Below are 144,179 nucleotides of genomic sequence, written 5' to 3'. Positions count from 1 at the left end.
TCAAACTCCGTTAATACTAGATGATGGGTAAAGTACCGTTAGAGGTAAAAGCAAGCTGGTGAGTATTAGGATTTTAGATAAATAAACCTAATATTAAATAAAATTAGTATAAAGGCTTTGAGGAAATAAAGTTTATACAAGGCCCGGTCTAACGGGTTTTAAAATAAACTTAGTTATAAATTCCCCCAAACCCACTAATTTAACTAGGAATGTTTAACCTAGTTAATAGATGGGAATATTGTTAGGAATAAGTAGGTTGTGGCCTACTTAATAACGAACCAAACACAAGGGGTTAAAATGGGATAACTTAACAAAGTTATTTAATAAAAGGAAATCAAAATAAAACACACAATTCAAGTGTGTGTTCTGGATCGACATCAGGGAGCTCCCCATGGAGCCAAACCCTAACCTTCAACAAATCCAGCAAATTGAAGGTCAAAATGAAGCTCAAATTCACAACCAAACATGAATAAACGATTATCAAGTCAAGGGGATCGTAAGGTATGTCGAATTTCTAACATTCATGAAGTTGTGAAAATTTGTTAATCTTGCATGATACGATCTATGCATGAATCATAGAAGTTATGGCTGAATTTGAGATATAGGATTGCTTAGGAACAAACCCTAAGTGAAGATTTAGAATAAATTGCTATGATTTAGGTGTTTGGTTGAATCACCACACCTAGCTAAGTGGGTTTTATTGTTATGATGAAATTGATGATAAGACTATGTTTAGAATCATCATGCATGAGAATGAATGGAAGGTGTTTGATTAAACCATGAAATTCGGGTACATGATCATACTTTCATGAAAGGGGTTTAGTATATTATGATGAAATTAGTGATTTGGGTTCATATAAATAGGGTTTGGAATCATGATGTCTACTAATTAATATGTAGAACTTGATTATATTGATGTTCAGATGAATGTCTAATGATATAATGAAACGGGTTTTTACATGGAGATGGAAACCTTTAGTTCTTGCTTAACAAATGAATAATTAACTTTGATAATCAAGAGCTAAGTTAAATTGGTATTAATAATAGCATGAACTTAGATTTGAAAAGTAGTTAAAACGGTGGCGTAAGAATAATGCCAATCGGATACTTGACAAAGTGCTTAAATGAATTGTCGGGGTTTATGATATAATCACTTATGTTAATAGGCAGTTTGACCTTTAAAAGTCAAACTGACCAAAATGAAATCAAATGGTGAATTTTGATGTAAAACCCGTAAGATGGAATAGTCATAATTAATGATGGCTAATCTAACCGTCTTACGAATTATGATGATAGTTTGACGCTTGACAAGCTAGGTGGAGGCTTGGAAAGGAAGAGGGTCAAACAAAGCAAGAATGAAGGAAAAACGTAATTCGGATGCAAGGTAAGTATATCTTACACTAGTCATATATTTCAGAATATCCTTTTTGTCGTATTACGAAAAAGATAATTTATGACGTAAGCCATAGTAGGCCAAAAAGTGTTAATAAATGGAATTATAAGTAAGTGACCGCACGGTGTAAATTGGAGCGAGTCATATATATATACGAGGTGGTAATAAATATCATCTCGCTAATATAATCGGTCAATTCGGCCAAACGGGTAAAAAGGTGAAATTATCACCCTTAGACAATATCGACTAATGGGTTGTCAAGATGCATGATTTTAGGAAATAAATAGCACATGGATGCTTACATCGCTATCACTTAGCAGCCACTAAGGAAAGGTATTGAAACGGGTCAATATATTGATCCGAGCCAGGTATGTATAATAATACAACTCATCATGTAGAGTTTGGAGTTTTATAACAGTTAGGCAAGGTTAAAATAAGATATTCGGTTATCTTTTAGGTAAAGCGAATAAATTGAGTTATGATTAAGGTGTTTTAGAAACATATTGGTTTCTAAACAAGAATATGGTTAAAAGGTCGGATTTGGGGTTCAAACAAGCACTAATAGTCCTTCGTCGTAAAAGAATGACAAAAATTGACTAAAACGCCCTTGTTGGCTAATTCGAATAAACAACCTTTAAAGGTAGTTTGAAACGAGTTTTATGATCAAATAAATAATTGGAATAAGTGTAAGAAGCGAAAGATGTAAACCTTCGGTTAAATAACTCTATATGAGTCTTTGTCGTAAATTAGCAATCAGAGGAGAAAAACTCGGATTATATAGATCACCTCATTAAGTCCACCACAATTATAGTTGTGGTGGAAGATTACTTGATAAGAATGTTGTATATAACGCTAGAAATGAATGAAAGCGACTTTAAGCTTTAAAGTGATTAAATACCCTTAACGGGTCAAAATAAGCACTTGAACGTAAACGGGTTCTAACTAAGTAAGAAACCCATGATTTATGATTTATTTGATAGGAAATATTGAAATTATGATTTTCATGAGTTTATAGATCAAGTAAACATGTTTGTTTGATAAAATCGCGAACGGGTCAAAATTTGGTAAAAATGGTAATAAGCCGAAGACTTAAAAGTCTTAAATTTTGTTAATTCGGATGTTGGATTTTGACTCCATATTATGAAGGGTCAAATTACAATCATGTAGGAAGAAACGGCGGGTCAAACGGATAAGCGGTTTGAAAGATACGAAAGTTTTCGTGCCAATAAACGGCAAAATAGGAAAGCTGGAATGCAGGGGCCACCGTAACTTACGGTGCCACCGTAAGTTACGGTGGAGCTGAAGGCTTTACGGCAGCCCCCTACTGATTTACGGTAGGGGCATGTCACACCAGGGGCCACCGTAACTTACGGTGCCATCGTAAGTTACGGTGGAGGCTAGTTGGAAATCCATGTTTTAAGATCAAGAGTTTAACGTTGGGATTCTTTTTCCTTCCATTATCATTAACGGATTTGTTTAGAATTATTTCAATCCTCGTATAACTAAAGCATTTCATGTTTATGAAATGTAGGTTCTTTTAGAATGCCAGAAGACGACCAAGCTCCTCGAAGAACCGAACACGATATAGATTCATGCTTCTGCACTTGGTCACGTTGTAAAATTTTAAACGACGAATTCGTTCACGTTTTGTTGAATGACTTATGATTGTAAAAGTTTTTAATAAACCCGTATTTCCGATGTTTATGTAATCTTAATTACCTGATTGTTTCTCGTAAAATATACGTTAAACCTTGAATTATAAGAACGGGTGTTACATCAGCCCGACCCAAATTGGACAATGGACACAGGTGCGTCAGATCATATGACTTATACTAATTTTCTGTCTTTATTTAATAATTGTATGTCTCGTAATATTGTATCATTAATGGCAAAACCATACCCGTTCTTTGACAAGGAAACCAAACCTTACCACCACCCTTCCCACCCTTCAAATTAACTAATGTCCTTTATGCACCATCTTTGATCAAAAACCTACTTTCGGTCCGTCGTTTTACTAAAGATAATCATGTTTCTATTGAATTTGACCCCTTTGGTTTTATTGTGAAGGATCTCAAGACCAGGACTCTTATCCTGCGATGCAATAGTTCTGGTGACCTCTACACATTGGATCCCACACAAGTGTCCAAGTTCACTTCCCCCTTTACTGTTGTGTCTCAAGATCTTTGGCATCAACGCCTTGGCCACCCTGGCTCAAATTTATTGCATTCCCTTAAAAATTCTAGTTTTATTGATTGTAATAACTCAAAACTAAATTATGTCAATCTTGTGTTTTTGGTAAACATGTTCAACTTGCGTTTATTGATTCTGTTAATTCTACTTCTTTACCTTTTGATATCATACATAGTGATTTATGGACTTCACCAATACTTAGTAATGGTGGGCACCGTTATTACATTTTATTTTTAGATGATTTTTACCAATTTTTTATGGACATTTCCCCTTAGTCAGAAATCACAAGCTTTTTCCACTTTTCAAAACTTTGCTTCCTACATTACCACCCAATTTGAGCGTAACATCAAACAATTTCAATGCGATAATGGAAAAGAATATGTAAATGCTCAATTTAACCAATTTTGTCATTCTCATGGCATGAAATTCCGATTTTCTTGCCCACATACATCATCCCAAAATGGTAAAGCGGAGCGAAAAATTCGTAACAATCAATAACATCATTAGAACCCTTCTCGCTTAATCCTCTATGCCTAACATCTATTGGCATCACGCTCTCGAGGTAGCCACCTATCTTCTTAATATCCTTCCTAGCAAACTCCTAAACTACCAGTCCCCTACCCAATCCCTTTACCTCACCCAACCCACATACACTCATCTTCGTGTTTTTGGTTGCTTATGTTATCCTCTAATTCCTCACACCACTATCAATAAACTTGAACATAGGTCCATGCCCTGTGTTTTTCTCAGATACCCCCTAATCATCGAGGATACAAATGTCTCGATCTTGCCACCAACAAAATTCTCATAAATCGTCATGTTATCTTTGATGAAACAACATTCCCCTCCTCTTCTCCACAAAAGTCCCTCTCTTCATACGATTTTCTCTCCACTCCTATACACCCTTCCTTCTAGACACATGTTACCTCATCCCCTACTTCACCCAACTCGGCCCAAACCCCATCACCAGCTTCCCCTACATCCCACGTTAGCTCACCCACCCATACATCCTCAACTCCTACCTATCCACCTCCACGGCAACAGCCCTCCCTCTAAACTGCCCATTAACCAAACTTATTCTCGTCGGCCCAAGTCTTATACAAACTCGATACCCCCACCCCCACCCCCTCCTCCTGTTGTGCCTACCCAACCTTCGACTGGCCGTACCATACGTACTCGTTCTATGGACGGCATCTCAATACCCAAACAACCCTTTAATCTTAACGCCTCTCTTGTCACTCCCTTACCTAAAACCCCCACCGAAGCCTTCTCTAAACCGGATTGGTACAATGCCATGACTACTGAGTTCAATGCACTTATTAAAAATAATACGTGGGATTAGTCCCTCGCACCGCAGATATGAACGTGATACGTAGCATGTGGTTGTTTCGACATAAATATCCCTCGGATGGCACGCTGGAGCGATATAAAGCTCGGTTAGTTTGTGATGGCGGTACTCAACAGGTAGGCATTGATTGTGGGGAGACATTTAGTGTGACAACTCGTATTTCAAACCTCTTATTGTACTTTGTTTATGTGATTATGTGAACTTGTGGATTAATTGAAATGTTATGTGGTTATGATATGTGCATGTATCTATGTAATTGGACTACACAAAACGAACCGACCGCACAACACCCATCCAATCGCACAAGCCCATTTGGGCCGTATTTCTTGTATCCGAAACCAAGGCCAACCCAAGGGAGAGTTCGGCCCACTCTTTTATACGTATGCACATAACCAACTTAGGGTTTTGTTTCTCATAGCTTGCAAAACACATCACACACAAAAACCCTACTCTCTCTTTCCCCTCTCTCGAAGCCGAAGCCATCTCGTGAAGCTTTCTTGATCGGATCACCTTTGTGTTACCTTTTAATCGGTTAGTGTTTTATTGTCGATTTCATGAGTGAATGATGTTATGTTTCATATGTATTGCATGGTGGTTTAGGGATGGTATGTGTTTGATTGTGATGAAAAATCGAGGTGGTATGATGTTCATGAAAAATCGATTCACATGTGTAGTATATTTAGATCATTGTAGAATTGATAACTGTATGATGTTAAAGAACCGAATACATGATAATCGGCTGTGATATATTATCAATCGGATGAATGTTGTGATGCTGTGATAGGGTACATGCTGGTAACCTAGATCATGAGCCTGTTAATGTGATTAATGTTATGGTTGTTGTTCTTGCCAAGAATGTGATTAGGGTTCATAGAAATAAGATGATAAAGTCTTAGTTTGATCGATTATTGCATGATTGGAAACAGTTATTTTGATTGAATGAATGCAAAATAGGAAACTGTTGAATGATTGAAACTAATTGCATGAAATTCGGGGATTGGTTAACCAATCACATAATGCTCCTCAATCGTACAAGAGACAAACGTACAAGCTTCCCATCGCACAAGTCTTTGATCACACAAGATCAGATCGCGCAAGATCTGATCTGATCGCACAAGTGTGATCGCACAAGCTTGGTACAACCGATAAAGCACAGGGTACTGTTTAGTTATGCATGATCGCACAACATATTGTGGATCGCACAAGCTGGTGCCGATCGCACAAGCTGTTGGGACACACACAAACTACTTGATATGTTTCGCTATTGGGCCTTAAATGTAACACCCGTTCTTATAATTCAAGGTTTAACGTATATTTTACGAGAAACAATCAGGTAATTAAGATTACGTAAACATCGGAAATACGGGTTTATTAAAAATTTTACAATCATAAGTCATTCAACAAAACGTGAACGAATTCGTCGTTTAAAATTTTACAACGTGACCAAGTGCAGAAGCATGAATCTATATCGTGTTCGGTTCTTCGAGGAGCTTGGTCGTCTTCCGGCATTCTAAAAGAACCTACATTTCATAAACATGAAATGCTTTAGTCATACGGGGATTGAAATAAGTCTAAACAAATCCGGTAATGATAATGGAAGGAAAAAGAATCCCAACGTTAAACTCTTGATCTCAAAACATGGATTTCCAACTGGCCTCCACCGTAACTTACGGTGGCACCGTAATTTACGGTGGCACCGTAAGTTACAGTGGCACCGTAAGTTACGGTGGCCCCTGGTGTGACATGCCCCTACCGTAAATCAGTAGGGGGCTGCTGTAAAGCCTTCAGCTCCACCGTAACTTACGGTGGCACCGTAAGTTACGGTGGCCCCTGCATTCCAGCTTTCCTATTTTGCCGTTTATTGGCACGAAAACTTTCGTATCTTTCAAACCGCTTATTCGTTTGACCCACCGTTTCTTCCTACATGATTGTAATTTGACCCTTCATAATATGGAGTCAAAATCCAACATCCGAATTAACAAAATTTAAGACTTTTAAGTCTTCGGCTTATTACCATTTTTACCAACTTTTGACCCGTTCGCGATTTTATCAAACAAACATGTTTACTTGATCTATAAACTCATGAAAATCATAATTTCAATATTTCCTATCAAATAAATCATAAATCATGGGTTTCTTACTTAGTTAGAACCCGTTTACGTTCAAGTGCTTATTTTGACCCGTTAAGGGTATTTAAGCACTTTAAAGCTTAAAGTCGCTTTCATTCATTTCTAGCGTTATATACAACATTCTTATCAAGTAATCTTCCACCACAACTATAATTGTGGTGGACTTAATGAGGTGATCTATATAAACCGAGTTTTTCTCGTCTGATTGCTAATTTACGACAAAGACTCATATAGAGTTATTTGACCGAAGGTTTACATCTTTCGCTTCTTACACTTATTCCAATTATTTATTTGATCATAAAACTCGTTTCAAAACTACCTTTAATGGTTGTTTATTCGAATTAGCCAACAAGGGCGTTTTAGTCAATTTTAGTCATTCTTTTACGACGAAGGACTATTAGTGCTTGTTTGAACCCCAAATCCGACCTTTTAACCGTATTCTTCTTTAGAAACCAATATGTTTCTAAAACACCTTAATTATAACTCAATTTATTCGCTTTACCTAAAAGATAACCGAATATCTTATTTTAACCTTGTCTAACTGTTATAAAACTCCAAACTCTACATGATGAGTTTTATTATTATACATACCTGGCTCGGATCAATATATTGACCCGTTTCAATACCTTTCCTTAGTGGCTGCTAAGTGATAGCGATGTAAGCATCCATGTGCTATTTATTTCCTAAAATCATGCATCTTGACAACCCATTAGTCGATATTGTTTGTCTAAGGGTGATAATTTCACCTTTTGACCCGTTTGGCCGAATTGACCGATTATATTAGCGAGATGATATTTATTACCACCTCGTATATATATATGACTCGCTCCGATTTACACCGTGCGGTCACTTACTTATAATTCCATTTCTTAACACTTTTTGGCCTACTATGGCTTACGTCATAAATTATCTTTTTCGTAATACGACAAAAAGGATATTCTGAAATATATGACTAGTGTAAGATATACTTACCTTGCATCCGAATTACGTTTTTCCTTCATTCTTGCTTTGTTTGACCCTCTTCCTTTCCAAGCCTCCACCTAGCTTGTCAAGCGTCAAACTATCATCATAATTCGTAAGACGGTTAGATTAGCCATCATTAATTATGACTATTCCATCTTACGGGTTTTACATCAAAATTCACCATTTGATTTCATTTTGGTCAGTTTGACTTTTAAAGGTCAAACTGCCTATTAACATAAGTGATTATATCATAAACCCCGACAATTCATTTAAGCACTTTGTCAAGTATCCGATTGGCATTATTCTTACGCCACCGTTTTAACTACTTTTCAAATCTAAGTTCATGCTATTATTAATACCAATTTAACTTAGCTCTTGATTATCAAAGTTAATTATTCATTTGTTAAGCAAGAACTAAAGGTTTCCATCTCCATGTAAAAACCCGTTTCATCATAGCATTAGACATTCATCCGAACATCAATATAATCAAGTTCTACGTATTAATTAGTAGACATCATGATTCCAAACCCTATTTATATGAACCCAAATCACTAATTTCATCATAATATACTAAACCCCTTTCATGAAAGTATGATCATGTACCCAAATTTCATGGTTTAATCAAACACCTTCCATTCATTCTCATGCATGATAATTCTAAACATAGTCTTATCATCAATTTCATCATAACAATAAAACCCACTTAGCTAGGTGTGGTGATTCAACCAAACACCTAAATCATAGCAACTTATTCTAAATCTTCACTTAGGGTTTGTTCCTAAGCAATCCTATATCTCAAATTCAGCCATAACTTCTATGATTCATGCATAGATCGTATCATGCAAGATTAACAAATTTTCACAACTTCATGAATGTTAGAAATTCGACATACCTTACGATCCCCTTGACTTGATAATCGTTTATTCATGTTTGGTTGTGAATTTGAGCTTCATTTTGACCTTCAATTTGCTGGATTTGTTGAAGGTTAGGGTTTGGCTCCATGGGGAGCTCCCTGATGTCGATCCAGAACACACACTTGAAGTGTGTGTTTTATTTTGATTTTCTTTTATTAAATAACTTTGTTAAGTTATCCCATTTTAACCCCTCGTGTTTGGTTCGTTATTAAGTAGGCCACAACCTACCTATTCCTAAGAATATTCTCATATATTAACTAGGTTAAACATTCTGTCACACCCCGATCTCCACGTGTCTCACCGGTGGGCCCGGTGGGGGATTACCGTGACGTAGTTGGCAACAATATAGTCTAACCACACAATTATATTAATGCACAGCGGAAGCATAAAGTTAAATATATTTCAACCTTTACCGCAATATCAAAGTATCACTGTTTGTTGAAATAAAATCCACAGGAGATCAAAATAATACATAAAAATATTGTCCAACAGGCAAGGCATCAAAAGCTTGCGAGATTCTTTAAGATGCTAAGGAGCTATAGCCAGCCATTTACGTTTAGTACCTACATCTAATCTTTTTGGGAAAATACGTCAGTTTACACTGGTAAATACATTCAACCGACACTTTTTGTAAAATGTTCGATAAAAATTGATTTGAATGCACAAGGCACAAACTCTTTTATAACTTGGGAGAATTATTTAAATATATAATCTTGTGAACGAATTACATGTTTCTTATGCGTTCAGTAGCCCGGGTCGAAACCGGGTTAAAGATCAATAGACACACCACATGGCATAAACCGTGGCGGGTAACCAACGGCTATACCTTTATAATAATAGACATAATGCCGAGTGTACGCCTACACTCGGATGTCGAGGTCGTGGCCATTTCGTAAAATGCTGCCAAGGATATCCGGGACATAGTCATTAACCCCCCAAAGGCTTTTAAGTAACAAGACTGTTTAAATGAGTCACATTGATAATACCCAACTACAAATGAGTTGGGGTCAATTTCCCGATCAAGCGGTATGCTATATACCGTAACCCAAGCCCGTATAACGGAAAATAAGTTAAAAGTATTTACCTTTGCAAGTATAATCCTTAATTGAAATAAACTGCAGATAGCTTTTACTGGTATGCTGGAACGGAGGTTTAAAATAACCTATTAGAATTCTAACGGGTCTTTGATTTAGCCGAAGCTTAGACCGGTCAATTTCTACGGGTGTTTACGGTTTAATCGCGTGAAAGGCGAAAACCGGGAATGGAATGTGATTTGGACCCAACGAGTTCGGAGACTCGTTTTATATGGGTGTAATAATCACACTCTGGAATTTGAGGTCAAAACAATATGGTTTGACCCGTTTCGGCTAATTTATGTAAACTAGTTACATAAGCCGAACCGTGCACGCATAAGGCGTAACGGGTAACCGTAAGAGTCCTACATAGGTTTCCTAAGTCAATATGCCTCAAAGAGGTTGTGGTATCAGTAGGATACCTCCTGTAATGCCCGTAACGAGTTTAAGTTCATTATACCCCCGTAGGGTTTTTCGGTCATTTTAAAGACTTTTAAAGGGTTTTCTGAGTTCTACAGGAAATCTGAGTTTCCCGAACAGTTTATGAAGTCCAGAATACTTTATTTATTATTTAAAATCAGTAGCAACTAGAATCGGGTCAAAAGACCTTGTAGAACTCATGTTATGGCCAAAAAGGGCATATTCGGTATTTACCGAACCGATGCCATAACCACAGGTTATGAGCAGGTCAAAAATAATTAAAAATTTTTAAAAATCCCAAAATATTATTTTACATCAGTGTGTAAAAGGTTTGGTGTCGAAATCTTGGTTTAGATAGGCGTTATGCTAATTGCGTCGTTAATTACAAAAGTTTTCTTTAATTGCGCTATTTAGCATAACTCCTATTCTAGACCTCGGATTGACGTGAAACTTTAGGGACATGCTTAGAATTTAGTAACCAAGGTTATGGTTCTTTCACATGTCCGAATTTCTCGTTTTAATTCAAAAAGGGCGTTACGGTCAACTTTTAAGCATTTAACGGAATCGTGTAAAAGACTCGGACAAACGATGAACCGGTCACCGAGGGTGATACCATCATGTAACCTGGTCCTAAGAGAGTCCTAAGGCATATCTACATTACTCTAAAACGGGTCAGAACTGAAGTCAAAGCAAAAGTCAAGGTTTTGCGACTTTTGGCTCCGAACCGGGTCAATATAGCAAATGGCCGGATCAAACAAGCTTAGACTTCTTAATGTACTTATTATCATGTTTTATGAGTGTTTAAACAGGTTGCATACCATCTACATTACAGATTATGCATAAATCGCAAAATAGTATTTCTGTTGACTTTTTCTAAGCACGTTTGACTCGACATTTGAACTAGTTAGAGTGGGAATCAGAGGGTGCCCTTTTAAGGGTTTAATGCCCACATGAATACCAACTTATAACTATCTTTGATTCGGTTAATCACTGGACCATTTGTGATTAACCGCGATGTCAACCGTTAATTACGACGGTTTGACTTTTAAGCTAAAACTAAGCAAAAACTAAACCACAAAGGGTTGAACCAACTTACAGAAGTCCTATGCACGAAATGTGAAGCTTAGATAGAAGTCTTGAGCTCCAGAGATGATCAGAGATGCAAGAGAAGGGTGTGAAGGACTTGTTGTGCAATAAGGCCCTTATATAGTGCTCATAAGGCCCTAGATTGTTGACAAACAAGTCTACCCATGCTCCTTGATCATCAACAAGTGTCCTATAGTGTTAGGGAGTGATTAGGGGTCGCCCATATCTTTGGGAGATCCTTACATTAATATTTTACCGCTTTAAACAGCCAACATCCAACTTTCTGTCGCTGGGCATCGCTTACGGACCGTATGGCTTGGTCCTTGCGGTCCGTAAGCCTATGGCGGAAAAACTTTTACCCTTTCACCCCCTTACGGTCCGTAAGGCATGACCCTTACGGTCCGTAAGCGATCATCAGTGGCAAAAAAAATTAACCTTTCATGCATTGAACGGTCAACTTGCATTATTGGGTTTTGGGTATGGGAAATGTCAGTATGAGGCCGTATTTAACCCATACATGGTCTGCTAATATAAGATATCATGGGCTTACATAAGGATGGGGTTCATAATTAATTATTTGAATGGTATTATTTCTTTAAGATTCAACATTAGCAAACTTGGATACTTTTGATTATTGGTAATGCCCGGGTTAAGATATATTAGGTGCTTATTAATTTTGCTTGGGGTCTCGGGATTTATAACAACGAAGTCGCTCAGAGGTATAAAATTAACATGTCGACATATTCGAAATCCTACCGCATATCTTAATTAATTCCGGGTTTATATTATTTTTGTCGTATTTGACACGTGTCATTTATTTATTGGACACGAAATTTCGAGGTGTTACATCCTCACCCCTTTAAAATAAATCTCGACCCGAGATTTACTGAAACAAATAAGGGTATTTTTCTTTCATCGTGGATTCAACCTCCCACGTGAATTCGGGACCCCTACGGGCATCCCGCTTGACCTTTACTATAGGTACATGCTTTCTTCGAAGCTTCTTTACCTGTCGATCTTCAATCGACAAAGGTTTTTCCACAAATTTTAAGCTTTCATCTATATGCACATCCGTATGTGGTATCACCAATGATTCATCGGCGAAGCACTTCTTTAGATTGCAGATGTGGAACACATTGTGAATTCCGTTGAGCTCCTCTGGTAAGTTTAACTTATAGGCCACCGACCCGACACGTTCGATAACCTCGAAAGGTCCTATGTATCTCGGGCTTAGCTTGCCTTTCTTACTGAAACGCATCACCCCCTTCCAGGGTGATACTTTTATTAACACCTTATCACCTACTTCGAAGTGAAAATCTTTACGCTTTGGATCCGCGTAACTTTTCTGCCTATCACGTGCAGCTTTGAGATGGTCTCGAATCTGGACAATCTTGTCCGTAGTTTCGAAGACTATCTCTGGTCCTGATAATTGGACATCTCCAACTTCCGCCCAACAAAAAGGCGATCTACACTTTCTACCGTATAATGCCTCGAAGGGCGCAGCCTTAATGCTGGTATGGTAGCTATTGTTGTAGGAGAATTCGATTAGTGGTAGATTCTTATCCCAATTACCACCTAAATCGATAGCACATGCACGTAGCATGTCTTCCAACGTTTGAATAGTACGCTCACTCTGACCGTCTGTCTGGGGATGGTAAGCCGTACTAAAATTCAAACGCGTGCCCAAAGATTGCTGGAAACTTTTCCAGAAATGAGACGTGTATCTAGTATCTCGGTCAGAGATAATAGACACAGGTATGCCATGCAAGGCTACAATCTGATCAACGTATAACTGGGCTAACATATCGGAGCTATAAGTCTCCTTGATGGGTAAGAAATGTGCTGACTTAGTCAGTCTATCGACTATAACCCATATTGTATCATTTCCCTTCCTTGTCTTAGGTAACTTGGTAATAAAATCCATAGTTACGCACTCCCACTTCCACTCGGGAAGTTCAGGCTGTTGTAGCAAGCCTGACGGCTTCTGGTGCTCAGCTTTGACTTGCGCACAAGTCAAGCATTTTGCTACATGAGTGGCTACAGACTTTTTCAAGCCTATCCACCAATAATTTGCCTTTAGATCCTGATACATCTTATCAGCTCCAGGATGAACGGAATATTTGGAACTATGGGCTTCCTGGAGGATAACATCTCGTAGTCCTCTGTAAATTGGAACCCATATTCGTCCATTCAGTCTTAGAATTCCATCCTTGCCAAGAGTTAACTGCTCCTCAGTTACTCCTAGCTTCTCGTTAGGATAGTTAGCTTCCAACACAGCTTCTCTTTGTGCAGCTAACAACCTTTCAATCAAATTATTCTTTACTTCAATGCTTTTGGCATTGATTCGGATAGGTTTCACCCTTTCCTTTCGACTTAAGGCATCGGCGACTACATTCGCCTTGCCGGGATGATATCTGATTTCACAATCATAATCATTTAGAGTCTCCATCCAACGGCGTTGCCTCATGTTTAATTCCTTCTGGTTAAACAGATTTTGAAGGCTTTTGTGATCAGAATAGATCACAAACTTGATACCATACAGATAATGCCTCCACAGTTTCAGTGCGAATACAACGACACCCAACTCCAAGTCATGGGTGGTGTAATTCTTTTCATGCACCTTTAACTGTCTTGAAGCATAGGCAATAACCTTGCCTTTCTGCATGAGCACACATCCCATGCCGGTGTGTGATGCGTCGCAGTAAACTACGAACTTTTCCGTACCTTCAGGTAGTGTCAACACAGGAGCGTTGCTCAACTTTTGTTTCAGAATCTCAAAGGACTCTTGCTGCTTAGGGCCCCAAACGAACTTTTCCTTTTTCTTAGTCAAGGATGTTAAGGGCGCATCAATCCTTGAAAAGTTTTCAATGAAACGCCTGTAATATCCTGCTAATCCCAGGAAACTACGAATCTCAGTAGGCGTCTTTGGCTCCTGCCAATTCATAACAGCTTCAACTTTAGCGGGATCTACTTGGATACCACGCTCGCTCACCACGTGTCCAAGAAATTGGACTTCACGAAGCCAAAATTCACATTTGGAGAATTTGGCATAGAGTTTCTCATGATGCAGAAGTTTGAGGATACAGCGAAGGTGTTTCTCATGGTCAGTTTGATTCTTAGAGTAGATAAGAATGTCGTCGATGAAAACGATGACGAATTTGTCTAATTACGGCTTGCAAACGCGATTCATGAGATCCATGAACGCAGCCGGTGCATTAGTGAGCCCAAAAGGCATCACTAGGAACTCGTAGTGACCATAACGAGTCCTAAATGCGGTTTTATGTACGTCTTCATCTCTGACCTTCAGTTGATGGTAGCCTGACCTCAAGTCAATCTTCGAGAAATAGCTTGCCCCTTGTAACTGATCGAACAAATCGTCGATCCTCGGCAAAGGATACCTATTCTTTATCGTGACTTTATTAAGCTCGCGATAATCGATGCATAGACGCATCGATCCGTCTTTCTTCTTGACAAACAAGACAGGTGCTCCCCAGGGAGACGAACTAGGTTTGATGAAACCTTTAGCTAACAGTTCATCCAGTTGGTTCCTCAACTCCTTCATTTCGGTTGGTGCTAGCCTGTAAGGTGCTCTAGCAATCGGTGTTGCTCCTGGAATGATATCGATCCGGAATTCCACTTGCCTATCTGGCGGTAAACCAGGTAGTTCCTCAGGGAAAACCTCAGGGTATTCAGAAATGATTGGAATGTCTTCTATCTTCGGTTTAGGCTCATCGACAATCACTTGTGCCATGTAAATGACACAACCTTTCTTTAGACATTTTGACGTTTTGAGCATAGTCACTTGCTCAGGCAATCCATACTGGGTATCTCCCCGAATGGTAAGCGATTCACCAGACGGAGTCTTTACCACTACCTGCTTTCTGTTGCAGACGATGTGGGCCTGGTTGTGAGATAACCAGTCCATACCCAATACTATGCCAAAACCAGCCAATTTAAAGGGAAGTAGAGATAGAGGGAAAGAGTGGTTCTTAATGGATATCACACATCCATCTAACACAGTGGAGACGGTCTCTATGGTTCCATCTGCTAGCTCTACCTCATAATTCATATTTAAGGCTTTGACAGGCATATTCAGCAATTTGCAAAATTTATGATCTACGAAGGACTTATCAGCGCCCGAATCAAAAAGTACTCTTGCAAAGATATTATTTACGAGGAAAGTACCTGTGATTACGTTATCGTCTAGCACTGCTTCTTTCGCATCCATCCTGAAGACTCTCGCATTGGTCTTCTTGGTTTCTTCAGGCTTTTTGGCATTCTTAGGGCAGTTTCTTTTAATGTGCCCCTTCTCATTGCAATCATAGCAAGTTGCATCCTTTATCTTTTTGCAATCCAAGGTCTTGTGCTCCTTGGATTTGCATAACCCGCAAGCATATGACTTCGACTGAGTCTGCGAGTTCGATTCGAATCTGCACTTTCCAAAGTGGTGTCGCTTGCAATTCTTGCACTTGGGCTTCTCACCAGATTGCCCATCTCTCCTCGACTCAGACCCTCTCTTGTTATCACCGTTCCCACGGTGCTTCTTGTTCGACCTTCGTGAAGTATCATCTTCACGCTTTCTCTTTTCAGCCTCTTTATTCCTCAGCGATCTCAGTCGGACCGCGTCCAGAGTGAGGGACAAAGAGATGTCTGCTACAGATCTAAAGGTCGTAGGCCGAGAGGCCTTCACGCTTGCCTTGATCTCAGGGGCTAACCCACCGATGAAACGAGCTATCCTTTTTGGCTCCGGGGTCACCAGATATGGAACCAACCGGGACATTGTGTTGAAGCTCGTGAGGTAAGCTTGACAGTCAAGGTTTGTCATCACCAATGATAGGAAGTCGGATTCAATCTTTTCAACCTCATGCTGAGGGCAGTAATTCTCTTTGATGAGAGAAATGAACTCCTCCCATGTCATGCTGTATAAGACAGCCTTCCCTGAGGCCTGAACCAGTGACCTCCACCAAGCCAGGGCCTCGCCCTTGAACGATTGTGACACAAACTTTACTACATCTCTCTCTGCGCACCCACTGATGTCTACCACGGTGTCCATCTCGTCTAGCCACGTCATGCAGTCAACCGCGCCTTTTTCCCCAGTGAAGTCTCGGGGTTTACAAGATACAAAATACTTGTAGGTACAGCCCCTGGCGTGAGACGCATCAGTAAGTACCTTTACTGGACGGACGCTGTTCTCATTAGATGAGTGATTATCATCGTCCTTTTTGGGCTCAGACGGGGGTTTGTTGTGAGTTTTGAGTGTGTTCTTGGTTTCGAGTGAGGTTTATACGTGGTTCTGCTCCGGGATTCAGAATACTCTTCATATTGTCGATCTAGGGCTGCCTTAACAGCACCGTCGACAAGAGCTTTCAATTCTGCGCCCGTCAAATGAACTTGGGCGTTATCGTATTCGTCTTCTTTAGAGTGACTATTCTCCCCACTTGGATCAGCCATGGTAGCTTGGATCTGCTACAGAAGATAACGAAAAAAAATTATTTAGGAGTTTATTATGGAACTGTCTTTTATGGCAATTCATTAACCATGGTAACAGAGACCATATCTGGTTAATTTATTACTCACTTTTATTTAGGATTTGAATATACTTATCCTACTTATAACAATAATGTTAGTGGCATAAAAGCCTTGTCACAAGGACGTTTTTATAGTATTAGCCGGGATTACAGAGAATCATGGCATGGAGGTTTGAACCATAGTTCTTTTACCTCTTTTGACAGGGAGTCATAGACTACTACTGTCTTTTGTCTTATATGACAATAAGTATGGCCCGTAGGCCCTACATCACGAATGGATGTTTTTAATAAGCTTGGCCCGTAGGCACTACATCACTAATGGATGTTTAATAAGTGATCATCTTCATTGATGATTTAACCCAAGATTTAGAAATCATTGTTTGGGTTTTTGGAATCCTTAAAAGGATTCTTTGTATAGGAATGACGCGTGTGATTTTTAACGAATCACATCTGAATCTCTTAAATCAGGTCTTACCATCTTGGCCGGGTCTTAAAATGACACCTGGCTAGGTTTCACTCTTTAAGATTCTTTATATATATTAGGCAGATCAATTTTAAAGGAATGCATTTTGATTTATTTCATACATAGTAATAAAATGAAATTTATAACATAACATTCCATGACTTATAGTGGCGATTACATGCTGCCCTAAACGGGACTTCTTAAACAAGTACATACCTACATAGAGGTTAATAAAAGACAAGTCCACGCAGGGACCAATACAAAATAGGCGTCCGCGTAGGGACTAAAAGATAAGTCCACGTAGGGACTGAAATGCGATAAATGTCCACGCAGGGACTTGATTTAAAAAAATAGGTATTACATTAGAACATATATAAGGACTAATGGTCACGTTTCTTCTTCTTGCCCTTCAACAGGTTCGCTAGACCTTTGAGGAATCCTCGGTTGTTCTTACGCTCTTCCTCGAAATCCCGTTCCACCCGAGTTAAACGGTGGAGGATTTCTTCTTGTTCGGGCGGAGAGAAACGTGGTTGTGGCGCCGGTTGCGGAACTGGAGGTCTAGGAGGTGCTGGATACCCATGAGCTGAGTAATCTGGTATCCCTAGGTTTCCAAAAGCTCCGTCGGGATAGCGGGCATTATACCTAGCCGCTACCACATATGGGTCGCGCTCATAGTTGTAATTGTAATGCGTGTGCGACGGTTGCTCGAACGGGTTGTATGCCGTTGGACCCGTGTATGCAGGTATTGGGTGGTCATACCCAAATGGTGGCGATGATGGTGCAACTGGTGCGGAGTTCGCCTCCTGTACTGGACTGGAAGGTCTTTCTTCTTGTAGTGGCGGGTAGTGACTACCACTAGAGTGTAGAGGGGTGCTGAAGTGGAATTCCCCTCTTCAGGTGGACATACGAGCACCCGATCTCCTACGCCTTGGCGGATCAGGCATTTCTAGTTGAACCGGTGGCGGAGGTGGTGGCGTAACTGCCAGGAAGCGTGGATCCTCGGAGGGATCTTGCTGTTGTTGGTGCTGCTGGTGGTGTTGCGATGTCTGATGGGATGGCGTATAGTACCACTCATGTTGGTTGAATAACGCCTGGAAGCTATCTGGGCCTTGATAAGGTGTGTCATGAAAAGAAGATCCATCAGAGATCTCGATAGGATGTGTGGGAGTACCACGAGCAGGTTCTATTGGATCTGTGTCCTCATCCATATGGTCTTCTGAAAAGTGATCATGTGGTCCTAACGGGACAAAGCCTGCAGGTTCCTGAATGTAATCTGCTGGATTAAACTGACCTCTGAAGTATGGAGTGGGATCGTCGAAAGCACGGTGCGATACCGAACGCTGAAGAGATATATATGCAGGTTGAGGGTTGTTGGGATCATTCTCAGAATCTGGCCCGAACGAGTGACGGTACGATGGCGTCGAGCTATGCGAGGTAGAATGTCGTGCAGGCTCAAAGAGATTTCGTCTATGTCTTTGAGGCTCTTCGCTCCTCGTGCTAGAAGGAGCTCGCATGTTCGATGGTCCGGCCTCGTGATCGTTGTGAGTGATCAGCCCTTTGCCTTTTCCTCCTCTTCTAATGGCTGGCGGCATATTTCCTGCTTAACAAACCTTTAAATAACAATAAACAACGAAAGACAAAATGGAATAACAATTCGAATTTGTCCTAAGTTCTTGTCTAGACTCAAGTATGTGCAATTGTGTCATTGAGATTAAACACTTAAGGACTAGTGTTTAATTCACTCAACGTTGGCTCTGATACCAACCTGTCACACCCCGATCTCCACGTGTCTCACCGGTGGGCCCGGTGGGGGATTACCGTGACGTAGTTGGCAACAATATAGTCTAACCACACAATTATATTAATGCACAACGGAAGCATAAAGTTAAATATATTTCAACCTTTACCGCAATATCAAAGTATCACTGTTTGTTGAAATAAAATCCACAGGGGATCAAAATAATACATAAAAATATTGTTCAACAGGCAAGGCATCAAAAGCTTGCGAGATTCTTTAAGATGCTAAGGAGCTATAGCCAGCCGATTACGTTTAGTACCTGCATCTAATCTTTTTGGGAAAATACGTCAGTTTACACTGGTAAATACATTCAACCGACAATTTTTGTAAAATGTTCGATAAAAATTGATTTGAATGCACAAGACACAAACTCTTTTATAACTTGGGAGAATTATTTAAATATATAATCTTGTGAATGAATTACATGTTTCTTATGCGTTCAGTAGCCCGGGTCGAAACCGGGTTAAAGATCAATAGACACACCACATGGCATAAACCGTGGCGGGTAACCAACGGCTATACCTTTATAATAATAGACATAATGCCGAGTGTACGCCTACACTCGGATGTCGAGGTCGTGGCCATTTCGTAAAATGCTGCCAAGGATATCCGGGACATGGTCATTAACCCCCCAAAGGCTTTTAAGTAACAAGACTTTTTAAACGAGTCACATTGATAATACCCAACTACAAATGAGTTGGGGTCAATTTCCCGATCAAGCGGTATGCTATATACCGTAACCCAAGCCCGTATAACGGAAAATAAGTTAAAAGTATTTACCTTTGCAAGTATAATCCTTAATTGAAATAAACTCCAGATAGCTTTTACTGGTCTCCTATGCTGGAACGGAGGTTTAAAATAACCTATTAGAATCCTAACGGGTCTTTGATTTAGCCGTAGCTTAGACCGGTCAGTTTCTACGGGTGTTTACGGTTTAATCGCGTGAAAGGCGAAAACCGGGAATGGAATGTGATTTGGACCCAACAAGTTCGGAGACTCGTTTTATATGGGTGTAATAATCACACTCTGGAATTTGAGGTCAAAACAATATGGTTTGACCCGTTTCGGCTAATTTATGTAAACTAGTTACATAAGCCGAACCGTGCGCGCATAAGGCGTAACGGGTAACCGTAAGAGTCCTACACAGGTTTCCTAAGTCAATATGCCTCAAAGAGGTTGTGGTATCAGTAGGATACCTCCGGTAATGCCCGTAACGAGTTTAAGTTCATTATACGCCCCGTAGGGGTTTTTCGGTCATTTTAAAGACTTTTAAAGGGCTTTCCGAGTTCTACAGGAAATCTGAGTTTCCCGAATAGTTTATAAATCCAGAATACTTTATTTATTATTTAAAATCAGTAGCAACTGGAATCGGGTCAAAAGACCATGTAGAACTCATGTTATGGCCAAAAAGGGCATATTCGGTATTTACCGAACCGATGCTATAACCGCAGGTTATGAGCAGGTCAAAAATAATTAAAAATCTTTAAAAATCCCAAAATATTATTTTACATCAGTGTGTAAAAGGTTTGGTGTCGAAATCTTGATTTAGATAGGCGTTATGCTAATTGCGCCGTTAATTACAAAAGTTTTCTTTAATTGCGCTATTTAGCATAACTCCTATTCTAGACCTCGGATTGACGTGAAACTTTAGGGACAGGCTTAGAATTTAGTAACCAAGGTTATGGTTCTTTCACATGTCCGAATTTCTCGTTTTAATTCAAAAAGGGCGTTACGGTCAACTTTTAAGCATTTAACGGAATCGTGTAAAAGACTCGGACAAACGATGAACCGGTCACAGAGGGTGATACCATCATGTAACCTGGTCCTAAGAGAGTCCTAAGGCATATCTACATTACTCTAAAACGGGTGAGAACTGAAGTCAAAGCAAAAGTCAAGGTTTTGCGACTTTTGGCTCCGAACCGGGTCAATATAGCAAATGGCCGGATCAAACAACCTTAGACTTGTTAATGTACTTATTATCATGTTATATGAGTGTTTAAACAGGTTGCATACCATCTACATTACAGATTATGCATAAATCGCAAAATAGTATTTTTGTTGACTTTTTCTAAGCATGTTTGACTCGACATTTGAAGTAGTTAGAGTGGGAATCAGAGGGTGCCCTTTTAAGGGTTTAATGCCCACATGAATACCAACTTATAACTACCTTTGATTCGGTTAATCACTGGACCATTTGTGATTAACCGCTATATCAACCGTTAATTACGACGGTTTGACTTTTAAGCTAAAACTAAGCAAAAACTAAACCACAAAGGGTTGAACCAACTTACAGAAGTCCTATGCACGAAATGTGAAGCTTAGATAGAAGTCTTGAGCTCCAGAGATGCAAGAGAAGGGTGTGAAGGACTTGTTGTGCAATGAGGCCCTTATATAGTGCTCATAAGGCCCTAGATTGTTGACAAACAAGTCTACCCATGCTCCTTGATCATCAACAAGTGTCCTATAGTGTTAGGGAGTGATTAGGGGTTGCCCATATCTTTGGGAGATCCTTACATTAATGTTTTACCGCTTTAAACAGCCAACAGCCAACTTTCTGTCGCTGGGCATCGCTTACGGACCGTATGGCTTGGTCCTTGCGGTCCGTAAGCCTATGGCGGAAAAACTTTTACCCTTTCACCCCCTTACGGTCCGTAAGGCATGACCCTTACGGTCCGTAAGCGATCATGAGTGGCAAAAAAATTAACCTTTCATGCATTGAACGGTCAACTTGCATTATTGGGTTTTGGGTATGGGAAATGTCAGTATGAGGCCCTATTTAACCCATACATGGTCCGCTAATATAAGATATCATGGGCTTACATAAGGATGGGGTTCATAATTAATTATTTGAATGGTATTATTTCTTTAAGATTCAACATTAGCAAACTTGGATACTTTTGATTATTGGTAATGCCCGGGTTAAGATATATTAGGTGCTTATTAATTTTGCTTGGGGTCTCGGGATTTATAACAAAGAAGTCGCTCAGAGGTATAAAATTAACATGTCGACATATTCGAAATCCTACCGCATATCTTAATTAATTCCGGGTTTATATTATTTTTGTCGTATTTGACACGTGTCATTTATTTATTGGACACGAAATTTCGAGGTGTTACACATTCCTAGTTAAATTAGTGGGTTTGGGGGAATTTATAACTAAGTTTATTTTAAGTCCCGTTAGACCGTGCCTTGTATAAACTTTATTTCCTCAAAGCCTTTATACTAATTTTATTTAATGTTAGGTTTATTTATTTAAAATCCTAATACTCACTAGCTTGCTTTTACCTCTAACGGTACTTTACCCATCATCTAGTATTAACGGAGTTTGATTACCAAACCCGTTTTCGGGGTGTTAGAAGTCTACCCCCTTAAAGAGGTTTCGTCCTCGAAACCTTGCTTACATAGTTCATTGAGTTTCTAAACTCAATGCGTTTGACTTGAGTAATCTCTTAAGCATTACTCATACTTTAACCAATTGTTAGCATTACCAGAAAAATTATGGTAATATATTTTTGGTTACAGAACCTCTACGTACCTCATATGACATAATGTAACTTGAAATAACGTAATTCCGTTATTTTTTTACTAGTTTAGTTAACTTAGCGATTGCCATCGCTTTTATATATTATCGAACTCTTGGTGAATCCGTTACCTTGACCCGTTTAAAGGTCCTTAGTGAAATATTTCACTTTTAGCAATACTTTCTTTTGTTTTCAGATTTATTTATTCGGTTCAGTTATACCGAATCCACCGCTTACAAGCAAACCAATTTTTTATTGATTTGAATTACTGGCCTTAACCAGTCTTACTAACTAGACTTATTAGTCCTGTTACTTTTCACCGCTCGCTTGGTTATAATGTGATTTTACTTCACATTATATTTACTAACCGTGATCGTGTCACATCGTGTTTAGTTTGTATCAACCTTTCATTTTCGAAAATATCATTTTTCGAATATAACGTCTTGCGCCTACCAGTGTCAAGACTTGAACCTTTCATGCTTACTATTCAAATTTCTATCAGAATTTATATTGGTAACAACGTTATATCTTACTAAAATCAAAGTTTTAGTTTTAGGATCCTTTCTTTAACTTTTGTCAATTATCCATACCATGATATTGACAGTCCATAGTTTATTCTTTTAAAATCTTAGTTTTATACGAGGGATCGTAACAAGTTCCCTTACCTCACACTATTGACCCGTAGGTCCCTTCACTTAACCTCGTAGGCTATTTCCTTAGGCTTTCACCTCTTTGAGGTGAGGCCCTTATGATCCTTTTGCTTCAATTCATGACCCATGGGTCATTTTGGCCCCGTAGACCTTTTGCTCTAATTAATATCCCGTAGGTTATGATGATCCCGTAGATCATCTTTTATTCGAGTTTTCATTCAAATGTGTATACATTTATACACGCATATGGCGTTAAGGCACCCCTTCTTATGTTTTAGAATTATTCACCTTTACTTTTTGGATTTCTTTTGACCTTGACCGTAGTCTAAGGCTACATTGTTTTCTCTTGAATTATCTTTCTGACTTTGTCTTTAAGTTTGACGTTTTACAAAAACAACCCGTTAAGGGACATATTTGCATTTTCCGGGTTTGAGTGTAAGTACACTCCCTCCCAATACATGTCTAAATCATTTTACATGTTTGCGTTTTCTGGGTTCGAGTGTAAGTACACTCCCTCCCAATACTTGTCTAAATCATTTTACATGCTTGCGTTTTCTGGGTTCGAGTGTAAGTACACTCCCTCCCAATACTTGTCTAAATCATTTTACATGCTTGTGTTTTCTGGGTTCGAATGTAAGTACACTCCCTCCCAATACTTGTCTAAATCATTTTACATGCTTGCGTTTTCTGGGTTCGAGTGTAAGTACACTCCCTCCCAATACATATCTTGATCATTCTACATGTTTATATTCTTCGGGTTCGAGTGTAAGTACACCCCCTCCCAATTCATGCCTGCGTCATTTACTTGTTTCTTTGTCCCTTCTCTCGGGCTCATTATCCTAATTTAATACGCTTCCGTCACACGGCCGTGCATTTACATTATTATCAAATATTTTGCTCATTTGATCCATTTGGGTACTTTTTAAGTTAGTCCCATTCACCCTGCCCTTACTACATCGGATGTAAATGTGTCCACTATAAGAAACTCATGGTATCATATGCCACTACTTACTTGGCCAGAGTAAGCGATTAACACATGACATACACGACCTTTTTATAGTTTTCACATCACGCCCTATGTAAGTAATGCCTCTATTTAGTTCTCTTGGAAACAATATCCTGGATAGGTATTCTATTCAGGTTTTTCCAAGTTTTCAATCTACATATGCAACTATCAGTTTCTACGTATTTGTTGCATGTTTATATTCATGCAATAATTTAAACGTGCACCTGGTAAATGCTTGCCCTAACGGGCTTTTCTTGCCATTAGCCTTGTTCGCGACCATTACGCGATTTAGGTCCTTAATGAGCATGCTCTTCTTGTCATATCTCGGACCATTCCATCATCATATCCACAATTCGTTTGACTCTCGTCGTCTTCAAACACGAGTGTCCTTCAATTAAAGCATTCACAAAAGTTAGCAACATCTACTTCAATAATCGCCCGTATTCTAATACAAGGCTTTTTCTACTATACGCGTCAATGCACGTATTTTCGTCAACTATATCAATCATTCCAATTGGGGTAACGTGTAACACATGGTAGCCCTATGTGTTGTTTACAACACTTTAGCATACATGTACTTATCGGATTTGCGATCAAGCCACGAACCGAACACTAATCTATATCAAGAGCGTAAGGTTTAAGTCCAAGCTTAGTTTTCCCACCATACTTGAATCTCTTAAACCAGGGCTCTGATACCAACTTGTAACACCCGTTCTTATAATTCAACGTTTAACGTATATTTTAAGAGAACAATCAGGTAATTAAGATTACATAAACATCGGAAATACGGGTTTATTAAAAACTTTTACAATCATAAGTCATTCAACAAAACGTGAACGAATTCGTCGTTTAAAATTTTACAACGTGACCAAGTGCGGAAGCATGAATCTATATCGTGTTCGGTTCTTCGAGGAGCTTGGTCGTCTTCCGGCATTCTAAAAGAACCTACGTTTCATAAACATGAAATGCTTTAGTCATACGGGGATTGAAATAAGTCTAAACAAATCTGGTAATGATAATGGAAGGAAAAAGAATCCCAACGTTAAACTCTTGATCTCAAAACATGGATTTCCAACTGGCCTCCACCGTAACTTACGGTGGCACCGTAAGTTACGGTGGCCCCTGGTGTGACATGCCCCTACCGTAAATCAGTAGGGGGCTGCCGTAAAGCCTTCAGCTCCACCGTAACTTACGGTGTCACCGTAAGGTACGGTGGCCCCTGCATTCCAGCTTTCCTATTTTGCCGTTTATTGGCACAAAAACATTCGTATCTTTCAAACCGCTTATCCGTTTGACCCATCGTTTCTTCCTACATGATTGTAATTTGACCCTTCATAATATGGAGTCAAAATCCAACATCCGAATTAACAAAATTTAAGACTTTTAAGTCTTCGGCTTATTACCATTTTTACCAACTTTTGACCCGTTCGCGATTTTATCAAACAAACATGTTTACTTGATCTATAAACTCATGAAAATCATAATTTTAATATTTCCTATCAAATAAATCATAAATCATGGGTTTCTTACTTAGTTAGAACCCGTTTACGTTCAAGTGCTTATTTTGACCCGTTAAGGGTATTTAAGCACTTTAAAGCTTAAAGTCGCTTTCATTCATTTCTAGCGTTATATACAACATTCTTATCAAGTAATCTTCCACCACAACTATAATTGTGGTGGACTTAATGAGGTGATCTATATAATCCGAGTTTTTCTCGTCTGATTGCTAATTTACGACAAAGACTCATATAGAGTTATTTGACCGAAGGTTTACATCTTTCGCTTCTTACACTTATTCCAATTATTTATTTGATCATAAAACTCATTTCAAAACTACCTTTAAAGGTTGTTTATTCGAATTAGCCAACAAGGGCGTTTTAGTCAATTTTAGTCATTCTTTTACGACGAAGGACTATTAGTGCTTGTTTGAACCCCAAATCCGACCTTTTAAACGTATTCTTGTTTAGAAACCAATATGTTTCTAAAACACCTTAATTATAACTCAATTTATTCGCTTTACCTAAAAGATAACCGAATATCTTATTTTAACCTTGTCTAACTGTTATAAAACTCCAAACTCTACATGATGAGTTGTATTATTATACATACCTGGCTCGGATCAATATATTGACCCGTTTCAATACCTTTCCTTAGTGGCTGCTAAGTGATAGCGATGTAAGCATCCATGTGCTATTTATTTCCTAAAATCATGCATCTTGACAACCAATTAGTCGATATTGTCTAAGGGTGATAATTTCACCTTTTGACCCGTTTGGCCAAATTGACCGATTATATTAGCAAGATGATATTTATTACCACCTCGTATATATATATGACTCGCTCCGATTTACACCGTGCGGTCACTTACTTATAATTCCATTTCTTAACACTTTTTGGCCTACTATGGCTTACGTCATAAATTATCTTTTTTGTAATACGACAAAAAGGATATTCTGAAATATATGACTAGTGTAAGATATACTTACCATGCATCCGAATTACGTTTTTCCTTCATTCTTGCTTTGTTTGACCCTCTTCCTTTCCAAGCCTCCACCTAGCTTGTCAAGCGTCAAACTATCATCATAATTCGTAAGACGGTTAGATTAGCCATCATTAATTATGACTATTCCATCTTACGGGTTTTACATCAAAATTCACCATTTGATTTCATTTTGGTCAGTTTGACTTTTAAAGGTCAAACTGCCTATTAACATAAGTGATTATATCATAAACCCCGACAATTCATTTAAGCACTTTGTCAAGTATCCGATTGGCATTATTCTTACGCCACCGTTTTAACTACTTTTCAAATCTAAGTTCATGCTATTATTAATACCAATTTAACTTAGCTCTTGATTATCAAAGTTAATTATTCATTTGTTAAGCAAGAACTAAAGGTTTCCATCTCCATGTAAAAACCCGTTTCATCATAGCATTAGACAATCATCCGAACATCAATATAATCAAGTTCTACATATTAATTAGTAGACATCATGATTCCAAACCCTATTTATATGAACCCACACTAATTTCATCATAATATACTAAACCCCTTTCATGAAAGTATGATCATGTACCCAAATTTCATGGTTTAATCAAACACCTTCCATTCATTGTCATGCATGATAATTCTAAACATAGTCTTATCATCAATTTCATCATAACAATAAAACCCACTTAGCTAGGTGTGGTGATTCAACCAAACACCTAAATCATAGCAATTTATTCTAAATCTTCACTTAGGGTTTGTTCCTAAGCAATCCTATATCTCAAATTCAGCCATAACTTCTATGATTCATGCATAGATCGTATCATGCAAGATTAACAAATTTTCACAACTTCATGAATGTTAGAAATTCGACAAACCTTACGATCCCCTTGACTTGATAATCGTTTATTCATGTTTGGTTGTGAATTTGAGCTTCATTTTGACCTTCAATTTGCTGGATTTGTTGAAGGTTAGGGTTTGGCTCCATGGGGAGCTCCCTGATGTCGATCCAGAACACACACTTGAAGTGTGTGTTTTATTTTGATTTTCTTTTATTAAATAACTTTGTTAAGTTATCCCATTTTAACCCCTTGTGTTTGGTTCGTTATTAAGTAGGCCACAACCTACTTATTCCTAACAATATTCCCATCTATTAACTAGGTTAAACATTCCTAGTTAAATTAGTGGGTTTGGGGGAATTTAAAACTAAGTTTATTTTAAGTCACGTTAGACCGGGCCTTGTATAAACTTTATTTCCTCAAAGCCTTTATACTAGTTTTATTTAATATTAGGTTTATTTATATAAAATCCTAATACTCACCAGCTTGCTTTTACCTCTAACGGTACTTTACCCATTGATGTATTGCAAAATACATACTTTTATCGTGTATAGTTTGTACGTTTTATCGTTATTTTTAGCTTAGTTTAGTTTAGAATTGCGTGCTATTGATCTACATTGCGTTTTCCAGGTCTTGATACATAGAATGCTGAAATTGGAGCAAAATCGAGCTAAAGTGTCAAATGTCAAGTTCCGGATCCAATGTATAAAAGTGTTAGAATAATTTTGAAGTTTTTGGAAGTTGGAGTTGAGCTTGGAGGTGAACATTCTGTGAAAAAAGCTCACTCGCGTAGCGCTAAGGTGATAGTATGCTCAGTCGCGCTACGCGACTGAGGTAGCGTTGACTTGGCTGACTTTTGAGGCTCTAGCGTAGCGCTAGCATGAAGGGCAAACCAGTCGCGCTACGCGACTGGTATGGATGATGCACCTGATTGTGGATCGATTAGGGTTTGGTATAAAAAGAATAATAATCATCATTATGATAAAAAACACGAACCAAGAAACCCTAGGCGACTTCGGAGAGCAGATTTTGAGTTTTTCGAGGTGATTTAGCTTGCAAGAATCATCTGGTTGAAGCACGGAGCGTAGGAAAGAAGATTGTTCGGGTCTTATCTCCCGGTTTTCATTATTTTCTTGTTTCGATACTTTGATAATGAATTCTTGTTTTGAATTTGATTTGTTTATGTTAGACATCATGTTTTTTGGCTAAACCCTAGATACTACCTAGACTAGATGATGGTTTGATTTATGTTTGGATCTTTTAACGGTTTTTTATTGTTTGACTATGGATTGATTTTGAAAGTAACGTGTTCTAGATTTTCTGATTTGGTGCACATGCGTATTTACTTTTGATTGTGGATTACTTGCTGTTTCACATAGATCTTAGTGACGGTCTTTATCACATAATAGATCTGTGTTGATTATTTGCATCCTTGCGGGTTCGGGTGATCTTTGGGTAAATCGGCCGATAGCCTTAGAAACAGTAATTAAAATATAATTAGAAGTGAATATTCTGCTTAACTTGTCGCTGAGAGGCTCGAGTTAGTTATTAGGTCGCGGTGCAATATATAGCTAAATTAGATTTTGAGAGAAGTCGAAGTTAGTTCCCTAATTGCAGTTGTGTCTAGTAAACCAAGTCCGAACCTAGAATTGCCTTAGATTATCGCGCTGAGAGGTAGATGGTCGTATTAGGGCACTTTTATAGTCGTTAGAGGACTGAGAGGAAATCTAACAGTCGGTAATCATAACCGCCTTGTAGGGTTTCCTAGGTTTCTTCCTGAGAAGGGTCGGGAAGTCTTAGCATTGAAATACCTTAAGGTTTAGTATTTAACGATCCCGGCTCCATACAACAATAAAACCGTTAGAAGTCCATTCATAGTTAAACTGGATTCAAGTCTAGGTAGTCCTTAATCTCATCTAAATCAAAACTCTAGTTTTCGTTCGTGTCTTAGTTAATTTCAATTTAATCATAATTTTAGGATTTTAGTAAACCCCCCCCCAAACACATTATTTGTTTAGTCATGTCAGTGTTTAGTCTAAATTTAGTTGTTAACGTAATTCATAGAGTCCTTGTGGGTTCGACATCCGGACTTACTTTTCTGTGCTAGAGTCGACCGGTACACTTGCCGGTGAGTAGTTTAGTCAGGTTAAAGAGTCTAGATTTTTATTACTTGAGTCTTAATTTAGGGTAATTTTAGTTTAATTAGTTGAACTACTTTTTCCACATCAAGTTTTTGGCGCCGTTGCCGGGGACTCTTGGCAATTGCGTTAATTGCTTAATTTGGATTTCAACTGATATCGTTACGTGCTTTTGTGTGTTTGTGAGTCGTAGGAGTCTAAGTAATTTTAGTGTCTTCTTTTTCGTATTTTTCGAGTCCTTTGTTGGAGTTGTCTTACTTGTTTCTTCTTGGTTTTGCAGTTCATGCCCCACACGCGTTCGCAGGGACCAGTGAAGCCACCAATTGACAAGTCTTCCTTCTCCACACCCAGTTTTTCGGTAAGAAAATCTTCAACTTTATCTTCCGCCCCTTCTGACTCTACTCTCCAATCTAAACCACCGAACTTCGACTTTACCCCTAAGTCATCACCCCACAATTCCCCACCACCCTCCCGTCACCCTAGTCCACCACCAGTTCACCAAATGGCCGAAAACCAAACTGTCCACCAGCGTTCCACCGCGGGTTTTACCGCAAACTCACCCATCACCCTACCTGAAATCGCCAATGATAAGTCTTGGCAAATTCCTTCATACATCATGACTGCCATTAACAACTCTTGTCAGTTTCATGGTCGTGATGATGAGGATGCGCCAGCACATATCAATCGCCTTACCCGCCTGTGTAGCACCTTCGGCATCGAAGGTGTTAACTTAGATGCCCGTTTCCTCCAAGTCTTCCCCTTTTCACTTGCTGGCCGCGCAGCCACCTGGCTTGATTCGCAGCCACCAGGTACTTAGACCACTTGGGCGGGACTTAGAGATGCCTTCCTTAAGAAGTATTTCCCACCCGCGAAGGCCTCTCGCCTTCGAGATCAGATCCATTCCTTCAGAATGGAGCCTGATGAACCCTATCACTTAGCTTGGGAGAGGTTTCAAACTTTACTCTCGCGTTGTTCCCAACATGGATTGTCGGATTGGGCCTTAGTAGAAAAGTTTTATAACGGTCTTACCCCTGAGTTCAAAGCCCGATTCGACACATCCGCAGGAGGCCACCTTATGGGAAAGAAAACCGTGGCTGACTGCAATGACCTCTTTGAGAGCTTCGCTCATGCTGATATAGATCATAGTGCTACCGGCAGGAATTCCAATCCTGTGATTACTCCCTCATCTTCTCGAGGAGTGAACCAAGTCGTTTCAGACTCAAAGGTAGTGTCTCAGCTTGAATACATCACCAAAGAGTTGCTAGAAATCAAGAAGAAGGTAGATAGATGTGAGGTTTGTAGAGGTGGACATGACACCATAGATTGCCCAACCATTACCCTAGAGCAGGTCGAGTATATAGCAGGTCAAAATAGGGGTCCAACTAACCCGTTCAACAATAGTAACTCTAATTGGCGTGCTAACAATTATCATTCCTCAGGTAATCCCCCTGGTTTTCCATCAGGTCAATATCAAAGTAGGGGGCCAGGTTTTTACTCTAGTGGGGGGTCGGGTCAAACGGGTCAATTTGCTAGTTCAGGTTCAGGAGGGCAGTTTAGAGGTGAGGGGTCAAACCAAGAGGTTCAACCTAAGAGTGAGGGGTCAGGGGGTAGTTTGTCTAGGATAGAGGACCTTCTTTCCCAATTATTGGTTAAGGACCAGGCTACCCAACGTACCTTAGAGGACCACGCTACGCTTTTAAAGAACAATCATTCAAGCTTCTTAGACCTTCAAAGGCAAGTTGGGGATATTGCACGCCAGTTGCACGAACGACCTCCCGGTCAATTTTCGGGCAACACAAAGCCCAACCCATCTGGCTCTTTGAAGGCAATTTCAACCCGTAGTGGCAGGACCTTAGGAGAGATAGTGCGACCCGAGAGTGTCGAGATAGAAGAGGAAGAACCCGTAGATGAAGAGATTGAAATGGAAGCGCCCGGTAAAGTGCAACCTAGGTTAATCCCAGCAAGTACCGCACACACCGGGGCGCCTTCGAGTGAGAAGAGTGTAGGAAAGAAACCCGTTCAAGTCGTTCCTTCACCGAATGTTGATATTTCCCGTGCTCCTTTTCCTTCCCGCCTTAAAAATCAAACCTATTCCAAAGAGTACGGGAAATTTCTAGAGATCTTTAAGCAACTTAGGATCAACCTTCCGTTCATAGAAGCTCTCCAATCCATGCCAAAATATGCAAAGTTCCTAAAAGACCTTCTAAAACGCAAGGATAGGTTAGGAGAGGTTTCTAACATCCCCCTTAGTGGAGGATGTTCCGCCGTAGTGTTGAACAAGGTTCCGGAAAAATTGACGGATCCGGGCCTTTTCACCATCCCGTGCTTGTTTGGGAGTGATACCGAGTGTAGGGCCCTAGCCGACCTAGGAGCGAGTATTAACTTAATGCCATATTCCATGTATGAGAGGTTAGGTCTAGGAGAGTTGTCACCTACACGCATGTCTTTGTCGCTAGCCGATAGGTCCGTCAAGTATCCACGAGGCATTATTGAAAACCTTCTAGTCAAAGTGGATAAGTTCGTCTTCCCCGTAGACTTTGTCGTTCTTGACATGGAAGCCGACGAAAAGGTTCCCATCATTCTAGGGCGTCCATTCTTGTGTACCGCCAAGGCCATCATCGATGTCTTTGACGGGAAAATCACACTTCAAGTCGGTGAGGAGAGGGTCACTTTCGAGATAGCACGCTCCATGGAACACCCTAGTGGTTCCGATGATCTTAGTAGTCCTTGTCATTCGGTCTATTTCATAGAGTCTTTCTTATCTTGTGTTGACCATTGCTTTGACTATATTAGTGGAGCCAACCTAGTTGAGAGTAGGATTGAGGAAGTAGTTGAGAAGGTTGAAGAGGTTGCTAGTGAGAGTGAAGAGGTAGACGGGGACGAGTGGGTCCCCGAGGTGCTAGAATTGAGTGAAATAAAGAGTGAGAGTGAGAGTACACCTATAGCGAAGCCCGCCCCTTTAGAACTCAAAGTCCTCCCGTCCCACTTAGAATACGCTTTCCTAGGTGAGGGGTCCGAGTTTCCCATCATTATTTCGTCTAAGTTAGAGGAGGGAGAGAAGGGTAGGCTATTAGAGGTGTTGAGAGTGAATAGGGAAGCCATTGCATGGCGTCTTTCGGATATCAAGGGCATAAGCCCCGCCTATTGTACCCACCGGATACTCATGGAAGATGACTATAAGCCGGTGGTGCAACCTCAAAGGCGCCTTAATCCGAACATGCAAGAGGTTGTTAAGAAAGAGGTTCTTAAGTTGTTAGATGACGGGGTGATTTACCCCATTTCCGATTCACCATGGGTTAGCCCGACCCAAGTCGTCCCAAAGAAGGGTGGGATGACGGTGATCATGAATGAGAAGAATGAGCTAATCCCGTCCCGTACCGTTACCGGATGGCGTGTGTGCATAGACTACCGAAAGTTAAACGACGCCACCCGGAAAGACCACTTCCCCTTACCGTTCATTGACCAAATGTTGGAGTGTCTAGCGGGTCAACAATTTTATTGTTTTCTCGATGGATTTTCGGGTTATTTTCAGATCCCCATCGCCCCGGAGGATCAAGATAAAACGACGTTCACATGCCCTTACGGCACTTATGCGTATCGCCGCATGCCTTTCGGGTTATGCAACGCTCCGGCTACTTTCCAAAGATGCATGGTTGCCATATTCCAAGACATGCTTGAGACTTCCATGGAGGTCTTCATGGATGACTTCTCGGTTTATGGCACCACTTTCGACCAATGTCTTTCTAATCTTGATAGGATGCTTAAGAGGTGCATAGAGACAAACCTTATGTTGAATTGGGAGAAGTGTCACTTTATGGTGACGGAGGGGATAGTGTTAGGACACAAGGTGTCAAGAGAGGGTATAGAGGTGGATAGGGCCAAGATAGATACCATAAGTAGATTGCCCCCACCTACTAGTGTTAAGTCCGTTAGGAGCTTTCTAGGTCATGCGGGCTTTTATAGGCGTTTTATCAAAGATTTTTCCAAAATCACACGCCCGATGACTAGGCTTTTAGAGAAGGATGTACCTTTCGTCTTCGACGAAGAGTGCATCAAGGCGTTTGACTTCTTGAAGGAAAAACTCGTGAGTGCCCCGATACTTGTGTCGCCCGATTGGAGCTTACCCTTTGAGCTCATGTGTGATGCAAGTGATTATGCCGTAGGGGCGGTCCTAGGTCAAAGAGTTGATAAGCACTTTCATCCAATCTACTACGCGAGCAAAACTCTAAATGATGCTCAAGAGAACTATACCACCACGGAAAAAGAACTCTTAGCCGTAGTGTTTGCGTTTGATAAGTTTCGCTCGTATCTTGTGCTTTCCAAAACCACCGTGTTCACCGATCACTCCGCTTTGCGCTTTCTTTTCCAAAAGAAAGATGCAAAGCCACGTCTTATTAGATGGATTCTTTTGCTCTCCGAGTTCGATATAGAAATTAAGGATAAAAAGGGAGCGGAAAATGTGGCCGCCGACCACTTGTCACGATTAGAGGATCCAAAGAGAGAGGAGGTTCGTGAGGATTCCATAGGAGATACCTTTCCCCACGAAACCATAGATTTTGTTAGTGCTGGGGTAGAGGGTTTGCCATGGTTCTCGGATTTGGTAAATTATTTGGCAACCGGAGATCTTGTGAGGGGTATGTCGTACCAACAAAAGAAAAAGCTTCTTAGGGAGGCTAGGAAGTATATTTGGGATGATCCTTACCTCTTTAGGATAGGAGGAGATAGAGTGCTTAGGAGGTGTGTTTCAAAGGAGGAAGGTTTAGACATCCTTAGACATGTGCACGAGGGTTTAACGGGGGGCCATCACGGAGCGAATGTGACGGCACAAAAGGTTTTTGATAGTGGGTTTTATTGGCCAACGGTAGTTAAGGATGTCGTAGAGTTTGTTAGGACTTGTGACCGTTGCCAACGTACCGGCAACATCGCATCCAAGGATGAAATGCCTCAAAATCCCATCCAAGTCTTGGAAATCTTTGACGTATGGGGCATTGACTTCATGGGACCTTTTCCATCTTCAAGTGGGAATAGGTACATCCTCGTGGCAATTGATTACGTTTCAAAGTGGGTCGAAGCTCAAGCTTTGCCCACCAATGATGCCCGAGTGGTGGTGAGATTCCTTAAGAAGTTGTTCACGCATTTCGGAATCCCTAAAGCTATCATAAGTGACCGTGGCACGCATTTTTGCAATTCCGCCATGGAAAAGGCACTTGCACGCTACGGTGTCACTCATCGTCTTTCCACCGCATACTACCCGCAAACTAGTGGCCAAGTAGAGAATGCTAACCGAGGGGTGAAGAGAATCTTAGAGAAAACGGTAGGAAAAAGTAGAAAGGATTGGTCGGAAAAGCTCGACGACGCTTTGTGGGCATTCCGTACCGCCTATAAGACACCGTTAGGCACAACCCCCTTTATGATCGTGTATGGCAAAGCTTGCCATCTTCCGGTAGAATTAGAGCATAGGGCATTGTGGGCATTGAAAACCGTAAACCTTGACCTTACCGAAGCCGCAAGGAGGAGATTCTTCCAGATTCATGAGTTGGAAGCATTGAGGGATGCCGCTTATGAAAGATCATGGAGTATCAAGGAGAAAACAAAGGCATTGCATGATCGGAGGTTGCGAGGTTTGAAGGATTTTAAGGTAGGTGACAAGGTACTTTTGTTCAATTCACGTTTGAAATTAATAGCAGGGAAATTGAAATCGAGATGGAATGGACCGTATGTGGTGAAAGAAGTGTTTCCGTACGGCACGGTTGAGCTCTACGATGAAGTAGATAAGGGAGTTTGGAAAGTAAACTGTAGGTCCCCTTGAGTCTATGGATCGTCACAGAATCGTCTATCTAACCTAGAGTGCGGAATCCTCTAGATCAGATTGTAGCAGAAAACGTGTAGAACACAGAAACAGCAATTCAATCAAACCGGGTTTTCTATTGATTATCAATCACAAGGAATTACAATCAATCCAAAACCCTAACACTCTCTCAAATTCGTCCAAACCCTAATGTTCTCACGAATTTGCTCTCTAATAACTGTTTTGGCTGATTAACCTAAACCCTAATGTTTAACCTTGTTTATATAACACAAGGTTCACAACTGGGCTAGGTTTACACTCCTGGGCGGCGAATTGGACAGGCCCAATTCGCCCCCATCACCCAATTCCTTGGGTTTAGTTAGCCCAAACATTACAACTAACTATTGCAAAGCTAAACCCGCTAACTGTTTATCGTTTAACTAATTACAAGATATCCAAAGACCAAATCTAAGCTGTTGTCACAAACATGCACCAACAAACTCCCCCTTGACAATAGCTTCATAAAAACTTTGTCTTGAGTCAAAACATTGTCTTCGGTCTTCTTGCAATCTTCAAGTAGTCTTGCACTGTCTTTGGTCTTTGGATAGCTTCAGCTTCAACGGCTTCTGTCAGCAACAGACTGTCAGCAACAGACTCCCCCTAAGCTGATGCATCCAATCACCAAATCTTCAACACGTTAGCGTTTGAGTAAACTCCAGTTCAGCATTTGCACAACAATCTTCAACTCTTCAATCTTGTCTGCAATATAGAAAGGAGGTTCTACCATGCATCCAATCAAACTCTCATCTTCTCAGCAACTTCTCAGCAACAAACCGCTTCAATCTGGATACTATAAAACAAACATCTCGAGAAACCATAAGAATTTTTCAACATAAGTTAAACAAATTTTTATTTTTCAAGAGACAGTTAAACTGTATCACAGATTAAGCACTTTCAACTTATCATCAACACGCAAAACTTTTTGTTCAACACAGACGATCCTGCCTGATTGAAAATTTTGAACTCACTTTCTAACACCGTCTTCCCCTATCGGTAACAATTCCTCCAAGAATAACAGTTTTCCGTACGTTAAGAATTTTAAACAAAAAAAAAACACTATTTTTGGATTTTTATATTTTTCTGAAAGCAAGTAAATACAAAAGCAATAAACACTCTATTTTTGTGAGAATCACTGGTAAGAAGATCATATCAGCACAATCAAACTGTTTCACACTATCATATAATTCTTTATTTAATTTTTCGTGAAAAGCAGTTCAAGACGATTACCAGTATGTTTGTCCACTTAAACAAAATGCATGAACATTTCAAGTACCATTACCATATGATACGTTAAGGTAATTTTAATTACTGATATATTAGTGTGTCCCACTTCAGGATATACCCCCACGATCAAGGTATGCACAAAGATTCATCGTAGTAGGTGAGTATACTGATGTCATCCTTTAAGATATCCTGTCTGTGTCTAGTTCTGCATTTAACCTGTTTTATCATGTTTTGATTTCGTAACCATGAACACCCAATTAAATATAAATCAAATCCTGGAAATATAAACAACACACTCTATCATGCAAGTATCTTCCCTACCACATATTTCACAAGTCCAATCCAGAGTTCTGAAATCTTAACTGGGATTAGGTTGAGAAGAGAAAAGAATAGATCTTAGTAGAGATGGTATAATATACAAATCAAATGAGATTTTCTCAGTTTGATATAGGTTTATTGGGTTTCTTTTGGGCACTTGAGGGCCTCTTTCGGGTGTATTAGATCTATAGCGCGACAACGTACAGCTAGGTCAGCATGTATCTGGATGCAGCAGAAGCAGTCGTTGCCTAGCACCTCCAGGTCAGCATATATCTGGATGCAGCAGAGGAGGTACACGACTTTTTTCAGAGAAGATTTCAGAATCAGATCAAAATTGTGTGTATCGGGAAATATACAGACATTCAAATAGAAATGAGCTAATTCCAAGTGACTATCTTTCCTGGGGTCATGTACATTTTTAGTTCTAACAGACAGACAGCCAAGATATCCCTAGTTGAAACAACAGTATAAAGACCCAAAACTTCAGATTTTGGCAATCTATCAACGCAAGAATTAAGGTCATTAAACCATACACCACTGATGTGTCCCCCACTCATATTCAATTCATTTAAGTTTATATCACATTGGTAAGTTGATTATTTCATGCTTTTTGCCTACTGGTACATCATATGATGAAGCTGCTATCACACTTAAGCAATTTAGGTTCAAGTTCAGTGTGACAGTCTAACTTGCTGATGTACTATCATTTCTCCTTTTCACACAGTGATAACTCATTTTTGATTTTCTATTTTTTTTTATGTTTTTGATTTTTCAATTTTTTTTTTGTTTTTGATTTTTTTTTTTAAGAAAAGCAGTAAACTATTTACAAAAATTCTTATGAAAAACCAGTTATTCAGGATTCCTCATCCCGTTGAGTTCGACTAAGTGTTCAAAGCGAGCCCTGTCAAATGCTTTAGTATAAAGATCTGCCAGGTTATCCTCTGTGTCGACTCGATGTAATTCAATTAGTCTCTTTTCAGCACAATCCCGTATAAAATGATGACGTATGTCAATATGTTTTGTGCGACTGTGGTTCACGGGATTATTAGTTATTGAAATAGTGGCATTATTGTCTATCATAATAGGAGTACGAGTGAAATCCAAACCGTAATCGCGCATCTGCTGTTGAATCCAGAGAACCTGAGAGCAGCAGCTTCCAGCAGCAATATATTCAGCTTCACACGTAGAGGTAGACACACAGGATTGCTTCTTGCATTGCCAAGACACGATCCTGCCTCCTAAGAACTGACAACCACCTGTTGTAGACTTTCTGTTCGACTTGCATCCTCCAAAGTCTGAGTCAGTGTAAGCAACAAACGTCAGATCACTATCAGCTGGATACCACAACCCAAGTTTAGGTTTCCCTTTCAAGTAACGAAGAATCCGCTTCACTGCTTTCATGTGTGACTCTTTAGGATTCGCCTGATATCTGGCACACAAGCATACGGCAAACATGATGTCAGGTCTTGAAGCAGTCAAGTACATCAGAGAACCAATCATTGCCCTGTATTGAGTAGGATCAACGTCTTCAGTACTTTCATGATCTGGGCCAAGATTGTGATTTTCACATATGGGTGTGTTGGAAGTAGTGCAATCATTCATTTTGAACCGACTCAAAATGTCATACACATACTTTGTTTTATGAATAAACATCCCATCCGCCTTCTGTTCAACTTGTAATCCCAGAAAGTAGGACAGCTCACCCATAGCACTCATTTCGAACTTGCTCTTCATCACCTGCTCGAACTCTTTACACATGCTTTCATCTGATGACCCAAAGATGATGTCATCCACGTACACCTGTACCAGCAGAAATTCTTCCTTCTTCCTCTTGATGAACAGTGTATTGTCAATCTGACCTCTTTCAAAACCATTCTTTATCAGATGTGTAGACAGTGTCTCGTACCACGCCCTGGGAGCTTGATGTAACCCATACAAAGCCTTATCAAGTTTGTACACTCGATCTGGATAATCTGGATCAACGAACCCATCTGGTTGTGAGACATACACCACTTCTTGGACTTTCCCGTAAAGAAACGCACTCTTCACGTCTAGTTGGTAAACTTTGAAGCCCTTGAAAGAAGCAAAAGCTAGAAACAACCGAATTGCCTCCAACCTCGCCACTGGTGCAAACACCTCATTGTAATCTATCCCTTCTTGCTGATTGAAACCTTTGACCACCAATCGAGCCTTGTTTCGCGTGACTATACCTCTTTCATCCTTCTTGCACCTAAACACCCATTTAGTGCCAATCTCTCTTTCACCTTTAGGAAGATCAACCAACTCCCAAACCTTCAACTTAGCAAACTGGGCCAATTCCTCTTGCATAGCTTCAACCCATGAGTTGTCTTTAAGAGCCATATGAATGTTCTTCGGCTCCTCTTGGGAAATAAAGCAACTATACAAGCACTCGTTCACTATCCCAGTCTTCTCAATCGACACAAATAAACCTGTATTCGCTGCTATGCTTCTTCTCGTTTGAACACCTGCAGCAGGATCTCCCAGTATCATGTCAACTGGATGATCCCTATTTGCTCGTGTAGTAGCGACAGCATCGACTTCCAAATCGTCACCCAGGTTTGAGCCAACCTCCCCCTGAATATGCTGATCCGCAAAGGGATTAATGAAATCCTCCCCCTGATTGGGTTCGGGTTCATCGTCACTTGAATCAGTATCAGCAGCATCTTGGGAAGGTCCCGGAGCATCTGTTGTATCAACATTTGATCTAGGCATGAACTCGCCTTCATCATCACCAATCACTGTTTGAATCAGCTGAGACTCATCTGCATTGGAAAACTCAGGAATATTAAATGATTTAAAGACACTTTCATAATCATATAATATAGCTGGTCCACTCGTTGACTGTTGAGGTTTGTATGAAGTGATTTCAACATTAAACACAACCTTAATTTTACCAGTTTTTAGATTAAAAACCATTTTATTCGGTGCGCCAGGTACGTAACCTAGAAAGTAGCCCTCGTCAGCCACCTCACCGAATTTTTGTTTATCTTTATTTCGCACAATGGTGCAGGGTAATCCAAATGGTTCAAAGCCTTCTAAGTTTGGTTTCTTGTTAAACATTAATTCATGACAAGTTTTGTTAAAACGTTTAACAGTCAAAACTTTGTTTAGGACATAGCAAGCTGTATTCACAGCTTCTCCCCAGAAAAGAACTGGTAGCTTAGAATCTGAAAGCATCGTCCTAGCGGCTTCAATCAACGTCCTGTTTTTCCTCTCAGCAACTCCATTCTGTTGAGGCGTATAAGGAGCAGAATATTGATGTTCAATTCCCTTGCGAAGACAGTAGAGATCCAGAATACGATTCTTGAACTCCGTGCCATTATCACTCCTTATCCTCTTGATCTTTGCATCATGGACGTTTTCCAGTTTTGTAAAAAGATCTATCAGCATGTCTGCCGTCTCATCTTTTGTACCTAAAAAGAAAACCCATGAATAACGTGAGTAATCATCAGTGACAACTAAACAATAGTACTTTCCACCTATGCTCCTCACGTTCACTGGACCGAATAAATCCATGTGAAGTAATTCGTAAGGGGCATCTATGGAATTTACTGTTTTTGATTTGTGAGGTTTCTTGTGTTGTTTTCCCTTTTGACATGGAAGACATTTGTCTTCCACTTGAAACCTCCGCAATGGAACCCCTTTCACTAGCTCATTTTTAACAAGATAGTTCATTTTGCGATAGTGAATATGGGCCATGCGTCTGTGCCACAACATCGATTCAGCTTCAGATGCTTTTGATAGTAAACACGCCACCACTGCAGTTGGATCCTTAGCACCCATGTCCATGACATAAGTGTCATTTCTCCTTGGCGCTCGCATCACTATCCAATCGTCCGGTATCTTCAAACCTGGTTTCAACACTAAAGCTTCATTCTTGGTAAAATGGACCGAGTGACCCTTGTCGCAGACTTGTGACACGCTCATAAGATTGTGTTTAAGCTGCTCAACATAGTTCACTTTGTCCAGTGTGATCTTCCCATTGGTCACCTTTCCTCGTCCAGTAATTCTACCACCTTTCGCACCCGCAAAATTCACATGTCCTCCATCATAATCTTCAAATTCAGTCAACAATCTCGCATCCCCCGTCATGTGCCTGGAGCAGCCACTATCAACATACCACAAGTTGATAATCCTCCTTAGCAGCTCCTGCACACACCAACCAAAAGATTAGTTAGATTGGGGGACCCAAGCCTTAATGGTCTTGGGTCGTCCAAATTCACCAACCACCGGAACATCCATCCAATATCCATTACTCCTAGCTGGAGTCTTGGATCGTAGACCTGTTGGAAATTGATTTTGACTTCCACTAGGTCTTTGGTCATGAGGGTTCCTATGTGTGTTTGGACTATTTGACCTTTGAAAATTTGGATTTTGATTCCAAGAAGCATTATAGTTATAATTTCTAAAGCCATTGTTATAAAAATTTCGGCTACCATTATTTTGGTATCGATTTTGATATTGACCTTGACTTCTGAAATTATTTGTATTTTGATTGTTCATTCTTGGTGAACTGCTTCTAGGTCTCTCAAATCTGCCTGGTGGAGATCTAGGCTGAAATCTAGGTTGATTTCTTTGAAAACGAGGAACTTGTGGAGTTCCTTTTTCAGCCTTATCCTCACCAACAGCAACTGGCTCTGGTTGCTTAGGAGCAGATTTCTTTGGAGAGTTGGACTCTCTCTCCTGCTTATCACCATTTTTCTCTGGTGACTTCTCTCTCTTTCTCTCATTCACCTGTGCTTCATTCGTTTTGTTAGGACAGCAGCTAGCTACATGTCCTTTGGTATGACATTTGAAGCACGACATCCTTTTCGAAGACTTCTTATCTGAAGCCTTTGAACTAGATTCAGGCTTTGATGATGATGCCACAGAAGGATTTGGTTCAGTTTGCTTAATTTCAGAATTTTGTTTGTTTTTATTTTTTGCAAACTCTACGTTCGATTCATTTTCAATAACAGCTGTTTCGTTTTTCATGTCACTTCCTTGAACAAAACTAATCTTTTTAACAGAAGTTGAGTTTTTATTCCTAGGATGTGAAGTTTTCGTTTTCAAAACAGGTTTGCTGTTATTATCCTTCTTGGCCTCATCTCTCTCAGACTCCTCTCCTCGACCTGCTGTGGAACTACTCGGTGCTGTTGACATGAATTTGGTTAGCTCATCTTCATCAGGTAGGAATGAATAATCATGACTAAGAGGAGGTGGGACTTCATTAAAGCCTTGAAATCCCACACTAGTCTTGTCATTACTCTTCTTTAACCCACCCATCATATGTTTCATAACAAAAGCAGAATCCCTGAATTGACCCAATTTCTTTTCAAGTTCAACAATTCTGAGTTGAGCATCTGACAACTCTTTGTTTTTATCAGAAATTTCTTTTGTTTTCTCAGCCATCATGTCATGAGCTAAGTCAATGACTTGAAGTTTTTCATTTAATTTGCAGGTTACGACTTCAAGTTCACTTTCATAACCTTTTATTTTCTTCAAGTATGACGTTTCATTTCTTTTAGCAAAAAAGTTTGATTCTTTAATTTTAGACATCTCGCTTACCAAACTTTTGTTTTGTGCTGACAACCAGTCAACCTCACCCTGTAGTTCACGACATTTTAAACACACAGAATTAGATTTTACCTCTCCTGTTTGTTTGTCAAGGTTGGCCATTAGAGCAGCAAGCTGAGCTTGCAATTGTTTATACTTGGCATCCTTTTCCTCAGCTTCTTTTTCATATTCAGACTTTTGTTTTTCGTCTTCAGCACCTGTTGTCTGATCAACCTTCTTCTCTTCAGCTCTATTCTCTACCTTCACCTCAGCATCCACCTTTACATCAGCATCCACCTTCACATCAGCATCCACCTTCACATCAGCATCCATCTTCACATCAGCATCATCATCAACGACTGGAGTAATCTCTGCCATGAATGCTTGAGTGGCATTCCCATCACTTTCTAAGTGAATGCTCCAATCATATGAACCCTCTCTTGCAGTGGAGATCAACGCCTTTGAGCTGGAGTTGTTTGATGCATTCCTGTTGTTTGAACTCTGGCTCGAAGTATCTTGCTTTTGTTTCTGACATTCCCTAGCAAAGTGCCCATAACTTTGACAATTAAAGCACCTCACTTTAGTCTTGTCGAAACCAACACTCCTTCCCACAAACTTTCTTCCTGTTCTGTTCATGAACCTTTTCACACGCCTAGAAATCATGGCCATTTGCCATTGCAAATCCATCTCTTCAAGATCATCAGGGTCAATCTGATCATAGTCTTCATCTAAAGTAGCAGGATCAGAAATCTTTCCCTGAATATAGTTTTCATAGGAAGCGACAAACGAAGCAAGTAGAGCCAGATGCTCTTCAGCAGACTTCACACTCATTGGCATTGACTTAGCAGTAGTGCTCTGCTTAGAGGTTGATGTATTCTTTACTCCTGATGATCCTCCTGAAGCAGCAACGAAACACACATCACCATCCTGATTCACCATGACCTGCTCATTTTCACATGATAAAAACGCAGTAGCAGAGTCGCTATAAGCGTTGTGAGATGAAGAAGATGTAAGCCCATTGTAAACAGCCGGATCTTGAACCTGATCATATCCAGTATCTTTCTTCTTCATGCTGAGCTCATAAGCTCTCAACTTTCCTACTACTTCTTCAAGATCTTTAGTTTCATAATCTGCTTCACCCTTGATCATTAAAGTGTAGATATCCCACTTAGTAGGCAAAGCATCTAGCAGCTTGTCATTCTTCTCTACGTCAGAATAGCAATCGATCTCATAATTGTCCATTTCTGACATCAGATGGTAGTAACGAGTGATGACGTCTTCAAGTGACTCGTGCTTCATGTGCTTGAAAACAGCAAACTGCTTCTTCAGTAGATCAATCTTGTTCTTCTTGACATCAGCATTACCAGCGTATCTTTTCTCCAAAGCATCCCACATATCCTTTGAGTTAGTGTACTTCTTGAAGGTATGTTTGATGCTATCAGGCAACGACATTTTGATTGCAGCCAAGGCTCTCTTTTCAGCCTCATACATCTTTTTATCATTATCTTGCATGTTCACATATTCTGTTCTACGTGGTCTGCCTTCAAAGTCGTGTGAAGGATTGATGTACCCATCTTCGATGCATATCCACATGCGCGTATCTTGGTATTCAATGAAGGATTGAAAACGATCCTTCCATGTCAAATAGTTCTCCACCTTCATCATCTTAGGTGGTTTGTTGGTAGTACCAACCTCATGCTCCATCTTCAACAACTCGTTCAAAGTAGACATGTTTGACATTTTAACGTTAACAGACTGAGAAAACCGTACGAAAGTTTCCGAAAGCAGTGGTTACTAAGTTACACCGTTAGAATCGTCTCGAAAAGACGAATCCAATGATATATAATGTCAAAGACCGAATGCGGGATTTTTTTTTTTTTTGTCCTAAAAATCACACGAGTTCAACGGTGCAAACGGTTCTGTCTAACGAGTTACGGATCAATTTCTATTTGCAAAACACCGAAAAATTTCCGACGCTTGCCAACTGAAATTCCACCACTTAATTTCTCTCCTAAATTCGCTGGATATGCTTAATTTCGCTAGTTATTTCGCTGAAATATCAGTAATTTCGCTGGTTATTATGCTGTCAGGTCAAATTCGCTCAACAGTTCAATTTCGCTCCAAACACTTCAAATTCGCTCAACAAAATCGCTGGTTTACTTCGCTATTACGACGACCAGTAAATTCGTCGAAAACCGTGGTAATTTCGCTGTGGAAACTAACACGATTACCAAAGTCGCCTTTGGATTTAAGTTCGCCGATGACCGAATTATTTAGTTCCAAATTCGCCAGGTGTTAATTTCGCCAGATTGGTCAGTCAGCAAAATTAATCAATTTCGCCAAAAACAGTCAAATTCGCCCAGCAGCTATGGAAAGTCAATCTGTTCGAATTTTTGAAGATTTTTCAGATTTTCCAACACTTATCTGCAAAATCAAAACACCAAATCAGCAACTTAAAACCGAAAATTATGAAGAACTGATTGAATAAACACGAAGAACACGAAGAACAGTCTTCGAATCTTCAAGTCTATCAGCCACAAACTATTCCAGAATCAGCCAAATCTTTCCAAAAAAAACCTGCAAACCAACAAACAAAACAAACCAGAAGATCAAAACAGTCAACAAAAATAAAAAATAAAAAATCAGAATCAAAACACACCAAAATTTCGAAAATTTTAAAAACCCTAATTATCAGGTTTCAAAAATTTCGAATTTTTACTCCCTGTTTCTGCAACAAACAATTCTGAACCGAGCAATCAAGAGCCTAATGCTCTGATACCAATTGTAAGTCCCCTTGAGTCTATGGATCGTCACAGAATCGTCTATCTAACCTAGAGTGCGGAATCCTCTAGATCAGATTGTAGCAGAAAACGTGTAGAACACAGAAACAGCAATTCAATCAAACCGGGTTTTCTATTGATTATCAATCACAAGGAATTACAATCAATCCAAAACCCTAACACTCTCTCAAATTCGTCCAAACCCTAATGTTCTCACGAATTTGCTCTCTAATAACTGTTTTGGCTGATTAACCTAAACCCTAATGTTTAACCTTGTTTATATAACACAAGGTTCACAACTGGGCTAGGTTTACACTCCTGGGCGGCGAATTGGACAGGCCCAATTCGCCCCCATCACCCAATTCCTTGGGTTTAGTTAGCCCAAACATTACAACTAACTATTGCAAAGCTAAACCCGCTAACTGTTTATCGTTTAACTAATTACAAGATATCCAAAGACCAAATCTAAGCTGTTGTCACAAACATGCACCAACATAAACGGCCATCGCTTGAAACATTACTTGGGAGGTCCAATTGATTCTACCGAAGAGGAAGAAATTCCTCTGGAGGACCCACCCACCTTCGCCGAACAGTAATTACGTAAGGCTTCGTTTGTAGAGTTTGTACCGTTTGTAAATTGCGTTATTTCTTGTGTTTTTCATAGTTTTTGTGTTTGCGTCTTGTGTGTTTTTGAGAAATTTTTGCAGGAAACGTACCTTGAGGAGCTGGAAATTTGAAGAAAACGAGGTTTCAGGTAAGTCCCATACTTAGAAAATATTTTGGGATGATTTGGGAATGGGTTGTTAAAACATCAAAATTTTTCTAAGGCAAGAAAGTGGAAATTTCACGAAACCTTCTGTGAAAAATGGCCACTAGCGTAGCGCGACACCTATACACCATATCACTCGCGCTACGCGAGACCCATGGGGTTCACCAACCAGTTTTTGAACCTTTGACCCTTTTGGACCTTTGAACCCTTCAACCTGACCTCTTCACTAGCGTAGCGCCAAGCCCTAACCACTATCACTCGCGCTACGCGAGTGCCATAGTAAATCAGAAAAAAAAATTAAAACCCTAGTTCTTATCCCCAAATTCATCACACCCACCACCATACCTTCCCACCGTCAATCTCCAAACCCTCCGCCGATCACCCACCCATTCACCCATCTCCGATCACCCACCACTTCTCCACCATAACCACCCATCATCACCTCCATTATCCATCATCCATCACCCCTACAGCCGATTATACACAACCAACGACCACCGTCCACCACCCAGCCGCTGAAACCCCTTTCCACCACCACCGTCCCGCCTACACTCCACCCCCGTTCACACCAATCGCCGCCGCACCTCTCCATCTCCAACTACATCAGACCATTACCTCCAAATTTCAAACTTTTTCTTGCATTCTTCACACTTCAGGTATGGTCCTGCTCCCTTTCTCATTTAATCGTTGTTAAGAGTCTGATGTGAGTCTTTTAGTGGCGTAATTTGTCAGGTCCGGGTCTTGTGTTTGTTGGAGTCAAATGTCAATCGAGTCATTGTGTGTGGTGTGTTTTGAGTAATGTTTTAGTCGATTCTCTGTTTCGTAATGTCGAGTAGAGTATGTCGTCGAGTCGAGTCAGTGGGTTAATGTTGTGTGTGTGTGCTTGTTAAATATTGCAAGGGTGCGGGTGGCACGGGTTGGTTTTGACATTTTGATTGATTTGAGAGGCGTGAGGTTGGGGGTTTGATAGCTTATATAGGGGAGGTTTTGTCCGCGGACTTATTGATCATGTTATTTGGACGCGGACGTTTGTTAGGATAGAGTGCACCTCAAGTGTGGGGATGCGTTGCGCGGTTTTCACATAAAGTCACCATTTTTCACATACTTTGCGCGCATAGCTTCCGTTGCTTCCACACTTTGGGATTTGATTATTTCTCGGCACTTGGGATTGCTCGAGGGCGAGCAAGGTGCCGGGAGGGGGTAGAAGTGTATGTTGCGTCATTTGCGTCAAGGTGTCGTGTTTTGCGTCGTTTAGTGTCGTTTTTAGTTTATCGAGTCGTCTTAGAGTTTTGTCCAGTGTCGGTTTGCGCAATGTACATCGCTTGATCATCGGATCGTTTCGCTCATACTCAATCTCCATTCGGGCGAAGTTCGATCCGGTTTTCGAGCCGATATGCGTAAAAGTCACTTGTATCGAATAACGGCCGCGAACGAAATGCTATACGGCCGTCGTTCGACTGTATAAAAAAAATAAAAAAATTTAAAAATCCAAAAATAGTTTGTTATTACTGATGATCTGCTTGTTTTGTCTTGAATGTTAATTGTTTTGCAGATATGGCGAGTAGTTCGAGAGCAGGTCGGGCACGCAAAAGGGCTGCGGGGCAGACTGCACCGGAACAGGATCCGGTGATTATCGAAACGCCCATTATTCAGATCGCAGAGGACGATCCCAACTTAAGGAAGATTGAATACTCGACATCATACAATTTCATACCGGATGAGTTGATGAATAGGGTAGTGAACCATCCGATCCTTAAGTTTGAAGAAGATACGTATGAGTGGGATAAGTTTAAGAAATTTAAGAAAATGGCACTACTTCAGCATAGGGTGATAGATTGGGAGTGGTTGACTGAGATAGGTGCAGAGCAGGAGGTTAGGGAGTTGTTAGGAGAGAGGTTGATAGACGCGATGAATTGCATTGACCCTCAGTATGTGGAGCTTGTGTTAGAATTCCACAGCACGTGGATGCATAAGGAGGGTAAGTTTGAGCAGGGAAATGCGTTATCATTCAGTTTCGGTATGAAGGTGTACGAGATGAACGTACCTAGGTTTGCGATTATTTCGGGGTTATATACTGAGGAGGAGGTTAGGAGACCCGAGTTCTCGACCTGTTTGAGGGGTGCGTATTCGGAGAATAGGAGGTATAGTGTTGGAAGGGCGGAGTTGAAGGCGTTTTGGGAGACGATTTCGGATGCGGAGTTTGGACAGACAAATCTGATTTCGACGGTTAGGAATCCGATATATAGGTATGTGTTGAGGTTGTTAGCGACGACGTTGGTTGGGAGGAAGTCTGGGGAGAACAAGGCCAACTGGATTGAGCTTTTTATTTTGTTGTGTCGGGTGCAGAGGAGAGAGTTTAATTTGGCCACAGTGTTGGTAGATTCGATTAGTCGAGGTAGGAGAGGTGGCGATAGGGCTAGGTTGGATATGGGCCCCTATATTACTAGGATTGCATCACATCTTGGGGTTTTAGATATATATCAGCCTCAGTTTTTGCATAGGGGTCCGACGACTGCGATTTTTGGGTTAGAAGACCTGCAGAAGGCAGGCATCGCGTCGTGGGAGGCACCATATGGTTGGGAGCCGATTAGAGAGGGCCCACCTATTCAGCCACCGCAGAGAGGGCCAGTAGATGTTGAGCCGCAACAGGAGGCAGGAACGTCAGGTGCACAACAGCCGCCACAGACACCGGTACAGCCGGTACATCAGGCTGAGAGGAGAGTCCCGTTACCAGTGCCCCTCACTTTAGAGTCATTCTCTGGCTATGTGGAGCAGAGATTTGACAGATTGGAGCGTATGATTGAGTTATTACACAGGGGACAGGGTGCACAGACGGGTTCTGGTTCTGATTATCATGTTTATGAGGCGAGCAGCCATGAGACAGACAGTGGGTAGAGATCGTGGATGGATAGCAGGCGGATGAGCAGCAGCTTATGATTATATCTTTTGATGTTTATTTTTTCTTTATTGCTGTTTTCATCCTTGATTGCTTGGTCTGTACTTGATATTGATACACGTTAAACAGGTTGGGTAGGTTGGGTTGGTTTGATGAACACTGATGCATCTATTTTGATATATATATATTACGGTATGTTGGTAGGTTGTTCATTGTTTGATAGGTGATTATGTTAGCCGCTTTCGTTCGCGTGTCCGAGGTTGAGTTGTTTGCTGAGCGCGTTTCGAATTGGAGGGCTTATGTGGAAATGACTGGCACTTTGACAGTCTCACATATCAGCTAAGTCGTTTCCCTTTTGTTGTTGTTGTATTTATTTTTATTTCGTCATCTAGTTATTTAGTTAGTTCGTTATTTATTTAGTAGTTGTTAGGTAGTGTCGAGTCGTGTTTTCGTTCTTGCATTAGGGACAATGCAATCTCTAAGTGTGGGGATGGGAATACATGTAAATAATCGAGTCTTAATTATAAAAATCTAAAAAAATTAAAAAATTGAAAAACATACAAAAAAATTGAAAAATCAGAAAATGTCTTTCGAAATAAAAAGAAGTTTGCATTTTTGAACGGAAAATGATAGAAAAGACAAATTTTTGCTCGGGTTGAAATAATAATAATATGAGATTATAATAAATCGAGCTTGCGTCTAGTTAGGGATATGTGGGTAGGCCCGGGTTTTGGTTCTAAGTCCCTTTGAGTTAATATACCTTAATTGTCGGTCTGCTAGTGGGTTCTCGCCTGGGAAATATGGGAAACTAAAACCGGCGAAAATAGTATAAGGGGTGCCGCTATAAGCTAAGATAGTTAGAGTTTTTTATCATATCTCGCTGAAAAAGAAAAAAAATAGAATAAAAGTGAGCTAGAAACTAAATGAAAGTAATGCATTCCTATGTAGTCTGGGCTGGGGATAGCGACTCTACAGCAGGATTACCGCTAGGGTGTGTGAAATCGACTTGTCGAATAAAAGTACCGAAACCTATGTAATCTGGATTGGGGATAGCGACTCTACAGTCGGAATACCGCTGGGTTAGGGAAAGCATCGTCTAGTCTCACGAAAAAAAAAAAAGAGCAAGCTAGAAGAAAAAAAAAAGAGAAAAGGAAAAAAATTAGATTTGATTTCAAACTCTCTTTATCTTGGTATAAAACGGTTAGGAATTGGTCAAATGATCGTTCTTTTAGCCCTATAAGCTCGAGTTGGGAGTAGGTGGACTGTAGATTCTAGCGTGAGACCCTAGGTAGACTGACCGCACTTAAACTAAATTTACATGATAAGGGTTTAGGGTTAGATTCGGGTTTAAAGTGGACAGATATATTCGCAATCGCAGCTAACGCAAGTTTTGGTTTTAATTAAGTATATCTATGATTTTCGGTCCGAGTAATTGTTTGTTTCTGATTCCGTTGCATAATTCTTTTTCGGGGACGAAAAAAGAGTAAGTGTGGGGATATTTGATGTATTGCAAAATACATACTTTTATCGTGTATAGTTTGTACGTTTTATCGTTATTTTTAGCTTAGTTTAGTTTAGAATTGCGTGCTATTGATCTACATTGCGTTTTCCAGGTCTTGATACATAGAATGCTGAAATTGGAGCAAAATCGAGCTAAAGTGTCAAATGTCAAGTTCCGGATCCAATGTATAAAAGTGTTAGAATAATTTTGAAGTTTTTGGAAGTTGGAGCTGAGCTTGGAGGTGAACATTCTATGAAAAAAGCTCACTCGCGTAGCGCTAAGGTGATAGTATGCTCAGTCGCGCTACGCGACTGAGGTAGCGTTGACTTGGCTGACTTTTGAGGCTCTAGCGTAGCGCTAGCATGAAGGGCAAACCAGTCGCGCTACGCGACTGGTATGGATGATGCACCTGATTGTGGATCGATTAGGGTTTGGTATAAAAAGAATAATAATCATCATTATGATAAAAAACACGAACCAAGAAACCCTAGGCGACTTCGGAGAGCAGATTTTGAGTTTTTCGAGGTGATTTAGCTTGCAAGAATCATCTGGTTGAAGCACGGAGCGTAGGAAAGAAGATTGTTCGGGTCTTATCTCCCGGTTTTCATTATTTTCTTGTTTCGATACTTTGATAATGAATTCTTGTTTTGAATTTGATTTGTTTATGTTAGACATCATGTTTTTTGGCTAAACCCTAGATACTACCTAGACTAGATGATGGTTTGATTTATGTTTGGATCTTTTAACGGTTTTTTATTGTTTGACTATGGATTGATTTTGAAAGTAACGTGTTCTAGATTTTCTGATTTGGTGCACATGCGTATTTACTTTTGATTGTGGATTACTTGCTGTTTCACATAGATCTTAGTGACGGTCTTTATCACATAACAGATCTGTGTTGATTATTTGCATCCTTGCGGGTTCGGGTGATCTTTGGGTAAATCGGCCGATAGCCTTAGAAACAGTAATTAAAATATAATTAGAAGTGAATATTCTGCTTAACTTGTCGCTGAGAGGCTCGAGTTAGTTATTAGGTCGCGGTGCAATATATAGCTAAATTAGATTTTGAGAGAAGTCGAAGTTAGTTCCCTAATTGCAGTTGTGTCTAGTAAACCAAGTCAGAACCTAGAATTGCCTTAGATTATCGCGCTGAGAGGTAGATGGTCGTATTAGGGCACTTTTAGAGTCGTTAGAGGACTGAGAGGAAATCTAACAGTCGGTAATCATAACAGCCTTGTAGGGTTTCCTAGGTTTCTTCCTGAGAAGGGTCGGGAAGTCTTAGCATTGAAATACCTTAAGGTTTAGTATTTAACGATCCCGGCTCCATACAACAATAAAACCGTTAGAAGTCCATTCATAGTTAAACTGGATTCAAGTCTAGGTAGTCCTTAATCTCATCTGAATCAAAACTCTAGTTTTCGTTCGTGTCTTAGTTAATTTCAATTTAATCATAATTTTAGGATTTTAGTAAACCCCCCCCCCAAACACATTATTTGTTTAGTCGTGTCAGTGTTTAGTCTAAATTTAGTTGTTAACGTAATTCATAGAGTCCTTGTGGGTTCGACATCCGGACTTACTTTTCTGTGCTAGAGTCGACCGGTACACTTACCGGTGAGTAGTTTAGTCAGGTTAAAGAGTCTAGATTTTTATTACTTGAGTCTTAATTTAGGGTAATTTTAGTTTAATTAGTTGAACTACTTTTTCCACATCACCCATCATCTAGTATTAACGGAGTTTGATTACCAAACCCGTTTTCGGGGTGTTACATTAAAGCCCAAATATCAGTCGCACAAGATGCATTGTAAATCGCACAAGATTATCATAATCGTACAAAACTCATGTTTATTGTTTGGGCCATTTACATGTTGGAATGCTTATATTTTATTGGGCCGGGTATCATTGGGTTTCAACGGGTGAATCACACAAGACTGTTAGACTTGTGCGAACCCATTCTTTTGAATCGCACAAGTCGGACATGTATGACTTGATTGTTATGTGTTTGCCATGATCCATACGTGCTCGAAAAGTGTTAGTTATGTGTAAACATACGTGAATTACTTGAACCTAGTCCTGACTTGTATGGTAACCATGTTAGGACGTGGTTGACCACTTATAACTCAGGTAACCTTCCTGTGTATCTGCCGAGCAAACCAAGGTGAGTTCACACTCTTACCAAGGCATGGGATTCCCGGGGTTGGGAATGGGATTGAACAATTACTCGTACATTCACTATTACTAGACGATCAACCATCGTCCTCGGATAGCGAAGGACACTTACGTAAAACCTACGTAAACTTGTAGTTACCACTGTCCTCAGGTTGCGAAGGGCACTTACGTAAAACCTACGTAAACTCATACATACTACTGTCCTCAGGTTTCGAAGGGCACTTACGTAAAACCTACATAAATATCACACGTACCACTGTCCTCGGGTTAAGAAGGGCACTTACGTAAAGCCTACGTAAACCTCGTACGTACTCCTGTTCTCGGGTTGAGAAGAACACTTATGGTTACAACTAGTCTAGTACATACAAACATGGGAAACCCCCACTAATAGTACATACGACATGGGAAGCCCCCACTCTCCGGACATACTATTGGCCTAGTAGATCCCGCATGTTTATGAAACGAACTTACGATACCTGAGCGAATACATTAACTAATTAATCAACTGTGAACTCGCTCAACTTTGTTGTTGACTCTCTGTTACATGCCTTGCAGGACGTTAGGTACTCATGGAGCTTGCACTGGGAGGCGCAGTCGTTGTGGGGCATGGGCAGTGGATGCCATGTTAAAAACATTATGACATTTTGAACTTAATACTTATGTTGGGTTTTCATATTATGCTTCCGCTACTTAAACTATGTTTTGTTTGGACACCAATTGTATTGTGTTGGATTTCATAAACTACTTTTAATTATAAGCTATGTTCAATATGATTGGTGGCTTGATCCTGGTCATGTCACGCCTCCATGCGGTGATACTCCGCGTGTGGATTTTGGGGGTGTGACATTTAGTCCGGTTGTAAAGCCGACCACTATTCGGACTGTCTTGACCCTAGCTTTATCTCACTCATGGCCTATACATCAGTTGGATGTCACCAATGCCTTCCTACATGGAAACATTAGCGAAACAGTTTATATGTATCAACCCATGGGCTTTCGTCATCGCCAGTATCTAGATCACGTTTGTTTATTAAAGAGATCATTATACGGGTTAAAACATGCACCCCGAGCATGATACCAGCGGTTTACGGATTTTGTCTTGACCATTGGTTTTCAGCAGAGTAAGTGTGACAACTCGTTATTTATCTATCATCAGGGTTCTGACATGGCTTATTTACTTATTTATGTTAATGATATTATTCTTACAACGTCACATGATACTCTACGAGCTACTTTCATACATCAACTGGCAGCCGAATATGACATGAAAGATCTTGGACCATTGAGTCATTTTTTGGGGATTAATGTAACACGACAACACGATACTATGTTTTTGTCACATCAATCATATGCATTAGATATTATTGATCGGGCCGGTATGTCATCCTGCAAGTCGGTTGCTACTCCAGTGGACACAAAATCTAAACTTAATGCTTCTTCAAGTGACCCGTTTGAGGACCCTACGTTATATCGTTGTCTGGCTGGTGCACTTCAGTATCTTACCTTCACCAGACCTGATATTAGCTATGCAGTTCAGCAAGTGTGTATGCATATGCATTCTCCTCGGGTTGATCATTAGAATTCACTCAAACGTATTATTCGCTATCTTCAGGGCACTACCTCGTTTGGTCTCACTTTGGGTACCTTTAGCGTTCTCTCTTTACGCACATACACTGATGCCCTGATACTCGACGCTCTACTTCGGGTTATTGTGTTTATTTGGGTTCTAATTTATTATCTTGGTCATCTAAGCGTCAGCCTGTGGTATCCTGTTCTAGTGCGGAAGCAGAATATCGTGGTGTTGCTAATGTGGTCGCCGAATTATGTTGGATTCGGAATTTAGTGTTAGAATTACGTCGCCCCCTTCGGAAGGCTAGTGTGGTTTATTGTGACAGCGTAGTTTATTTATTTGGGAACCCGGTACAGCATCAACGTACCAAACATATTGAGTTGGACATTCATTTTGTTCGTGACTTGGTTCAACGTGGTGATGTGCGGATTCTTCATATCCCATCTCGCTACCAAATAGCTGACATTTTTACAAAAGGTCTTCCGCGGGTCTTATTTGACAATTTTCGGTCCAGTCTAAGCATTCGGCTTCCTCTCGCTTCGACTGCGGGGGTCTAATAGATTAGATCAATTTTGTATATTTAGATTGGATCTATATCTTGTATATTTAGAGATAAATATGTATTGATTTAACGTTATCTCCTACCAAAAATAGTAGAGAGCCTTTTGTATTTATACGGTCTTGTTATCAATGAGAAGGCATCGATTTTCTTAAACTTTCATTAAATAACTGAAATGTTAATTATAATTAAAAACAATAATAAAATTTTGCCAATTTTCAACTAAATTCATTTATTGGACCCTTTTAAGATGAAACACAACCTGAATCAGCCCATTGGTAAATGGTTAGAAATCACCACCCTTATTAACTTTTGTTATGAGCTTAATATGCTACTTTATGCAAACATGAATGTAATGTGTAGAGAAATTGATAGGTACTTACAATGTCGTTGTACAACATAACACTGGTACAAATTGATAATATAATGCATCAATCCGTTGACATATTCTGCAAAAAAAAAACCAGCAGTATTTTCAACAATTGAGCAAATTATACATGCACACTATTATCTGTAGGGTTGTAACCGAATCGAACGTTCAGTGAACAGTTCGTCAACCATTCAGGGGAAGTCCGTTTATGTTCGTGAACGTTCGGAATGTGTTCAACCCATAGTTGTTAAAAAAGCCATCGCCTCTTGCGCCTAGGCCCAATTTCCTAGCGAGGCGAGGCAATTGCGCCTTAAGTCAAGGCAATTGCGCTTTAATTCTCCAAGTGATGGTTCATGCGCAGGTTCCGGCGAGATTCCTAGATTCTTGAGAGTTTTCGGCCAAATTCTCTAAATTCTGGCAAGATTCTAGCTAGATTTCTATTTTTATCTAATGAAACTACTTTTCTACACTAATAAACTAGCATTTTATAACTTTTGGTACTAAATAGACAATATTAAATGTTATATAATAGCTTTAGTTTATTTTATTTGAAGAATAGTTTTAATTTTCTATTAATATAAAAATATTTTATGTTTTTTCTTGTTGTACGCTTTTTTTTCTCAGGCCCCCGCTTTTTTTGCCCTTTCTGCCTAGGCCCCAGGCGAGGCCTATGCGTCTTGAGTGCGTTAACGCTTTTTAACTATGGTTCAACCCACTGTTGACCCATTTGCTTACCGAGTTACATATGGACACATTTGGGTTATATTGGGTTATATTATATCTCTAATGAGATACAAATAGGTCATGTGGGTTGAAAATCACCCAAAGTATATTTTTAAAGCATGCAACGTTTTGAACTGCTTTGTTAAACTTATTAGCTTTAATAATATAGTTTTTCTAACCATATTTAACAATTAATTATAAAACTTTACTACTATCAGAGCAGTTTCAATCTGCACAAAATTTACCTGCTTTTTACTTTTTCACCCATTACCCAACCCACCTAATTTTTCACCTCTATAATTTTACCTTTTCTTTGAGAATCTTTTGGCTGTCGCTGAAATATTGGTTTGGATGGTTGATTCCAGCAACACAAGATGAAGCATGAAGAGCTTCAAATGTCAAAGTGCAAGCCAACTGCACATATATTATAAAATATAATGCTTTAAACAATGGTGGATCTAGAAAACCTTCATAGGGGTAACGTTTTAAAAGAAAGGAGTAACAAAAACGAAAAAATGTCCAAAGAACGTCAATTTTTTTTCAAATTTACACTACCGCCTGAGCACCAAGGGGTAGCGGAGGCTACCCCTTATCATAAGTTACATCCGCCCCTGGCTTCAGAACACTAAGAGAATGACATGTACATTTAAATTAACGAGTTATGACCTGATAATGGTAAATTAGTCACTAAAGTTTTACAACAATGTAATAATTAGGGGTGTTCAACCATATTTTCAAGGGGTGTGGTCGGGTTTTTGCCTAAAATATGCACTAATTTTTTTTTCAAGGTGTGCGGCCGCCCACCCAGACCAAAGGGTCGGTCCGCCCCTGGTTACTAATCAAGATGTAACTCAGCCTAGTGGTTAAATTTGATTAAATTGTTAAATTAAATTATACATTATACATTAATAATAAATAAAAAGCTATGTCACAAGTGATTTAAATCAAGATGGACCTGAGCCTAGGGTATAATTTTGATTAAATTGTTAAATACGATAAAAATAATATACTAGTTTCTTCATTTTGAATGGTTATTTACCAAAATACCCTGCACATGTCTCTCTCATGCAATGTTTTCAGGACTGGACCGGAGGTCGACCCGGTCGCCTTACGGGGTCAAAGGTCGGACCGGTCCGACCGGTTCGACCGGATTTAAGACCCGGATTACGTCATAAATTATATAAATATATATAATATAGATTAATGCTAATAACTAATAACAATAAAACGTATAAAAAATAAGATTAATTGAACTTTTTTATATAAAAGGATAATTGTTTCCTAAGGAAAAAACAAAAACAAAGTACACACGTGCCTTCTGTTGAGGATCCAAATTTAAAGTCCATAAAAAAACCCAAGTACCTAACACTACCCCAAACCCCATTCATCCCCTTCTCCAGCAAAGCCACCCCACACAGTCACCGCCTCCACCCGCCAACATCCTCCACCGTCACCGTCAACTTGAACTCGCCGTGTTCTTCATCATGAAACCTGACACATCCTCACAACTCGCCGGATTTGTCATCAAAATTTTTTATTTTCCATCAGATCAGCCATCGATATCATAGCTCCGTTGAGATCTGCAACTGCACGTGCAAGAACTCTGGCCGGAATCCCGACCAAACCTCACTATTCCTCTCAGATCTGACCAACCGCCGCTCTTTTTTGTTAATATTCCGGTCTGATCCGTCACATAACTTCCGGCCGAACCGCCGGTCACCGGCCGGACCTCCGGTCTGCTGCAAAAACGGCCTGAAGATGTGAACCGGCCCAGTAAAGCTAACGGATCTCGGCCGGTCCGGTCCGGGTCTGAAATCATTCCTCTCATGTGATAAGATTTAACTATAAGTTTGATTGAGTTAGTGTGGTGGATCAAAACCGCAATAAAATAGAAACATTGGTATTAAAAGTGCAAAAAATTTAGATTTTGTAAATGATAGCAATAACTACTAAACCACATGGATCAAAACCACAATTTACTCTTAAACAAAACCCTTACAGATAAATCTAAAATATATATGTAACTTTACTAGAAGAATATCAAAGTTCGAACTCCTGTTTTCCGTTACTACTAAGGCCACATAATCTATACTATTATAATGCCTTTGGAAAGGTAAATTTAAGTAATTACTACATTTTATGCTTATGATACAACAACCTTTTCCCATTTTTCATTCTTGTTTGTAAATCATATAAACATATAGTTTCCATTAGTTTTCCTCAAATTTCACACACTTTGTTCTTGTTTCATTTGTGCGCTAATTCTTTGATTTCCTCCAAATTCACTAGTTCTTGATAATTTTCATCATTTTTTGCACTTGTTCTCCATGGAAAAAAGAAACCCAACTCTTGTGGTAAGTTCTGGTTCATATTTTCTTGATGATTTAGGTTAGAAAAAATATATAATTTTATGTTTTTATTGTTTGCAGTACTACACTGACAATGATCCTGATCCTGATCCGGAGGAACCGTACAAGAGTGAATCTGATTCGGAGGAATCCGTCAAGAAAGAGATGCAGCTAAAGGAAGCCATTGATGGAGTGGTTTTAGATGCCCTTGCTGACGGGTATTATGGATGTTGCTCGGGTATTTGTTCAAGAGGCCGGTAAAGAAGATGCTGAATTGGATACTGAGTTTCATGCAAAGTGTCAAAGAGTCAAAGACCTAATTCGGATCGAGAATTATCAAGAAGCCATTGAGTTCTTCAATGGTTTACAAATGGTGACATTTTTCTTACAAACACGTCAAAAGACTCAAATACCCACCGCCAATAATTCCAGTCATCTCATCTCAAAAGGATCATAGTTATGTATACAGTCAATCCCAAAACCGTATCAAGAAGGACGTACTCCCTTTCAAGTGCATACCACAACGAAAACGCATTATAAATGGTGTTGCATACGCTTGCAACTTGAGTCCGAAATTGTGGACAGGACATGTCTCTTCGGCCATAAAATAACGTATGAAAATCATTCTAGTATACAACGACAATAGGAATTATCTGAACATTACCCGGTATCGGCCAAGCCACGTAGTTGAACTATTGAAGTCTTCTATTAAGTGTCTCCCCCTGTAACACCCCAAAAATGTAAATATTTTATTTTAAATAAAAGATCGGTAAATAAATAAGTGAACTAACTAGGATTAAAAATAACCTAGTTAGATAAAAGTCTTGTAGTGACTTATAAGTGGGTTAAAAACACTAAAAATATAAACCAAATGATAGTTAAGGACCTAAGTTGTTGAAATGGAAACTTGAATGATTAAAACAAAATTAATCACACCAAACAAACACTTAGGTGTGTGTCTGGTCGATCTCAACAACAGGGCGACACAATGGTTCCCTCACAAACCCTAGTTCATGCTAAATCTCACAAATTGAAGGTCAAGATCAATTCCAAATCAAAATCCGAGCACGAAATAGTGATCTCCATTGAAAAGGAGTCATAAGGTATGTGAATTTTATGGGAAATCTCTAGTTGAATTTCTGAATGAACTTAGAGAATTCCAAAATTGTTGATGCATGTATGAGATATTGATGAAATAGGAACAATATAGTGTCTAGGAGTAAACCCTAGACAAGTATATGTTGAAATCATGCTTAATTCTAGTAAATTCCATAAACACCAATGAAGGTGATTAGTGGGTTTTGTGAAACTTGATAAACACTAGGATTTTGATTGTTGTTCTAGTGTAATCTGATATTTATGAAGTGATTTCAGATTTATTGAGGTTAACATTTATATAAAGTAGTTCGATTGATGTTAATTTTTGCTATATAACAAGTTATGAACTTGATAATGAACCATGTAAAATAATGCCCTTTAGGTGTTTGTTGAAATGCCTAAAAGAAGGCTAAATATAGAAAATTATGAATAAAAACGCATATTAGAATGATGATATGAATTATGCGTGATATGTTGTGAAAGGAGTTCTAAACAATATATGGTTGAACTCTATAGGCAAGGAATCCGGATCCTCAAGCGGACAAGCCGGTGGAGACACGCGTTGAAAGGAGCGCTCTAAAGGTACGTAACTACGGTTTTGTTACGTTATGCTCAATTATGTATTTTCGTTAGTAGACTTTAAAATTAGTATAATATATGAAGTTGGTATTTAGTTGAAGTGACGAAGATCACTAGATAAATAAACGGGTCAAATATTGGTTATAGTAAGTTTGGTGTGTTGTAAAATGGTGGTTTCCATTAAACAACCAAACGGGTCGAACAATGGTCGAATTTGTAGTGTTGAAGTGACTAAAAGGTCACTCATTAAAAATTGAGTTATAAAAGCGTAAGCCATGGAACGGAAGAGATACGCTAAGTTTGACAAGCCCGGGAATGGGTAATTATGGTTAGAAACTAATGTTGATGAATTATGCAAGTATGTAACTTGTTTCGTTACATTATGCAAATTAGATATTGTAATCGTTCAAAGTTGTGTTTTAGAATAAAGATTGGTATTAGTTGAAGTGACAATGTTCACTACTTGATTTAATGAGTTAAAATTAGATTAGAAAGTGTTTGGTAGTCATTAGAAATGGAGGATTCCATAAATGAGCCAAACGGGTCGAATAATTTTTAGTAAGTAGTAAAAGTGTGTTTCGAATAGCATTTGGCAATGACGGACTACAAGAGCATGAAACCATAGATTTGGTAATGAAACGCCGATGATCATAAGCCCCGGATGTTGGGTAAATACGTCTTGCGGACATAAAAAATTTGTTAGTGGTTAAGTTAACGCAAAAGCTAAACGGGTCAAATAAATACATAAGGCATTTATAGACTTTCTGCCCGTACATCTAAATTTTGATATAATAATCTTGATAGATGCATTGGTAATTTAATTACGGACGCGTAGGAAAAAGAATCGGCTAAAAAGGATATGTAAATAAAAAGTTATGAGGAATTAAGCGAAAAAAATATATATAAGAAGGCTGAGCTGGGCGAACCGTGGGTCACGGTCCTGAACCGTGACTCACAGTCTGGCAGTTCTGTTTGGAGCTGGATGAACCGTGGGTCACGGTTCTGAACCGTGACTCACAGTCTAGCAATTCTGTTTTGAGCTGGGTGAACCGTAGGCCACGGTTCTGAACCGTGGCTCACAGTTTGGCAGTAATTTGTTTGTTTTTCATTATTTAAGCAATAGAACTCGTTTTTACTTAATATTAAGATGTCAAAACTAACGATTAATGTGGTTTTGACCATAGGTGATGCTCGTTTGTTGTGGATGTTGATCAAGCAATGGAATCAAGAACCGAACACAAGTTTTGTATGCTTCCGCGCTAATCTAATCTAGTTTAAAACATGTTGTTTTGTAAACACTTCTAAACGTTGAATATTTTAATCTAGTTAGTTGACTATGTTTAAATGCTATAATGAAGTACATCTTAGTTTATTAACTAAGTTTTTGTTAGCTATGTATTTCGTTTAAAAAAAAAAAAAAAAAGCCCACTATTTTATGATTATAAAATGAAACTATAAGATGAGTGTTACACCCCCGCACTACAAAAACAAGATATTAATAAATAAATACGAACGAATCAGAGTTACTATTCCCTCACCACCGCCATCTGCGACGTTTCCCCATCACAACTGCCGTCTGCGTCGTTTGGAATGTCCAAAGCACGACGATGATCGCCGCTAAACTAGGTTAAAGTTGATATGAAATAGAAACCCTAAGAGAGAGAGAGAGAGAGAGTAGAACGAACTGGAATATTTGTGTACGATCTGGAAATATGTGTGTTATTGAGAAGGTAAGGTCATCAGTGATATGTCCAGTTTTCAAGCCCCATCAGTGTTGTGCAAGCCCATTAAGCCCATGCCTAAATGTATCAAGCCCAACTTTAAAGTGTTACATATAAACAAAACAGAAACAAAATAAAGAGACATTATAAAAAGTAAAAGTAATAAAAGTGAAAGAGGGCCTAATATTTTTTTAATGGGCCTAATATTACTTGGTTTAAACATGTAATATTTTCTTTTTCAAACGGCCCATCCGAGCTCATACCAACAAATGTTATCCGATTCGTCAATGACCTCTAGCTCAAGTGGTAGGAGAACTTGAGTTCTTTATTGAAGACTCAAGTTCAATTCCCATTTGGTGCAAAAAAAATGAGTGAGGCACTGCAGTGATAGGAGACTCAGGGAAACTTGAGTTAAATCCTTGATACAAATGAGTTTTACTGGTAATTTACCGTCGTGCCTACGGGCGGGTGGGTTACCGGGTTTTCCTCGGAATTGGTGGTGGACCACTCGGGTTACTCTCGGAGTACTCCGTTTGTCCAGTGGGTGCCCCGAGAGTGCTCGGGATTGATTTGTTGGTCGTTTCAAAAAAAAATGTTTTCCGATTTACCTATAAAAAATTATAAATTTGTTTTTTATTACGTGAGTGAAAACTCTTGAGAGAGAGCATTTATTGCCGGATCCAGGAGTGTTTTGGGGGTTTTGGGGAACCTTCCTCGGTTTGGGAAAAAATGAAAAAAAAAATAGTGGAATTTTATATGATTTAAAAAAATGATAAGAATTAGTGAAAATCTACCAAAAGAATCCCGGTACAAAAAATTCTTGAATGCGCCACTGAGAGCATTTCCGTTGTAAATTGTTTTAACTGAAACTTTGTGGTCTCCAACCATCCACAAACATTGCAACGAAACAAGTTGATATTTTTGCGGTCGAACACCGCTTATGCAATGGTATGTCTCATATCAACAAATAGACAATATTGAATTTACCTAATGTGTCACGCTTAGTTCATAACAAACTTGAGTAAAATAATTCGGATTATAACAAGTGTCAGTCTTTACACTAATGCTATGATCCTTTCACCATATTCATCTTTTTAACAAATGCTGCTACGCGACCCGCAGTTTTGCTCACATCTCAGCATGGCGAATTGTGAGATACCATAATGAAGTAGTTTATTTTTATTTTAGTCGCGCATATTTTATTTTAATTAAGTTGTTTTTAATGTAATCTAATTTTAATTAGGTATCTTTTATTCCCGTTTCACCCTGCTTCGACCCACTACCCATTTTTATCTTGTATTTGTTAAGCTTTTCTTTGTGGATTTTCTCGCACTACGTGGCAGGAATTTGGTATATATATGTTTGCATCGCGACGGTACCAGCACTCGCCCGCTCCGAAGAACCTGGTTGGGCCAACGCTATCATGACAAAATCGAGAAAGTGGTCTTTAGAAACGCCTCGACATCCCGGGTTTGATTCCTGTTTCACCCTGCTTCGACCCACTACCCATTTTTATTTTGCATTTGTTAAGCTTTTTTTCTAGATTCTCACACTACGTGGCAGGAATTTGGTAAATATCAGTTTGCATCGCGACGAGACCAACACTCGCCCACTCCGATGACCCTGATTGGGCCATCGCTATCATGAGGCTTTAGAAATGGCTCGACGTCTCGGGTTCGATTCCCGTTTCACGCTACTTCAACCCACCACCCATTTTTATTTTGTATTTGTTAAGCTTTTTTTCTGGATTCTATCGCACTACGTGCTAGGGATTTGGTAAATATTAGTTTGCATCGCGATGGTATCAGCACTCGCTATAAAAATCAGAAAAAAAAACCTTGAAAAATAAAGGCTTCCAAAGGATATAGGATACGTATTTTACATCAAACAAACAAAAATTAACTACACATTCTAATAATTTTTGGTTGGCTCGTAATAATGAACTACACATTCTAATAATATCATCAACGTAGACAAACATATACATACAATGCAGTACCCCTTGATGAATAAATAAATAGATAAGGACCCGTCTTGGAACCCTGCAAGAAGAGTTGTAGACAAGCGCTGAAACCAAGCTCCGGGACCTGTTTTATCCCATATAGAGACTTATGCAATAAAGCCGGGGGTTGTAGACATGATCTGGTCAGTGTGGGTCAACAAAGCCAGGGGTTGTTGTCTAAAACCTTTGGCAACTAAACGAGCTTTAAAACGTGTGATAGCCCCTGTTTGAGTTTGTAAACCCTCTTACAATCAACAACATTAGACTCGGGAGCACGAGGTACCAAGGACCACGTACCGTCTCTCATCAAGGTCGATGTGTGTTAGCAATGGTAAAGGATGCGGGTTCGGTGTCCAGAATAGCTGTAGCAGGGCAAAAAGAGGCTGCATTGAAAGGTTTTGTAGTTTTGGGATTTTAGCGTAGTTTTGGTGGACGTTGACACAGTAGAGGTGGGGTTGTAGGAGCGAATGCGATGATGGTAGGTGGAGTGGGTGTTACGATGGTGGATAGGGCAAGTTTGGTGGTAGGAGACGTTGTGGGTTCGAGGTGGTCATGGGGCGGTGGCGATAGTTGACGGTGATATGGGTGGAGGTTGTGACAACACTATACTGGTTTTGTAATTATGTATGTAGTAGTGTTCAATTTGGCTTTTGTGGAGCCGAAGGTCAGTAAAAGTGACAAACCACGTCGATCTTAAGGTTGGTCGTGATCATTGCAAATGCTGAAAAGGTCAGATGGTTTGAGGTCGCATGAGAATGTTCATCCGGTCAATGTAGAAATGAACAAAAAATCGGGTTGGATTTCTAAATTGGTTTTATAACCCGGCCCGATTTGCACTATCAAACTGGTTTTAACCCAACACAAACCGCCATTGGTTCCAACTTCCACCTCGTCATGCAAGCAGGTTTCTCCCCAACTAATTTATTTTTAAATAGCTATTTATGGCCCATACCAATTTGAATAAAGTTCGAATATTTTTCACGCAAGATTGAGCTTTCGTGCTTTAGCATGAGGCTTAAAACAAGTCAAGCTTCAAATCTAACTCTTTGTAGGTTGAATGAAGTAAAACTAAACTTGGTGTGGCTCAACTAACACCCAGCACAGAAGCAAGCAAACAGATGTGTAATATATTACTATGTAAACCGCATCATCTTCAAAGATTCGTTTAATTTGGATTAAAAAAGAAAAGAAACTACATTTAATTTAGAAGTGCAAAAAATGCAGTTAGTTTAAAAGTTTCTAGATATATCACTACTCACTCCAACGAGATACTAGTGCTTAAACTCATTTACATGTGCATAGTTTACCAGAACTGATCGACAATGTGATCCCGATGACCACCTGAAAAATAAAACTACAGATAATTATTGTAAAGAAACTAAAATGAATCAAAAGACATGTTATTATGTTAACATCACCTGGAGGTGATAACTGGTAAGATGGTTTGATTAGGTAACGAGTCAAAACAAGTCACTTTAATACAAACGAAACTAACAAGGTTAGGGCAAAGCAAATTAATAATTTTGCCAAGTTCAACTATTAAATAACTGAAATGTTAATTATAATTAAAAAACAATAATAAAATTGGTATACAGGGTCTTGTGCTTTAAGAATAAACTTATTTAGATGATTTTCAACTCGTTTGATTCCTTTTTCAACTAAATTCATTTATTGGACCCGTTTGAGATGAAACACAGCCTGAATCAGCCCATTGGTAAATGGTTAGAAACCACCACCCTTATTAACTTTTGTTATGAGCTTAATATGCTACTTTATGCAAACATGAATGTAATGTGTAGAGAAATTGATAGGTACTTACATTGCCGCTGTACAACATAACACTGGTACAAATTGATAATATAATACATCAATCCGTTGACATATTCTGCAAAAAAAAAAAAAAAAAAAAAAACCCAGCAGCATTTTCAACAATTGAGCAAATTATACATGCGCACTATTATTTGTAGGGTTGTAAACGAACCGAACGTTCAGCGAACAGTTCGTCAACCATTCATAGGGGGAAGTCCGTTTATGTTTGTGAACGTTCGGTAATGTGTTCAACCCAGTGGTAACTTTGACCCATTTGCTTACAGAGTTACATATGGAGACATTTGGGTTATATTGGGTTATATCATATCTCTAATGAGTTACAAACAGGTCATGTGGGTCGAAAATCACCCAAAGTATATTTTTAAAGCATGCAACCTTTTGAACTGCTTTGTTAAACTTATTAGCTTTAATAATATAGTTTTTCTAACCATATTTAACCTATGCAGTTAATATCTGATATATCGGTCATATCGGTCGTATCGGTCCCTTAGTAAAATATCGGTGTCAAATATCGGTCAAAATATCGGTACCGATATTATCGGCGATATTGACTGATATTTGACCGATATAACCGATATATCACTGATATATCACTGAATTATTGGTGTTAAATTGCTATATATATAAATTTTGCATTATATTAAAATTACCGATATCCCCGATATCTCACCGAGATAACCTATATTTCAAATATCGGTCCTTGACCGATATCCGATATTTTACCGCATTAACTGCATAATTTAACAATTAATTATAAAACTTTACCACTATCAGAGCAGTTTCAATCTGCACAAAATTTACCTGCTTTTGACATTTTCACCCATTACCCAATCCACCTAATTTTTCACCTCTATAATTTTACCTTTTCTTTGAGGATCTTTTGGCTGTCACTGAAATATTGGTTTGGATGGTTGATTCCAGCATCACAAGATGAAGCATGAAGAGCTTCAAATGTCAAAGTGCAAGCCAACTGCACATATATTATAATATATAATGCTTCAGAACATGAAGAAGAGAATGAGATGTACAAATACATTAACGAGTTATGACCTGATAATGTCTATTTCTTGCTTTTTCGATAACATCTTCCAATGCACGGCTGCTTACTCCCATTTTACCAAGAGCAGCCCTTAGATTTTCTTCACTGTAAACATAAAAACAAGGATAAAATGGTAAATTAGTCACTAAAGTTTACAACAATGTAATAATTAGGGGTGTGCAAATAGTGGTTCAGTTTGGTTATTACCTTTAACGATATCCGTAACCACTAGCTTCGATTATGGAATTTCCTTAACCATAACCATAACCGAACTTCAGTCCAGTTAACCGGTTATGGTTCGGTTTAGATTAATTTCGGATAATTAACCGATTTAAGTTTGAACTAAAGTTTAAACTAAATGAACATATTAGACAATTATTGTCTCAGTTACAATCGTTTTTATAAACTAAAAAAAAGGAATTGATAGTACTTGCAACCTAACATTAAGAAAATTTATTGGTCCAAGTTAGGTGACTACAAGATTTGATAAAAGAATTTACCTAAAATGACGATAAGGGCAACCATGATGGTCTCCGACTCCAGGAGTTGATAGGATAATCTTTTGACAAGAATAAGGTGTGTAATCCTGAATAAATATTTAAAACATGTTAAAATGTGTTTAAAAAGCACAAAAAACAAGCATACCTAGAGATGCCGAACCGAACGAACACGAGCATTTGTAAGAAATTAATGAGTTCACAAACTGATCATGAACACTTACCAAAAGAGATTTTAAGTTTGTGTTTGTTCATTTAGGTTTGTGCATGTTCATGTTCGCTTGTGTTCCTTCGTTAATATTAGATAATGAACATGTACGAATGCAAATGAGCACAAACGAATGTTCATGAACACAAACAAGCATTCATGAACAGAAGCTAGCACAAGCTAATATAAACAAACACTCTATAAAATATACAATATAAACTAATATTTATTGAATAATTAATTAGTGAGATTTTTGAAGTATTTAAATATAATATAAAAATTAAAAATCATAATGACCTGTCAAACGTAAACTACCGAACACGTTACCGAACATAAATGAGCGAACACGACGTCTGTTCATATTCGTTCATTTAACTAAACAAACAAAATTTCTTGTTCGTGACTTCGTGTTCATGCCGAACAGTTCACGAATGTTCGCTGAGCGTTCGGTTCATCTGCAGCCCTAAGCATACCGGCTTATAAATTTGTACTTTTTTAATTTACGGCATGAAAATTTAGAGTTGAAACTTACAGTTCTCTTTCCTTCTTTACCGTAATTGTGGCGTATGCTGTATGCGTATTCTTTGTCAAATCTCTCAGCACCAACCTAAAATTATTAATTAACACCCACTTAGCAGTTAGCACTCAACAAAAAAAAATCATAAAATTGCAAAGAGTAAATAATATTTCTATGGTTTACACACAAACAAACAGTGAGATTAAACGCTCCAAATTAACTGTCAACTTATTTAAACAATCAATGTTTACCTTCTGAGAGAACTCTGCTTTCCAAAATGCAAGTGCATCATCTAACTTCAACCCAACACCCTGATATTCAAAAGTAATAATTATGATCAAGTTTAGCGTAAAAAGTAGCTTAAACAATTATATTATATATAATAATACCTTAATTTCAAAGGTCATTGCCAACCTTTGAAATCACCATTCCATCAAGTTTTGTGAATTAACAAAATTCACCCCTCAACTCTCTAAATTGACAAAAATAACTATCTAATTTGACAAAATGACCCCCTACTTTCTAGCTTGAATAAAAGGCCCCCATATTTTCTAACTTTTCTTTAACCCTTAAACCTTTGACATAAACTCAGGTTTGTTTACGCTGTAACGTATTTTTTTGTTTGAAAACGAATCGGGTCAATTATAAAACGTTTTCTTTTTAGGTACGTGTTGACCTAAATTTTGTTTGGAAACAAATCGGGTCAAAAGTAATACGTCTCGATTCGACGGTATAAATTTGAGTAGAGGTGAGCATTTTTCTATTACCCAACCCGACCCAATACCCGAATACACCTAAAAACACTATCTGAAGAAAAAAAACCCAAAACAAATACTCGGTTCCTGTTCTTTTTTACATTGGCTACCATGGTCCACGGGTAATAAACAGAACCAAACTTACACTTCAGTTCCAAGCCACTCAACTTTGTAGTGGAGAAACATATCAAATCATGTGATTTGGTTTCATTAACCTGTGAACTTTAATATTAAAGTATAGGGTCAAGCTATTCTACAAAGGCTTCTAATTGTAAGAAGTGTAAGAAGGATTTATAGAGTGACAAGTGTCCAATAACCTAAAACTAAACCCACTACATCACCACCAAAAACCTAAACCCCCCCCACCCAAAAACCTAACCCCCCCCCCCCCCCCCCACGGCAAAAAAACTAGACCTCACCAAAAAAAAACCCAAAAATTACACTCTAGGTCCTTTATGTTTGCAATCTATAACGGGCGGTGTCCTTTCTCATAAACCCAGTTATCTTTTAATGTTAAAACCCCTTGTCTCTCTTAACTTCAAACATGAGGGACCTTTTATGTAAAAAACTGAAACATTAAAAAACAAAACAAAAGCATCAGCAAGGTTTAAAAAAACGGAAACGAGTTTCGAGGCGTTTTCCTTTCGCCTCACGAGGCGGTATTAATAAATAAATATTAAAATTATATATATCATAAAATAATAATTACTAAACATCAAAAAAGAGTTTTCTCATCAAATTTCATCAAATTCAGTAGTTAAAAACATAAAAAAGATTCAAATTTCATCAAATACTTGACATAAAAAAGCTATTTAAGAAAAGCACACATAGAGAAAAAAAATATAAAAAATATGTTATATTTTGAAAACAAATAAGATTCCACATATAAAGTTAAAAAAAAAAAACTATTATATATGCCATTTAAGATCATGGAGCTAATAGTTAGTAGCAAAAATTTAGGACTTATATGTTGTAAGTTTTGAGTGTGTGAATAAAAGTCTCAAAAGGTGGTAAATACTTTGTCACTCATGCGTGCCCGCACCTGCGGACACGAATGCAGCTCCGAAAAACCCGGGCCCGCGGTTTTTTGCGCTTAAAAAAACAAACGTACGCATAATGGGATGGCAATGGGTCGGGTTCGGGTCGGGTATTGGTAATCCCATACCCGTACCCGGTTATAAAATCGCGTCCCATACCCGACCCAATACCCGTCGGGTATTTGTTGGGTAATTACCCGTCGGGTATTGGGTATACCCGCGGATATCGGGTTTACCCATTAGTTTGTTAAAAGATATACGTTAGGATTTCTAAATACATTTTTTACTATTGTAATTATTATATTATTTTATTTATACAACTATTATAAATTAAAAATATACATTACATACATATAAGTTTTATCATAAATTAATAATAACTTTATAATACTTATACACTCACATGCATATATTTTACAACATACAAAATATAAATACTATTATCAAATGCATATACTAAAAGAAAATTTATTTTTTCACATTATGAACATAATAAAATAAATCACTAATAGTTAAGTGTTAATAGAAAATAAAAGTATAAATTAAAAAAATCGGGTATTGGATCGGGTATATAGTTCGGGTAAACGGGTATGTGGTTTCGGGTAATCGGGTCGGGTATCACCTAATCCCATACCCGACCCATACCCGCGAAAATTTTTAAAACTAATCCCATACCCGGCCCAATACCTGTCGGGTATCGGGTATACCCGTCCCATTTGTGTCGGGTTTCGGGTATACCCGCCGGGCTCGGGTATTTTTGCCATCCGGTACGCCTCGCCAAATTAGTGAGGCGCCGCCTCATATGCGTTTTTGCTCATCCGGATTCCGGCAACTCCGAAATAGTTTACCGACTCGAACCAAGCTTAAACTATAACCAAATCTGACTCGAGACCCGTGACAACAACCACCCCGAACACCGTCACCGGCATCGCCGCCGTTATCATCACCATCATCTCATCGTCATCATCATTATCACCTGAAACATCACCACTCGACGGAGAGAGCTCGAATCTAAAAAAAAACAAAACTAAGAGGAAGAGAAAGGATTTGAGGGTTAACCAGAGAAACATCAAGAAATTCGAGACTGCCGGAATTCACTGTTGTGAAACCCACCGGAGCCGCTCCTCCGTAATCGTATCACCATCATCTTCATTGTCGGCGGTTACCGGCAAATCAACGCCGGCTCTCTCTCACCCCCGTTCTTTTCTGTCTCTTTTTCTCCCGTTCTCACTCTCTTGATCTAGATTGTGTGCAGGTGTGCGATGATATCAGAGAATTGGGGGCTGAGTGGCGGTTGTAAGACGAAGTGGAAGTCGGGGGTGCTTGTCGGAGAAGAAACAGACGCCGGAGTGCCGGCCGTACCCGGCTCCGGTCGCCGAATCTGACGGAGAGGGAGAAGAGACTGAGTTGTGCGGCTGTGGGTATTTTCGAGTAGGCTAGGGTTTGTTTTGAAAGAAAAATGAGAGAGACAAGGGGTTTTAACACAAAAGGTCCCTCATGTTTGAAGTTGAGAGAGACAAGGGGTTTTAACATTAAAAGATAACTGGGTTTATGAGAAAGGACACCACCCGTTATAGGTTGTAAACATAAAGGACATAGAGTGTAATTTTTAAAATGGACAGCGCCTGCAGAAACCGTGAAACATAAAGGACGAAAAGTGCAATTTAGCCTAAATAAAAAGTGTCTCTGCTTAATCAGAGACGATTCGACCTGTAGCAACTAATTAAAACTTTGCCCTTCGATCAGTTACCCAACCCACACAAATTGCCACCTCTACCCTTATATCTAGTATATAACGAAATGCCACTTAGCAACACCTTAAAGTACAAAAATGACCAAAGTATACAACACAATTTTATCCAGACGGAAGTTTAAAATGCAGTACCTTGAGAAACAAGCCAAACTGCATCCTTCCTCCATGCTTCAAATGATGATCGTCTCTTAACTGATCATATAAGGTGAAAATACATACAAAATATAAGCAAAATCTTGATGAATTAGCGTGAAACATGAGACATCTGTTGTATCGTATCACTTACTGTATTGAAGAGGTGCTGCATACACAAAGGAAATGAAGTTCTTGCTACTTGATCAATGTCCTTTAAAGATATTTCACCAACTTCTTTGTCCTATCAAGATAACAACAATAGAACCACACATTAAACAAAAACATTCACAACTTAAAAGTAAGATAGAATAAAATTATGCGAAATACCTGGCTATAATCAGGACCCAGATAACTAGTAGCTAGTGCTTCAACTATCTGGTTCGTAACAAATTAAATAATTCGCTTTTTATTTCATGCAAAACAAAACAAAAATTAATTAAAGTAAAATTGAAACTTACGGGTGTTAGACGGTCCTTTTCTTGTTCTCTAATCATGGACGTCCACTTTCTAAAAAGTAAAAAATGTGCACTGATTTAACTTCATTGGTCAACTCGAGTTATGTTTAAGAGGAATTTACGAAAATGGCCAAGAATAAAGTTGACTAACCAAAATAGTCAGCTCATGCGTCGTTGGAATGAAGCATCACCCCTCTTATGCGTCCTTAATTCTTTAAATGGATGCGTGTATGGATGACGCAGCAAGTACGAAAATGGGATGCATGGGATGAGTCACGGACGCATGGGATGAGTCGGCAACGCATGGGATGAGTCGGCAACGCATGGGATGAGTCACGGACGCAAGGGATGATGGGATGAGTCACGGACGCATGGGATGCCTCAAATCTCCTAAAAGTAAATTTTATGAGTCATGGACGCATGGGATGAGTCACAGACGCATGGGATGAGTCACGGACGCATGAGACGCATGATGTCGATGAGACACGTGTCACTTCTACATTGGCGGACGCATGAATGAGCCATGCAGACGCATAAGCTCTCTCGTAATCAGTGATGCCCTGCTCCACCGACGCATGAGGTGGCCATTTTAGTAAGTCAAACTTATTCTTGGCTATTTTCGTAAATTTCTCTATGTTTAAACTCTACTGAGTCAAGCAAGTAAAATAGTTTATAAGTTAACAGGCGAAACCGTGAAACAAGTTGAAAGTCAACCTAAAGTGTATTTTGATGCATAAACCTTCTAAATCATTTGATTCAAACAAATATATTATTAAAAAACACATATAAATTGTGTAAGATCATTTGACTATTAACACCATAACTATTTCTAAGAAGAGTAAAGCACACGAATGGTCCCTGTGGTTTACAAAAATTTTGGATTTGGTCCCTAGCTTTCTAAAAGTACATAGATGATCCCTATGGTTTGCACTTTGTACCGCATTTGGTCTCCAGCTTTTTCCAAAAGTACATGGATGGTCCCTTTGGCTTGCACTTTGTAACGCATTTAGTCCCTAACTTGGACATGCTAACAGCTTTAGATTTGTTAGCTGGGGACTAAATGTGTTACACAATGCATACCATATAGACCATCCGTGTACATTTCAAAAGCTATGGACCAAATCTAAAATTTTAGTAAACCACAGGGACCATCCATGTACTTTACTCTTCTAAGCAACTTGAACTATATGGAGAAAAGTGTTTCAGGCCAACCCAACCAGACCCGTTTCAATCCAACCCAACCCGCCCACTTTGCCAACTATAACAATAAGCATACAGTTTGAATTATTTAAAGCATCCAATACGAGTTCAAGAATAACCTGTTTGTGAGGACAAGAGCTTTTGAAAGATGGCTACGGAAGTGTGGAACAACAAATGAGACAACCTAATTGAATAACAATAAAAACATCACTTATATATCTTTTGCATTACAATAATATAACAAGAAAACCAGCTAGTAATACTTCACTTACCTGATTCAGAGCAACATATGCATATCCTTTCTGGATGAACACTTTACGGGTTGCCACAAGTTCTGGAACTTCTTCAAATGAAACCTACATCAATAAAAATGAAACTTAGAAAATAAATTTTCCAATTTGAATAATTAAACAAATTGAGCAAAAGGTTCAACCAAACAATGTACCTTGTATAATCCATTAGCTGCAATAAAGAAAACCACAAATAAAATAAATAAAGTTAGAACACTTGAACCAGATAACAAAAGCTACAAACATAGATTATTGATGATAATGCGTTTATGACATACGAGTGGGTAACGGCTGGTTAGCTGAGCGTGCAACTAAGTTCAGTTGATCACGCAAATCCTGAAAAGAATCATAAAAAAGAAAATGTTTGCGTCATCATAATAAATTATCGGTAGCTAAAGTTTTGAGGTTGGATGAGCATGAAACAAAATCTCAGAAAATAACAAACAAATAGGATAAATTATAGTAAAAATCAGATGGATAACAAAATAATACCTCAAATTCTTTTTGGGAGACAACTTTGTACGGAATGCCAAGTTCGGTCATCAATGACAACTGGAATTCAAAGCTCCAAACATCAATAATTAGCAAAACTAAAAGAATTTGAACTTATTTGTATTAAAAAAAACTTAATTAATCATACATGTACATCAGAATTCACACTCCGAAACCGGTAGCGAAAAAGAGTACTTTCCATTGAAAGAAACCATTTCCTCAATTCTTCTCTAAAATATCACAAGAATAAGAGATCACACAATCAGTTCAAATCAAAGCAAAAAAAATAATAAATAAATAAACAAATGGCAAAAAGTTCAAAAGCTTACGATCGACAATACACGAGACGCAAAACAAAATGAGATATGATATCTTTGTTGTTAACCTCTGAGGCCTGTGGATGTCTCATATGAGCCTTCAAAAGATCAGCCACCTACTTGGTCCAAAAAAGATAAACACCATATATTAAAGAGCAAAAAAAATAAAAAACGTAAAAATAAAAAAATATATATATAATAATAATAAAGCTATCACTAACCAATTTCTCCATTTCATCAGGTTTCTTTCCTCTAGCTAGCCCATCAGAAATCCCTCTAAGAACTGTGCATAACAAATAATGACAATAAACCTCTACAATGTTAAAACTTAGAACCAAAATACTAATAAACTTGTTGAAATGGAAACTTCCTCTTAGAAAGTTATTGTAGAATTTAATCTAATTCTCATAACTTAAATACATTTCCAGTAAGACATTAGTAATTTTCTACAAGAAGTTGTAATTTGCAAAACCTCTTAACCCTAAAGTCAATAGTCTAAACCTATCGCTTGACATTCAAGATGATACGGGTCACCTACCCTAAACCCACCTCTGGCCCAAGCAACCCGACCCAGACCCAAATTACTTGCATCACATGCCCACGTTTACATGTTCAGTAGCTTATACATTTTAGGATAAACCAATCATTTCACGTTTCCATGTTTATGCATTATCCCATATTTACTACAGTTAGTTTTCCATTTTCTTGTATTTAAGATTTAAGAATGGTTTGAGTTTAATGAAAGAAGGTAGAAAATTGTTGAATGAAACTTTAGTTTTATGTCTCTCTTCTTCTCTTATGTTCTTGGGAGTTTGTAGGTTTTCTCTGTAAACCTACCAATTGAGGCTTTCATTGAGCCTTAGCCTCCATGGCTTTGGAAGAACTCGAGGACTCCACATATCTATCTCGCTTCACCGCCTCCAATCCTACCCGGTGAATTTGTGATGCTGAACGGTTATGCAATTTATGAGGAAGAACGGTTTCCTTATGTTGTAGAGTCCTTCGATGATGAACCTTTTTTCTTGGTTCAATTCATGGTATCGAGAACCCGGACGCCTTACATGGAAGTCTTTCACCACTGCAATGCTTCGTCGTTTCCATACCATCACCGCCTCCAATAATGGAGTTCCACCATCGCCTTCTTTTCCCGCTCGACCACCACCGCTAAGCCCCGTACCACCACCGTCACTTCCATGCCATAAACCGCCAATACTACCGACACCGTCTCTTGGAAGGGTCGCATCACCACCGACTTCGACACCATCTCCGCAACAGTCACCGTTAGGTTCCATCTACCCTCAAGCTGCCATTCTCACCGACAAGACCTCCATACCGGTGCTATATCCATTCGTCTTGTTCGATGGCCGTGTCTCATTCAAAAACCGGTCCTCCAAGTTCAATGATGCAGACCCGAATGCCATCGGCAGAAGGGAATGGAGACCACCGTGGTTACCACCGTGCCGCTATATTCATACCGATCCTAATGCCATGATACAACTTGAATGGCGACCACCATGGACCATAGTTTTTAGTAGCGGCTATAGCGACCGCTATAGCGCGCTATGTAGCGAAGCGACTAAGTGTCGCTATATGGGTCTTAGCGACGAATAGCGAACTTAGCGACAGTTGGTTTTTTATTTATTTTTTTTTTAGTTTTTCACCTCTGGGCCATTTTTAATACAAAAAAATGCATTATCTGGTTAAAAAAGCAGAAGGTTAAATTGTGCAAAAACTGGCCCGGGGTTTTCGGAGCTGCATCCGTGCGAGCATGCACGAGTTAAGTTAAATTCCAGTTCAAAACTCATTTTTTTGATAACGGTGATATCACATGAACATCTTTTGGACTAACAGGTCGATTCTTTTTGTGGTGTAACCCGAAAATCGTAACTTGCAGTAACTTATCATCACATCAACAGTTTAGATCAGATAATCATATTCGTGTCTTTTTATACCTGATATGGTGTTTTTTTGGTTATATAGAGTTGGTTTGTGCAAGTTTGCTTGCTGGGATAATGATACCACTGAGGAGTGCCACTAGGATCACACACAAGGCTCAAGGTGTGATATGTTTGGCTGCTAAATGGCATGTTTTGGTTGATAACGAATTGGGTATTCGGTTTTCAGTTGAAACTAAATTGGGTATTCGTTTTTGGTTTTCAGAGATGTCGAGTAAGGGGCTGTTTGTTTACCTCTTAATAAGGCTCTTAATGGTTCAAACATCTTACTGGTTCAGCACTTAATGATTCAGGCTGTTTGTTTCGCGAGCTGAAGTCTGAATGTTTCAGACATCAGTTCGTTTACAACACTAAATGTAAAAGAAATCTAAAATCTAGCTATAGAAATTTTACTAAAACCTAAATTCAAAACCCTAACCCTAGGAATAAGAACACAGTTATTTTTTCCAATTGCAAAAGCCAGACCTAACTCTAAAACACAACCTATAACCATCAAATACCAAAACCTACATATCATTCATTAACTGTAGCAATAGCAATAGCAATCAACGAAGTACGAACATAATTTATAAATCAAAAAATGAAAACACAAAACGGAATACCTAGAAGCCGATCAACGGCGAATCGTTCGAAATCCTCGAGCCGGACTTCGAGAGTGGGAGCCGAACGGTAAAGATTTAGGGTTGAAACACCATTAGATGACGTCAGTGCTGACGAAGCTTTCTTCTGTGATCTCATAACTTCCATTGTGCCTGGTGATCGGCGATTGGTTACTGTGAATCTTGTGAAGAAGAAGAAGAAGAAGAACAATACTGAATTTCAGATTTGGGGGTAAAGAAAGATAGATACCTAAATGGCGGGAAAATTACCACCAAATTGGGGAAATTGGGCTGGACTTTATGAATGAACCATTTCGGCCCAATATAGAATCATTGTCGGTTTAATAGGCCCATGACGTATTGACATGAATTATGAATATGATGACTTGATGATGAGTCCAAAAGAGTCCGTTATATTAATGGGCCGTTATAGGGTTTGTTACAATACAGATGTGTTTTACGGTCAAACAAAAACATAAAACCGAATAACGAGAGAGGTACGAATGTTGCCATGTGTTTGGTTTGTGTTGGATATAGTAGCATACGATACTAAAAAGATATTATTTTTTAAGTACGACTTTGAACAAAATTTATGTTTGAACATTAATAAAAATTTATTCAACGTGTCGGCATATTCTGACTTTTTTTAAACATAAGTTATTGAACGAAAATAAAGCGTAATGAAAACTAAACGTTGACAATGATGACATTCTACCTGTTCTTAATGACTTCAAGGTTGCAGATGGCGGTGAACCACATATTGCAGCGTATTGCATGTGTTGTAATTGGGAATCTTGATCTTATCTCCCAAACCATAACTATGTTTTATCTTTTGTGTTACGCGGGTGTGAACTTGTCTTGCTTTCTTCTGGATCTCTTAGATGTGCCTAGCTGGCGCCCTCGCTGGAAGTTTCATCATTGGAGTCTTTCTCTTCTTGGAACATCTCTTTGTATTAGTATGTTATTAGTATAAATTATACTTTAAAGTATCATTTCAACCCGCAAGGTTGGCCAACCTGCTTACAACCCACTTAACCCGCCGACCCATTTAGATAAACGGATAATGTGGGTTGTATCCAGCTTTAGTGAATACCATCACAGGACATCTTTAGAGGGATATATCTTGAACAACGAAGAAATGTATAAACATTTTAACACTGCGACGAGATGTTTGATTACTACTTTTGACGCGTGTGATAAATAATGTTTTAATATATATTAGTTACAAGAATATAAATGTCTAAATAAAAATGAAACGATACACAAGAATAAACGCCTTGTCCGTCTATATGGAAAACATGAAAGATTCACCTCACCAAAGTTGATGACTTAAAGAATCAAAGTTCATAACCACTTCACAAAATGGTACAACATTGATTGGATTTTTTTGCCTGCTTGTAGAACATCTGTTTCACAACCAATCAGTAGATTTATGTTATTTATTATTCCAGTTTTCCATAACCAGGTGGCAACTTCAACCCATTTCCGTACATATGAGTCTATTCAGGTTATGTTTTATCTTTAAAGTTTCAAACGGGTCAAATAATTTATTTAAATAATACACTAATCGAGTATAAAAGTACCAAATTTTGGGGATACGAAGTGTTTCACACCAACCCCACTTGTGGAAACGATTGCCCGTTTGACCCAATGCACCAGCCCGACTCATTTAACCACCTCTACATACTTGCTCTTATGAAAATTTTAGATTATTTCAATCCATTTTCTTATGAATGGGCCAAACAGGAGAAAAAAAAAAAACATTTGCTAAAAAGTAAAGAGACCAGAAGTTGCCCACTCTTTTCTCTAAGTGAATAAAACATCCTAAATCCTTTTTATTGGAAAAAAGTTAGATTATTACTTAAATAATAAATAAATATGTCATAATTCACACACTTAACTGTTAGATTATTCAGAAAGATAAACAGTGGTGGACCCATAAATTATTTGCTAGAGGTGCGGATGAGTGGTTCAAACATATTTTAAAAGGGTGCGGTCAGGTTTTTTGCCTTTAAAATACACTAAATTTTTTTTTCAAGGGGTGCGCCCGCCCACCCTGGGCTTCTCCTAGGTCCGCCCATGAAGATAAATAACATGCAATTTAATGGCAAAACACACACCTGTGAAGCTGCACTGAGATCTGAACTCTTCTCGACTAAACTGTCCAGCTTTTCGCCTCTTTCAAGAACGCTATCAATGGTTTTATGCTGTAAAAAAACACCTATCATTTATCGCATTAGATTATATGAACATACATGAAGTACAACAATAAACTGATGCTTACAAGGATAATCTTTGTTTCATCTAACTCCCTTTGAATCTTCAACAGCTTGTCTGCCTGAGCAGGATCCTGAATAGTTAAAAAAATAAATAAAAATTTCCATCAAGTTAAAAAAATTAAGACAAGATAGGGAAATATACCTGAAACTTGGTTAAAGCGTCATTAAGATAAGGCCATTGATCGGTTTTATCCGCTTGTATACTCCTCCATGAATCACCATGCTTCTTTTGGTACTCATCTATTACCTTATCAACGGTAACCGTTAGATCAATTTCAGACTCTGAGATCGTATGATCTTGGTTCCTTATTATATGAAAGTTTTGTTATGATGTGAACTCACCTGGGTTAGTACAGAGAATGCACTTCTAACTGGATAATGATCATCCATGAAGCCCACAACACATAGGCCATTTCTGTTATATGAATGCACCTTATACTCTACAACCAAAATTAAATATGCAATTAGCTAAATGCAAAAAAAAAAAAAAAAAAAAAAAAAAAAAAAAAAACCACACACAACATAAATTATACAACTATACACTTATCCTAAAGACAATGTTTTCATAACTGGACCAGACAACGGACCAAACACCATGGCCGATATTTCGAGGGGTGCGTTTTTTTCTGAAAAAAAACCCGATATGTGTATATATAAAAAAAATTAATACGGTACACCCATACAAACATAACATAGGCCCCCTTACAATACTATTCTTATGGTTTAGATTAGTTATAAACCCCTTTGACATTAGGTTTAGACCTTTAGTGAGCCCAATACCCAATTTCGTTAAGGCCTAATGGCACATTTTTTCGAGCTCGAACATGGTACACAAATTCTCAGGGCCGGCCCTGCCAAACACATTACGCCTTCACTAGTCACATCGAATTTAAAATCGGATAACGTCATAAACATTAGAAAAAATAATCTATTAACCTTATCTTAAGGCCAGTTTTTTCATGATCGGACCGGACAGCGAACCGGTCGCCTTACTGGTTCACTAATTAGACCGGATTTAAGAACCAAATTACGTCATAAATAATATAAAAATAATATACCATTTTAAAAATATACATACATCAATTACAAAACTCCATCTTAAGGCCAGCTGGACAGCAAACTAGTTGCCTTCATGGTTTACTGGTCAGACCAGACTTAAGAACAAGATAACGTCATAAATAATATAAAAATTAAACTGTATACATATAGCTATTTTTTTTATAACCCAAGCAAGCAGTAAAGAAAACCACATAGCGTCATAAATAATATAAAAACTAAAACTACATGCATGCATGCATGATTCTTTTTTTCAAAATATGAAAATACATCATGCAATTAACAGATAAGAAACAATCAAATAGGCTTAACCGAACCGGATCCGGTTTTGAAAACGGCTTACCTTCGTGTTGGACGGAGTGGCGTTGATCAGGTGGTGTTCGTTTAGCGACGGTTCTACCGACGAACACGATGAACTGACGGACGGTGACTCTCTGAAAATATCCAAAATGATTGACGTCCGTTGCATTCGCTAGAATCACAGGATCCGAACCGTCGGAAATCGGGTTGCATTTTAACACAAGTAATGCTGTGATCTTCATTCTGTTCTATCTAAATTCTATAAAATGGTGAGAAATTATAAATTTGGGTTAGGTTTCCAACAACAATCGTATGAATTGTGAAATTATCAATGAAATCAAATATGTCCAATTTAGACCAAAATAAGGTCAACTTACACAAAATGTATAATGTATTATAATTACGTGTAACGAAATATAAAATGTCACATCTAAAGTAACAAACCTTGAGAGAAAAAAAAAAAAAAAAAAAAAAAAAAAAAAAAAAACCTATTTACAGAATTTGTGGAAAAATCCAAAATTAATGCAACATAATAATAGCCATAAAAAGCCACTGCTACACATAAATAGCATTAGATTAAAAGACAGGTGGTCACACCTTACATGCGGTACCACATTCCATGTTGTTGAGTGAGACATGACGTTTTGTGAATAGTGTTTTAAAATTTGGTTTTTATACAGTATCGGATTTGGCTCATAAACGGTTTAATCGGATGTATCGGACGGTTTAACTGGGTGTATCGGACGGTTTAACCGGTTCTACCGGACGGGTGAACCGGTACAACCGGCCGGTTTGAACCGGTTTTTAAAACGTCATAACGACACACCTACCACTAGTACCGTTACCGAATGTACCGACATCGAAAAAAAACTGATCCCGAAGATCACCAAAATTGAGTACTGGTACTGTTATAGTACAATATTTGAAGGTAAATACCGGTACTGTACCGAACCAGTACCGTACCTCCAATGAACCGAAAGTAACGATCCTGAAAACGCTAAAAAGTGGATACTGAGAGGGTGTTTGGGGTTGAGTTTTGAAGAAGATTTTTAGATTACTGAGTTTTGTAATCGTAAATAATCAGTTTTTAGTGTTTGGGTACAAAAATTAAAAAAAATGATTATTTGCATTTAGAAAGTTACAAAACGCAGCTCCCCCTACTACAACAAAACACAGTTTTCCAAAAATTGATTATTTGCGTTTAGAAAATGATTTTCACTTGTTTATTTTTTAAATATATATTTGTCAAACACTCAAATAGTTGATTATCTGATTATTGTAATATCAAGCAACATAATCAAATCCAAACACTATCTTTCAACATCACGTTTTGTTGCAGTTAATTATCTGATTCTGATTATTCAAAAACGCATAATTTATTTTCAAAACTCAACCCCAAACACCCTCTAAATTGATAACGAAATTGTACCATTAGAGACCACTATTTTATGGTACCAATATTCTTCAACCGAATACTTGTGGGTCATATTCGGGTCGGGTATGTTATTACTTGTCGGTGCGACCCATATCTCCCAAAACAAAATCCAATCGATTTTCAACATTCACTCGCAAATCTTTAACAAACCCACTACAATACATCTGATCTCACGCACTTATTATTCACACACACACAACCAAAAAGGAGATCTATCTATCTACAAAGATGACAAGAAGATCCGGATCATGTTTAAGGTGTTGTCTTGTAATATTTGCTGTGGTTTCAGCACTCTGTGTATCTGGGCCTGCTCTTTATTGGAGGCTCAAAAGGGGTTTCAGTTTGAAATCAGGAGTTTCTTGTCCTCCATGTGTTTGTGATTGCCCTCCACCTCTCTCACTCCTCAAGCTTGCTCCTGGTACATAAAAATGTCAACTTTTTTCGAATTTTGGATACCCAATTCATTGTTTGTTTGTGTTGTTAGACAATTAGAGTAAAAGGGTAAAACCCTTTTTGTTATTTTTACTGGTTGATTCAAGATTTGCAATCTTGATCTGGTTTTTGTTGCTATTTTGTTGTTTGATTAGGGTGTAGTTGATCTGGGATTTTTGTGGAAATTGAGTTTAAGTGGAATGGAATTAAAGAGTGTTTCTAGTATCTTATTTTGATCATATGTGTAGATGTGCATCATTAGAGTATTAGGATAAAAGTCATAAAAGTATAAAACCCCTTTTTCTTTTTTCTACTTTTTAATGCATTATTTCTCATTTTTTGATGTGATTATTGTCATTTTCCTGCTTGATTAGACTGTATTTGATCTGGGATTTCTGTAGATTTTGAGTTCTAGTGGTAGATCTTTGTTTCTTGTGGTGTATAATGAGGAACATTGTTGTAAGAATAGCTAGGCATTATTCAGTTGGTGGGGTACCGACTAGCGATTAATCTGGATTAATAGGGATTAATCGGAATTAATCGGACTGGGATCTTTATATGTAATATTTAGTTATATATATATACACACACACACATTTTTATATGTAGTTTTTTCAAGTAAAACAGGTTTTAACCCCTCATTGACCCATTTTTTTAAGTAACTGGTGGGAATTTATAAGGTTTGGTCAAAATTTGGCCTAGATCCGGCCGAAACAGGGCCGCCATTTACCAGCCTAGTGATTCATCGGCCATTAATCGGTGAACCTCTTATTAGTGATTAATCAGCGACTAATCGGAGACTAGTCGGGATTTTTACAACCATGATAAGGAATATGGAGTTGGTTGTTTTGTAAATAATATTATGGATCTCATATTTCCATGTTATTTGTAAAATGTTGAATAAACATTACAAGATGGATTTGAATGATTGTACTATTAGTATATAGTTTTTGAAAATCCGTGAACTTGGATCCAGTTATTAATTCTTGTTTCTTTTCATGTATTGCAGGCTTGGCGAATCTTTCAGTTACAGGTGCGTGTTCATCCTTTATAATTAATTGAATTGAATCATGATTAGATCATAGTTATTAAAGCGAGCGCCCAGGCACGCCTAGGTGCAAATAAGGCCTCGGGCCCAACAAATCACCCTGAGTGCGCCTCGCGCCTTTAATCTTCAAGTTAGTTCATGTATGCCAATCATGGTTTTAAAAAACGCCTGAGGCGTGCCTCGAGGCGAAACAGCCAAAAAACGAGTCTGAGGCGCGCCTCATGGGGTTTTTACTGCATATGCGCCTCGAGGGACTGAGGCGCTAAGAAAGGCTGCGCCTCAGGTGCGCCTCATGGGATTTTCATAGTTGTTTTTGATGTTTTTGACTTTTTGTGTCAATTTCAAGCTTTACATGTCTTTTTTATGTGTGTTTTTGATGATTTTGATGAATCTGATGATGAAATTAGTTAGTATTATTATTTTTATAATATATATAATTTTTATATTTATTTATTAATGCCGCCTCGGCCTTACGCCTCGTTTCGCCTCGAGGCTTATGCCTCGTGAGGCGAAGGGAAACGCCTCGAAACTCGTTTCCGTTCTTTTAAACCTTGATGCCAATAATGTTATTAAAGCAAGCGCCCAGACGCGCCTAGGCGCAAATAAGGCCTCGGGCCCAACAAATCGCCCTGAGTACGCCTCGCACCTTTAATAACTATGGATTAGATAAAAAGGTGTTTTTCATATAACTGAAAAGGAAATTTGTTCTTGCTCTAAATTGAGAGAATTAACATCTTGGATTACTTAAATGTTGATTCATTATGAAACGAATTTCATTGTGTGCTTCACTCAAAACCGTGCATACTTTTCATTATGATGATCTTGAACCTGGTGATAGAAGATACTATAGGTCTTGATAATTGTTTAGAAAACAAAGAATGGTCGATTAGGTACTCTTTGAATTTGTAGGCCATACTTATGACTTGCATCGTTCAAAATAACAAAGCGTTTATGCAAATATAAACACCATTTGTTCTATACATGGTACTCTTTGAATTTGAAGGCAATACTTATGACTTGAATTTGAAGGCCATACTTATGACTTGCTACGTAGCGCTGGCGCTATAATGTTTATAGCGACCTTTTTTGTATTTTTTTTTTTTTTGGATAAAGATAAATAGCGATGCCCATTAGGGTTTTTCTTTTGTCTCACAATTAAAAAGGATGCGTATTTAGATGAAACATGCATGTAAAAATAGCGTATTTGATAAAATATACATGTAAAATATTTCTTTAAACGTTTCTACTACTTTATGGCTAAACATGAAATAGCGAGCTCTTTTCGTCGCTATCGCTACGTAGCATATAGGTAGCTTGTCGCTATCGTCCGTTATTCGCTATTGACAACTATGGATGTAACCAACTTTTAAAACTTGCCTTTTGATGCAAAAGGGTGTAAAGTTGGATACAGTTCCATGCATAATATTCTAACGTTGGTTACATCAAAAGGTAACTTTTAAGTTTTAACAGGTTGGTTACATTCAAAGGTAAGTTTGAAAGTCTTACATACAATAATAAAGAGAATACGTGTAAGTTGGATACATTTCCGTTCAGTTTTTCCTAAGAGTAAACTGCCAAAATGGTCCCTGAAGTTTGGTCGCTTTTGTCACTTTAGTCCAAAACTCAAACCTTTTGAATCTGGGTCCCTGTGGTTTCAATTTTGTTGCCATTTTCATCCAAAATCAAAATCTGGTCAGATTTTTCAGTTAAGATCAAGTTTTTTTTGTCTTTTTCCTCCCTTTTAATGAAGGGCAAAATGGTCTTTTAACATTTTATTATAACAAATTAAAAAAATCTGACAATTTTGCCCTTCATTAAAACGGAGGAAAAAGACAAAAAAGATGGATGTTAACTGAAAAATCTGACCAGATTTTGCTTTTGGATGAAAATGGCAACAAAAGTGAAACCGCAGGGACCCAGATTCAAAAAGTTTGAGTTTTGGACTAAAGTGGCAAAACCGACCAAACCTCAGGGACCATTTTGGCAGTTCTCTCTTTTCCTAAAGATAATTTGAGGGCACCGAATTGTAACTAGTAATCCTATTAAAACAACTAACTTACATCTATGATGATTTTGTTACCCGAAATCCAGATTGCGGGAGAGATGATCCTGATCTAAAAGAAGAAATGGAAAAACAGTTTGTGGATTTACTATCGGAAGAACTGAAACTGCAAGAAACGGTTGGGGAAGAACACATGCGCCATATGAACATTACATTCGGTGAAGCAAGAAGAGTAGCATCCCAATACCAAAAAGAGGCAGAAAAATGCAACACCGCGACTGAAACATGTGAGCAAGCAAGAGAGCAAGCCGAAGCGTTAACGAGACAAGAAAAAAAGATAACTTTATTATGGGAAAAAAGAGCCAGACAACTCGGTTGGGAAGGCGAATGATTTTATTACCAGATACTTTTTTTTTTGCATTGTTTTTGTTATTCTTTGTTGAATCGGGTTTCGGGTTTTGTGATCGTTATCGGTGTTGTACTTTGTGAATTTATATATAGCTACTTAAAGTGATTTTGTTAGTAGGGGAGCAAAATTTTGCCCTCAAGAGTAATCATATAAGTTGAATGATGCTTATGTTGCTTTCAAGCTTGTCTTGTTATGTGGTATGAACTTCATTTATCTTGATTGTTAGGGGGTGGAAGTTCAATGCACATACACCCTAGCCATAACCAATCCCACTGTAGTATGTGACGAGGTATGACCCGGACCGGCTAACCTGACCCGGTCATCACCTATTATTTTATTATAAATAATCCATTACACACGTTTATTCTAGAATGTTCCATTTTGCATGGATAAACCACGTAACCAAATCCCCAAAATTTTGGGAAGATCATGCAAATCCCTAACTTATGGAGTACATCCTAGTTTATGGGAAGCCCTGATGGTAAATTATAAATAGAGGTAAACATCAAAGGTACGATTCATTCTGCTCTTACCTACTCTCTTTCTCTGCATACTTTCTTACTCCCAAATACCGAGACTTATTCTCACACCGGATGGTGGTTACAGGAATAACCCCATTCCTGTAACGAGTCCTAACGGTGTTCTGCTTTGCAGTCAGCTGTTTGGATCGCCAAGAGTTGAAGTCCTCGTTGGAGCCTTACCGTTCAGGTCAGTGTTTCTTCAGTATGAAAATCATTTTTATTGATGTTTTCTTATGAGATAATTATTGTGCTTCATGACAAATACTATATCATGATTTCCAAGTGTCACTAGCGGATCCAAGAATTAGTTGACTCTTACATGGACCAGCTTGATAGGGGAAAACCTGGCAGAAAAAGGCCCAAACTTTACACAGATGTAACTTGGGCTACGGTTGGAATCAAGAGGCCATGACCAGCTGACGGAAAGGTCTCGACGAGCCGATCTTGGAGACCCAAATTCCATGATTTAAGAACTTTTGATGGAGGGAGTATTGTTACATGTCATTTGCCTATTATTACACAAGTTTTAGTAGTTAAGGGTTGGTTTTGTAAATGCTAACCAACATGATTACCAGAAACACCGGTTCTTTGCATCACAACCATAATATTCATAACACTGCCTGAAAATAGATTTGAAAAAAAAAATAAAAAAAAAATCTAAAAACAGTACAACCCACAATAGAAAACCGGCTACAAGTTTATATAAAACTCCCCAAAATAAATTACATATTGATACAAACTTCTCATTTAATAAAACCTAATCTGTCATATTGCAGCCCCGTTTTATCGTTCTTCAGGAGTCGAGAGCTAATAATTACTATATCATCATCATCATATACACGATCCGAAAGAATAAGGATCGAATCCAAATTCTCCATCCATCGAGATCGTTGGATCCTGCTCCTGCAAAAACATTTGAAGTTCTTCCGTCAGTCAACTTTGGCCCCTCAACTTTGGCATTAACCAACTTTAGTCCCTCAACTTTTATAATGACATGTTCAGTCCCTCAACTTTGGTAATGACATCTTTAGCCCCTTAATTGAAATAACTTTAGCCCCTCAAATTTAATAATAACATGTTTAGCCCCTTAACTACATCAAACAACTTTAGCCCCTCAACGTTAATAATAAACAATTTTAGTCCCTCAACTTTAATAATAACATGTTTAGGGGCTGTTTGGCAACATCTGAATGGTTAAGTGCTGAACCAGTAAGAGTAAGAGGTCTGAACCATTAAGAGCTAGTATAAAGCTTTAACTGTTCAGAGGCAAATGTCTGACCAATTCAGATTAGAGGTCCTAACCATTCAGACTCGGTATAATGCTTAACCATTCAGAGGCAATTGTCTGAACCATTCAGACATTTGCTCGTGAAACAAACAGTCTGAACCAGTAAGTGTTGAACCAGTAAGAGGTCTGAACCATTAAGAGCCCCATTAAGAGGTAAACAAACAACCCCTTAGACTCTTAACTAAAACAACTTTAGCCCCTCAACTTTAATAATGACATGTTTAGCCCCTCAACTTTAATAATGATATGTTTAGCCTCTTAACTAAAACATCAAACAACTTTAACTCTCGTGATTTGCTTATTTATAACGAAATAAGTCGAGCGGAGCACGGGTGGTAACCCGCTACTTATATAATAGGAGTAATATAAAGCAAACAAAAAATATCATACCCGTTTCATCATTCCGTTCATAAGATCATCCAACGAATCATAACTGTTGTTTGCAACAAACCCACTCGGTAAAAAGTTTTCACCAGATCCCATTTTCAGTTTAGTATTTGACCTATGAGTCTCTTTGTTGTTCATCTGCATAGCGAGTGCACCATTGCCATTTGACCTATTGTAGACCCCGCAAATCCCGTCATTCGATTGACTCACCGGTCCACCTAAACCACCAGTACTGGACGGCGGTGCGGCAGCGGCTAAACCGCTAAAACCATTGCTTGAATACGGACCATAACTTTGGTTACCATACTGCGCATGCCTTTGACTTTGACCTTCAAGAGGTAGTGAAGGTGTGGTAGTAATACTAGAGCCAAACGCGGTCATTGTGTCAGCAATCATGTTAATAAGAGCAGTGTTAGAACAATAGTTTAGGCTGTTATTAGGCGGCAGTTGGTTGTTGAAACCGTCACCAATGGGCTGCGGAACATCGAGAAAAGTGGAACTACTTGAAACAGGAAAGGTGCTAGAACCGTTAAAGATTCGAGATTCATCGATCGGGTTGAAATCCGGGAGTTGGGTGTTGTTCGGTTTATTACTCGGTTGAAGTTGACCAAGGTCAAACGAAGTTGGAATTCCCTGAAGAAGACTCGTGGGTTGGTGATTCGGTGGTGTTGGTAATACAACCGGTTGGAACTTGTTGAGTGAGTTGACCGAACCGGTTAAGTTTTGGGTGTGGGTCGGTTGGATCAACGCTGGGGTCGTGAGGCTGTGTAGGGTCATCCCGGTTGCACTGCTGAGTCTACCGAGCATACCGGAAGGTGGATACGACGATAACTGAGCGTTTGGTAGTCTTGTAGAACCGGATAATGAACGGAAGTCTCCGATTCCATCAAGTGGACTCATTCTCATATAAGAAGACGGGTCTTTACTACCGCCAAACGCAACCACCATGTTTGCTTGTTGACTGATTCGTTTTAAGTAAAGCCGATATTTCTGTAAAAAGTGAAAATGAAGAAATATTATTCGTTTGTACATAGCCAGAATCTGGATTATGAGAAGCTGAATTAGGTTGGCGGGATGGTTTCGCCCAATACAGACACGCCCTACATATCTGTTTAGGGGTGCAAACGAGCCGAGCGACTCACGAGCTGCTCGAGATCGGCTTGAGAAAAAGCTCCAAACGAGCCTTATCAAGCCTTAGTGTAATATTAGAGCTCGTTTATTTATCGAGCCCGAGCTCGAGCTTATCAGCCTTAGTGTAATATTAGTTTTTATTATTTATTTTATCAACATTTACTCCTTATTTAACGTTGTCTAGTAAACGGGCCGAACTAAGCCGAGCTTATTTAAACTTGTTTACGAGCCAAGCCCGAACCTAAAAATAAGCTTGTTTAGTAAACGAGCCCGAGCTTCTCTTATCGAGCTCGCGAGCCTAAACGAGTCTATTGTTTATATTATTTTCATTTAATATATTAATTAATAGATAATAATCGAGGTCGGGCTCAGCTCGGCTCGTTTGCACCCCTAATCCGTTTATCTAAATGGGTCGGCGCGTTAAGTGGGTTGTAAGCAGGTTGGTCAACCTTACGGGTTGAGATAATACTCTTTACTTCATGGTATAATTTAATTCTAATTTTAAACAGGTTTGTGGATCAACCCGTTTATCCATGACCCAACCTGAACGCAGCCCATTTATTCAAAAAGTTATGTGGGTTGACCCATTTAGACCCTAACCTAAGTCCTAACTCGTTTACGTTTACTTTCATGTCAGATTCATGTGTGCCAGAATTAGGCGTTTAGATTTGTATTTTGAAAGTAATTATGTAACACCGAACTTGTAATAATCGGATTGTAACGACAAAAATGGCATTTTTGTGAAAAAATAAGTGAACCTGAAGATGGCTTGCAACGTTTTCCCTTGTAAGACCTTCGACGTTCATCAAATCAAGAATCCTTTTAGGAACAGCTTCTGCATTACACAAAAAACAAATATGAAAAATGTCAAAAAAAAAAAAAAGTTTATATACAAACACGAGGATTGAAGTCATTAAACGACTTACTCTCAATCCCAAGTTGATTGACAGCGGCAACGAATTTCCTATGAAGATCAATGGACCAAACAACACGCGGTTTCTTTTGTGTTGACGGATCATCGTCTTCATTCCCGTTATCTTCGAAATCTTCGAAATCTTCATCTTTTCTTTTTCTATTAACTTTCCCGTTTGGATCTCCACTACCGGCTTCTGGCCCACCGTCGTGATTCTGCCTTTCTTGGTTATTGTTTGACCTTGACTGAGATTTTGACTCAACTTTTCGCCTGATCACATGTTGCCATATGTTGCGTAGTTCTTCAAGGCGAACGGGTTTCACAAGGTAATCACACGCACCGTGAGTGATTCCCTTCATTACAAGCTTCGGGTCACTGTTTCCCGATAACACTGTAACAATTCCAAGAAACATAAGATATCAGCAGCGTTGTAAGAATCGCTAGACGCTACCGACTAGCGATTAATCAGATTAGGATTTTATATGTAATTTTCAGTTTTATATGAATATACACACATCTTTATATGTAATTTTTTAAGTAGACATGTTTTGACACCTTCTTCGACCCATATTTTGAAGTAGATAGGATTAATTGCCGGAATTTACAAGTTTTGGCCGGAATTTCACCGAAATTGCTTGACTGCCATCGATATTTGGCCCGATTAGGACCGGATTTGACCATTGTTGACCGCCTAGCGATTAATCGGAGGCTAGGCGTGATTTTTACAACCATGGATATCAGTAAGATGTTTTGACTTTTTGGGGTCAAACAAACCAAAAGTTTAGAGCTTTAACAAAAAACTTACATAACCCACTCCAGATTATGATTTTAAGACTCAATAATGAACGCCAAAATAACAAATTATACCATCGTTATAACGTTGACACTTATTTTTGAAGAAAACTAATGAAACCCACATTTAATTTTGACCTCAATCATCAGGTACAGTTAAAGAACACTCTATCTTGCTTCAGTTTGACTTTTTTTTTTCGGTCAGATACTCGGACCAACTAAAAGTTTTAACCTTTGACAAAAACTTACCGAGCCCACATCGGTTAATCGACTTCAAACCTCAATATCCAGTGCCAAACAGTCAAACACAAACACACACATACACTCAAATCAACTAACAGTCTAACAACCATGGGCGTAGTATAATAGGGGCGGGAGGGGGCGGCCGACCCCCCAAACTTTTCGTTCAGTAGTAGAGAGAGAGAGTATGTAGTTTTCGTATAAAAATTTTTGGGTATATACGTTTTTGACCCCCTGGTTTTATAAAAATATTTTGGTATATACGTTTTTGACCCCCTGGTTTTATAAAAATATTTTGGTATATACGTTTTCGACCCCGCGGTCGAAAATATCAAGCTTCGCCACTGCTAACAACATTTTACTTTTTCAATAACTAATGGAACCCACATCAATTTTGAGCTTAATTATTAGCTTATTGACTTTAGAACAACTAAATAAAGGATGCTAAACACACAAATTAATGAGTTATTGAATCAAGAAAGTGTATAAGCACTTACTAATAACAGGTAAGTCCATTTCAAGACCAACAAGTTCAAGAAGCTTGAATCCATCCATATCTGGCATATGAACATCACTGATCACAAGATCGAACCGGTTTCGATTTTCCCTTAACATCTTCAATGCTGTTCTTGCTTGATTTGTTGTTGTCACTGCAAAAAAAAAAAATTAAAAAATTAAAAAATGATTAGTCATGACTTATGAGCACAAATATGATCTAACACCAATCCCTATAAAATTATTTGTTGGTCTTTCAAAAAAAAAAAAAAAAAAAAAAAAAACAATCCCTATAACAGATCAAATACTTTCAAAGTAAAAGTAAAATCTAATGCTTTGATTCACATACATAAACCAATTGTCATAAAAATATCAAAAAAGTGAAACCCTTTGAGAGCATTCACATCCAATCCACTAAAAATATACATACATTTCACTAAAAAACAACTCCTATATCAATATATTTCCACTAAAAACAAATACTTTTTCTCTCTCCTTTTCAAGATATATTACATTTTTCTCTCTCTTTCACTCACAAGCACTTTCAATATATATTAAAAAATTATAGTGGGTGAACAGTGTCCCCCCAAATATACAGATGAACAGTAATATTTTCTCTCTCCTTCACTCACAACCACTTTTTATACTCTTTACATTTTAAAAACCCCACACATTACATATGATGGACTGGATGGGAATGCTCTGAGGGATATGTTGTAATATGTATACAAACATATTAAAAATATGATCTTTAAAATTAAAACCCTAAACTTGATTCAAACAACAAAACTGTTGAAGAAAAAAAAAAGACCTAAATTAGATATGAAATAATGAAATTATTATAATAACTGAATTAAAGAAACTAACCTTGATATTGACATTTCCTTAAAAGCCCATCTAATAATTTCAAACAAGTTGGATCATCATCAACAGCAAGAACTCTCATCCCTATGGGAAATCTGTCAATTTCATTATTATTATTATTATTATTAACCCCAACAGACCCTCTAATTTCCTCAACTGTCATCTTGTTTCTTGAATGAAATCAGCAATTGTAAAAAGAAAATAAGAATAACAGATGAAAGAAAGAAAGAAGATTCAAGAAACAGCACAAGATTCAGAAAGGTTGGATTTTTAGCATTTGTTTGACCATCTTGTTGATGAACAAAACAAACCCAGAAAGAAAAAAGAATGATTTCAAAGATATTAGAGAGAGAAACAGGATCTTGAAGAGAGAGAAAACAAGATAGTGACTTGGACTAGAGCTTAATACATGTTTGACAATGATGGGGAAGAAATTGGCCAGAACAGATTGAATGGCTTTCAACACACAATTATAAATCAAAAAAACCATAAAAATCTCTCTCTATACATACATACATATATACATACATACATGTGTATGTATATGTCTTTGTCTTTTGCTTTGCTTTTCTTTTTTTTTTCCTCCTTTTGCAGAAATAAAAAGTCCCTTTTAAATATAATATTCTTTTTGGGTAGGATCAATGTATAGTATAGATACACACACTCATGTATATGAAACTTCCATATGTTTCCCTTTGAGAAATAATGGAGCTTTTTTTTTTCTTTTCTCCTTTCTTCTCTTTTTAGCACTAAAATGGACATATATGGAAGTGTGATAACTTTGGGTGTTAAAAGGTTTGTTGTAACTTGTAAAAATAAATCTTTTAAGAAACTTTATTAATGAAAAAGTTAGCTAATATATTAACATTAACATCTATTAACTTTGGAACAATCTTTCTTAAGTCGGTTTGGACTGACTGGTTAAACTGGTTTCAACCCCGAATTGATGGAGTATACGGGTTATTAGTTTGCCATAGTATCGTCATCATTATCATCATCATACTCAGTAAATCTCATCAATAGTAAAGCAAAGGTAGGGTTTGATGAGGGTAAGATGTAGACAATCTTACCTCTACCCCGCAGGAATAGAGAGACTGCTTCCAGTGAGACCCTCGGCTCGATAGTAGTTTTGCATCAAGCCTTATAAAGCACATAACACTCAGCAATCGAGACAAAGACCAATTACTCGATTAGTGCATGTACCCTTTTGTCTTTCAGCTATCAACGCCACCACATGATGCATGATTAACCATCCTCAGCTTTTAACGTTATTTTCACGAAATTAGTAAAATAACGTTAAAATTAGTGCAGTTTCACTTTTGCCCCCGATGGCTCACACATATATACATTATAGGCGCATACCGTAAGCGGGACGTATAACTTGCCATAGTGTCTCAGAATTATATACCTTTTCGTTTCTTTTAATTACAAGGATAACTTTTAAACATGTATTACTAATCGTGTTGTGTGTTATATATATTTATTATATTTTAAATATTTCTAAATTTTAAAATTAATTATAATAATATCAAACAAATCCAAAATGGTGGACCTTGAATATGACTTTCATTTTTTTTAATCTGAATTATTATGCATTCGTGTAATATTTAAAAATATAGGAATAAAATATAAAAATCTAACAAAAACCACATTTAAAAAACGTGTAAAATTTAAAATTATACCACTTAAACCATTGAAAGGTTGTCCAATTTTGGAAATATTGGTTGATAATATGTGGTTTGGTGCGAAGTGACTTTTGTAACGGGTCATGTCAATTTTTCCAATAATAACTTCATATTTTATAACCTTAATTTGCTAAATATAAAAAACATTGCAATTGGTAAAGGAATAAAGAAACCCCATGAATAAATAATCCTAGCCGTCCATTTAATTTGAATCTTTGATCGGGATAATGGACCCCACTTGTGCTATTAATCATATGCAACTCAAATAGTAATAAACATGCTATATTGAAATCTTCAAAAGCTTTTATGGTGATATGATTTTTTTTAATTAGAGGTTTAAAGGGTGATATCGTAATTAAGTGGAGGTATAGAATCTTAAATTAATGAATTTTATTAAAGATATTAATTTTCCATTTTAAGGTAATATGTAGGTAATGAACATCTTAGAGATGCCAAAAGTGCGCCTTAAGCGTCATATCACAATTATTCAATCATTTGTTCTCTCTTCTTCGCTTACAAAACGCGTTTAAGTATCTTTAGTTAAGAATAAAGATTAATTTCATATACACTCTTACAAACTTGAAAATTTTCATATATACCTAACCAAAACTAAAAATATAATATATGTTTTTATAAAATAGTTAAAATATCAAAACCCAATTTATTAAAAACAATCTAATAAATAGTCATTTTACTCTTACTTTTTAACTTAAAAAAATGCTCATCTTTTAACTTCATATTTTTATATAACAAATAATACATAAATTTATTTTTACTCATTTTTATTTTTTATTTTTCGCATAAATAATAGTATTTTCCATATATAATATTTAAACTAAATAAATTAAGCTTGAAATGAGTAAATACAATATTTGAAGTTAAAGATCATATATGAGATTTAAAAGTTTTAGAAAAATAAAGGGAAAATTGTCATTTATTAAAGTGTTTTTAATGAATTGGATATATATATATAGTATTTCAATTACTTTGTAAGGGTATATATGATATGAGTAGGGGTTGGGTAGAAAGTGTAATTTTTCTAGAAAGTCTAGGAAGCAATGAGAATTGGACATGTGGCATTGAGTTATTTTAACTAGAAGAGCAATTATGTAATGTCACATTTTAATTTTATTTTTGGAATTTATATTTCATTAACTAACATTGCATGATCTCGAAGGTAACTGATTATGTCCATGATTTTCGGAATTTTGGTTGTGTTTCGAATCCAAATCTCATCCAAATCTCATTCAAATCATATGTATATACAATTCTTTCTGTCGTTTTCTTCTTCACCAGCAGTATTCATATTCAATACAGTTGTGTTTTAGCATCCAGATTCATACAATTGTGTTTTAACATCAAGCAAATTCATACAGTTGTGTTTTAGCAATCAGATTCATACAATTGTGTTTTAGCATTCAGGTTGGTAATGCTGGAGGATTTCTTGACGCTGTGTTTTATTATTCAGATTGATACAGTTGTGTTTTAACAGCAAGCAGATTCATACAGTTGTGTTTTAGCATTCAGATTCATGCAGTTGTGTTTTAACAGCAAGTAGATTCATACAGTTGTGTTTTAGCATTCAAATTCATATAGTTGTGTTTTAACAGCAAACAGATTCATATAGTTGTGTTTTAGCATTCAGATTCATACAGCTGTGTTTTAACAGCAAGCAGATTCATACGCTGTGTTTTACCATCCATGCTGGTAATGCTGGATGATTTCTTGACGTTGTGTTTTAACAGCAAGCAGATTAATACGATGTGTTTTCTTGATGTGTTTCTTCATGAAGGATAGGAGGAAGAGAGAGAGAGAGAAAGAGGGAGAGAGAGAGAGAAATCACAAGAAATGTGGGGTGGTTATAGAATGACAATTATTTTCATATTTAAAACAAACTAAATGGCATATCTACCCCTGATTAATTAAATAATCCTATTTTTAAGAAACACATATTACCAAAATGCCACCAAGATGATCTCAACCATTAAACACACCCATTGGATAGCCCAGATCACTTCCTAGACTTTCTAGAAAAAACACACTTTCCATAGGATCCCCACTCTATATGATATTTATAATTTTACATAGATATATATGATATTTTGTAAGTTGATAAGAGTATATATGAAATTGCCCGTAAAAACAATTCAATCTCCTTCGTTCTTTCACCTCACACATTTCTCCTTCACCAAACATTTTCTTCCCTTCAAAACACCCCAAAAACCATTTATTGAAGATGATCTAACAACAAAGACCATTTGAAGTATTGGTTTATTATATAGCTCCTTTGCATAATTTGGTATAATCCTTAATTAGAAACACAATTATTGATTAATTTCATGTTTCAATAAATCTTATCTCTGGTTAATTCGTCGATATGCTTTATATAGCTTCTTTGCTTAATTTAGTACCGTCTAAAAGACTATCTTTCTCATAAAGCATAATTTTATCTCTCATCTGATACATCTAAGAATGCTTAGCTTATACCGATTTAAGTTGAGTGATTTAACCTTTTAAGATAAACTATGATGGTTCAGATATTTAAATTTTACCAAGACATTGTTAACCCTTGATTTGGGTTTATAGAATGTGACATGTTTCAAATGGAGGGTTGTGTTTATGCTGATGAGGTCCTGACATGTTTGATTTGTTTATGTTATTATTATTATTATTATTATTATTATTATTATTATTATTATTATTATTATTATTATTATTATTATTATTATTATTATTGGTGATTGTTAATCATGTTCTATTAAATAACTTAATAAATGACGTGTAGAAACAATGTGTTCTAATATCTTTCCAATAATAGTTAATCAAGATTTATATATCAGGAACTACAACGTTTGTAACGTTTATTTTAATTTATATTTTTTTTGAGAAAGTGATATTATTAAATAACTTTATAATTATAATTGACGTGTGGGAACAATATGTTCTAATATCTTTTGAATCATTTTTAAATGAAAGTTTATATTTTTTTTTGAACGGTAGATCAACTGGATTTCCAGTTTACTCCAAAGGGCCAGCATATGCTGTTAAAACCCCTCACCCCAAGTTCGAATCCCTTCCAGAGGTGTTTTCCCATATTTACATAATTTTGCACTTAGTAGGAATCGAACCTGAGACCTCCCCAGGAGGAAACCACTTAGTGGAAAACCCCCTGACCAACTGGGCTATACCATATTGGCATGAAAGTTTATATACCGGGAACAATAACGTTGCAACATTTGTTTTATTTTATATTATTTTTCTTTTTCGAGAAAGTGAAGTAAACCTAAAATTGTATGTTTATTTTTAAAATTCTATCTTTTAACATTATAAACTTTAAAACTTCCCTTTTAATGACTTTAACTTAGAAAATCTATCTTTCAGTTGAACTAACTTTTAAACCTTTATGCATGAATTTATAAATAACACTAGACATCAAAAGACAAATTTTTAAAAATCATTACATACAACTTTACAACTTGCTAGTATTTAAACTTGTTTGTATTAGAAGACGGGAACATCGGCCCCAAGTCTTGAACATGGAACAAAATAAAATCACCAATCAACGATTATTCACCGATCCCACCGACTCAAAACACACATATACAGTAGAACCTTTATAATTTAATACTCGATAAATTAGTAACCTTGATAAAATTAATAATTTGTCCGGTCCCAACTTAGGACCGGTACAAAATTGGACCCCAATCAATAAAATAATAAGATAAAATTTTTATTTTTGAAAGAGTTAATTACATAGTTAGTACCTGAGGTTTGCACAAAATAACATACTTAGATACTAATAGTTTAAAATCACCTTCTAGGTTATTAACTGTTCATTTTGTAACGTTTGGAGGTATTAACTTCTAGGGTATTAACATAGTTAGTCCCTATGGTTTGCATAAAATAACATACTTAGGTACTAATAGAATGTGATTTTAAACCTACAAATAACGTTAATACCTCCAAACGTTACAAAATGAAAACTTAATACCCTAGAATGTTATTTTAAACTATTAGTACCTAAGGATGTTAATTTGTGCAAACCACATGGACTAACTATGTAATTAACTCTTTTTGAAATCTCAATGTAAATATATTTTTCCCGACGAAACTATAAATTAATAATTACTAAAATATTTCAAAATTCTAGGATTCTCTAGTAAAAATGAAGATATAGTCACTTGTTTTTTTTTTTTTAACTTCAAATCTATATTGAGTTAATCTTTAAATATCCTCATTGCACTTAAGAGTTCAGGCACTACATTCTCGTATTGCAACAAAAAGTTGTGAATAGTTGTTGCCGCTTGCAATGCTTCTTTCCGAGTGACCGGTTCCGAAGGTACTAAATCACCTTTAACACCTTTTAGTTTAGAAGCAATAGTTGATGTGATTTTAAAATTTATAGTGAATGTCCTTGTTTCTATTTTATTTAAATAGGTAAAGTGAACGAACATGAAAATATTGAAGGTCAATGCATTAATTTGAGAGTTGCTCACGAATATAAGACAACTCTTTAACTTAATAATTTCTTAATTTATCGATATAATAATATCTTGCTAAATTAATAAAACTTCTCGGTCTCAACATTATTAATTTATAGAGGTTTTACTGTACATACATATCTTTGTCTGTATCTATATATACACACACGTATATAGGGGAAGGATCCTTAAAAAGTGGATTTTGCCTATGTAGCCTAAGAAGGATTGTGATGATGACATGTGACACTCCTAATAAGTAGAAATGAAAGACATTTTGGTCTTTATAAATAGGAGTGAAAATGACATGTGGCACCCTTTTGTTTTTTTAAAGATACAACAAAAAAAAATACAGCACAAAAAATGTAGTAAAAAAATATAGCACAAAAAATATAGTACAAAAAATCTAGTACAAAAAAATATAGCACAAAAAATGTAGTACAAAAAAACATAGCACAAAAAAAATCTAGTACAAAAAATATAGCACGAAAAAATCCAGCAAAAAAAATGTAGTACAAAAAATCCAGCACAAAAAAAATTGAGAAAAAAATTAAGACAAAAAAATTCAGCACAAAAAATTTAGCACAAAAATTTAGTACAAAAATCCAGCAAAAAAAATGTTATACAACATAGAAATACAACACCTTTTAGTGGGTTTCTTAGTAACATATTTTATATAGCAATATGTTACTCAAATTAAAGAAAAAAAGTCGCTCGATTTTACGGTAAAATTTTTATGAAAAATAATGTCGTATAAAAAATTTATGAACGTTTAAAAAATGAGGGTGGAATATGCATGTGCCTTGCATGTGGAGAGAAAAAGTTTATAAATAGGATTTTTCCAAGATACCCTTACACTCCTCCTTTCTCCTACACTTTCATCTTAACCATTGATTTGAAAAATAAATGATTAAAATTTATTTTCATCTTACTTAGGCAAAATAAACTTTTTATTTGATCTTAGCCTCACGTTTATATACACACAACACAATACATATATACGCATGTGTTTGTGTGTCTAAGTATATATATTAATTATTTTCTATTTAAAATTTAAATATGAAATATGAAAACGAGAAAAATGGGATGGTTCCATGTAAAATAGGGAAATCTAGGGAAAACAGGGAGGAAAAAGAAAATTTGACTGGCGCCACAAAGACCCTATAATAGCATACAATAATAATGTATTTTTTTATATATTTTTTACGTGACGCATTTTTGTATGCGGCATCATTTGGAAACTCAAATATTTAGGATGTACCAAAAAGTGAACTAAAATTACAAGGATTGAAATTGATGAAACACCGATTAACACCAAGGTTAACAGATGGGGTTATTTCTTCTATGAGTTCAACCTCTTTCCTTACTTGTGACAATGGCTCAAATCCTGCAAAACAGTAGCGCCGTTAGTCTCGTTAAGAGGGGGGAGAAGGGAGTTTTCCCTCTTAACCAGGCTCCGGCGTGAGAATAAGTACTGTTCCGAGAGAATAAAACAGTGTGTGTATAGAGTGAGTATAGAGAGTAAAAGATCCTGAACCTGAATGATGAAGGGTCTTATTTATAGCCGGAGGGTAAAGGAGGGAGGTGCAGCTGTGCCAGCTGTGGGTGCGCTCCAGCTGTCCGACCAAGGGGAATATCCTCTTGGTCTGCTCTGTTGTGGCTGGTGTAGTGGTACACGTGGCGCGCTTATATTTGCCCATGCTGGAAACCTTGTACTGGTGTCGTCAGTTCTGCCCCTTAATCTGTCGCCGGCCTACGTGGCGTCCTGCGAGTGGTGACACGTGTTGTCCTTTATGTCTGGTAGAGCATCTTTGGTGCCACCTGCGGATCTTCCAGAAGTTTCTAGAAACTTCTGGATTGTTTTGCTGATGTGGTCGCCAAGTATGCTCAAAAAGTGGTGTGGTCTCTGCCATGTAGGCAGGGAATTGGGACCATACCTCTTCAAGTCCCCCCAGTCCAGTGTGCCTTATAGTTGAGTTGATCGCCTAGGAGGGATTCTGGACTTATGAGAATAGTGGTTTTTGCAGCGCGTGGAGTTTGGTGATTTGAAAGAAAGATTTGAACAAAACGGACGCGCCGTGCACGGGTCTTGTTACTTTATAAAAAATGAGCCAAATGGACACATGGCGCATGGGTCTTGGCTCCTTGTTAAAAGTGAGCCAAATGGACGCATGGCGCATGGGTTTTGGCCCTTTGTAAAAAATGAGCCAAGTGGACGCATGGCGCATGGGTCTTGGTACTTTATAAAAAATGAGTCAAATGGACGCATGGCGCATGGGTCTTGGCTCATTGTTAAAAGTGAGCCAAATGGACGCATGGCGCATGGGTTTTGACCCTTTGTAAAAAATAGACAAATGGACGCATGGCACATGGGTCTTGGCTCCTTGTTAAAAGTGAGCCAAATGGACGTATGGCACATGGGTTTTGGTTCTTTGTTAAAAGTGAGCCAAATGGACGCATGGCGCATGGGTTTTGGCCCTTTGTAAAAAGTGAGCCAAATGGACGCATGACGCATGGGTTTTGGCCCTTTGTAAAAAGTGAGCCAAATGGACGCATGGCGCATGGGTTTTTGGCTCCTTATTGCTTCCTTCTGATGGAAGTTTGGTGGTCTTGGGGAAGTGTTTGGTGTGACAACCTGACATCCCTGTCTTATCGGAGGCGAACGGTTGCTTTTTCAGTTACTTTATGTCATGTCAGCAGGCCCTGTTACCCATGCTTCCCGAAAAAAGAGCTGACGTCTTCTCTCTCTTCTGACGTGTCACTCCCTCATTGTTTGCTTTTCTTGGACTCTGACGGTCCCTTACCAATCGCATTAAATGCGATGGGTATAAATAGGAGATGGTTTCTCCCTCTTCTTCACTTTTCCAATTTCTCAAGTTATGTTTTCTCCATCTTTTTCGTTCCTTTGTTTCTTTACTTCGATTGTTTCTTTAACCCTTCGTTGTCTTCACCATGTCTGGTACAAATCCTACCCAGAAAAAGAGAAAGTATAAGGGGAGGGCTCCTCCTGGTCCTGACCAAGCGGTCATTGGGTGGAAGGAGGAGCAGTTCAACAATCTTGTTCAGGGGATGGCTTTTCGCCCCGAGTGGGGAGCCCAGTATCCTCCTGCTGGTCCACTGCCCTGGATGCTCCTCCAGGCTATATCACTTTGTATGCTGCATTTTTTCGAGAGGGTAGTTTTAGGCTACCGATTAGAAGTTTACTGCCTCCGTTTTGAGGGGTTATGGGTTGCATATTTCACAAATCAATGCGATTGGGCTTCCACGTATTACTCATTTTGAGTATGTTTGCAGGGCTTACCGCATTGATTGAGCCTACGTTTGAGATGTTCAACGTGTTTTACAGTGTTACTTATGCTAGTGGTTTTTATTCATTTCAAGCGCGGACCGGTGTTGCTCCGGTGTGTTCCGTTCCGTTGAAGAGCCTGCACGACTGGAAGCAAAAATTCTTCTACATCCGTCGTGGTGTAATTCCGATAGATATGCCTTATCGGCAGGTGAGCCAAGGGATTCCAAAAGTTGATGTTATGGGGGATTATGCTGCACAAGATTGGTACAAAAAGATAACCCAGAAAGCGACTGCCATTTCTCAGTTGGAGGAGATGGCTTTGGTTGGTGCCGGAATGAGTTTGCTGTGGGTGCCAAATAATCCTCTGGGTCAACCTGTTTATAGCTATCGGGGCAAATGTGTGTTACTTTCATAAGTTACTTCTGAATTATTCTTGCTTATGTTTTTATTTGCTTTCGCTTATCTTCTTGTCCTTTTGCAGTTGGCTATAGCTTGATAAATGTTTTGGACCCGAAGGCGGCGGGTGCCATCGTTGAAGCTATTCAAGAGAATGGGAAACCAACGTGGTTGGACCAAATCCGGGGCCGTTTCTTGCACCCAACTGATGAAAGCCTAAGTAGATATGCCAACGATATTCTAGGTGAAGATGTTAAGAATGACCCTGTCGATTCGGGTCGAGAAGAAGTCGTTGTTCTTTCGAGTGGGAGTTCTGACCAAACCCCTGAAGGTCTAACCTCTCGTTGCGCGCGTGCAGGTACCACGCGGGGTGATGCTGCAGAACCTGTGCATGAGGTTGTTGATGATGCTGCTGATGCAGAGATGCCTGTTGATCCTTCTGTTCAGTTGGAGACAAGGAAAAAGGCGAAAACTGATAAGACTAGGAGGAGAGAGGAGAAGGCGGAGGGCAAGGCTGCTGGTACTTCTCGTAAGCGACCCTCTACTCTTCCTTGTCTAGATTATGTGGTTGTCTCTGACACGTTGTCTGGTTTAGGGGTTGGTGAGAGAATTCGAGAGTCGGATCCGGATGACAGTGCTACTTTAACTGAGCATATGAGGAAGAAAGCCCTCGAGGATCATAAACGCAAACTTGATGAGCAATCCGCTGCTCTTCTTGCTTCAAAAAAAGCGAAACTTCATAAGGAGGCTCCTCTCGCGCCTTCCGAATCTGAGATTGATCTGGGTGTCTTTAGTGGGGGTCGTGGGAATCTGCTGGGGGAGATATTTGCTGCGTCTGCTCCACCTGCTGGTAATTGGCTTTTAGTTGTGTACTTCTTTCGTGTTTCTTCGAGTTGTTTTTAATTGTTGTTTTGTGACAGTGGTCAAAACTGGCAAGAAGCCTCGAGTGGTGGATATTTCTCAGATCACGCCCCCTGCTTCCCCTCCGTCAATGACGGTTGGCTTAACCCCTCCCCGTGATGACCTTGAAGCGAAAAAGAAGGGAGGAGAAGGAGTTGCTGAAAACATGGGTGAAGGTGGTGGTGATGCTGGAGGTGTTGGTGGTGAGGGTGTTGATGATAAGGGTAAGGGCATCGAGGTGGAGGTGGAGTCTAGTGAAGCTACTCCACGCCAGACCATTTATACCAAGCGTCCTTCTGGTGGTGACGGGGCTACTTCTAGTGTGGTTCGTAGCCCGCAATTTGGAAATATCCCTGCTGATTCTTGGGGGACCCAGAATCCTGCTTGTGACGACTTACCACACGCCCTTCGCTGGAACCTTACTCAGGGTTCTAGGATGAATGATGTGAACAACTGTCATGAATTTTTTGCTATGTCTCTTCCTCCTGCTGAGAGGATGTTCCAGAAGAACCGTAACCGGTTCGCTTTGTTGGACGACCATGTTCGTGCCGGAGTTAATTATTTTGCCACTTCTCAAGAAATTCTTCGTGAATGGCAGCTGATGGGAGAAGAGACTGCCGAGTTTGAGAATGCGAAGAGGTTGTTTACTGAAGAGAGGGATAAATTTAATGCAGAGAAGAAGGGTTTGCAATGGAGGGTGTCTGACTGAACAGAAACTTGAGGAACAAAAAAAAGTGAATGTTCAAAAACAAAAAAGATTGGGAAGCTGCGTGTGAGCGTACCAATGCTGAGATGCAATCTCAGCGTGATGCGATTGTTCGGTTATCCGGTGAAAAATCAAAACTTGCTGAGTAGGCTCATCAGGCGCGCATTGCGGCCGAGAAGAAAGAGAAAGAATATATTGACCGGATTGATAAGTTGGAGGTTCTTGTGCAGCGGAAGGCGTCTGAGTGCGAGTCTGCACAGTGCCTTCTTGACGAGAAGACTGCCGAGTGTCGAGCTTCTGAACTCCTTGCTGAGGAGGCGTCTGCTGACAGGAAATGGTTGCTTTCTCGTGGTGTACCCTTGGTAATTTCCTTTCTGGTTTGCCTCTCTCTTTCGTCTTCTGTTATTGTTGTGATTTTTCTTTTATTTAATTGCCTTGCTTTATGCAGCTTGCTGACCGCATTTTAAACTCAACTGAACTTGCTACGTATATGTTCGAGTTGGGTCGAGCGGGTTACAATAGTGGTCGTAAATTTGGTTATGCTGAGTGCAAAGCTGCGGTTATCAACAAAAAGAAAGATTACCATTTCGAGTTGCATAAAGAAGATTGTGACGGTGCGTATGCTGCCAAGCGCAAGGAGTTTTCGACCCTTGAATTTGCTGTCGTTCGGGCTGCACAGAAGTTGTCTCGGAAGCCAGATGGAGTTGCTCTGTTAAAAAAGCTCTTGGAGATGACGCGGATGCGGCAGGAGGTGCTGGTACCAGCCATACTTGACTGGTGAGGTCCGGCCTGTGAGCCGCGTATGGCTTTGAGTGGCCCTGTAATGTTGATGGTTTATTTTGGACAACAACAATTTTTGTTTTACTTGTTATGGATGTGTGTACTTGTTCACATTTGTTGATGGATATTTTAATGTTGTCTTTATGCTTATGCGAATTTTGTTACCGTCATAATATGTGCATGTGGAATTACTTTGATTAGGTGTCACAAATGAATGATGGCGCTGACAGGTGATGTTGTGTTACAACGTTTTATTCTGTCGTTTTGATGCGCACGCTGATTTGTGACTACGAAGTGATCGAGTTGCAGGTTATTGTGTGAGCTCAGCTGTGGGAGCATTACAATGTTTAGTTACCTTGCTATCGATATTTTCGTGTTTATGTGGGCACGAAGTTTTGTTTTGGCGTTTTGTAGGCTTTGGTTGTGTTTCCGACCCGGCTGTGCACTTGGTTGTGACGAGCCTTGGAGGTCTACAACGTTTCATATGGTCGAGCTATTGATGTTTTCGTGTACGCCCAAAGTAATAAATGCAGTTGTGACAAGAAATTTGCATGAAATAAAAGTAGCCAAACACTTCTTGTATTATAGTAAATGTGTTGGCGATTCGGCCTTTGCGATTACATAGTTGTTTTACATGTAGCACTTTCTAAGTTGCTGAGCGTTCCAGGTTCGTGGAACCTCTTTGTCATTGATGGTGCGTAGTTTATAAGCTCCCTTGCCGAGTACTGCATCGATGACGTATGGGCCTTCCCATTTGGGGGCCAGTTTTCCGGGCTTTTCTGCGTTGGAAGCTTCATTGTCTCTTAGGACGTAGTCTCCCGGATTGAAAGTGCAAACTCGGACTCTGGAGTTGTAATATTTTTCCAGCTTCGTTTTGTACTTGGCCTCATTGATTGCTGCCATCTCTCTCCGTTCTTCTATGAGGTCTAGATCCATCCTCCTTTCTTCTTCATTGTTGATTACGTTCATGGAGAGCATTCTTGGAGATGGCAGCCCGATTTCTGCTGGGATGACTGCTTCAGACCCATAGACTAAGCTGAATGTTGTTTCACCGTTGCTTGTCTTTGGCATTGTCCTATGGGCCCACAATATGCTGGGTAGCTCGTCTACCCATCCTCTTCTTTTCTCACCGAGCCTTGCCTTGATACTATCGACAATGCTTTTGTTGACTGCCTCTACTTGACCGTTCCCTTACGGGTGCGCAACTGAAGAGAAGGTGTGTTCGATGTGTAGCTCTTTGAACCATCGTTCGAGGTCATCTGCAGCAAAGTTCGTTCCATTGTCGGTGATGATTCTGAGAGGTAGGCCAAAACGGCATATGATTTGTTCCCATATGAATCTCTTGACGACTGTTGATGTAGTTGATGCAAGTGCCTTCGCTTCTACCCACTTGGTAAAATAGTCGACTGCGACTATTATGAATTTGACTGCCCCTGGTGCTTTCGGGAAAGGACCTACCATGTCTATGCCCCATTGTTGAAAGGGCCATGCGGTTGTGACTAGTACAAGTTCATTTTTGGGGCGCATGGTCTTGGGCGCGTGTCTTTGGCATCCACTACACTTCCTCAACTCTTTTACAGCGTCTAAATGCATCCCGGGCTAGTAGTACCCGACGTTCATCACTTTTGCCACCACCATTCGAGGCCCGGCATGAATACCACAAATTCCTTCACAAACTTCCCGAATTAAGTAGTTTGCATCTTTGGCGTCTACGCATCTTAGCAACGGGCCTAGGTATGACTTCCTGTACAAAATTCCGTCGGCCATCTGATAGTGCTCGGCCTTGTATTAGATTTTTCTTGCCTCTGCTTTGTTTTCCGGGAGGATCCCAGACTGAAGGTACATGATTATTGGGGTCATCCAAGAGGTTGTCCCTGTCTGGATGACGCTTACTTCTCTGAGTGGAACAGATGGGTTGCTCAAAACTTCTATGCGCACATCATTTGCTAGGTGTTGAAAACTTGTTGATGCGAGTTTACTCAGCGTGTCTGCTGGCTTGTTCTCGCTTCTGTTTATGTGATGCACCTTGTAGGAATAGAAGGTTTGTAGCAACGTTTTTGCTTGGCTGAGGTAGAGTGCCATTACATCTCCCTTGGCTTCGTATTGGCCGTTGATTTGCCCCGCTACTAGCATGGAGTCCACATGCGCTTCGATGTGTCGGACCCCCATTTTGATTGCCAACCGTAAGCCAGCCAGGAAAGCTTCATACTCGGCTTCGTTGTTCGTGCTTTTAAAATTCAGGCGTATGGCGTATGTAAATTCGTGTTTGTCGGGACTTACCAGCCTAAGCCCTGCGCCTGCTCCGTCTTCGTTAGACGCGCCGTCGGTGTATAACAACCATGGCTCTTCTGTTTGCGTTTTCTCAGCTTTTTCCATTGCTTTACATTCTCGATCTTTGTCATCTGGAACTTCTGTCATAAAATATGCCAAGACTTGGCCTTTGATTGATGGTCGTGGTCTGAAAACCACATTGTGACCTCCTATTCTATCGCACATTTGGCTAGTCTTCCTGATATTTCTGGCCTTGCAAGGATGTTGCCAATGTTGTAGTTTGTTAGCACATGGATGACATGATTGGCAAAGTATCTGCGCAGCCGTCTTGAAGCGTGAATCAGTGCGAGGACTAGCTTCTCCATGATGGCATACCGGGTTTCTGGATCGGTCAAGGTTCGTGACACATAGTAGACTGGTGTCTGGATACCTTGACGATCGACAAGTAACACTGCTCCGACTGCCCTATCGGAAGCTGATAGGTAAAGTACCAAAGGTTCTCCTTTGTTTGGTGCGGTTAGTGTTGGCAGTTTGATGAGGCAATCTTTCATCTAGCGGAACGCACTCTCTGCTTCCGGAGTCCACTGAAACTGGCTTTTCTTCATACAATTGCGCAAGGTTTTGATGAACAGAAAGGACTTCGCGGCGTGATTAGCTAGGAAACGATTGAGCGCGGCTAATCGTCCTGCTAATTTTTGCATATCTTTGATGTTTGACGGGGAAGGCATCCTTTCAATGGCTTGGACTTTTTCTGGATTCACCTTAAAACCATCTTTTGTGACGATGAAGCCTAAGAACTTTCCTTCCTCCATACCGAATGAGCATTTTGTTGGGTTCAATTTAATACTCACGCTGCGTAGCATGTTAAAAGTTTTTTGGATGTTCGCCAGCATCACGCTCTCTTCCTTGCTCATAATCACTAAATCATCCATGTACACTTCTATGTACTTTCCAATAGCGTCACTGAACGTTTCGTTCATCAATCTTTGTTAGGTCGCGCCCGCATTCTTTAGGCCGAAAGGCATCTTAGTGTAACAGTATAGCCCTGTCGGTGTGCGGAATGCGGTTTTGTCTTCATCCTGGACAGCCATTTGGAACTGGTGATACCCCTTGTAGCAGTCGAGGAAGCATTTCCACCTGAATGTTGCTAGAGAATCGATTTTTTCGTCTATGTCTGGTAAGGCGTAGCAGTCGCGCGGACATGCCTTGTTTAGATCTTTGTAGTCGACACACATTCTCCAGCTGCCATTTGGTTTCTTTACCATCACTGGGCTTGCCACCCATGTTTGGTATCTGACTTCTCTAATGATGCCTGCATTCAGTAATTCCAGTACTTGCTCTTTCATTGCGTCGTGCTTTATATCGCCCAAGTGGCGCTTGGCGTGTACCACCGGCTTTGCTTCTTCTGAGACATTTAAACGATGTTCTGCTATATGACGTGGAACACTAACCATGTCAGCTGGTGTCCAGGCGAACACGTCCATGTTTTCGTGCAACAATTTCTTGAGCGCCGTGCGCGTTAAATCGGACATTGCAGGTCCTAGGGTAACTGTTTGTTCTGGGTATGTGCTGTTCAGTACCCATTTCTCTGCTTCTGCGCGCGGTGCTGGTTTGCTTGTTTTTGCAGGCCTGATCTCATCTGTTGCTAAGATTTCTTTGCTCGCGTATACCAGTGCAATGCCTGTTTCTGTGGGAAATCCAACAGCTGAATGTGGTGCAGAGCATATCATACTGAAGTCTCCTTGGGATTCTCTTCCCAGGAGGATGTCATGTCTTGAGTGTGCTGGTAACACCATGAATGTGACCTATTCTGTTCTTGAATTTCTTCCATCTGAAAGTAACACCGGGAATGATATCTGTCCCAGGGGAAAGACGACTTCGTTGCAGAAACCAGTTAGTGGGTAATCAACTGGTTCCAAGCGCGCCTTGTCCTCCTGATCAAATTGATTGAAGCATTGTTCATATATGATATCCGCGGTGCTCCCTGGATCGATGAAGATGTAGTCTGTCTGGTAGTGGCCAATCACACCTGGAATGACTATTGGTCGTTTTTCCCTCGGGCCTCCTCTAACAACTGGAAAAATAACTTGCTTCTCGCGCCATGAATCATCCTGTGAGCGCTTGTTGTAATTTTTCCTTGGTCTTCGTTTACCTCCCTGAATCATGTGGGTTTCCAACTTCCTGAGTTTTTTGTTATCTGGCCCTTCGTCTCTTCTTTGGATTTTGCGATAGTCACGCTTTCCGCCTTTTACTAAGTGAGTGAGCTTTCCATCTCTCAGGGCCCTTTCGATTTCTTGCTTTAAACTGAAACAATCGTCAGTTAGGTGGCCCGTATCCTTGTGAAATTCACAGAAAAGATTGTGATCATGACCCTTCTTGTTGCGCATCTGTAGGGGTGGTTTGAACTGGTGATTTTCGGTAGCCAAGACTTCAGAGGGGGTTTTTGTCAGTGGTGTCCACTGTTTTTCCCTATTTTCTCTTTTTACTTCTTTTCGGTGGGCTATCTGATTGATCGTGTGTCGCGCATCTTCTCTTGGTGGGCTTCTTTCTCTGTGACTGGAAGTCTTCCATGACTGGCCTCTGCCTTTTCTGCCGTGTCGGTCATTAGAGTTATGTGCGCGTTGACGGTGGTCGTCACCGGTCAACTATTTGTCTGTTTGTGCTATTGTTTTGGCGGCCTCAATGAAGGTTTCCCAATCTTTAGGTCCCCCGTCTCTTCCATTCACGCACTTGATTAGATCGTCACACTTGACTGCCCTCATGAAGTGCGCGCGTATCATCTTTTCACCTACGTCTCCGATCTCTAGACATTCCTTGTTATATCTTGTGATAAAATCTTCCACACTCTCGTGGTCTCGACGCCATATATTCAAACAATCTGCTGGGTCTCTGGCGTGTCTCCGCTGTTGAGAGAAGTGTGCCAGGAACTTCTCTCTGAAGTCCACCCATGATTTAATTTTTCCTGCTGGTAAGCTGTCGAACCAGACGCGCGCTGCGCCCACGAACGTTTGTGCGAACAGATGACACCAAGTTGGTAGGTTCCATCCCCCTGTTGCTCCTGCACCTTTGAAAACCTGGAGGTGGTCATCTGGATCTGTCAGGCCGTTGTACTTGCCAACGTTGTGTGGCAGCTTGGTTTTGTCTATAGCAGCTGTGGCGATCTCCCTGATGAATTTTGAATCTTCAGCCATGTCATCTGGACGGTAGCTTAAGTTATAATCGTGTTATGCCTTTGGGTTGTACCCTGCGCGCTTAGCAGGCTTGTACGATATGTGTTCCGGGTGTAATCTGCTGAACACTGTGCTTTCCTTGTACGTTGGGTCTTCCTCTTCGTCTTCCCACTCATTGTTCATATTGCGCGCGCCCAGGCGGCTTTGAATCGGCTTTCGTTGTAAGTTGGAGTTCTGCACATAGTTGCTTTTTGTTTCACCGTAAGTGTCGCGCGTGTCGTGCGCGCTGGGCTTTCTAATGTTTGTTGCAGGTCCTTTTTCTGGGCGTAAAGTCCACGCATTGATCTGCTGAGTCGTGTGTGTGCTCAGAGATCGTTGCGGTGGAGTGGCGAACGCCGATTGGTTAGCTTGTGCTTGGAGTAGGGCTTGTTGCGCGCTTAGTTGTGTGTAAACGAGGTTTATAGATGCCATCTGCTCGGCGTACCAGGAAGCCAGAGTTTTTCCTTCGGGTAGCCCTAATAGTGCAGAGAAATTTAGTTGTGCTTGTTCCGATGGAGTTGAGGGGCCAGCTCCATGGCTTGATGTGTGCACTGGTGGAGGTGTTTGAAACAACCCGGATGGGGGTATTTGCTGGACTACCCCTTGTGGAGGTTGGAAAGTGGCTCCATTTGTAGTCTGGGTGATTATCCTTGTGGGTGTTTGGAAAATGGGTCCAGTTGTGGTTTGGCTAGCGACCCTGGACACGCTTCCGAAAATGTTAGGGAAATCGTTGTTTGTTTGCCCTTCCTGGATGATTTCGTTCCTTTGACCCCTTTGGACGTGTGCTGAGTCCGAAACGAGTTCAAAGGAAGAAACTTCTCCGTCTACATGGCGTGAAGGGTTTTGCTCAGCCATTTTTACGAGTGTTTCTTGAAAAGAAAAGAGATGAGATTGGTTTTGCAAAAAAGCGGATGTCGCCAATGATGAAACACCGATTAACACCAAGGTTAACAGATGGGGCTATTTCTTCTATGGGTTCAACCTCTTTCCTTACTCGTGACAATGGCACAAATCCTGCAAAACAGTAGCGCCGTTAGTCTCGTTAAGAGGGGGAGAAGGGGGTTTTCGCTCTTAACTAGGCTCCGGCGTGAGAATAAGTACTGTTCCGAGAGAATAAAACAGTGTGTGTATAGAGTGTGTATAGAGAGTAAAAGATGCTGAACCTGAATGATGAAGGGTCCTATTTATAGCCGGAGGGTAAAGGAGGGAGGAGCAGTTGTGCCAGCTGTGGGTGCGCGCCAGCTGTTCGAACAAGGGGAATATCCTCTTGGTCTGCTCTGTTGTGGCTGGTGTAGTGGTACACGTGGCGCGCTTATATTTGCCCATGCTGGAAACCTTGTACTGGTGTCGTCAGTTCTGCCCCTTAATCTGTCGCAGGCCTACGTGGCGTCCTGCGAGTGGTGACACGTGTTGTCCTTTATGTCTGGTAGAGCATCTTTGATGCCACCTGCGGATCTTACAGAAGTTTCTAGAAACTTTTGGATTGTTTTGCTGATGTGGTCGCCAAGTATGCTAAAAAAGTGGTGTGGTCCCTGCCATGTGGGCAGGGAATTAGGACCATACCTCTTCAGAAATGTTTTACAATCGTTATTAAATGTATTTATAAGTTTAATAACGTATGGTGTATAATGTGCCATATGTTTTATAAACCAGAACCCTTGTAAAATTTTGTTTCTAATAGATGCTATTCTAGAAATGAATCAATGGTATTACTGTTTGTAATAAAATACGACTATTCATTATAAAACCGACAAATAGTTTTATTTGTAGATTTAAAACAATAACAAAATCACGAAGATGATCATTTTAAGTATATTTACGTCATAATCTAAATCAGACATTGTTTACCTTACGTGTGTCTACTGTATGTCGATCACATATCTGTATGCCGATCACACATCTACTTTATGTTCGTGTATCAAGATATAAATCTAGATATCTACAAATATAACTAACTTACAATTCAGTCTATATGTGAATTTTTTGTCTGAGTACATACTTTTATCATGTATCAACTTTTGGTGTACCTATGCTTCGTGTTCTAATAAAAGGTACATAAAATGAATACATAAAAACAATTAATACATTCTAGTATATTTTTTTAATAATACATGAAGAAATACACAAATTTTTCATTGTGCTGCTGATTATCTATATCTTAAAATCCATGGTTCGTGGACCATGCATTTTTTTTTGTATTTCACCATCCAACTTTATATATGTCACACATTCAACCCACATACTTTAGTATGTGACACCTTTACTCTTAACTTTTGATAATTGACTAATTTAACACTCTATTTTTTCTACTTAATAATTTCGCACCTCATTCTCACTAACATTTCAATTCGTTTGTTTAAATTACTTTTACGACTACACACCACAACGTGCGAGACATTATACTCTTTTTTATCTATTCCCAACCATGTTAATGTTACGAACGTAACATGTGTGACAAAGTAAATAAATTGACAACTTTGACCCCCTATTTTTTCTACTTTATAACTTCACACATCATTTCTACGACATTTCAATTCTTTTGTTTAAATTACCTTTACAACTTCACACCGCAACGTGCGAGACATTATACTCTTCTTTATCTATGCCCATGGTTGCAAAAGTCGCAAGTGGCTCCCTAGTCGGATTTGAGAGTACTCGGGAAGTACTCGGCCTAGACGGAGATTACTCGGGGACTAATTGGCCTAGGCGAGCAGTACACGGGCCTCGGCAGCCTACCTTGTAGCGAGTACTTGCAGCCTAGACGAGACTTTTACAACCATGTGTATGTCTAACCATGTTAATGTCATGAACGTAATGTGTGTGACAAAGTAAATAACGAGTCATGTCATGCGCGAGCATCAGATGTTAATGTCATGATCGTAACGCGTGTAATGAAGTCGAAACACAACGATGCCACCGCAACGCGCGACACGAGTCAAAAATCTAGTTTATTATAAAGTCATAATATTGATGCAATTTGCTCTAACAAAAATGGTCTATTTTGATTTAATATATTTTTTTTTGAACAAAATCATGATATCAAACATGATTTGAATGTTATTTTGGAGAAATATATATAGGTCCGGTATAAGTCTTCCTCTATAGAAGAAAGTAGACGTACTAGGAAGGTACACATTACTGTGGTGGGACTGCACGTACTGTATCGCAGCTGCGTTTCGTTTAGTGATTGGTTGAGAAGTCATAATAAGAGGTGGGCCCATCTCTTGTGGGTCCATGTGACACATAAAAGCAGGCTGTCCTTGTAAGCCCTGAAAATGTCCATATGACTTGCAATCATATCTTTCCAAACAAAATATTTGGATTTAAACATTCAGTACTAAGGATGTTCAAAAAGCTCATGACTCGCAGTTTTGTTCGAAAAAAGCTCGCTTGATATGACTCGGTTTGAAATCGAGTTGAGCCGACTCGACTTGGTTAGAAAGTGAGTCTAGCTCGACTTGGCTCGGCTCGTAATAAGCCAGATTGGCTCGCTTGTTAGCTCAACTCAGATTATGTTACTTATAACTACATATTTATTTTTATATACATTATAACATATTACAAAAAAAAACTTATTCTTATTATTATTATTATAATATATTTAGGAGTGTAACTTGATATCTATGAAATATTTGAAGGTTTATTACTATGTTAATGAATTAATGTTGTATTTCGTTGAAATTTAAAACTTATTTTATGTTGAACTTAATTTTATCTTGTAATTTATTAGGTTGAACTTATTTTTGAATTTGTTCTTTTAAACTATTAAATAATATTTTATACTACTCAAATTTGGGGCCATGTATTAATTTTTCTTTTTAAAATCAATCCAAACCAAGCCGAGTCAGCTTGGTTTAAAACCAAGCCGGGTTCGAGCTTAGATTCTCAGCTCGCTTTCAAATCCGAGCCGAGCCAGCTCGGTTTATAATCGAGCCGAGCCCGAGCTTGCCCTAGATAAGCTCGGCTCGTGAATTCATATATTACAATTGAGTTACAGTTGATATGCTATTCTTTTTCCTGATTTATACAATTATAGTTATACTAGAGAAAAAATCATGATTATAGTAATTATACTAGAGAAAAATATGTTTCAATTCTCATCCATCAACCTTTTAATGCCCATGTATTGAAATATTGGATTTATGAAATAAATAAACAATTCAAAGACCTTTTGTTCTCTTGTGTCATATATAATGTCAAAACAATAAATATTAACTATGAAAAGAACAACAACTAAATCATTTGGGTGGATTATGCCTCCAATAAAAGACACACTTCACTTGATCTAAGAAAACTGAAAAGGAAGAAGACAAGTAACATGAAACACAATTGAAATTTTATGTTTATTCGATTTGGATGTTAACTTAATTCTAGTTTAATTCGTCATCGGTATGTATTTGATCTTGCTGACAAACACCGACGAAAGTAACGCGTGTACACGAGTTTGAGTAATCTGGCTGGAAAATGATAAAATAGAGTTTTTCGATCCAAGAAGGTTAACCTATAACATTAAATCAAATGAAAGCTATATGTTAATTCTTTTATCCTCTATTTTATTAATGTTCTCTAATAAACCTTTAATGTATTGAACTATGTATATGCAAGTGGTTTATATAAAATAAAGACATATCGTTTAGTTTAAGAAAACTAAATAATATCTTAAGTAAAATATGCTATTTTAATATAAAGCTATACCATGATGTCTACGATAAATAAAAAAATAGATAAATATAAATTAAAAGTGCTTAGTAAATTAAATAATGTTAGGTTTTGTGAACAGATTGAAATAGGTGGCAAAATGCCACTACTTTGTGCTGCTTCCAATGGCAATGCTCAAATGTGCCCTTTATTTAAGATAAAAACATGCATAATATCTTTTTGACTTTTAACTGCATAAGTATCTCTTTTTATATAAAACAAGCATGATGTTTTCTTGACTTCTTATTGTATCTTAAAAAAAATATAAAATATACGCTTTAAAATTGTTTTCAAATATAATGCTTCATGTAAAAACAAAAAATAAAGATTATATTCCAGATCCATAACCCGAAAAAAAAAAAGTAGATTTTAGTGTCAACCGGTGTCTACAAAAATGTATAGGAGAATAATTTGAGTGGGAAAGAATTGGTATATCAGCCTCTATTTTTTTCTAATTGTTTTTGGCTTCACATGGAAAAAACATAAATTTTTGCATGTATGATGTAAGCCAGAATAAGTTGTATTTATTATATTTTATGTTAACTATTGATTAGTTATTTATGATTATTTAATTGTTTATACTTTATGATATTATAATGTACTATATATTTAAATTTAAATGTAATATTTAGTTCTTACTTATATTAATTGCTTACACACATGTAAAAAGATTATTAAGTTAAGAATAAGTTAAACTACAATTGAAAAAATTAATTTTTAACATAAAACTATAATTTAAAAGGTTAAATATCTTTTAATATATTTAACACTACAATTACAACATGTATATTTGTAGCATCACTATGCCGTATGACTATGAAGTAAGGACGTAAGGTATAGGTTGTTAACTATTAAAAAAATACCTGAAGTAATTAACTAACAGCATATATAATAAAATGATTGTATATCTTTTAATAATGAATTGACACCTGTGCCAATCATGTAAAAGACTTAAGTTAATAGTGACTAAACTGCTAAATATAAAAGTTTTGGGGTGAAGTTGTGAAAACTAAGTATAATATAATATTCGAAGTAAAATAGTAATGAATAGCAAGTATTGTACAAAAGTAAAATTAAAATGATTATATATAAAAATAACCTGTATTAATTTTCTAAATCATAACTTCAATTACTTTGAGTGTTAATTTTAAAAGTATATCATGATGATTATAATTTAATGTAATATTTAATATATTTTTTTTGACGGCAATACTTGATATTAAGTAACCACATAATACTTTTGTAGAATAAAAATGATTAGTGTAGGTATGCCTGTGTACATTAGTATATGTATACGTAAATGTATGCATGTATAGGGTAAGGATAGTGTAAAAAGGGGCTAAAGTGTGAGAAGTGTATTATAACACTATATATAATACTATATAACACCATATAAAAACCGTATAGCAATATGTAACACCATATAATATCATATAACACTATGTAACACTATATATCATTATATAACAAATATAACACTATACATCTATCATAGACATGCTATCAGACAACCTATAGTGTTATATTTGTTATATAATGATATATAGTGTTACAAAGTGTTATATGGTATTATATGGTGTTACATATTGTTATACGGTTTATATGGTGTTATATAGTATTATATATAGTGTTATAATACACTTCTCACACTTCTCACACTTTGAACACTTTTTACAGGATCCTCTACCTGCATGTATATACACATGTATATAGATGTGTTTGTAAATGAAAATATGTATATGTATGCATATATGTGTGTGCACAAGTGTTTTTTCTTACTAATATGTGTGTGTATAATACCTCATTATTGTAGATTTAAGGCTTAGTAGGGTTTGGTTATCTCTCTGAATCGTGTTGAGATCACTTTCAGATAAAAACATTTTGTTGGTGTAGCTAAAAAAAACTCAACAAGATAATTCAAAGGGAAATACAACAATGGATGTGACGCTTGCTTGGCGGCCGATTGTTGACGATCATAACTAATGAGTTACCATTATCGTTCAACTTTCGGCTCATTCACAAGTTGTTGTTGATGACGAGTACCATTGCTCTCAGTTGCTATTACCTATTAGTAAGATATTATGTCATGGCCTATATGTCCTAATTTGTTGCTGATATTACCGTTGTTGATTATCAACAACTCTCTATTGATAATCATTTCTAACTATTGATTAATTTCATGCCACTTTCCATAATTTATGCAAGTTTGAAGCAGCTTCCCATCAACCATGCCTAGGGCATTTCTTCCGTAACCCCCACCAAGAGGGTGTTGCCCCCTTAAACCCTCGGTTTCGTTGGTTCTTAACGTTAGAATGGTCTCAAACAAGTGTGTACGCCGCACCTTCTAACGTGTATATATATGTATTGTAATTTCATTTAGATCTCAAGTAAATCCAGTATAACATTTATGTATGAAACAATATACATAGGAAATGTATAGATGTTTGTGTGTATGAGTGCATTAATACATGTATAATGGTGGATCTAGAAGAAAAATTCAGGTGTATTAAAAAAAAAAAATTGGACTTGAGGGCATCTTAATATTTGCTTAGGGGTATCAGATCTACATAAAACGGAAAAGAAAAAAAAATACTAATTTTTCACTTCGTCGACAAAGGTTGCGCCTGCCTCCTTCATAGGTAATTAGGTACAAGTGCATGCATGTATGCATATATATAATGTCACAATTCATTGGACATGATACAAATATGAGTAAAGTCATAATTACTGAATTACAACGAGAAGATATCAGGTTAAAAATCAGGAAAACATAACTATTGAATACATGTTAACCACTAAAGGTAGGAGATAAAAAGTCCAATAAATTATGCATGACCACTAAGCCGTTACTTTTATTGTCTTTCTAAGTGGTAAACAACTTTTGGTAACAAGTAAGTGGATTGTAGATCATAATTATTATTGAAATAAAAATCCACTATTTCACTATTTGCATGACTATAATTACACTTTACTAGTCTTATAACTTGTCTAAATTTAATACGACTTCAAACTTAACCATTATTTATCTTCTTTTCTTTTATTGTTTAGTGCGCGATGTGCACGATATAGTTTGAATATGTGAATTACATTAAAAATCTAAAAAGTGTAGATTAAAATCACTTGGACAAGATCTTTACATGTTATAGAGGAAGGTAGTTATTCTTTTGTATTATTTTAGTGATACAAGTATGATTTTTCAACTACATGATTGATTGATTATTTACATTCGTTTCAACTATTTTGAGTGACAAATTTAAAAGGTTAGACAACAATAAAAAATATAAATTCTTTTTTATTGTTTGTTTATGTGTTTGTGTTTATTTAGTTGTTTGATTAAAACTAAACAAACAAAAATACTATACTAGTAGATTTGTATTTTTTTGGGAAATTATATATATTTTCACAACTTAGGGTGTACGGGGCGCAATCGGGGAGCGGTTCGGTGAAGGCTTTCCCCGATCGGGAACACCGCCGCCATCCCCGCGGGGTCCCGAATCGGGGTAGCTTTTGGGTGTGGGGTTACCGCTTGAATTTGCACGTTGAACGATGATATGACCGTTGCCAACGGTCGATTTTATTAAAAAAAAAAATTCAATTTTTTTTACACAATATATACTAACCAATCTAATTCATTTTTTTACCACATTCACAACTCTCAAACCCACACCAAAACTCTCAAACCCACACCAAAACTCTCATTCCTTTCAATCTTTCAAACACAAAATGGATTCCAAGTTCTCGTTTCTTTCTACCCTACCCGACTTTCCCGACGATGGAGATGCATCGTCAAGCGATAGTAGCTTAGTTTTCTTCCAAAATCTCATCCAACAAGCGGAGCTACTAGACACGGCATCGTCTAGTAAAAAAATTATGTCCGTCGAGATCGTGTGGGGGGCCACGAGACACTCATGGCCGATTATTTTGATGAAAATCCAAAATTTAGTGAAGATACTTTTCGTCACAGGTTTCGTATGTCCAAGTCTTTGTTCCTAAAAATTGTTAGTGACGTGGAAGCGTATGACGTGTGGTTTCAAGAAGGCTTAGACGGGAGAATGAAGAAAAGCTTTACACCGTTGCAAAAGGTTACTTCGGCAATTAAACAACTTGCAACCGGTAACCCACCAGACGAGGGGGACGAGTATTTAAATATGTCTGAAAGGACCTCTCGTGAGTGCCTTGAATATTTCTGCGAGACGGTATGTAAAAGGTATGGCGGTGAATTCCTACGTAGACCAACGAGCCACGACATCGCGCTATTGTATCAGGCTCATGAGGATAGGCATCACCTACCTGGTATGTTAGGGAGTCTGGATTGTACACACTTCGTCTGGAGAATGTGCCCCACAGAATTGCGTGGACAATACATGAGAGGCGATCATCAATACCCGACGGTTATGTTAGAAGCGGTAGCGTCTCAAGATTTGTGGATTTGGCATGCTTTTTGTGGGCCAGCGGGTTCACAAAACGATATCAACGTGCTGCAACAATCTCCGTTATTTCTTGCTCAACGAAACGGAACGGCGCCAAATTGTCCATTTCAAGTGAACAACCACTTATACAAACGCGGGTATTATCTTACTGATGGGATCTACCCTACCTGGTCCGTGTTTGTGAAGTCTTTTCCATATCCACACGACCCGAACGAAAAAAAATTCAAGAGGCAACACGAGGCCGCAAGAAAAGATGTGGAACGGGCGTTTGGTGTGTTAAAGTCGAAGTGGGGAATACTAAATCGTCCAATGCGTTCGAAAACGGTGAGAAAGATAAGATCCATCGTGTATACGTGCCTTATTTTACACAACATGATTATAAAAGACGACGGAAGGGCGATAGCACCGGTTCATATTCAAGATCCTCCAGTCGAACCCGTCTTCGATGATACAGCGTATACGGAGCTCATTGACGAAGACACGCATTGGAGGCTAAAACACGATCTCGTTGAGCATCTCGGAAGTTTAGATTTGCCTCACCTTGAAGTTGATTCGGACGAGGAGTAGTTTGTTTTTATATTTTTCTAGGTTGAATGTATTTTTTTTTTCTAGTTCGAATGTTTTTTTTTTAATTTAATGAAATGTCTTTTATTTAATTTTTATTTTTATTAATCTTTTTTTAATTTATAAAACATGCATTATTTTAGAAAAAAAAAAAACAACTTCCCTAATAGGTGAGTGCCGCCATCAAAAAGGGGTATTAGGGGAGTGTATTAGGGGAGTTGACGTGGCTTGATCTGATTGGTTACCTGTAAGATGGAGGACTCACCTATTAGGTGAGCACCCCTTACACCCTTATAAATCTCCCTTTGTGTTTTATCTTCATGGAGTGTAAAGTTGGATAAAGATGAGGTAGAATCATTATGTGATTGTTTGTGGGATTTGGATGATTGTGCACTTATGGCTATGTGTGGGCAGGTGGTGGCCACATAGTTTTTGAGTATTTCAAGACACACCAGTAGTGGAAGAACAAAATCCAGGTCATGCATGGCCTTGGCCATGGGGAATCTTCTTTAAATTATTAATAAAGTCAAATATCTTGTTTGCTCATAAGTTATTTTTTACTTACCACTTGTCAATGCCACTTATATACTTTCATTCTTTTGGCACATAACATGATGATAACAAATTGGTATCTTTGTTATTCCTCTAGTAAACTCATTATTAGTCTAAATTTTTAAACGCTACTCTAATAAACAGTATGAAAAGACACTAAAACCAAAAAAAAAAAAAAAAATAGAGTTAAATGTCATTTTATCCCTATGGTTTGGGTCATTTTACCAGTTTAGTCTAAATGTTCTATCTTTTGTCTATGGGTCCAAAAAGGTTTCAACGTTGTCATTTTAGTCCACTGGGTTAACTTCACCCATTTTTTCTGTTAACGAGAAAAGGCAATTCGGTCATTTTATATATGTAATTCTGTTAACTAGAAGGACAATTCGGCCATATAAAATGACCGAATTGCCCTTCTCGTTAACAGAAATAATGGATGAAGTTAACCCAGTGGACTAAAATGGCAACGATGAAACCTTTTTGGACCCACAGACAAAAAAATGAAACATTTGGACTAAACTGTCAAAATAACCCAAACCACAAAAACTAAAATGACATTTTAACTCAAAAAAATAAATATCTATTATACTAAAACACTTCTTTCGATTACATTAATATATATAAAGGTTGATGCATATGATGACTCGGTTATTCAATTTTGTTCCCTGTGGAGACATAGCATATGTATTGGCGCATATGATGACCAAATGATTCTTGTCTATTTTTTGGTGACACCTATCATTAACATCCGGTTCTTTGCTTGGGACATGCCCCTTTCTGTTTTTTCGCTTTCTAGTGTAAATTGTAGTGAAAATTTTCGAAAATTTTATATGTATTGAGCCCCCACACCCGTCACAAGTTCAAGATCCGCCACTGGCAACATAGATACGAATTCATACTATTGTTAATCCTAACAGTACCTATTGTTAATATGGCGTCCTAGTGTACAAACCAAACCAAATAGTGTATGCTAGTCCTCTAAGCAATAATCATATCAAGAACAAATGTAAAATAATCTTTTGATTCAAGAACAAAACATTCAATTAAGAAGCTACATTTCTATGTGTGGGCTCATTTAGGAAAATCACAATGTGATAATCTAGAGTCATGTTAAATTCGCAACCCTCGATACCACTTATGCAACACGCTTGACCCAAATGATAATTGAATACTAACGCTTTCCACTAGTTTATCGATAACCTTGAAGTCCAAATTAGGTCATGAAACCATAATAAATTTAGGCCCTTGTTTTCATTGTCTAGTCGATGTGAGACAAGAGATGTGCGTGGATAAAACAAAAACATGGAAGGTCCTTAAATAGGCATCAATATTCTTCTTACAATACGAGAGAGTGAACTTTTAAACGCTATTGCGTTATAGACATACTCGAGACTCACTTCTAGTAATATAAAAATAACGTTCAATTCGATTTTGGGTTGATTAAAGTAGACTAAAAATATAGTGTATTTGAGACAAATAGTTGATAACAAACTTTATCATCTAAAAGATGAGGGACCTTAAGTAAAATCTAGAATTTTGATTCTTAAATTTCATATTGGCTCCTCAAAGATTCCAACAAATCAATTATACTCCCTCAATATTTTAAACACATATTTCATCATTCCAATCAAGATTTTCCAACTTTGCTTCAAATGTTAATTTTACATTACAACAAGGATTTCTAAACAACTGGCATAAAAATAAAAATAAAAATAAAAATAAAGAGTAAATTGCCATTTTAGTCCCTGTGGTTTGGGTCATTTTGCTAGTTTAGTCCAAATGTTTCATTTTTAACATCTGGATCCAAAAAGGTTTCATCGTTGCCATTTTGGTCCAACTGACTTAACTCCATCCATATCTGTTAAAGCTGCCAAGGGCATTTTTGTCATTTCATTTTTCTTAAATGAAATGACAAAAATGCCCTTGGCAGCTTTAACAGATATGGATGAAGTTAAGTCAGTTGGACCAAAATGACAACGATAAAACTTTTTTGGATCCAGATGTTAAAAATGAAACCTTTGGACTAAACTGGCAAATTGACCCAAACCACAGGGACTAAAATGGCAATTAACTCAAAAATAAATATAAATATAAATATAAAAATAAAAATAAAAATAAAAATAAAATAAAATAAAAAAATCAACATTCTAAATTACAATCATGGTCAAATGCAGGAGCATAAATACCATTTTTTTTCTTCTAAAAACACATCAAACAACTATTAGTCCTGTAACCATGGATTTGATTCGGGTCAACAAGATTTTAGTCAACTTCTTCCGAAACTCAAGCATCCGTTGTGTTTGACTTCTTTGATACTCGGGACTGAAGAAAGCCGTTGCTTGTTCATCTTTGCGGAAAGTTTCTCCATTGCTTTTACAAACTTTCGTAAGTGTCTTATATACTCCGGGAAACTTTCAAGATTCGAATGACCGCCACCTTGGACCCACAACGGATCATATTTCTCTTTTGCAAGCTCCCATAATTGTTTCCCATGTGAGAAATCGACAATATCATCATCTGTACCCTGTGGTTTAAACAAATTAACAATGAACCAATAACCCATAAAAGTACCGTTCAAAGATTCTTGACGAATACAAAAGTAGAGTAAAATGTCATTTTCGTCCCTGAGGTTTGGTCAGTTTTGCGACTTCCATCCAAAGGTTTGTTTTTCCGCATCTGGATCCAAAATGTTTAAAATCTTGCCATTTTCATCCGGCTCGTTAACTCCATCTCTTTTTCTTTGGTAAGTCAGGGGTATTTCCGTCTTTTTTGTTAACTTCAAGGACAATTCGGTCTTTTTCAGGGGTATTCGGTCTTTTTACATAAAGTGAAAAAGACCGAGTTGCCCTTTAAGTTAGCAAAAAAGACGAAAATACCCTTGACTTAACGGAGAAAAATGGATGGAGTTAATGAGCCAGATGAAAATGGCAAGATTTTAAACGTTTTGGATCCATATGCGGAATAACAAACCTTTGGACGAAAGTCGCAAAACTGACCAACCCTCAGGGACGAAAATGACATTTTACTCACAAAAGTATTATAAAGGTGCTAACTTGGGTAGTCAAGCAAAAGAAGTGAAGGATACTTACATGTATAACTAGAACCGGACAGTTGACTTTCTGTACTTTGTCGATATTCTGTACCAAAAAAACGAAAGAAAGAACAGAATGAAGTTAAGTGAATCAAAGGACAGATAGTCGAAAAGCGAACTTACAAATTTACCTTGAAAATGTCGAACCAGAATGTCATTTTGACGGGATAGAGAACGCGTATTCCTGAAAGAATAGCACTATGTAGAACAACGCCTCGTAGTCTTTGTAGTCTAGAAGCCAAGTGTAATGTGGGCCCGCTACCGACAGATTGTCCATATAAGATCAAGTCTTCCTGCTTGATTCCGTAATTGTTCTTTAAACAATTGTAGACGGCCTCGATGTCATAATATGTATTAATCTCAGATGGCTGATCACAAAGAAAACGACAATTAGTCGGAGTGTTTGACTATTAGTCAAACATCTAAAGTAATAAAGTATAGCGTTTTGGCTCACCTTGCCGGTGGAAGCTCCATATCCCGAATAGTCATAACTGCGATATAAGCATATAAAGTGTGAATAATTACACAAAATATTGTTATTTTTGAAAAGAAAGATATAGTTTGACCTTTTAAGTCAAACCTGTTATTGAGTTAATTGCTCGGATGGTCCCTGTGGTTTCAAGTTTTTTCACGTTTAGTCCCTACCTTTTGAAAATTGCAGGTATGCTCCCTATGGTTTGTCATTTTGTTACTCGGATAGTCCCTGAGTAGATGTCAGTTAGTTTGAAAATAGCAGGTATGCTCCCTATGGTTTGTCATTTTGTTACTCGGATAGTCCCCAGAGTAAATGTTGGGGGGGACTATCCGAGTAACAAAATGACAAACCATAGGGAGCATACATGCTATTTTCAAAAGGTGAGGACTAAACGTGAGAAAACGTGAAACCACAGGGACCATCCGAGCAATTAACTCCATGTTATTTTAAAAAGACATGATGTTCTATTGTTTTCATCATTGTGGGTCGAAAAATTTTACACTAATATATAAAGAACTCGTTGATATAAAAGTTAATCGCTAGTTTGTTCTAACTTAAAAAAGTCAAATCGCCTTTTTTTGGAACGTTTGGTGTATTAAGACTCGAGTGAATGGAGATCATGAAAAGGAAACCGGTGCATAAAAGATAGATTTATGTAGTCAAAGTATAGCATTTCCTCTATCCCTCAAGCCTTGCAATGTTTGACCCGATACGCATTGTTAAGTACTATTAATCAAGCATATTAAACATGAACCTTATTAAATTTATGGCCTAATTTAACTAGTTAAACAATTAAATCTAATTATTGAATAGAATTTGCAACATGAACCCATTATCCTCATTCAAATTTTAATCTTGCAAATGCAAAGTAAAGGAAACATTGCAAACACCCTTGTATCCAACGCCTAATGCTTCTAAGGCGTTATTTGGCGTTTCGAAGGTGATTATGTGATATTAAATCGTCCGAATCACATAATAATCGGTCAATGTTAAACGTGATACAAAACACTCATAATAATCACTTTACATGGTCTTCATCATCTAAATATTTAAGTAATAGATAGAATAAGGGGCTGTTTGGAAACTTCTGAATGATTAAGTGTTGAACCAGTAAGAGGTCTGAATCATTAAGTGCTGAACCAGTAAGAGGTCTGAACCATTAAAAGACAATATAATGCTTAACAGTTCAGATGCAAACGTCTGACCAATTCAAAGTAGAGGTCTTAACCATTCAGACTCTGTATAATGCTTAACCATTCAGAGGCAAATGTCTGAACCATTCAGACATCTGCTCCCGAAACAAACAATCTGAACCATTAAGTGCTGAACCAGTAAGAGGTCTGAACCATTAAGAGCTAAACAAAGAGCCCCTAAGAGTATTAAAAATTTAATAGCACTTTTACTCTGCACTTGCCTTTTGATCACAAGTTCAAATTATCCAAACACATAGATCTTTAATAACAAAATCATAAAACACAAAAGATTTCAAGAACAATACCATAACTAAGAACAAACATGACCAAACTTGAAAAAAAAAACCCTAATTTAAAATACCCAAAACAAACAAACAAACACATATGTGATATGAACACATCAAATGATCAAACCATATATTTAATTCAACAAATATAACTTCAAAAAGTACCTCATAATATTGACTTTCAAATGAGCTCTAAGCTCAAAGAACAGTTCAGTCATTTGACCCAGATCAGCAGCATTCCCATGAGAGTACAAAACAGTCATCTTCCCCAAAGGGTGTTTCCAAAAAGTACCAACAACCTTGTTCCCGCCCTTTGTATCAAGCAAATGAACATCAACATTCTTGTCTGCAGTAATTCCTGTGAAAACAAGTCTTGTTTTACCGTTTGTTGAATCATATGCATCCTCGAAAACATCGTAGGTTGGTGGGTCTGGTGGGAAAAATGCCAACTTTGCAGCTACATTTGAGGTTACATTCCCCATTGAAGAACAAGAACAAAACCCCAACTCATCAAGATTGTTGATTTTGGGGGAAAAGTTTAAGATTGGGATGAAAGGAATGATTTTTATATGTGGGTTTGATTAATTTTGCTTGGAAAATTGAATTGGGTTTTGAAGAAAGCGAATCTTTATTGCGAAATGGTTAAAGCCGATTTTGTTCTTTGGATTAGGAAGGTATATATGTGTTTTGTTTTAGTTTTATGCTACGTTGCGAGGCGCTAGGCCGAGTATTTCTCAAATAGTTAAAAAATACACTATCGTAGTTTTGCTAGGAAAAAAAAACTAAAGCGATGGCAAGACTGTAATTTTGAGTTGGGGTAAAACTGTTATTTGTCAGGACCTGTGAGCAAGTGTTAGGTGGCACGAATAGAAATTAAGTCGAGTCAACCAACTGAAACAAAACACTTCAATAGTTTTGCTAAAAAAAACTAAAACGATGGCAAAACTGCAATTTTAAACTAGGGTCAAAACTGTAATTTTGAAATGGGGTAAAATCGTAATTTGTAAAAGCTAAAACAATAACAATACTGTAATTTTGAACCGGTCTCAGTTTATGTGTAATCGAGATTATTATCTATTATAGTTTATATTTGATTTGTGATTTATATATAAGTTTTTTTATGTTTGGACATATGATATTTGAAACATTTTAAAAAGTGAACCCCTTAAAAATATTCTTGAATCCGTCAGTGCTATTCTTAATCTACTACCTTTAACCATACATTGTCATATAATCGTAATCCACCAACACATAGTCACATACACAAGGGAGTTCCCACTCACAAAGGAAGATGGAAGCTGCCACCAATAAAATAAAATAATGGTATTTTTAGGGAAAAATTGCAATCATCCACCTTAAAAGTTTGATTAAGCTTTCTGATTATTCACATGAAAAAAAGTCTTAGATCCGTCTACATATACCTTACAAGATTTAAGCACTCAAGTTCTGATGAGGATAGGCACGTACCACCCAGATTCATATTAGTTTTTCTTGAATAGTTCATAGAATATTATATTATATTATATTATATTACATTACATTATATATTAACTAATAATTAAATAGTATCATTTATCCCCTTATATATAAAAAAAAGGTGATGTGTTTTTTTTGGATTGTGGAGATTTCATTAGAAAAAATAGCAAGACGCTAGCAACACCAAAAAATTTACGAGGAAAATGAACAAAAAATAGCAAGACACTAGCACAACACACACAAAAAAAAGGGATTATAGAGGAAAATTAAACGAACACCAAGAATTCCAACGTAAAAAAGTTTTTTTTTTTTTTAATTAGTCCTATATTTGAATTTTTTTATCCAAAAAAAGTGTTGGACTTGATTAAAAAAAAAAAAAAAAAAAAGATGCTGAGGTATGAGTGGGTAATGCAATTAACTAGCCATTATCATCGACCCTTGCATTTTTTTAACAGTATATATTGGATTATTGGTACGATTACACGTTATGCTTTAGTTATTGATTTATAAAATTGTGTGTTTTTTTTTTTTTTTTTTTTTTTTATTGAATGAAGATACCGGTTAAGATGTATTTATTCTAGAACATATAGAAAATGCTAACAAGTTCAAACATATCCCGGATCAACTAAAATATTAGCAAACAATTTAAGCCATGTTAATATGTTATTTATAGAATAAAATATAACAAAACTCAACGATTTACATATATTTCTAAACTCGAAAATATAATGATTAGTTTCAGTATCGGTCTGATTCGGTCAATTTAATTATTTATACACATGTAACCATAGCTGAATCATGAGTTTCTTAATTAGTTAGGTTATTTCGGTTATGATTTGGTTATTCAGTTTTTTCCCACCTGATGAAACAATGGTTAACCGGGCAGGGTTAACTCACTGGTCTCGTCAAGAAGGGTTAATCCCTTCCTCCCGAGGATCGTTGACTGGATTACCGGTGGGTTGATCTCCTGCACAAGGAAACAAACCGTGACTCGTAACAAGGAGGATGGGGTGGGGGGGGTGCTCCTTGTTACCACTCTCCGGCGTGAGAATCAGTAATCTGCTTGGGAAGCAAAGTATGATAGTAGTAGTAGTAGTGAGAGAGTTGTGAAGAGATACCTCAAACCTGGTTTGGGGTTGGTATTTATAGCCGAGGAGTGATGGAGGAGGATGAGGACAGACTGACGACGTGCTGTACCTTTGCAGGTGTGTCAGGCTTGTCGGGTGTGGAGGTTGCTCCACGTCAGTCTGTTGCTTACGTAGTCCTGACAGATGACTGTCATTGGCGCTACTTGCACTGGTGTGTCAGTCCCACTTGTTGGGCGTATAGGATGCGGTGCGAGCCGCATTTCTGCCTGCGGTAACATCTGATGTTATCGCGTCTCTTGCTTGTGATCAAGAAATACGCGAGATGCGGTGCTAGCCGCATCGTCGCCTGTGGTGACTGTTGCTGTTATCCAGCTTCCTTGTATTGATAGAAGTGTTCACTGGACGCGGTGCTAGGCCGCATCGCTGTGAATACTTTCGTTTTCATACACCAGATGTGATGCTATGCCGCATCACTCTACCGTCCTAATATTCCAGGTAAGTCCTCCATCACTGGACAGATTGGATTCAACCACTGTGTCGATGCGTTCCCGCACGGACATAAATAGGTTGTTTAGCTGGTGGGGGTTTTGATAAGGGTAATGGTCACTCGCGGTCGATGCTGACGCGAGATCTGGGACCATACCCCTTCAAGTCCCCCCAGTCTAGTGTTGCTGCCATATGCAAGTTGCATGTGGGAGGAGTACTGGACTATGGTGTCTAGAAGGTAGTTTGGAGTCTGGAGAAGATCCTAGGCCAAGTGGATGGTCTTTGCTCTTTGTAAATCAAGCTGGAGGTCTGGAAGAGTCATTTGACGCCTCTTCCGTACCGGTGAGAATGTTTCGTCTAATGCGAAATTCTCAGCCTCGGGTTGGGTGCCACCTGTTGGTGTGTCGAACCAACCTGAGACCTTGCTGGGCGTATGCACAAACTTCGAACCAATCTCTGAGATGGTGGTTGAAAGTGTGCACAAACTTCGAACCAACCTTTGAAGTGGTGAATGAAGAAGAGAGTTCTCTGATGTCATGATTGGACATCAAATGATGATCCCTTTTGTGGGGTGTTCATGTTCTTCCAATTAGCTCTCTAGTAACCGCACGTCCTTTGCCGTTACCTCGTTGCTTGACATTGTTGGCCACGGTTGTGGGAACAATGTTCAGTACTTGCGTCCTTGTTGGCCATGTTTGGTCGAACAATGTGATTCTGGATAATGGTCAAATAAACATGGTCATAGGCATGGTAATGCCCACCATTGTTTATTCTATCCATCTTACAAGTAGGGTAACAAAGTCATAAGCAGACTTGTTACCGCTTGCTCGATCGCTTGTTGTTCGACAAGGGCTCGTATGATCCTTTGGGATCTCGTCCGCATCTCTTCCTTAGGCACCTTCCTTCACGCTCCAATACCGAGGAGTTTTCCTTGAAGTAGTTTCGTTCCTTGATGTGAAGTTAGTTGTGGCTCTTCCGTAGCAACCGTTTGCGGAAGCTATGGTTATGTCCGCAGCGACTCGTGAGCGTCTGCGGTTTTGTCACTCCATATTCGCTTGAAACGGGAGTGTTGCTCGGATGTGGCTCTTGAAGGATCAGGAGTCAGGGTTACTGATGTGCGTGCGCGTACATTCCCTTCCTTCTTTTTGTTAAAGAAGTTGTCCATGCACCCTCTGTGGTTGTGAACCGGACAGGAGGGATTTGAAGCTTGAAGAGAATGAAGGCAATGCGGTTTACCTGTTTCTGAGATGCGGTTCAGTCCAAAGAACAACGCTGGTTCTGAGTATCTGACACACCTGAACGGGCTCGTGTGTGTCATTTCCGCATATTCCACGTGTGTTCGTGGGTAGTGCGGATAGGTATTATACCCCCTTATAGTGTGGAGATATATATTTTTGCCTATTTTTAGGGGTATGTAAAAAAACGACATGCGGTATGGGTTATGGTGCGTTATACCAGAGAAACCGCATGCCGCTTATAGTTGGATAATGTAGTCGCTTTTTGTTGCATACGTGGCTGACCTCACGTGTGAGTTGGTGGAAGTTGGTGAGGTCATTCTGGCATGTGCTGAAATGAAAGGACATTTGCACTGCCCGAGGCATTAAATGCACTGTAGCAAGGAGTGTAAAGGTCTCTTATGTCAGGCGCGTGGGCGGCCACGCGCGCGTGATAACCGTCAGCGGAAACGGCGCTTGACATGTGGTGTCGCGTAATTCGTTCTTTTTGAACGTGATGATTCGTTTTCTCCCTCCGCATTAATTGCGATGGGTATATAAGGGGAAACCGTTCGTGGTTTCCCCTCACTTGTTCGAAATTTCAAAAATTTGCCGGTGAGAGAAAAGAAGTTACTTTTTCTTCTCCGATCAATTGTTTGAAGTTTCCGGTGAGGTTTTCTGAGTTTTTCGAACTCGTTTTGTTTCTCTATCTTCTTTCCTGCATTCTGTTAATGGCTGAACCATCGGATGTTCACCATGCTGAGGGTGAAAACCCTGAATCCTCGCGGCCGGTGGTGGCAGAAGAAGAAGAAGGAGGGGCCCCCGGTGGTGGTTTACCGGTGCTAAAGTGGCCAAGGTCGTCATTCAATCGTCTGATCCTTGACGTCCAGATGCCCCCAGAATATGGGGCCCTTTACCCATCGGAGGGTGACACCGGTGCCGATGCTCCGGCCGGTTACATTACTATGTGGGCCGATTTTTTTGATGACTGTAATCTCCGGTTACCTTTGACTGTATTCGTTGTTGAGGTTCTGGAGTGGTACAAGATCCACATTTCTCAACTGAGTCCGTTTGGTATGATCCAGATTCGGAATTTTGAGTCAACTTTTCGTGCTCTTGGCATAGAGCCTTCTGTTGGAGATTTCCGACGTTTTTATCAAATGACGGTATCCTTGGGGTTCTTTTATTTCCGTCAACGGGATGGTAGTCCCAAACTGATGACTCCTCCCAAGGGTATCACGAAGTGGAAAATGAAATTCTTTTATATCAAGGCTGCTGCAGTTGTTGCGAATATGACGTTTCGGAATGTGACCGAAACGATCATAACGGAAACCATTGCCGTCCCTAGTGTAAAGACGGTGGAGTGGTTTCCTCAGTTGTAGACCATTGAGTGGGTGAAGCTGAGCAACACACAGCTGTGGGTGTTGCGCATGATGCTGACAAGGATGAACAAGAAATCAAGGCCCGTGGTGCGGGAGAAAAGTGGTGGTATGTACTTTTCATTTGTTCGATTTTCCTTATATCCTTATGCGTTACTGACTTGCAAGTTTGCTATCAGAGGATGCTGCCCTATGGAGGATGTTTACTTCAGATTTTGAGGGCAAGGTTGAAATAGTTGCTTGTGCGGATGATGAGTGTAACACCCCTAAAACGGGTTTGGTAATCATACTCCGTTAATACCAAAAGACGGGTAAAGTACCGTTAGCAGTAAAGATAACCCGGTAAATATTTGGATTTAATAAGAAATCCTAATAATTTAAATACAAGCGAATCAAAGAATTAAGGAATTGAGTTTATAAGAACCCGAGTCAACGGGACTTAAAATAAAACGGGTTTTTTAGCTCCCGGAACCCACCAAGTAACTAGGAGTATTAACCTAGTTAGTTAATGTCTTGACAAAATAGAACCTATGTGGTTAAGCTACCCTTTAAATAACTTGTGTAAAGTGAAGGGACTAGACATGGACAATTGAATTAAAGTTTCAATTAAACAAATTAATAAACAAAACACACACATACGTGTGTGTGTCTGCGACTTCAACCAGAGCCAAGAAGGGCTCTCTTGCTCAAAACCCTAATCCCTCAAGAATCTCTCAAATTGAAGCCCAAATCAAGAGCCAAATCATTGCATGAACACAAATTCGTGATCACCTAGTCATGGGGATTACAAGGTATGTTAAAAATTATGATTTGGTGATACTTTGAGATTATGATGAAAATCATAATCGAAATTCTGGAATGAATATTGATTCTATGAGTGTTATTATGATTATATCTTGGTTTAGAAACAAACCCTAGTAGAAAATTTGATGAATTGTTGTCAAAACTAGGGATTTGATAATTACCCTATTATGTGCTAAATGGGTTTTTGTATGTTATGATGAACACTCGGATCGGAGTGTTAATTTGATGAATATTGATTGTTATGATATAAGCTCTTGATGTAGTCCATGAACACTAGATATAGAGGGTTGAAATTTGATGTTAATCTTGCTAAAAATGACTAATTACGGACTAGTTAGCAAAAGTGTAGAATGATGCCCATTAGGTGTTTGTTAAAATGCCTAAATGAGAAGTAAAGTGTTGAAATTCAAGTGAAACGCGTAATTGACAATCTTGACTAATTACATGAGACATGGGATAAAACGGGTTCTAATCATAATGTTGATTTGCCTTAATCGTGCATATTATATGATTAAATGTAGTTGACTTTAGAAAGTCAAACTAACTAGTGACGAAGTCGAATAAGTGGTTTCGGCTAAGAAAATAAGTAAAGTGGTATAGTCGTGATTGTTAATGACTAATCTAACCACCTTGTAAATGATAAACACTAGTTGGCGCTTAAACAAGCTAGGTGAAGCTTGGAGTGAAAGCGGGTCAAACGAGTCAAGCATAGAAGAAAAGCGTAGCTCGGATGCAAGGTAAGTGTAATTTACACACTTATGTAGAATGCTTGTTATTTCGATACTTATGAACGTGAAAACAATAATATTGGAAATTTGGAAAATTGTCAAGTGTTGACTTATGTAAATCACGGTTAAAAAGGATACCCATGGCGTAAGCCGAAATAGCTTGAAACGGCAAGAAAAGAGTGTAAAAGAAAAAGGGTATGGTTATAAAACCCGGGATGGGATGATGTACAAATTGGAAATCAAAAACGGTGTTTTTGATTTAAATAGACAATGTTGGGCATATAGTCCAAACGGGTCGAATGGTGGTGATAACACCATTTGACAATATCGATTAATGTGGTCGTCAAGTCTTATGTTAACAGGACTAATTAGCAAATCGGATAGTTGCGTCATCATTGATGGTGTGATAATAAAAGTGAGGCATAAATCGGGTCTATTCGTTGATCCGAGCCAGGTACGCATATTTATGTTGTAGTTAAAAGTGATATTTGGTCGAATATTTGGTGAGAGTCCTTCATTGTAAAAGAAGGACCAAAATCGACCAAAACGCCCTTGTAGGCTAAATTGAACAAACAACCCTTAGAGGTTGTTTGGAAACGAGTCTTATGATTAAACAAAAGTTTAGAACGAGTACGGGTAGTGAAAGATGTAATTCTTGGGCCAAAAGACTCCATATGAGACTTTGCCGTAAAATGATATTTCATGAGGTATAAATTCGGAACACAGAGATATCTACTCTAAATCCAACACACATTTAGTTGTGATGGAAGAGTACTAGATAAGAGATATAGGTTACAACGCTAGATTAGAATGAAAGCGAAATTGATCTTAAAAGTGCTTAAAATATCCTTAACGGGTCAAAATAAGCATACTAGTGAAAACGGGTTTAATTTGTGAATAAACCTATGATTAGAACCTAATATGGTATATCACAATTATTTGATGAAGTGTACGAAATATAGGAATCAAATAAATATGCTTGTTTGATAAAATGCATAACCGGGTCGAAAATTGGTATAAAGGGTAATAAGCCGAAGACTTAGAAGTCTTAAATTTTGTTAAGCCGAATGTCGGATTTTAACTCCAAATGATGGAGAATCAAATTACAAACACGTAGGAAGAAACGGTAGGCCAAACGGACAAGCGGTTTGAAAGATACGGAAGATTTCGTGTCAAATTACGGCAGAAATGGAAAACTGGATGCAGGGCCCACCGTAAATTACGGTGCCACCGTAATTTACGGTGGGGATGAAAAGCCTTACGGTGGCCCCCTACTGGTTTACGGTAGGGGCATGTAAAACCAGTGGCCACCGTAAATTACGGTGCCACCGTAATTTACGGTGGAGGTCAGGTTGAAACTTTTGTTTTTGTTATCAATTGTTTCTCGGACTCGTCTAGACACATTTTAAGTCCTGTATGACTAAAGCATTTCATGTTTACGAAATGTAGGTACACCTTGGATGCCGGAAGACGATCAAGCTCAACGAAGAACCGAACACGTTATAGATACACGCTTCCGCACTTTGCCATGTTGTAAATCACCTAGGGTCAAAACCATTAAAACATTAGTTATGACTTTGATACATAAGGATTAAACTTATGATCACGTGATGTAGAATAACTCATGATTTGTAAAAGTTTTAATAAACCCGTATTTTTATAGCATGTGTAGTCTTAACTACACAGCTAATCGTTGGTAATTACATACAAAATCGTTAATTAGTAACCAGGGTGTTACAAGTTGGTAATCAGAGCTCATGGTTAAAGAGTAAGGTGTGTTTGGTTCGAAACTTGATCGCAAATCCGGTAAGTACATGTATGTTAATAGCTTAGCATGCTAAAGTGTTGTAAACAACACATAGGGCTATCGTGTGATACACGTTACCCCAATTGAAATGATTGATATAGTTGATGAAAATACGCGCGTTGACGTGTATAGTAGAAAAAGCCTTGTACTATAATACAAGCGATTATTGAAGTTGATATTACTAACTTTTGTGAATATCTTGATTGATGGACACTTGCATTTAAAGATGACAAGAGTTGAACAAATTAAGGATATGATAGAGGAACGGTCCGAAGTATGACGATAGGAGCATGCTCACTAAGAACTAAATCGCGTAACGACCGCGAACAAGGTTAATGGCAAGAAACGCCCGTCGGGGCAAGCATTACCAGGTGCGTGTTTTTAAATATAATCGCACAAATAGCAATATGCAACAAACGAGTAGAAATTGAAAGTTGCATATGTAGATTAAAAACTTGGAAAAACCCGAATAGAAAATGTATTCGGGATATTGTTTCCAAGAGAAACAAATAGAGGCATTACTTACATAGGGCGTGATGTGAAAACTATAAAAAGGTCATGTGTGGCATATGTTAATCGCTTACTCTGGCCAAGTAAGTAGTGGCTTATGATACCATGAGCTTCTTATGGCGGACACGTTTACATCCGATGTAGTAAGGGCAGGGTGAATGGGACTAATTAAAAAGTACCCAAATGAATCAGATAAGCAAAATATTTGATAATAATGTAAACGCACAACCAAGTGACGGGAGCGTATTACATTAGGATAATGAGCCCGGGTGAAGGGACAAACAAGCATGTAAAATGATTTAGACGAGTATTGGGAAGGAGTGTACTTACACTCGAACCCAGAAAACACCAAGCATGTAAAATGATTTAGACAAGTATTGGGAAGGAGTGTACTTACACTCAAACCCAGAAAACACCAAGCATGTAAAATGATTTAGACGAGTATTGGGAAGGAGTGTACTTACACTCGAACCCAGAAAACACCAAGCATGTAAAATGATTTAGACAAGTATTGGGAAGGAGTGTACTTACACTCGAACCCAGAAAACACCAAGCATGTAAAATGATTTAGACAAGTATTGGGAGGGAGTGTACTCACACTCGAACCCAGAAAACGCAAACATGAAAAATGATTTAGACAAGCAATGGGAGGGAGTGTACTTGCACTCGAACCCGGAAAATGCAAATATGTCCCTTAACGGGTCATTTTTGTAAAACGTCGAACTTAAAGATAAAGTCAGAATATAAAAATGAAGCGAGGTCTTAATGCATACCGGGAGGACTGCAATAATAACGACTTTGGTAAAACACCCGGTTGATGGGTAAGAATTAAACACATGCGTAAACCGAGAAACGAGAACATGAATTTAAAGTCAAAAGACTCGGATTATGAGTTATGACTAAAAGACCGTAAAAAAAAATTCGTAAATAGAAATTCTGATCATTATATTCAACTATTTTGAGATTGAACGGGTTGAATAAAGTATAATGCTTGAAGGCGTAAGTAAGCGCAAGCCGGATAACGATAAGCTTGAGACAAATGAATTTCAAAGTAAAAAGAGTGCTTTGACACCAAATATATATTTTAATAAGACACGAGTAAAAAGAGTGATCTACGGGATCAACATAACCTTTAGGGTTATAAACAAATGAGAGATATACGGACTAAAACGACCCACGGGTCATGACTAGAAAGAAGTTACAAGGACTTCGCCTTAAAGAGGTGAATGTCTAATCAAAAATAGCCAATAAGGCTAAGTGATAAAACCTACGGGTTAGATGGAATAAAGCGATGAAATCAGTTAAGAATCCCCGCATAAAAACTAGGACTGTAGAGGATTAAATTACGGATTGTCAATATCCCAGTATGGATGATTGACACAAGTTAAAGAAAAGATCCTAAAACTAAAACTTCGGTTTTAGTAAGAAATAATGTTTTTACAAACATAAATTCTGATAGGAATTTAAATAGTAAGCATGAAAGATACAAGTCTTGACACTGATAGGCGCAAGATGATATATTCGAAAAGTGATATTTTCAAAAAAATGAAAGGTTGATACAAATTAAACATGATGTGACACGATCACGGTTAGGAAATGTAATGTGAAGTAAAATCACATTATAACCAAGCGAGTGATAAAAGTGACTGAACTAATAAGACTAGTTAATGAGACCGGTTAAGGTCACCAATTCAAATCAAGAAAATTTGGTTTGCTTGTAAGCGGTAGATTCGGTATAGCTGAACCGAATAGATAAATTTGAAAACAAAAGAATTTGTTGCTAAAAGTGGAATATTTCACTAAGGACCCTTAAACAGGTCGAGGCGACAAATGCACCAAGAGTTCGATAATATATAAAAGCGATGGAAATCGCTAAGTTAACTAAACTAGTAAAAATAACGGAATTACGTTATTTCAAGTTACATTATGTCATATGAGATACGTAAAAGTTCTGTAACCAAAAAGATATTACCATAATTTTTCTGGTAATGCTAACAATTGGTTAAAGTATGAGTAATGCTTAAGAAATTACTCAAGTCAAACGCATTGAGTTTGGAAACTCAATGAACTATGTAAGCAAGCTTTCGAGGACGAAACCTCTTTAAGGGGGGTAGACTTGTAACACCCCTAAAACGGGTTTGGTAATCATACTCCGTTAATACCAAAAGACGGGTAAAGTACCGTTAGCAGTAAATATAACCTGGTAAATATTTGGATTTAATAAGAAATCCTAATAATTTAAATACAAGCGAATCAAAGAATTAAGGAATTGAGTTTATAAGAACCCGAGTCAACGGGACTTAAAATAAAATGGGTTTTTTAGCTCCCGGAACCCACCAAGTAACTAGGAGTATTAACCTAGTTAGTTAATGTCTTGACAAAATAGAACCTATGTGGTTAAGCTACCCTTTAAATAACTTGTGTAAAGTGAAGGGACTAGACATGGGCAATTGAATTAAAGTTTCAATTAAACAAATTAATAAACAAAACACACACATACGTGTGTGTGTCTGCGACTTCAACCAGAGCCAAGAAGGGCTCTCTTGCTCAAAACCCTAATCCCTCAAGAATCTCTCAAATTGAAGCCCAAATCAAGAGCCAAATCATTGCATGAACACAAATTCGTGATCACCTAGTCATGGGGATTACAAGGTATGTTAAAAATTATGATTTGGTGATACTTTGAGATTATGATGAAAATCATAATCGAAATTCTGGAATGAATATTGATTCTATGAGTGTTATTATGATTATATCTTGGTTTAGAAACAAACCCTAGTAGAAAATTTGATGAATTGTTGTCAAAACTAGGGATTTGATAATTACCCTATTATGTGCTAAATGGGTTTTTGTATGTTATGATGAACACTCGGATCGGAGTGTTAATTTGATGAATATTGATTGTTATGATATAAGCTCTTGATGTAGTCCATGAACACTAGATATAGAGGGTTGAAATTTGATGTTAATCTTGCTAAAAATGACTAATTACGGACTAGTTAGCAAAAGTGTAGAATGATGCCCATTAGGTGTTTGTTAAAATGCCTAAATGAGAAGTAAAGTGTTGAAATTCAAGTGAAACGCGTAATTGACAAGCTTGACTAATTACATGAGACATGGGATAAAACGGGTTCTAATCATAATGTTGATTTGCCTTAATCGTGCATATTATATGATTAAATGTAGTTGACTTTAGAAAGTCAAACTAACTAGTGACGAAGTCGAATAAGTGGTTTCGGCTAAGAAAATAAGTAAAGTGGTATAGTCGTGATTGTTAATGACTAATCTAACCACCTTGTAAATGATAAACACTAGTTGGCGCTTAAACAAGCTAGGTGAAGCTTGGAGTGAAAGCGGGTCAAACGAGTCAAGCATAGAAGAAAAGCGTAGCTCGGATGCAAGGTAAGTGTAATTTACACACTTATGTAGAATGCTTGTTATTTCGATACTTATGAACGTGAAAACAATAATATTGGAAATTTGGAAAATTGTCAAGTGTTGACTTATGTAAATCACGGTTAAAAAGGATACCCATGGCGTAAGCCGAAATAGGTTGAAACGGCAAGAAAAGAGTGTAAAAGAAAAAGGGTATGGTTATAAAACCCGGGATGGGATGATGTACAAATTGGAAATCAAAAACGGTGTTTTTGATTTAAATAGACAATGTTGGGCATATAGTCCAAACGGGTCGAATGGTGGTGATAACACCATTTGACAATATCGATTAATGTGGTCGTCAAGTCTTATGTTAACAGGACTAATTAGCAAATCGGATAGTTGCGTCATCATTGATGGTGTGATAATAAAAGTGAGGCATAAATCGGGTCTATTCGTTGATCCGAGCCAGGTACGCATATTTATGTTGTAGTTAAAAGTGATATTTGGTCGAATATTTGGTGAGAGTCCTTCATTGTAAAAGAAGGACCAAAATCGACCAAAACGCCCTTGTAGGCTAAATTGAACAAACAACCCTTAGAGGTTGTTTGGAAACGAGTCTTATGATTAAACAAAAGTTTAGAACGAGTACGGGTAGTGAAAGATGTAATTCTTGGGCCAAAAGACTCCATATGAGACTTTGCCGTAAAATGATATTTCATGAGGTATAAATTCGGAACACAGAGATATCTACTCTAAATCCAACACACATTTAGTTGTGATGGAAGAGTACTAGATAAGAGATATAGGTTACAACGCTAGATTAGAATGAAAGCGAAATTGATCTTAAAAGTGCTTAAAATATCCTTAACGGGTCAAAATAAGCATACTAGTGAAAACGGGTTTAATTTGTGAATAAACCTATGATTAGAACCTAATATGGTATATCACAATTATTTGATGAAGTGTACGAAATATAGGAATCAAATAAATATGCTTGTTTGATAAAATGCATAACCGGGTCGAAAATTGGTATAAAGGGTAATAAGCCGAAGACTTAGAAGTCTTAAATTTTGTTAAGCCGAATGTCGGATTTTAACTCCAAATGATGGAGAATCAAATTACAAACACGTAGGAAGAAACGGTAGGCCAAACGGACAAGCGGTTTGAAAGATACGGAAGATTTCGTGTCAAATTACGGCAGAAATGGAAAACTGGATGCAGGGCCCACCGTAAATTACGGTGCCACCGTAATTTACGGTGGGGATGAAAAGCCTTACGGTGGCCCCCTACTGGTTTACGGTAGGGGCATGTAAAACCAGTGGCCACCGTAAATTACGGTGCCACCATAATTTACGGTGGAGGTCAGGTTGAAACTTTTGTTTTTGTTATCAATTGTTTCTCGGACTCGTCTAGACACGTTTTAAGTCCTGTATGACTAAAGCATTTCATGTTTACGAAATGTAGGTACACCTTGGATGCCGGAAGACGATCAAGCTCAACGAAGAACCGAACACGTTATAGATACACGCTTCCGCACTTTGCCATGTTGTAAATCACCTAGGGTCAAAACCATTAAAACATTAGTTATGACTTTGATACATAAGGATTAAACTTATGATCACGTGATGTAGAATAACTCATGATTTGTAAAAGTTTTAATAAACCCGTATTTTTATAGCATGTGTAGTCTTAACTACACAGCTAATCGTTGGTAATTACATACAAAATCGTTAATTAGTAACCAGGGTGTTACAAGTTGGTAATCAGAGCTCATGGTTAAAGAGTAAGGTGTGTTCGGTTCGAAACTTGATCGCAAATCCGGTAAGTACATGTATGTTAATAGCTTAGCATGCTAAAGTGTTGTAAACAACACATAGGGCTATCGTGTGATACACGTTACCCCAATTGAAATGATTGATATAGTTGATGAAAATACGCTCGTTGACGTGTATAGTAGAAAAAGCCTTGTACTATAATACAAGCGATTATTGAAGTTGATATTACTAACTTTTGTGAATATCTTGATTGATGGACACTTGCATTTAAAGATGACAAGAGTTGAACAAATTAAGGATATGATAGAGGAACGGTCCGAAGTATGACGATAGGAGCATGCTCACTAAGAACTAAATCGCGTAACGACCGCGAACAAGGTTAATGGCAAGAAACGCCCGTCGGGGCAAGCATTACCAGGTGCGTGTTTTTAAATATAATCGCACAAATAGCAATATGCAACAAACGAGTAGAAATTGAAAGTTGCATACGTAGATTAAAAACTTGGAAAAACCCGAATAGAAAATGTATTCGGGATATTGTTTCCAAGAGAAACAAATAGAGGCATTACTTACATAGGGCGTGATGTGAAAACTATAAAAAGGTCATGTGTGGCATATGTTAATCGCTTACTCTGGCCAAGTAAGTAGTGGCTTATGATACCATGAGCTTCTTATGGCGGACACGTTTACATCCGATGTAGTAAGGGCAGGGTGAATGGGACTAATTAAAAAGTACCCAAATGAATCAGATAAGCAAAATATTTGATAATAATGTAAACGCACAACCAAGTGACGGGAGCGTATTACATTAGGATAATGAGCCCGGGTGAAGGGACAAACAAGCATGTAAAATGATTTAGACGAGTATTGGGAAGGAGTGTACTTACACTCGAACCCAGAAAACACCAAGCATGTAAAATGATTTAGACAAGTATTGGGAAGGAGTGTACTTACACTCAAACCCAGAAAACACCAAGCATGTAAAATGATTTAGACGAGTATTGGGAAGGAGTGTACTTACACTCGAACCCAGAAAACACCAAGCATGTAAAATGATTTAGACAAGTATTGGGAAGGAGTGTACTTACACTCGAACCCAGAAAACACCAAGCATGTAAAATGATTTAGACAAGTATTGGGAGGGAGTGTACTCACACTCGAACCCAGAAAACGCAAACATGAAAAATGATTTAGACAAGCAATGGGAGGGAGTGTACTTGCACTCGAACCCGGAAAATGCAAATATGTCCCTTAACGGGTCATTTTTGTAAAACGTCGAACTTAAAGATAAAGTCAGTATATAAAAATGAAGCGAGGTCTTAATGCATACCGGGAGGACTGCAATAATAACGACTTTGGTAAAACACCCGGTTGATGGGTAAGAATTAAACACATGCGTAAACCGAGAAACGAGAACATGAATTTAAAGTCAAAAGACTCGGATTATGAGTTATGACTAAAAGACCGTAAAAAAAAATTCGTAAATAGAAATTCTGATCATTATATTCAACTATTTTGAGATTGAACGGGTTGAATAAAGTATAATGCTTGAAGGCGTAAGTAAGCGCAAGCCGGATAACGATAAGCTTGAGACAAATGAATTTCAAAGTAAAAAGAGTGCTTTGACACCAAATATATATTTTAATAAGACACGAGTAAAAAGAGTGATCTACGGGATCAACATAACCTTTAGGGTTATAAACAAATGAGAGATATACGGACTAAAACGACCCACGGGTCATGACTAGAAAGAAGTTACAAGGACTTCGCCTTAAAGAGGTGAATGTCTAATCAAAAAATAGCCAATAAGGCTAAGTGATAAAACCTACGGGTTAGATGGAATAAAGCGATGAAATCAGTTAAGAATCCCCGCATAAAAACTAGGACTGTAGAGGATTAAATTACGGATTGTCAATATCCCAGTATGGATGATTGACACAAGTTAAAGAAAAGATCCTAAAACTAAAACTTCGGTTTTAGTAAGAAATAATGTTTTTACAAACATAAATTCTGATAGGAATTTAAATAGTAAGCATGAAAGATACAAGTCTTGACACTGATAGGCGCAAGATGATATATTCGAAAAGTGATATTTTCAAAAAAATGAAAGGTTGATACAAATTAAACATGATGTGACACGATCACGGTTAGGAAATGTAATGTGAAGTAAAATCACATTATAACCAAGCGAGTGATAAAAGTAACTGAACTAATAATACTAGTTCATGAGACCGGTTGTAACACCTCGAATTTTTGTGTCCAATGATGTGTTAACACGTGGCATTTGTTTACACGTGGCATCTATAATAAATAAGGGACTAATTTTGACAAACCTTGAAAGTATGTAAATTCGAGGGTTATAAATGTCAACAAGGGTAAATATACTGTATAGTATCCCTAAATAATGCTTAAACCTTCAATCGAATAAATTATAGATCGTACAAAAAATAAAACGCGGAAGAAAGTGAGAGATTACAAACTACAGGGGTTAACTGTGTCAACATGTTTAATAATACCTCTGAGTGACCCTTTAACGTTTCAAAGACTTTGTAACGGTATTATACCCTCACTAAAATAATATATATGAATTTCGCGAAGTTTCGATATGAAACGAGAAAGTTACGATCGAATTCGTAGAAGAAGGGTTAAAAGCGTCAACAGTGAAAGTTAAGGCTTTCCAATATAATTAATAAATAAACCGGGGACTTTATAATGCGGGTAATTAACACGAGGCCCCTATCGGTAAATAACCGAGGGCCAAACCGCAAAGTTACCCCTTCAAAACCGAAAGGTCAGGTAAATAATTACGAAAGATCTCGTTATTAATGGCCAGATTCTGTAATCATTACAAAAAGATTTAAAAATCCTGAGATCTTAACCTTAGGCGACCCGCGTAAGGCTTAAACATAAGTTGAGGCGGGCCGCGAGCTTCCTCAACTACGCGTCTGATCTTTTGATCCCAGGCGACCCGCGTAAAAGTTGCATGGAATGTCCATGCGGGTCGCGTACGACGCCCAGATGCAGAATTGTAGTAACTACTTGGCTTTTGGAGCTTTTGAATGATCAAACAACCAACAAATGGGCATGGGCACCCTATGCTCGACCCATAACACTTAGGGGACATCTACCCATCACCCCTGACCTGTTGTAGGTGTTGTAATGATCATACATACTTGACATTGGCTATAAATAGCCAAGTTTGGCACATAACATTCACACAAATCAAACAACACCTCTCTGATCATTCTAAGTGCTCCCAAGCATTCTCTTCTGCTCTATAATCAAGAAGCAACTTCTGTAAGTCGTTCATAACCATTTTGGTTTCACATTTCCATAGTTATAGCTCTTAAACGCAACCGTCGTAACTAACGGTTGTCATTGCAATATCTCGCAAATGGTTCAGTCTTATGACGAATCAAAGATGGTTATGAGTTGGTATTTATGTGGGTATTAAACCTCTAAAATGGTTCCCCCTGATCACCACTCTAACTATGTCAATTATCGAGTCAAACGTGCGGTTAAAAAGTCAACAGAAAGCTATTTTAGCGATTTAAGCATAATCTGTAATGTATATGTTATGGAACCTGTTTTGACAATCATAAAACATGATAATAAGTATATAAACCTGTTTGCGCTCGTTTGAATCGATCATTTACTATATAGAACCGGTTCGGAGCCGAATGTCGCAAAAGTTTGACTTTTGCTTTGACTTCAGTTCTGACCCGTTTTAGTGAGGTATGAATATACCTTAGGACTCTCTTAGGACCAGGTCACATGTTGGTATAAACCTCTGTGGTCGGTTCATGAGTTATCCGAGTCTTTTACGCAATTCCGTCATTCGCCTAAAAGTTGACCGTAACGGCCTTTTAAAAATTAAAACGAGTATT

At 38.2% G+C, this 144,179-nt stretch overlaps 7 protein-coding genes and 1 long non-coding RNA gene across 11 annotated transcripts; 4 read left to right on the top strand and 4 right to left on the bottom strand.

Annotated features, from left to right (window-relative positions):
• The first annotated feature begins 32,346 nt into the window (after window positions 1-32,346).
• On the top strand, window positions 32,347-35,757 carry LOC118484986. The gene is made up of 5 exons (XM_035981159.1): window positions 32,347-32,602; window positions 32,756-32,990; window positions 33,150-33,416; window positions 33,705-34,809; window positions 35,152-35,757. Exons 1-5 carry the CDS (start codon window positions 32,347-32,349, stop codon window positions 35,755-35,757), a joined length of 2,469 nt encoding a protein of 822 aa, XP_035837052.1.
• Window positions 35,758-54,170: 18,413 nt separating this feature from the next.
• LOC110892329 (uncharacterized mitochondrial protein AtMg00810-like) lies at window positions 54,171-54,584 on the top strand. The gene has a single exon (XM_022139500.1). The coding sequence runs from the start codon at window positions 54,171-54,173 to the stop codon at window positions 54,582-54,584; it is 414 nt and encodes a 137-aa protein (XP_021995192.1).
• A 943-nt stretch (window positions 54,585-55,527) lies between these two features.
• On the bottom strand, window positions 55,528-77,927 carry LOC110893929 (probable DNA primase large subunit). 3 transcript variants are annotated; one of them, XM_022141086.2, is made up of 21 exons: window positions 77,770-77,926; window positions 77,058-77,236; window positions 74,722-74,783; window positions 74,513-74,616; window positions 74,332-74,413; window positions 74,184-74,243; window positions 73,970-74,027; window positions 73,847-73,863; window positions 73,674-73,757; window positions 73,521-73,585; window positions 72,205-72,253; window positions 72,074-72,121; window positions 71,898-71,987; window positions 71,744-71,803; window positions 68,318-68,377; window positions 68,082-68,156; window positions 67,345-67,430; window positions 66,856-66,949; window positions 66,668-66,775; window positions 65,795-65,860; window positions 65,126-65,329 (listed from the first exon to the last, which is right to left on the bottom strand). In XM_022141086.2, exons 1-20 carry the CDS (start codon window positions 77,868-77,870, stop codon window positions 65,843-65,845), a joined length of 1,500 nt encoding a protein of 499 aa, XP_021996778.2. In that variant the 5' UTR covers window positions 77,871-77,926; the 3' UTR covers window positions 65,126-65,329; window positions 65,795-65,842. The 3 variants fall into 3 exon arrangements, with proteins under 3 accessions (XP_021996779.2, XP_021996778.2, XP_021996777.2); XM_022141085.2 differs by having other exon boundaries at window positions 65,126-65,316; XM_022141087.2 differs by lacking the exons at window positions 65,126-65,329; window positions 65,795-65,860 and adding an exon at window positions 55,528-55,583 and having other exon boundaries at window positions 77,770-77,927.
• Window positions 59,515-61,628, top strand: LOC110893931. Its single transcript, XR_002566013.2, has 3 exons — window positions 59,515-59,678; window positions 60,190-60,255; window positions 61,437-61,628. It is a non-coding gene; the product is annotated as an uncharacterized LOC110893931 (long non-coding RNA).
• Window positions 77,928-78,203: 276 nt separating the features above from the next.
• LOC110893930 (VAMP-like protein YKT61) lies at window positions 78,204-80,972 on the bottom strand. 2 transcript variants are annotated; one of them, XM_022141089.2, is made up of 6 exons: window positions 80,733-80,972; window positions 79,676-79,773; window positions 79,476-79,580; window positions 79,339-79,404; window positions 79,175-79,275; window positions 78,204-78,460 (listed from the first exon to the last, which is right to left on the bottom strand). In XM_022141089.2, the coding sequence occupies exons 1-5, from the start codon at window positions 80,929-80,931 to the stop codon at window positions 79,210-79,212; spliced, it is 534 nt and encodes a 177-aa protein (XP_021996781.1). In that variant the 5' UTR covers window positions 80,932-80,972; the 3' UTR covers window positions 78,204-78,460; window positions 79,175-79,209. The 2 variants fall into 2 exon arrangements, with proteins under 2 accessions (XP_021996781.1, XP_021996780.1); XM_022141088.2 differs by having other exon boundaries at window positions 79,175-79,261; window positions 80,733-80,968.
• A 1,153-nt stretch (window positions 80,973-82,125) lies between these two features.
• On the top strand, window positions 82,126-86,183 carry LOC110893932. The gene is made up of 3 exons (XM_022141090.2): window positions 82,126-82,542; window positions 83,566-83,589; window positions 85,696-86,183. Exons 1-3 carry the CDS (start codon window positions 82,353-82,355, stop codon window positions 85,995-85,997), a joined length of 516 nt encoding a protein of 171 aa, XP_021996782.1. The 5' UTR covers window positions 82,126-82,352; the 3' UTR covers window positions 85,998-86,183.
• Window positions 86,184-87,104: 921 nt separating this feature from the next.
• Window positions 87,105-93,160, bottom strand: LOC110893934 (two-component response regulator ARR12). The gene is made up of 6 exons (XM_022141091.2): window positions 92,650-93,160; window positions 91,785-91,937; window positions 90,269-90,646; window positions 90,101-90,177; window positions 88,215-89,201; window positions 87,105-87,439 (listed from the first exon to the last, which is right to left on the bottom strand). The coding sequence occupies exons 1-6, from the start codon at window positions 92,807-92,809 to the stop codon at window positions 87,368-87,370; spliced, it is 1,827 nt and encodes a 608-aa protein (XP_021996783.1). The 5' UTR covers window positions 92,810-93,160; the 3' UTR covers window positions 87,105-87,367.
• A 29,544-nt stretch (window positions 93,161-122,704) lies between these two features.
• LOC110893935 (alpha/beta hydrolase domain-containing protein 17C) lies at window positions 122,705-126,297 on the bottom strand. The gene is made up of 5 exons (XM_022141092.2): window positions 125,813-126,297; window positions 124,147-124,183; window positions 123,824-124,060; window positions 123,691-123,738; window positions 122,705-123,125 (listed from the first exon to the last, which is right to left on the bottom strand). The coding sequence occupies exons 1-5, from the start codon at window positions 126,127-126,129 to the stop codon at window positions 122,868-122,870; spliced, it is 897 nt and encodes a 298-aa protein (XP_021996784.1). The 5' UTR covers window positions 126,130-126,297; the 3' UTR covers window positions 122,705-122,867.
• Between the last annotated feature and the right edge of the window lie 17,882 nt (window positions 126,298-144,179).

This window comes from Helianthus annuus, chromosome 12 (assembly GCF_002127325.2).
Source record: "Helianthus annuus cultivar XRQ/B chromosome 12, HanXRQr2.0-SUNRISE, whole genome shotgun sequence".
In the NCBI taxonomy this organism is placed as follows: Eukaryota; Viridiplantae; Streptophyta; class Magnoliopsida; order Asterales; family Asteraceae; genus Helianthus; species Helianthus annuus.
This window is presented reverse-complemented; position numbering and strand designations above follow the sequence as displayed.

Bases quoted from the DNA above. Each gene is read 5' to 3' on its own strand.
- LOC118484986 (XM_035981159.1), top strand. From the start codon at position 32,347: ATGTATGAGAGGTTAGGTCTAGGAGAGTTGTCACCTACACGCATGTCT. The intron at 32,991-33,149 runs GTTAGAGGAGGG...GCAACCTCAAAG, and splicing joins CCCATCATTATTTCGTCTAA to GCGCCTTAATCCGAACATGC. The intron at 34,810-35,151 runs GTAGTTAAGGAT...GCCATGGAAAAG, and splicing joins GTGGGTTTTATTGGCCAACG to GCACTTGCACGCTACGGTGT.
- LOC110892329 (XM_022139500.1), top strand. From the start codon at position 54,171: ATGGCTTATTTACTTATTTATGTTAATGATATTATTCTTACAACGTCA.
- LOC110893929 (XM_022141087.2), bottom strand. From the start codon at position 77,870: ATGGTTTGGGAGATAAGATCAAGATTCCCAATTACAACACATGCAATA. The intron at 74,617-74,721 runs GTTAGTGATAGC...TGGACCAAGTAG, and splicing joins CTGATGAAATGGAGAAATTG to GTGGCTGATCTTTTGAAGGC. The intron at 66,776-66,855 runs GTCATAACTCGT...ATATATGTGCAG, and splicing joins CAAGAAATAGACATTATCAG to TTGGCTTGCACTTTGACATT.
- LOC110893930 (XM_022141088.2), bottom strand. From the start codon at position 80,931: ATGAAGATCACAGCATTACTTGTGTTAAAATGCAACCCGATTTCCGAC. The intron at 79,581-79,675 runs GTGAGTTCACAT...ACCGTTGATAAG, and splicing joins CATTCTCTGTACTAACCCAG to GTAATAGATGAGTACCAAAA. The intron at 78,461-79,174 runs GTGTGTGTTTTG...GTTGTGAAACAG, and splicing joins ATCTCAGTGCAGCTTCACAG to ATGTTCTACAAGCAGGCAAA.
- LOC110893932 (XM_022141090.2), top strand. From the start codon at position 82,353: ATGACAAGAAGATCCGGATCATGTTTAAGGTGTTGTCTTGTAATATTT. The intron at 82,543-83,565 runs GTACATAAAAAT...CATGTATTGCAG, and splicing joins ACTCCTCAAGCTTGCTCCTG to GCTTGGCGAATCTTTCAGTT. The intron at 83,590-85,695 runs GTGCGTGTTCAT...CCCGAAATCCAG, and splicing joins GGCGAATCTTTCAGTTACAG to ATTGCGGGAGAGATGATCCT.
- LOC110893934 (XM_022141091.2), bottom strand. From the start codon at position 92,809: ATGACAGTTGAGGAAATTAGAGGGTCTGTTGGGGTTAATAATAATAAT. The intron at 89,202-90,100 runs GTTCACTTATTT...CACTTTTTACAG, and splicing joins ACGTTGCAAGCCATCTTCAG to AAATATCGGCTTTACTTAAA. The intron at 87,440-88,214 runs GTATGATATTTT...ATGTTTTTGCAG, and splicing joins TGAACGGAATGATGAAACGG to GAGCAGGATCCAACGATCTC.
- LOC110893935 (XM_022141092.2), bottom strand. From the start codon at position 126,129: ATGGGGAATGTAACCTCAAATGTAGCTGCAAAGTTGGCATTTTTCCCA. The intron at 124,184-125,812 runs GTACTTTTTGAA...CTTATATCGCAG, and splicing joins TTGAAAGTCAATATTATGAG to TTATGACTATTCGGGATATG. The intron at 123,126-123,690 runs GTAAGTATCCTT...TTTAAACCACAG, and splicing joins GTCCGGTTCTAGTTATACAT to GGTACAGATGATGATATTGT.